General features: G+C 40.5%; 5 protein-coding genes, 1 long non-coding RNA gene and 1 other non-coding gene across 9 annotated transcripts; 2 read left to right on the forward strand and 5 right to left on the reverse strand.

Moving 5' to 3' along the window:
• Positions 1 to 9,091: 9,091 nt before the first annotated feature.
• On the reverse strand, positions 9,092 to 19,196 carry LOC128442899 (protein-glutamine gamma-glutamyltransferase 5). The gene is made up of 15 exons (XM_053425516.1): positions 19,162 to 19,196; positions 18,432 to 18,626; positions 17,010 to 17,246; positions 16,378 to 16,496; positions 16,163 to 16,291; positions 15,852 to 16,029; positions 14,534 to 14,669; positions 14,156 to 14,259; positions 13,719 to 13,958; positions 13,479 to 13,514; positions 13,152 to 13,211; positions 11,909 to 12,133; positions 11,604 to 11,764; positions 10,744 to 10,883; positions 9,092 to 9,422 (listed from the first exon to the last, which is right to left on the reverse strand). The coding sequence occupies exons 1-15, from the start codon at positions 19,187 to 19,189 to the stop codon at positions 9,266 to 9,268; spliced, it is 2,145 nt and encodes a 714-aa protein (XP_053281491.1). The 5' UTR covers positions 19,190 to 19,196; the 3' UTR covers positions 9,092 to 9,265.
• A 2,276-nt stretch (positions 19,197 to 21,472) lies between these two features.
• e2f1 (E2F transcription factor 1) lies at positions 21,473 to 31,013 on the reverse strand. Of its 2 annotated transcripts, none has more exons than XM_053425517.1 (8): positions 30,890 to 31,013; positions 29,126 to 29,594; positions 28,771 to 28,870; positions 27,695 to 27,914; positions 27,388 to 27,540; positions 27,023 to 27,137; positions 25,880 to 26,153; positions 21,473 to 24,744 (listed from the first exon to the last, which is right to left on the reverse strand). In XM_053425517.1, the coding sequence occupies exons 2-8, from the start codon at positions 29,375 to 29,377 to the stop codon at positions 24,503 to 24,505; spliced, it is 1,356 nt and encodes a 451-aa protein (XP_053281492.1). In that variant the 5' UTR covers positions 29,378 to 29,594; positions 30,890 to 31,013; the 3' UTR covers positions 21,473 to 24,502. The 2 variants fall into 2 exon arrangements, with proteins under 2 accessions (XP_053281492.1, XP_053281494.1); XM_053425519.1 differs by lacking the exon at positions 30,890 to 31,013 and adding an exon at positions 29,786 to 30,515.
• Positions 31,014 to 31,066: 53 nt separating this feature from the next.
• Positions 31,067 to 39,995, forward strand: znf341 (zinc finger protein 341). 2 transcript variants are annotated; one of them, XM_053423995.1, is made up of 16 exons: positions 31,067 to 31,123; positions 32,222 to 32,332; positions 32,948 to 33,138; positions 33,410 to 33,556; positions 34,217 to 34,510; positions 34,649 to 34,832; positions 35,297 to 35,390; positions 35,491 to 35,581; positions 35,810 to 35,978; positions 36,191 to 36,435; positions 36,900 to 37,108; positions 37,336 to 37,432; positions 37,517 to 37,649; positions 38,290 to 38,401; positions 38,615 to 38,685; positions 39,084 to 39,995. In XM_053423995.1, the coding sequence occupies exons 1-16, from the start codon at positions 31,093 to 31,095 to the stop codon at positions 39,710 to 39,712; spliced, it is 2,808 nt and encodes a 935-aa protein (XP_053279970.1). In that variant the 5' UTR covers positions 31,067 to 31,092; the 3' UTR covers positions 39,713 to 39,995. The 2 variants fall into 2 exon arrangements, with proteins under 2 accessions (XP_053279970.1, XP_053279972.1); XM_053423997.1 differs by having other exon boundaries at positions 35,300 to 35,390.
• A 1,686-nt stretch (positions 39,996 to 41,681) lies between these two features.
• itchb (itchy E3 ubiquitin protein ligase b) lies at positions 41,682 to 67,447 on the reverse strand. Its single transcript, XM_053423998.1, has 24 exons — positions 67,310 to 67,447; positions 63,527 to 63,618; positions 62,729 to 62,870; positions 60,378 to 60,502; positions 59,403 to 59,537; positions 58,366 to 58,411; positions 58,081 to 58,262; positions 57,388 to 57,628; positions 56,417 to 56,512; positions 55,954 to 56,128; positions 55,668 to 55,737; positions 52,934 to 53,018; positions 52,680 to 52,808; positions 51,147 to 51,219; positions 50,494 to 50,565; positions 49,900 to 49,988; positions 49,101 to 49,260; positions 48,887 to 49,020; positions 48,069 to 48,209; positions 46,360 to 46,480; positions 46,088 to 46,192; positions 45,483 to 45,579; positions 45,204 to 45,276; positions 41,682 to 44,436 (listed from the first exon to the last, which is right to left on the reverse strand). Exons 2-24 carry the CDS (start codon positions 63,594 to 63,596, stop codon positions 44,337 to 44,339), a joined length of 2,661 nt encoding a protein of 886 aa, XP_053279973.1. The 5' UTR covers positions 63,597 to 63,618; positions 67,310 to 67,447; the 3' UTR covers positions 41,682 to 44,336.
• A 3,892-nt stretch (positions 67,448 to 71,339) lies between these two features.
• calcrl2 (calcitonin receptor-like 2) lies at positions 71,340 to 103,517 on the forward strand. Its single transcript, XM_053424439.1, has 13 exons — positions 71,340 to 71,472; positions 88,182 to 88,239; positions 89,707 to 89,881; positions 92,906 to 93,013; positions 93,332 to 93,444; positions 94,118 to 94,209; positions 94,698 to 94,827; positions 95,013 to 95,166; positions 96,279 to 96,339; positions 96,687 to 96,753; positions 97,854 to 98,072; positions 98,531 to 98,572; positions 99,390 to 103,517. Exons 1-13 carry the CDS (start codon positions 71,423 to 71,425, stop codon positions 99,693 to 99,695), a joined length of 1,575 nt encoding a protein of 524 aa, XP_053280414.1. The 5' UTR covers positions 71,340 to 71,422; the 3' UTR covers positions 99,696 to 103,517.
• A 208-nt stretch (positions 103,518 to 103,725) lies between these two features.
• Positions 103,726 to 103,797, reverse strand: trnaq-uug (transfer RNA glutamine (anticodon UUG)). The gene has a single exon. It is a non-coding gene; the product is annotated as a tRNA-Gln (tRNA).
• A 4,075-nt stretch (positions 103,798 to 107,872) lies between these two features.
• LOC128441914 (uncharacterized) lies at positions 107,873 to 108,663 on the reverse strand. The gene is made up of 3 exons (XR_008338776.1): positions 108,631 to 108,663; positions 108,430 to 108,499; positions 107,873 to 107,995 (listed from the first exon to the last, which is right to left on the reverse strand). It is a non-coding gene; the product is annotated as an uncharacterized LOC128441914 (long non-coding RNA).
• Positions 108,664 to 125,851: the final 17,188 nt, after the last annotated feature.

Below are 125,851 nucleotides of genomic sequence, written 5' to 3' on the forward strand. Positions count from 1 at the left end.
TCCACCTGTACCAAGGGAGTAACCAGCGCAGATGAGGGCTGTTGGCTGATAATTCCTCAGGTTTAAGAGGCAGCAGCAGAGAGGAGGAACTCGTGGGAAACAAAGACAGACTGAGAAAGACACTGAGCACCCAGGCCACTTTGAGTTTAGTTATTAGAATTTATGTTTTCGCCTGTGTTATAGAACAAAAAGATGCTGAAAAGCGAGAGCTACGTCTGTAGCTGTGCTTTGTAGACCCCGGTGTTATCGTCTATTGCCAAAAATATATACTTAGACAAATATGCAGAATAAGAACCTGTTTAGCAAGAGAAATTATGTTTTATAAAAAAATTATGAACCTCATTGTATTTGGTCTGGTATTTAGTATGTTTGAGATGGAAGTGACTCTCACAAAAACCTGAAGATTGAGTTCAAAAACTGTTGATGAAAATAGATGTAGTCTCTCCCATAGGTTTCTGAAAGTGGTTTTGAAGCTTGCCATCTTTAGGTGGGACGAAAGAAGACTGGTGTCTGAACCATGCCCTCAAAGCTCAACTATAACTACTCAGGCAAAGGAGCTGAGGTAGATGCTGTCCTGTGTGGCTAACCTGCTAGCACGGCAGTCATTTTGCTGCAGGATGGTAGCAAAGAACCAACAAATGCTGGCAACGGTAATTTAACGTAAATTAACAGGGACATTTTATCCAATGTACTGTACTTTCCAAACACCTAGTAGCTAAGTAATTTTATTTTCAATGCAGGATTCCAGCAAAAGAAGGTGTCCTGATTATTTTCCAGTCCAAAACTAAATCCACAAATTCCATTGTATTACTTTTTACCAGCCTTCATTGAAATCTCTGGCTTCTATAAATTGTATATAAACTATGAAGGAACTTTAAATGAAATATAGTTCTATGGCAAAATTAGTGATGTTTTCATGAGACCTGGTTCTTCAATGAGGATGTATTTGTTATCTGGGTCCCGGACTGAAAAATAAGGCCTAAATTAGAGAGAAAATGGGTTTTCTGTGGGCTGCCAAGTGCCTGTGCAAGAACCTGCTGGGGCCAATCCATTTATATTAGGATACCCCATAGAGTTTGTCTACGGGAAAAGGCGCTGGCCGGGGACATCCATCTGCACTGAGCTAATGAGGCAGCGCTGAGTTTGTGAATATTGTTCATATTGGATCACACACACATTCTTATTCAGGCACACAGGAGACAAATACAGGCAAAATTACTGCGGCCCTAGACATGCAAAGCATAACATTATTTTAGAAATGCTTTGTGTTTTCTGTCACGTCCAAAATGTCGTCGTTTCTTTAGTGCCATGTATTCTGAGAAGCTTTTTCCCGATATATTAAATTTGAGGAAATGTTTCCTTAATTATCTAATTTAATGTTTGAAATGTCTTTCTGAAAGGGTGCAGCATTTCTGTATTATTACAACTCATTGTCTATTCTGAACGTGATTAGTAATTTTTTTTTGTGAAATGACTTGTTTTGAGAAACATTTAAGTACTGGGATTTGATGTTTTTTTATTGAATTTTAGAAGTTCTTGTGAAATATAGTGTACCTATTCTGAAATTCTATGTCTTGTGTAATTTTTGTGTACACACGTTTTTGCTTGAATGTAACCCTCCGCACAGAACAAAAACAGAAGTCTTTACACATGTAAATTACTGTGGGTATGCAAACATTCATGCCAGTATACTCTACAACACGTGCAGGCACTCACACACTGTTACACAGTTGTATTGTCCATCAGTGTTAATGAAATCCACACTGATCGATGGTGAAAGACAGACCAGTCAGGCGGCTGTTTAGTCGCTACAGCAAACAAATAGCCTCGCTGACCACTGCACCTCCGGCTATTCGGGGCTGAATCACAGAGCAGCATTAGCCAATGTTGCAAATGAACTATTACGCCAGTGACCTTCGGGACAAACCCATTACCAAGTGACAACAGACAGCAGACAGAAGCTGGATTCATTATCATAATTATCAGCGCTGCCTTTATTGCAGCTTGTTGGGGTCGCTTGTTGAGGTGCCTGCCAGTTTATGTGCGTGTGTAAGCACAAGAATGTGAGTATTAGCAGTAGGTATAGACCATTACACTACAGTTAAGAATTATCTCCTTGATACCTTGGAGCATTTTGACTGAAATCTCTCGTACTTCATACTCAACAATGAGGAATGAAGTTTCAAGTGTTTTTTTTAATTTTATTTCAACCATAGCGTGTTAAAGCTCCAGTTTAAACTCTGGAGAACAGGCCCATTAGAAATCCTGTCTCAGTCAGTTCACAGGGGTTTGAGGATGGACGGCAGCTTCAGGGCATTGCAGCTGTTCCATCTGTTCATGAAAATCCATCAAATGCCGATCCATCACTCTGTTGACTTGCAGCAGGAAGTTTGCAAACTTCTGCTTCTCAGGCCGCAAGACAATGAGGATGATATAAGCAGCACTGAGTGCATTAAAAAAAACAAAAAACTTTACAATTGATGTGACTTGATGCATCGTTGCTGTTCGAGTCTTTCTAAAAGCTTTTTGTAGCCTTGGCCTGAAAACGTTGTGCGATTTGAGCTGGTGATTTTAAACGTCTGACTCATTGAAGAGTGGGATAGAATTTCAGCTGTGCCGTGCAGTGTGCAGAGGAGCGATTAGATGCTCCCGACCACCCGTCAGACAGAAGTTGCAACAGGTCATACATTTTGACCCATCATCAGGCTCTCGCACAGTGGAAGCAAAGTCACAAGTTACTTTCCCAAACTCAGGGGTTCTTACAGAGTGTTACAGAGATCAATGTATTATAACGTAATGCCGGTAATGTCAGACGATCGGACCATACAGTGTGAGCACATAAATCATAAGCTTTGGCATCACATCTCAGAACATTTACTCGTGCATTGTGAGGTGAGATTTAACAGGTGCATTTTTTACCAAATACATTTTTCTCCTATTTTACAATTTGAAGATTGATCCAAATTGTAATGTTTTCCTGTTTCCAACAATCAATCACAGGCAGGGGGGCAGGGGGGCAGGGGGAACAAGGTGAAAATGCTTAATTCTAAGAGGCATGCAGATGGGTTTGGTGGCTTAGCTGGCAGGTTGTCAGACTCTGATTTGGCTGAAGGAAAGGAATGGTGGAGCAGGGCAGGCAGGAGAGCAGAGCGGTGGGTCTGAGCAACCTGTGGGACAAGAGACTGGGCAGGACGGACTGGGCACTGAGATCCAAATGGGCTGTTTGTCAATGAGGACGTTGCTGAAGGTGACAGGTTTGGAGGGAAACAGACTTAATGATTCTGAGGCACAATCGGAGCAAAGGATTAGTGAGGAACAGAAAACGAACTTGCAGACAGATGAGGACATGAATCAGCTCTGGCTTTGTGCTGTGGAAATGGTTGAGATGATTGTAAGATCAAGGTGTACGAGTGGAAGCGGCCTGAGAAGGAACCAGGTGGGAAGCCACACACACACATACACACAACCACACACACGCAAACACACACACATACATTTTGCATTTCTGTTGAATACAAAGGATCAAATTTGTTTAGGAGGATCTTTCTGCAGGTCAAGGAAGTAAATCACTTACTATTTATATGAAGCTTTTCCAGTCTTATGGACAACTCAAAGTGCTTTACAGTACAAGTCGCATTCAGCCATTCACACACATATGTATACAGTGCTTCTATACACAACACTATCACACACCATTCATCCACTGTCGGCTCGGACATCAGTATCTTGCACAAGGACACTTCAGAATGCAGACACGAGTTACTGGGGATCAAACTACTAACCTTCCAGTTACTGATCGACCTTCTCTACCTCCTGACCCACAAGCTGACTCAGATTTTGTGTCAACATTACTGTCCTCTATATTTGGACGATAGACTGTACATGAAGATGGATGAGATGACAGCCCCTAAAAAGGTGAAGCCAAATCATCTGGATTGCCCCCAAGTGGCTGGCTGCAGTGCAGTTCATAGACTCCACATCCGACATGGACAAACTTAAATTAAATTAAAGATGGTTTCTGTTATTTTAGGTAAATTTGGTACTAAAAAGTTATTTACCTCTATAAAAACAAGGTGAGATGTCATTATTGGTCATGATTGGTTGAAAGTGTGCATCTGCAGGACTATGGTACTGGAACTTTGTACAGTGGGAGGAAGTTGAGAGACATCGTCCATCTTCACATAAATTCTACCATGTGGAATCAAAGCTTTGTTCAGCAATTTGTACATCCCAACAGCATTACTTACATGTCTGCAGAACCCCTCAGTGCCTGTAGACCTCACCCTGGTCTACAACATTGAAAATAGTCCGCAAGTCTTGTGGGCCGAAATAACTCTGACACATTTCTTATTTCAAAGAAAATATGTAAAAAGTCAGTCTTGCTGTGATTCAAATAACATGTGGGTCTATTAAAACTAGTCAAAGAAAGAAGTCCAGTAACTTCCCAACCCAGGAGTGTGCTAGATGAGTTAGGAAATGAAGGGATGAAGGAGGGGAGGGGGTGTACGAGGTGAAGGAGAAACAATGACGAAACAGGGGGAAAGACAGATGATCAAGATGGATAAGAAGAAAAGATAATGAAGAGCAGATGGATGGGAGGGAGGGAAATCAGTGGAGTCAAAAGGAAGGAGAGAATTAATAGAGGGTGTAAAAATGAAAGAAAGAAATTCAATCCACACCAAGTAGCCAGGCAAGAGGGATGGATGGATGAAAGAAAGAAAGAAATGCAATCAATGCTAAGGAACCAGGAGAGAGGGATGGATGGAGCAGGGGATGGCTGTAAAGAGCGAGGGATGACGAAAGGGAGGCGGTGACGTGGAGCCATTAATAATTTATGATGGCCTCAGCTTTTCAAAGCGGCCCAGCGGTCCCGCTCTCTGCTTTCCCCTGACGTTTAATTTGTCTGAAAATCAGCGAGCGTGGAGTCTGATTATCGTCTCCGTCTGCCAACGCCTCCGCCTCAGTCTCCCTGACACCGAGGTATAGGATCACAAGCTGTGCTGAGCGTCAGCCTGGAATCGTTTAAGTAAAAACCTGTGAGCAGCACCTATTCACACACAGTATATAGAGGACGTGTCTGTCGTGATGCATCTCTGATCCTCTCCGAACAGCCTGAAACAACCTGAATATCCTCACTCTGACCCGAGATATTCTTTATGTATGAGGCGGATATATTGACAGGGAGAAGTGTGAGATATGCAGTAATGTGCCCTTGTCTGAGGTCTGTCAGTTTGGTTTACAGACTGTCTGATGGGCTTGGCTCTGAACCAGGGACAGCGGTTCTCTTACATTGAACCAGCTTCTCTGTCAGTGATTCACTCTATTTCCACAAATGTCTGTCTGTCTGTATGTGGCTCACATATCTTGTGAACCGCTCATCTTATCAGCCTCACACTTGCCATGTGTAATCTTTATGGTCAGGGGAAATGCAATGTCAAATTTGATGCCTTTAGCAGTCAGTGGAGACAGGGCAGGGGACTCACAGTCAATGGACGGGACTGAACGTGTCTTCTTCTACATCCTCGGATAATCTACAGCAGTGGTCGGTAGTACTCTGATTATATTTATTTCAACATGTCAGACTGACACACACATTACTGTATCATTACTAGCTAATGGAAAACATTGACAATAAACATCTTAATTTCTAACCTCACTCTGCGCCACACAACTTCCAGCACACAAACACAAAGTTCATTTAAAAAAGTGACAGTATATTGTAGAACTGTTTGGGGAGGACTCCACTAATGACAAAAACTCATTCTGAAGTAGCGCAGGAGCTTTAACACAGGACAAGAGAGCAGAACATTACAAACAGGCAGGTTTAGAACTGGCACTGCTAGTTCCTACTAATCTCAATGACCAACATTATTTTCAATTTATTGTATCAATTTTAGAAAAGCAAACGATCAGCACACTTGGCTTTAGTGCTTCAGTGATTCTTTTTTTGAGACATCTTTAACCGACAAATATCCAAATTCTTTCTGTTCACATCTAATGTCATCTATTTCACATTTGTACTTCAAATAGGCTCAACAGAAAAAACACTGAATCTTCTTCAATGAAATCAGGACAACAAAAATGTATATGAGTTATGTTAAGCTTGCTACTATTCCACTGTCAAAATGTCACAGTGGTTAGTTCAATGGAAGTTTCTAATATTGAATTTTAAATGATTTTGGCCGTGACCAGTTAATAGTTAAAACTCCCAACATCACATTTGCAGCCTTGTACCTCTGACTCCAGACAAGTTGTAAAGAATTGGCCTGAGCACTGCTCCCAGTCGACCATGTGCACCTTCAGTATCTCACTTATTTCATCTGATTTAACTGTGCAATAATCCTTTTCTATCACTGCAATTCAATACTAAACATATTTGTATTTTGTTAACATTTGTGTTTACATTGTATTATATTCGACTATTTCCCAGTGTGACTAAAAAAGGAATATCATACTTTATCTTCTCTTCTCTTATCTTGTTATGAAAACAATAAGACACCAACAAGTTTGTCCTTGCATTTTTTATTATTCTACACCCTTTAATTACCTGAGTAAGATCACATGACCCGGCTGGGTTGACTGAAAGAAAATTAAATAAAACAGATGAAAAAAAAAAACATTTTCGTGAAATGCAGGTAGAAAACATCAGATATGCATTTATTGGATGTTCCCATGCTGCCACCTGGTGGTGTTTTTGTAGTTTAGCAATAAACCACAATCCATCCTATAAACTGTAAAGAGGCTTCCCACCATTTTTGCAATTTAAAGTCATGTCTATGAAAAAAAAGACGCTGGAGAATTGATAACATCAGAGAAAATTATTCAGATGACTTCACTTGAGTATTTTCATAAATATTAATTTGAAAGAGCAGCCATGTACAAGGAAATGTGAGTTGCATTATGGGAAGTTGCTGTTTCCTCTCTACCGTTTTCATTTCACCTTTTTCAAATCTCCCAAGTTAAAGAGAAAACTTGGGATCAAATTAGAGCTTGAATTTTACAACAAAAATATTGTGTCCTTTTCTCAAAGAAATTCCACAACTTTATGAGTGCAGAGACATAATGTTACGGTTTGATGGAGGAGATGGACCCAGGATGCAGAGGTTGTTAACAAAAAGGGGATTTAATATAAAAAAAGCTTTAAACAAGAAAGAAACAAAACAGGAACACTACACTAGTTAAACAGGCGACAAAGCGCACAGAAAACAACGAAGCAGGAGAAGCTGGTCGAGACAGCAAGCACAGACAAACCATATCTATACGTGTGGAAACGGGCAGACAAACGAGTACAAACCGACAAAGGGCTTGGGGAACACAGAGGCTTAAATAGACACAGAGGGAAGGCAGGAACAATTACAAACAGGTGAACCACATGAGGATTGGAGAAGACAATCAACGAACAGGAAGTGAGACACCGAGAAGCTGAAACAAGACAGTGACAGCGGGGCTACAAAATAAAACAGGAAATAGAAAACACAAGACAGAAAACCAGAAACCTAAATGACTGAGCGTCACACATAAATGTTCAGTGTCCCTTAAAGGGAAATTCACCACGACAAAAAAAGCCATCACAATTATTAGTATCTATATATATAAAGCACTTTAGGCTGCATTTCTTATAAAAGTTTCTATACAAATAAAGTTTATTATTATTATTATTATTTGTATTATTATAATCAACAATAAATCACAAAACGAAAGGGCAGATTAAAAGATTTGTCGTTGAATTTTGTGATTTGCCATAGTGTTTTCCAATTTGCACTTCAGGGTCACTGTAGTTATGTGACTTTTACTTCGTTGGTAATTTGTAGGGTGTTGTCTCAGTAACCAGACAAGCAGGAAGACAGATGTAACATATATGGGTCAATGGAAGGTAAGAATCTTAACTTACAAGACTTAAATGACAAGATAACAATGACCATTGTGATAATTAGTCCAGCAAGAAAGAATTTGACCTTATAATCAGGTGTGGCTACAACCAACCAGATAACATGAGTGTGAAACCATCCTTAGCAAATACTAGTTTGAGAAAATAGCTGTATATGCAAAGTCCTCTTGTTCTACATGTTTCAACCTTATCTCACAGTCTTCATCAGGGGATAGAGTTGCATGTTTGTATTTCCACGAAAAATTTATAATATTTTTCCACTAGTGGTTGATTCTTATGTATCTTTTATTACTTGTGATATGGTCTTTTGCACTTTCTTCTCATTTCTTGTGCACATGGTTTGTGACTGTGAAATTAAACCCTAGGAAAGTGTTTTGTACAATGTTTATACAATAATCATGCACTGTACAAAGTACGAAAATACTTTATGCTCATTTACACAACTTAAATATTTTGATAAATTATGCATAAATGATGTATGTGTAGAATTATTCATATTTAATATCAGTGAATGGACAGCTTCTGTAAGTTATGATACATTCCAATTCAAACTGAATGCACTGTGACAGAGGAGCAGTTCCACAAATTTAAACACTTAAGTAAGTAAGGCCACGCGGACACAGGGCTCCATTGTAATCTGGTAAATACTTGTAGCATTGGAAAGATTTGTGTTTCTCGTCAATGGCAAACGTTAAGATAGTTTAGTAAGTTCAACATAAATATCTACCAAGTTTTGTAACAACAGACTAAGTCATTTATTTATGGAGCAATTTGCAGCAGACAATCTGTTAAGATCTTATTTTAAGCGGACCCAAAAAGAGTGCAGACCAGGAACACGGCAGATTTAGGGCAGAAAGTGGGGTTTATTTGGAATGTCCAAAAAGGCAGGCAGAACTCTGTAGAAGGAGTCAAACCAGGAAGGTGTGCAGCTGAATCACACCGGTGAACGGACGATCTGGCAAAGACAGGGGAGATGAGCTGAGGTTTTATGGAGTGGAGGTGGAGTTGATGAGATGAGTCTCAGCTACGAAGGTATCCCACAGGAGGCCCCTCCCAGCTCAAGCCACCCGTGGAAAGTGGACAGTGGGGGAAGGGAAAACAAGAGGTGGAAGCCTGGTCTTGACACAATCAACATGTGATTTACCGACTGATTTTTTTTTTGTATGTTTATTGAGCATCGACGATACAAAATGAGGACATAAAAGAGATCCTGTTAAATGTTCACATTTTTCCAAATTTTACAATTTACAGTGACTAATAAAAATTAGACTAAAATACCATCCGGTAATCTAAGTACCGTAAAACGTGTGTGTGCTATCTGACTGTACACATAGGGTTCAGGAAGTTGCTGAAGCTTTTAGGAGGATGCACCGTTCCCTATGCTTCAATGATGGAGACTTTGTGGAAGATCCTTGACACAAGGCTGGGGCTGCTGCTGTGCGAGAACGTGGCCATCAGCACTTTGGTGCCCGGTGAAGAGGCCATGATGGAGACAGTATTCTCCATCTTCTCGCCTTGCTTTAAATGAGCCAGCCTGGCAGAGAGGGAGGAGAGAAACCAAATGTTGTCAAATTTTAACTCAAACAAAGACACACACACACACACAAAAAGAAAGATCATATTTGACAGCGAGTAAAAGAGGTGATGAGAGGTTTGTGGTCCCACTGCACAAATCAATTATAATGTAAGTACATTGGTGATGTGAGGGTTGATTAATCCCACCAATTATACAGCCAGTCGTTTGCCAGCTACCGACTACCAGAACTGACTTCTTGCCCTTTTTCATGAAACAAATGCCAGAGCAGTTTTATTGTTCCACTATTTAGCTTGATGATTTATCACCTCTTAATATCTCCACTGAAGCTCTTCTGGCTTATTATTCCTCTCTGGGTGGAAACTTTGGCTTTATCGTCTGGGCCAATAAAAAGCCACCATGGCTGCAGGGGACTGGAATAATAGAGGAATGGGACCAAGCCAGGAAAAGTTGGACTCAAAAGTTACTTTTATTAACAAAGTTTGTTGAAGCCATAAAAGAGCTGGAGGATGAGGAAAAGTAGAGGAAGAGCGAGAGGAGGTTGAAGTGGTAACCAAAAACAACCCTAACCTTAACAATGATGATATTTATGATCTTTTCCCCTTCACACTTGGCATGTGCATTTGCAAAGGGCCCGAAAAAGTGCAGTGTCACATTAGGTATGATTTGGACACGCGGCACATTCAATATCAATAAAACGTACTTGATCAGGCAGGGTGGGACTCAAAAATATAAGAGTCGACAACTGACTCAGCAGTTCTGAGTTCTGTGTACTGGTCGAGCTTCAATAAACTTTGACTCAACAGGTGAACGGCTCTTTGTGAAGTGGTGGGGTCGCAGCTTCGTGGTTCTGTGGACTGAGTCCAGCAGTCGGTCTTTACTTTCTGTGGTTCAATCACTGCAGGTCACTTTTACAGTTTCAGAAAGAAAACTACCAGCATCACCACCATTCCAAACATGCACTGGTGTAAAACACAACTATTGCGCTGCTTGCTTTGACAATGAGATAAACGAATATAAAGGTACATTTAACCCCTGATAGTGATGGTGCATTGTTCTCTCCACAGAACTACACACATACACACACACTTGGATGCAACATCACGTTTCAGCTGTTACATAAACACACCTGACCACATTCCCCACAGCACCTTCCTCAAAACGAGCATTGCGTTTTTTGACCCACTCAGACGTGATGGTTAAATATGTGTGACATCCCTAGAATGTAGCCACAGGACAAAGGTGTTGTTGTTTTTACGACACAGCTCCACAGAAAGAAGATATATTGTTTATTTTTAAAAGAACATTCAAACACACATACCTGGCCTCGTGCTTTCCTTTCAACAAGCCAGATCCCTCCACTGTCAGCACAGCTCCAGTCAGAGTTTTTGTTAACTCGTTGGTGAAGGACACCTGGACCGTGTGCTCCTTGTTTATCTGGATGCTGTCCCCTCCTTCGATCTGCAGAGCAGCAGGTTACAGGATCAGATGATCAGCCCCGGACCACTCAACATTGACATTGCCAGAGACTTGTGATCACTCCATTATCCCCGGAGGGGGCTGATGAACATAAAGACTATTGATATGAGTCACTTTGCATTTACGTTGATTTGGTCCACTTCTATTTAGCTTTTTATTAATATGGCCCGGGTCTTTCTTTGTAGAGTTACCATGTTCTCCCTGTGTCTTTTGGGGTTATCTCTGGGTAATCCGGCCTCTTCCCACAGTCCAAACACATGCAGACACATCAGGCTAATTTGAGGCTCGAAATTGACTAGAACTGAATGTGAGTGCTTATCTCTGTATACTGGCCAAGTGACCTGCCCACTGTTTGGCCCCAGCTCTCCCACGACCCTCAAAAGGATAAACAGTATAGATAATGAATTTATAGATAGAATATAAGGTGATGAATAAATGCATTACTATATATAGAAAAGGGTGTAGTTGTTCAGGTGTTGATCAGAGTGAAAAATATGATCTTTACTTTTTATATGCCGTATATCAAACGTTCGAACTCAGCAAAGGGAGCAGAATTTGTATTTTCTGCTCACAGGTTTTTGAGTTTAGGTCAAAGGTTACACTGGAGCTGTTGTTGAAATGTGTTGGGCAGTGACAACTATTAAATAATTTCTTCCTTTTACTTAAGTGAACTGAAGAGTCAGGAGACTGGCTGCAGTTTACCTCAATGCTTATCTGTGGTGAGCTTATGTTGAATTCCTGTGAATCCAGGACTCTTTCTTTAGTTCGTACGTCCTTTATCACCACTGCAATATTCACAATTCCGTCAGCCGCCAGCACCGACTCGTACTCAGACGCAGGGATGGTGTGCTGCAGAGTCAAAGCTGCAGAGAACGTAAAGGAGTTAAGGTTTGGTCTAGAGGTTTGATTAAGCAAGCAAATAAAATAAAAAGTGTTCAAATGAAAAAGTAAGGTTATCCAACAACATTGCCAGGGGGTACCCCCGTATTTGTTACAGGATTCTTTACCTTCATGCGCGAGTATGTGCACCTCTTTGTGCATTTTCCAGAAGCTCCCCTGTGGGCTGCTGTTGTACTCTTTAACCTGAGCGTCGACGTGTTCCACCAGGACCCTGGGTTCACTCGAGTTATTAGTGACCTTTACGCTCATGCCAATGCTCTCACCAAATGATGGCTTCCCTTTTATGTATAGGGACACCTCCAAACCAGATGACGTCTGTCCTTGAGATGAAGCTGGGAGACATGTACATTGTGTTAAACAGATAAATCGATGAAGAAAAGAATGCATTTTTAATATTTCAAAAGATGTTCTATTACTATTGCTGACACAATCAGCCCAAGAACAAACCGGTTTTGGAGTTTGATGAAACACAGTGCTGTCAGCTGTGTGTGGAAACCTCTTCTAACAAATTGGGTCATCTACCTCATTCACCGAAATGTTAAAAACTTTGAATGACGCCATGCAACCAACTTTGACAAATATTTGCCGTAGAATGGCCCCCAAATTGAAATGACGTGATGTGGAAACTATTAAGAGCATCAACTGCAGGTATTTAAAACAGAATGACACAAATAGAAGAATAGTTTAAACACTTTCTTATAGAAAATTAAGAGAAACTCTAAATGTTCAACTGTGAATCAAGGTGATAAATGCTTACTTTTCAGTGACTGAACACAAATCAGGCACAATGACATGATGCAAAGCTGCTGGAAGGTTCTGTAACAGTTTCATGTCAAACAGTAATAGGATAATGACTAAACTAATTAACGCAACATGATCAAATGTAGTTCAGGTTAGAGTCAAAGTCAAATACTTGATCATCACAGCAAGTGAGAATCATGTAGCCTAACATTTTACCTCTAACTTCCCGATAGAGACCACTGCAAAATTCGACACATATATATACAACCGATCCACAGTTACTTACATGCTCAAACTAATATTACAAATAAGAATGGATATCGAACCCCTGACCCTGACATTGCTAAAACTTTGAAAAACATAAACAATGTCAAAAAACATTCTGTGTTTTTATAGAGCTTTTCTAGTCTTGATGACCACTCAAAGCCCTTCAAACCAGTTTCAACCGGTCACAAACACATTCATACAGTGCAGCACTTTCTTTATTGTACACCTACACACACACACATACTGCCCGCAAAGGGGACATTTGGGGCCACAGCCTGAGTTACAGTCGCCTAGATGCCAGAGGAGTGTTTGATTTTGAAACTGAGATGACTCAAAGCTTACCTGCTTCTTCTCCCAGTCCATTCTGCATCACAGTAGAACCCATTAAGCAGAGAGACCCTGCTGTAAAAGGGAGATTTAGTTACTCGTGAGATTGTTGTTGGGAAATAGCTGGACTACATGCTGTGAGCCCACTCTTCAAATTAGACTTCAAATTGTCACAACATTAACTTTTGTTTCTGCCTTTTACGTTCTGCTCCATTTCTAAATCTTTGAACCTTAAACTAAACATTACATTTGCAAAACACAGCCATGAGGTATTAGTTTGCACATATTGATTATTGCATGGGGAGATGAGGGTGAAGATGCTTTGGCAACACAGCCACTGACCTTGTGTTGTCATTCTTCCAAATCCAAGTTGCGCCCCTGAAAAGGGAAAGAAAATACGAGGATAATCTTTATTGAACTTATGGAAAACCAAGAGAGAGCTTATCTTACTTCAGCTGACTCCACATTTTGCATTTGCATCATGCAGACTCTTCTCAAAACACAAAATTGTACTCTATCTATTTATTGTGTCTCAACAAATCCCTCTTTAGAAAGCCTCAAAGCCACAGGACCCTCTCTTACGTTTCTTCCTCTTATAAGCAGGTGTCAGATTCTCTGGGGTGTCTGAACCAATTCTCTTGGTGCAGATCACCTGCCCCACCAACTCAGAGTCCACCATCCTCCCCACCACCACTCCATTGCGTACAATAAAACGTATGACGTCAGCGTCAACAGAGGCAAAGATGAACGAGGTGTCGTATGAGGCACTGAGGCAGCGCTGCTGAACAGCGGCTACAGGGCATGGGCCACAGCAGAATATACCTGCAGAGACAAGATCAAAAGTCAAGGTAAATTTCAGTAAAATAGCAACAGATGCAGAAAAATAGCGTAAAATAACAGTTTATTGTCACATCTCAGCTCATTAACACTCAAGTGTCAGTCGCCTTAACACAGTAACTTTTATTCTAATCCACGAATTACCAATAATGTATTGAGGACAATGTGGAGCAGGGACCCACCAGCACTTTTCTCTTGGGGTGTGGGGTCCACTACCTGCCAGCCATCAAACCCTGGACTGAGATCTGGTCTGCTCATCCAGCACTCAACCCACACATGGAAGTTCCTGCAGGACAAACAGGGATTAACACACACACACACACACACACACACACACACACACACACATACACACACAGAAAACCAATATGGTTGAGTGTGAGATGAATAAAATAGATGATCATAGACACATAGGTAGCTACTCTTCTCCTGATTCATAATGACTAAGTTAATGGCCCAACAGGCAATGCTGCTTTTACTTTGAGTGTAAATTGTGAGATCACACTGATGACTCAGCAATTCAAATACAGAATATCATCGTTAGAGTTAGTGACACCAACCAGAGACTGTCCTTGGAAAGGTTGAGCTTCTCCCCTGTGCTCGAGTAAAACTCTTCAATTGTCCTGCTGGCATTAGTGTCATGACCTGCGTTAAAGACCGTCACCACCCTGGAGGGAATCCCCAGCACCCTCATTACTGGAACAAAAATAAACATAAATCAGCCATCACTTGTAAAACCAAAGTCCTGAAGTATTAAAACCCATCTTAGTAGAAACATAAAGTAGGTAAGAAGTATTGAGTAAATCATTTCTACTTATAATAGTATCCAGTCCAGCAAGTGGTTACTATATTTAGTTAATTAATTATTGACGAATAATTTGTTTATCTATTGTAATGTGAACAATTTGCCCCTTCTGTGAAAGACCGAATATGATCCATTTCACATTTAGAATAAACTGACACCAGTGCTGGGATGTAACATTTACTCTGATACTGTACTCAACTGCATTTATCATGTATCTATACTTTACTTGAGTAGATTTTTTTTTCAGGCACTTTTCATTTTCACACCACACATATCAGCAATACCTCTAAAAAATGTCAAAGCATTGCGTTAAATGTGTACAGTTTTTTTTAGAGCCCAAGACTCTGCCGTCATAATGTTGTGTGGCATGGGGGAATAGTAATAATTATACTTTTATACTTTAAGTATATGTAAAAGTGAGTTTTAACTTTTTCCATCAGCGACTAACACAATATCCAAAGATAGCAAACATAAAAAGACAAATATTGCATAATTAATAAGATTGTATGTTCGGACTATCAAGAAATTGAAATAAAAAATGGAATTGTCACTGTATCCCAAAATTCTCATAATGCAACTTTATATCTTCTTCTCATTAGCCTCTCTCTACCTGGTACACAAGCTCCTAACAAAGGCGTTCTGTTGAAAACGTACTTTGGGGTTTTCAAATTTCCATTGCCTGATGCCACATTCATTTTACATATTATTTGAGTTATTGTAATTATCAATTTCTGAAAGTATAAATTAAATAAATGAATAAAGAAATATTCATAGTGAGTCACAAGTTGTAATTTTAGCTAGAAAACTAGTTTATTTCTTACAGCCCAAGATCAGATTTGGAATTTACTAACCCAAACAACACAAATACAGATGCCAGTTCATTCAGTGTCATTAAATTAGGTAAAGAGTATTTGAAAGCTCCACTTGAACTATTCATATAATCATCCTAAGCGTTAATCCTCTGGATGGATGAGTGGCTAATAACTGGAATAAAACCGTATTATAATATAAAGTAGATTTGAGTATCACTAAAAATCATAGGCCTATAATTTAAATGATTCAGTTGTTTGTACCTGTGCAGAGGACAGATGCAAAGACCCAGCACTGTCCGTAGCGCACAGGGCTGAAGTTGGATGAGACCCAGCGACGCAGGATGTCAGCACTGCCGCTCCACTCTGTGGGATTAACACCACCTTCGTAGTCGTCCTGCCACTTCCCGTGCAGGATACCCAGGTCATCATTACAGTTCACCTGGAACACGAGGACCATTGTTACTCCTCTCTCCACTGAAGTTATGTTCTTGATAATATTAGTCACAGATTTGGCAGTAGAGGGAGAGTTGTGTACTTTCATCGCCATTGTTTTTGTGAGTGCTGTCTCTCACCATGGCACAGACCACCCTGCTGAGGTAAACGGGGTCCGCTCGCTGTATGTTGTCCTTGTTTTCGTCGCTGAGGTGCTGAGGGCTGACCTCCAGCAGCGTCAGACATGCCTCTAGGACCCCAGGCTCATACTGCACATGATGAAGCACAAACTGAAGCATGCTTTGATTATACACGAGCCATTCATGATGGTTGCATGTCGCCGATTGTTACATACCTGACCAAACGACCACGGACGCTGACAAACATTTAGATTGGTGCCCATGAACACCAAGCCATAATCGCTCTTGATATACTCTTGTAGTTGGGCCTCGTGTGGCATGTAGACTGGATCATCTGAAAAGCAATAGAAGTGGTGTGGGATGACTGGAAAGAAACCATGGCCACTACAAATACCACACTGCTGTTGTATGTCATGTCTACAAGTGCAGTTTCATTCTTTTCCCAGATTCCAACAAGGTCACCATGACCTTTGAATTCAAATCTTTGACTCAACTGATTCAAAGTTGAAAAAATTACCTGAAGGAATAATGGAGATGCTGAGAAATCGCATTAGCGAGGCAAAAAATTGCTTTTGACTATTAGAACGGCACTCAGTAGCCAAGGCATAACAGCCACCTTAAATTCAATCAAGCTGCACCAGATTTCCCCATCTCAAAGATATTTAATTATATCAAATATTCCCTTGGAAAATGGTGAAAGCTCCTTATCCCACATTGTTTAAGAAAGTGATAAAAATATTCCTGGATCTGCCCCCCTCATCCAGATATGTAGCAAAATTGAAACAAACCAACAAAGAGACAGGAGCCTAAAACAGGTACAAGATGGAGTTTTCCTTAATGGCCCCACCTTTCAGCCAGGGGTTGCAAAGCAACACAAATGATCCCACTGCGAAGCTCCTAATGGTCTGCCTGGTCTCGATGTGCAACAGGAGGTTATACAGGGCCACGGAGGATTGAACAGGGGAGCAGATGGTGACGGTGACTGACTCTGAGTGCACGCTGCCTGGGTGGATCCTGGCTGACCAGTGCTGAGTGTTGGGCCACGTGTCAGAGAACTGGACTGGGATTCTCTCTGACAGACTCCCTGCACGGTGAAGGAGAAGTTACTTAAAGCAGGACGATGCAACATTTGAATGATATACACATATTCCCTTATAACAATAAAACACCATTTCTAAACTCAATGCTCTCAGGGTTGATTTAGCTGTGTAATGGACTTTAGAGGGACAACTTTGAAATGTAACAGGAGGAGAAGCACAGGTATCACGGAAGAAGATAGAGTCATCGTTAATGCCTTGAGGAACCCCTGGGCCCTGTGACCACTCAACATGCCTGCTGTGAGAAAGACCTATCAGGTGACTTGATGACTTTGGGTGTAATGGTATAGTCCATTTAGCTGAGGAACCTGTTACTTTCCTCACTGAGTCATTCAACCCTGAAGGCTTTCAGCTGCCGCTATAGTAAGAGCTTTTTGAATTCTCTAAAGGATGAAGAGAGAAGCGTCAAAGACTCAAAACTTATTTCCTTCAGTAGAGGAAATACTGGACCATCTTTTGTGAAAGGAAAGGAAAAAATGCCATCCCATAATTTATTGCACCAGCACAATAAAATGATAGCCTCGTAGATGCACTTTTGGCAGATGCACCTTAATATAAAAATTCGGATCAGCTGTTTTATTCCCAGGACTAGATCCAGAACAGTTTTCTCCACGTACATTCCTCATGTTATCATATTATTTCAACATTTCACTCCTGTTTGTTTGTTTGATTTTTATTTCAATTATTGTCTCTGTGAGTAGCTGATGGTTAAATGTTCCATCTGTACAAACTGAAAACCTCTTTTCTCAGAACGTGTCATTCTGTTTCGGACAGAAATAGTTACTATAACTGTTGGTTATAACTTTTCCCTTTGTGTTCCAGCCTCTCGTCCACATAAAAAAATTACACCTACCAAAGGGCAGATTTTCAAAAACTCTACCGTGTACCCGTGTGAACATGTACAATGGACTTGCCAGTCATGGGGCTCCACATGTGCAACATGGCAGCATTTGTATGCAGAACATTTTGGCTTCATTTCTGGGTAGTGGGATGAAGTGGAAAACCATCAGCTAACCCTAACCCAGACTAAAGAGGCTGGAGAAAAAGTGCACTAAGCGAGGATGGTTATTATCCTGAATGAATATAAGTTATTATAAGAGTAAGTCTATGTTGTGTTTTTTCTCAAACAGTCTTGTTTTAAACATGAGCTGAGGTTTTCCTGTCTGTGTTACCTAGCCACACCTCCAGGACCAGGCCCTCGCTGTGAGGATTCCATGACCGGCCACGGAACCGCAGAGTCAGCTTGAACGGCTTCCCTCGCCGCAACACCAGGTGCTTTTTGCTCAGACCCTGAGTCTCATGGGAAATGTGGTTTTCATGAACCTCAAAGTCAACTAACCTCAGATGACAATGGTCATTGTCAGTGCCTGAAAAAAAACAACAGATCAGGTATTGTGGAAGTAGCGTTGCTGGAAACACTGTAAAAGGAAACAAGGAGAGAGGGGCAGTTGGGAAATGAAGGTAAAGGTAAAATAATTTCAATACAAAACAATACGACATTAAGTGCCAGAAAAATACTGAAGTAAATAAGTGTTATTGAGAAACCCCACGTCACATAATTTGGCAAGAACATTTAGTCGCATTACAACTATACACTTTTCTACCTTCACACCTTATCAGCTTGTTTGTGCATTTATTAACTGAACTTATTAAAATACATATAGACATCGTTTCAACTAAGAAATAAAAGAGCTATAGAGATTGAGATAGAGAGGTTGTCATGTTTGATTTCTCTCTAGGCTTCTTGCCAAACCACAAATTAAATAACCGAGTCAAAAATTGCACTCTTGTGTAAAATTATGATAAATTACATTAATTCGACTCTTTTTTATAAAGCTTGCCCGCGTCTTTGTCTGGAGCAGAAGAAGTTAAAAAAGAGCCCGAGTTGCAGCGTGAACTCACCACTGATGTTGTGTGCTGTCTGCTGCATGCAGTCCATGGTGTGACAGAAGTGAGTTGCAAGTGACTGAAGGAATGAGAAGAATGCTCCACCTCCCCACTGATAACCATCTTAGTCATCTTTACATACCCTGCTCTCTGCATTGCAACAGCGGCAGAGAATTCAAATTTTTTTTGAAACAATAGCTAAACCAATCGAGCCGAGCTTGTTGAGCAGCAGCAGGTTTCTTTCTGTTGAACTATTCTTTTAATAGATTTTTCTAGTGTTCATTTAGGATACGTGAAATAAATAGTTTTGACACAACCTTTATTGCATCAAATTTAAATGTAACATAACATCACGATGGCCTGATACGATGATGATTTAGAAAATGACATTCACGTTAATCGTATGAAAACTGATTTGTTAAGTTCACTGTTCGCGAAAAATTGCACAACACTGTACTGTACAGCCACTGCAGAGGGGCTGAAGAGCTGCATGGGGCTCCAGAGCCGCGGGTTGCCGAACCCTGTGTGGAACCGAATTTGTATGATGTATTGGACGTTTTGTGTCTCCGGTGGCAGCAGTGTCCATCACTTTTAGCTGTCCTATGGAAACACTTCCCATGTCGTTTTCTCTATTTGCTGCGCGTTTCTGTATTTGCTGCGCGTTTTTTTATGTCTTGTGTTGTGAAATTGATGAAGATTTTTTTCTTACTTTGCTTGTGTTCGGTCCACTTGCATGTGTTTTCTTAAGTTGCTGTGTGTTGAGCTCTCAGAGCCACTCTACCTCTCTCTAGAAAGAAAGCCATGAACTTGACACAGCTCACCAGTTAATGATTTACAACATTGAAATTTGAAAACAGAAATCGTTACGGTTCCTTTCTTTAGATTCATTCACACGCCCTGTGACCACAATTCCCTGGAAAACTGAAGTGACTAAGAGAATGACTTCTATGAACCACCCAAACACAGATACTAAACTGTTATTGTTGGCTTTGATCCAGAAAATGACATTTTTCTTCTGTGACCCACAGTTGCAAGTCAAGGCTGTGCAATAATGGTTGCAACAATTATTAAACCATAAATGTGCAACACGGTTTGTCTCAAATGAAAAGTGTCCCTTACAAAAAGCTCCTTAAACCAACTTTACCACACATTTAGTCATTATAAAATTACAATGTTGGCCATGCCTTTTTTATTCTTTGGAATATAATTTTTTTTTTGCAAATAAAACTGATATTTTATATTCTTAAGTGATTGTCCACTGCCGCCAATTAGCATCCATCATCAGCTGCCACCTCGGTCCTGGTCCACCCCCATTATCTGATGCCAACGCGATAAAGGATCTGCCATTATTATTTTGATCTCCCCGGACGATATATAATCCGCCATACTGGATCCACCATGCGACCTCTGATACGCGATCCACAAATCGTAATCCATGAGGGAGTGACCACAGCTGGGGCCTTGGATCTGCGGGCGATAAGGCAAAGGGACTCCGGGGAAGGGGTCAAGTCAGTAACAGGTATTGATCAGATATGAACTACTTTGATGTGATAATGATTTGAGAAGAGAAAGAGCGCGGCTGGAAAGAGAAGCTCTGTGTGTCATGTGCTGTGTCAAAATTCGCTAAAAATGATACCATAAAATGGTGTGCCTTTCGGCATTCAATTGATGTGGTTATCAAAATAAAATAAAAAACATTAATATTTAAAAAATGTATATTAAATCATAACTTTATTTGGTTAAAGTTACCTCAGGGTACCGCCATTCAAAGGAAGGGAAAAGATAGCCAATTGATTGATTAAGATCATTCTCATTTAGATCTAGTTCAATTAGAAATCTCAATATTATTAAAACTAAATATTAGCTCTTACCCTCGACACTCAATTAATTGACCAAGAATTAGATCCAATTGGAAATAATGACCCAAACATGCTCTATGATAGGCAGTGTGTGATGAATGTGACATAGATGCACTGAATGAATATGAAGGGGTGAATGGCAAAACATATTGAATATTCATCAATACTAAGAAAGTGCTAAATAAAACAGATCATTTATTATTGGATTAATGACAGGTTGGGTTTCTCAACTGGTTTTTAGTCTTTAGTAAAAAGCTTCTTCTAGCTGCATAGGTGAGATACTTTCCACTTCTCTATGACAAACACTGCTGGGAAACGAGCATAAACCTCTAAATGCATTTTGTCCAGTTATTCCTAGCTTTGATAATCGTTTAGTCCTTCATTTTGCAAAATTGCTGGATAATTTGCAGTGACACATAGGTGTTTCTTTTTTGTTCTACAGAAAGACAAGCAAATAGTTGAATGAATATAGTTAACTTTTTATTTTGTCGAAGAAAGAGTGATACAAAAGGGCATATTGGAGGCTATTAATAATTGACAAGTACAAACCTGTATTTTATCTAAACCCAGAATGTATCAACAATGTTTCCCTTAAAAGCACTTTGACTATATCAGGGTTGGAGTCAATTCACTTTCATTTTGACATTTCTGTGTCGAACAAATGGACATACACTTTATAAAATGAACACCCTTTATAGGTGTTGAGAATGTTATACAGTCTGGATCAAATTTTGTATTTCATGATGAATTCCCTAAAACCCGGACACATTGTTACCTAAAATCCAGCTGGCCTTTTGGTCATTTGGACTGAACGTGATTTGATTTCAACCCAGGTGCAATGTGGACTTGATTTTATTTCCCCAAACGCAAACACACACAAAAAAATTAACACCGAAACACTGCATTTTTTTTGCCAAGATCACACAGAAAATAAACCCTGATTCAACATTTAATGAATAATTGAAATTTTACCCTAACAAGGCACTGCATTTGTCCTGCAGAGAACCAGAACATGGCACGACTTCCACACAGGACGAACTAAACTGCTCACTTTTGGCGAACAATGTGGAGGCCAGACAGAAAAAAAAAAAGAGATCAATTCTAAGAACATTTCAGTGGCTTGTGCCAACCCTGTCAGCTGGAAATCTTGCAGATCATATTGAAATGATTTGCTGGATTTTAAAAAGGTGCTATATGTAAGTGTTATTTGCCTCCAGACTGTTGGCGGACCCGGCTGGAGCTAGCCTGTTAGCATGATCAATTCAATAACAGAATGGAAATAAAACCAAAACAAGATTCTGGACTGGTGTTGTTTTCCAACACAATGGAAAGGGATGAGGTTTGAAGATGAAGTTGCAGCGATGTCAGCAGATTGGTTAAAAAAAACAGCTACTAATGTTAATGTTAGCCATGAAGTGATGGCAAGAACGTTCATATAGCACCTTTACCTTTCCGCAGATCTGAAGATTAAAACCAAAGAAATAAAAAAAAAGGTTGACTGGTTACAAGTTTTTCACACATTCACACGACAGTCTGAGGCACACACAGGCTACATGATAATCCCTGTACAACCTTAGAATAGCTATGTAGCCCGAACCTGCGATATTTATGATTTGAACTGGTCTGACTGAGAAGGCCGTAAATGAAGAGGACATTGATTTTTTTGGCTTCATCATCCAAATCAATGGTTGCAAATGAACATCAGGTAAGACAGTCATTTTCTTTCCCCACGAGCAGGAAAAATAAATGTGCGACAAAGGAGAAGCTACATTACAAACAAAATACTTCTTCTCACCACTATGGACACATTTACAAGAGCACAACTTGTTTGATTTTAACAAGTTTAAGTGCTGGGATTGAGTCCCTTCCTGCCAGAAAATGTATGGAAAGTTTTTGTACCATTTTTTTTAAAAAAATAAATATCAAATTAAACAAAACAATTAGTTTTTCCCACGCACATAAACCAGCACACATCAAATCCCTTTACATAAGGAACGCAAAAAACAAAATCATGTTAGCTTACATAACTTAGAACAAAAAGACGTTTGATGCAGACATTTCTAACAATAACACACAACATGTAGGGGGGCAGTTTTCAATCTGACAGTGACGTGAAAACATCGGTTATTGCGGCTAAAATGTTAATGTAGTTTTAACAGAAACACAACCAGGGTGTGTTGTGGCTTGTGGAGATGACACCTGATTCCATTGCAGCAGGAAAACGAGGAAGAATTGATTGTTTTGGGGCCAAGACAAGATGTGCATCCCTTTACTTGGTATATGGGATGCTGACTTAAGGCATGAATATTAACTTCCTGAACTGATCACCCACGTCATACATTCTCTAAACCTGTGAAAATCTATTGTCAACCTACGCATCACCCATGAAACATCTAAAATCATCACTCTAATGTTGCATCACAAACATTTGATTTAAGACTTTGCTCTGCTCTGAACACCTGAGACTATGGCTAAACGCCTAGCTAACTAATAGAGAACAATATATTCAGTATTAGCTTTTACCCGCTAGCATAACTGCAGCAGTCTATCATCACCTGGTTTCCTACACATGAATATCAATTTCTTATTTATCCTACAGGACCTTATTATTTGTCAGTCATTGTTGTTTTGATTCTCTAAAATGGCTTTTGATTGAGGCAACGTGAAGGGTTTCTTATGAAGTAAAATTACCACTGTTGAAAATGTAATGTAAGCATTTACATGAAGAAAGAGTGGGAGGTCCAGTTCTCCAAAAGCATCTTAGCTCTAAGTGAGCGTTTGTCTCACTGTAAAGGAGTTCAAATCCACCGAGGGCAGGGTGGAACGAGACCATCAGTCATTTACTACAGAGAGACTGTGGAAATCTTGGGCCTGGGATCTAATTGTCAGTTACAGAGACGTTAGTGGATCCAGTTTTTCAGGATTGCAGTGTTTTACACACAAAATATTTTGCTTGTATATTAAAAACAGATTAAAGCTGTGGGATGCAAACTTTTCCTTATGAAAACACACCAGGCGCAGCCGTGTAGGAAACCAGCCTTATGAGTTGCAGTTAATTCGTGTTAAGGAAACCAGCCGATTGAATCCATACTCAATCACACACAAACACCTGCACAATCCACTTGGACAAAACACTATCAAGAACAACAAAAACCTCACTTGGTACAAAGTATCAAAAAAACATTCATATAAATAATTTAAATAGCTATTCTAAAGCTGAAGTCTTGGTCTAAAATGTTTAAATGGCCAAAGAGAACTGCTAATAATGTGCTGCATAATTTGGGGGACTTCAAGATTGCAAAATTTTAGGGATTCACAGGCAATTGCTGTGCAAATTATTTTCGGTCCCCCCACAATTAAAACATTGACATTCAATTTATACAAATATTTATCAATAAAATGTTGGTGTCCATCCTTCCTTTAGAAGCCGCAGGGGACAGAGGATAATCTCCTAAATTTAGAATTATTTTGCCATGTTTCTCCTCCTCCTTTTTCATCTAACTGTCCCCCAAAACCTGTGACAGGTCCCCGAAGTCACAGTCAAACAGTTCACTGATGCCTTCGTGGTCCTCCAGGCCAAAATGGTAATCATGACTGTGAGGGGGGGACAGGTTGATGAAACCGTCCAATGGGAGAGGGAGGCCTTCTCCGTTCAGGAAGTCCGAGGAAGAGAGGGGTGAGAGGTCGAAGTCGGGCATGTCTCCGAGGTTGGGGAACGGATCACCACCCAGCAGCGATTCTGTCACACAAAGTAAGATGTGAAAAATATGCACACATGTATGTATACATATATTTATATGATGTCTTGCAAAGACACAAATATACCAATGACTCCACAGCTGGGACTTGTCACGTGCAGTGCTAAACTTAATATTTCATCAAACCAAAATGATTTAAGATAATAAATTGGCCAATGATCTTTTAATGTTTAATCAACTTGTCCTTCAGACCAAACCAATCAACATGTTATTTCAGTAAATAACTGATTTATTAGGTTCATAGTCTTCAGAGTTTGATAGTTAGCAGGACTGTGCACACACTGCAGGTGGGGCATGACCTACCCTTCCACAAAATGTCATGGGAATCTATAGAGTAGTGGTGCATGCCCCGAGGAAGAAGCCTTTACATTTTTGAGTGATTGGAAAAAAAATTTCTACTTCCTTTAAAGCTCTGTGATCGTCCTTCTGGTTTTGTGTTTGAAAAAGTACACATCGCACATGAGATTTATTATTTTCATTAAGGCCTTTTTCACAGCAGACATTTTGACATGTCATACCAGGGAGAGCAGAGATGTTACTGCATTCAAGTCAGGTGTGTCACCTTCATTGCTTCAACACTTACACAATGACAAAACAAAAGCCTTCTTAGGAATATTAGTAATACCCGTATTTCCATACTGCTCTCATTGCATCTTGGCCTGTTACATTAAGATTTAGCCAACAACCATCTGTGATTCAACATTCTGATATTCTACTAAGTTGGTTCTAGTCTGGGTTCACAAGCGACAGTTTTGAAACAGCTGTCATTAAGGACACAGATCATTTACTGCTGCTCATTTTCAGTGCCGCTAGTGACACGGTCCATCAAAACATCCATCTCAATAGATTAAATCATTGTGTTGGTATATCACGAGCTGACCTTAAATCGTTGAAGTCAGATAGAGAATGTTTTGTTTGTATTGGTAATCATAATTCATCGTAAGCTCCACTGACGCGTGAGGTAACAAAGGGTTCTTTTTTTGTTTTCCCATGCTTCCATGCATCAGGCCTCTGTACCACCCCTCACCTGAATCCCGCAGATAATTGCTGTGGACGTGCCGGAGCAGAGAATCTCCCGCTTCCTTGTGCATGTCACGGAAAAATGTAAATACTCACCAGTGTCTCCACCTAACACCAGAGATGAGGGGTCCTGCTGGGAGGCTGCTGTCACTGTGGAAGACGTCGACGCCGGGGATGATAAACCCACCTCCAGAGAGTTTGTGGATAGGGATTGGTGCGTGAGTTGTGTGTGAGGCGGGACCAGGGAGGGGTCAGCGTTGGGTTTTGTGGGACTACTTCCTGTCACTGGGCTACACACGCCAGAGCTGTCATCTGGACAGAGGAAGACGTCGATAGGGCCGTGGGTGCTCTTCAGTGACACCTGGTAACCCTGAGTGACGTTGACAAACACACACCGCAAAGTCAAAACCGCATAACCTTCAAACAAATACACTTAAATAAATAGGAGTGTGATTTAACCCATTTAGACCTGATGCTCTATACGAGTGTATACACCTTTATGACAGAGAGCGATGTTTGAGTTCTTCTCTGTTTGGAGCCGGATGAGGTGTGTTTGGATTTTATATGGTATCATCATTTGAAAGACATGTGACTGATAAAATACATCGGGATTCACTGAAATACTTTGGAGAAGGTGAGATGCATTATGGGAAATGTAGTTTCTGTAGTGCTTTTAGTATGCACAAAAGCTTTCAAATCTCACCTTGTGGGAACTGTGAGATGCAATCTGGGAAATGTAGTTTTTTTGCGCTTTTATTATGCACAAAAGTTTTCACAGTAGCGTTAAAGACTTTTGGCAAATTTATCAAGGGGAGCCGTATTTCAGAAGAGTACAGCAGGACACTGAAAATGAAGATAACAACGAAGGAGATTGAGTCCCAGATGATGTTCCTGCAGATCCACTGACTAAGACTCAGTCGGAACGAGACATGTTTGAAAGGAAAGGGGGATCTTGCTGAATGTGCTGGGTTTGTTGTTTTTTTAAAACACGATTTACAAAGTTTAGGGAAATTGTAATGACTTTCAATTAAAGCCAAATGTTTACAGTATAACATTTTTGTAAACATTGGCAGTACTGTCTGCTGTTCATAAAACCCTCAGGTTCTAGGTGTTGTTTTCAAACTGCACTTAGGTTTTGGGTATGTTTCTATTCAGCATTTAAGAGGATGTTCACACTGCAAGCCCTTGCTAGATTCTGGCCATAGGTCTCAATGGGTTAAACTTTTATTAGACCCGTACCTCGCTGGGTTCTGAAACTTGCATCTGGGTCTCAGGTGGAGCTCTGATCACCATCACCAGATGGTCTGGGGAATCAAATGACTTCCTCAAGTCCTGGCAGCGCACATAGCCCAACGTGATGAACACAACAGTTAAGGACAACACAGCTGTAAGGGAATGAGAATCCTAAGATGTTGTCCATAGATAAATATATGAAAAAATAGGACAGACACAACAATGGCAGACCGTCCTCCTGCCGTGGTTTGGACTAGAGACCTTTGGGTCAAAACAATTTATGAGCCCGGGACATTCGCTCAGGCTTCACTGGTGCTGCTGAAATCACGTGCCAATCCTCCCATCATGGGTCATCGAGATCAAAAGGATATTTCTTGTTCTGTGGTTCCTCTGTGAGCAGCCGCAGCTGCAGGTTGCATTTGGAAATAAGCTGGTCCAGCTGTTCCTCGGCCTCAGTGAATTCACACACCTCCTGCTGTAACTCCTTATGTCGAGAAACCAATGTTGCGTCGATTCGGTTGCCCCTGCAGGTGAAGAGGGCACAGAACGATCTAAACACAAACACCAGCCGCAGTATTTCACCGTAGTAATACAGGACTTTGGTGTGAACATAGTTATCTCTTCTTCAGCGGCCTCACCGCAGCATTATTTTAAATAACAGGCTTGTTTTACACTCACAGCCATTGGATGTTGTTCTTGGATTTCTTGGAGATGAGCTGGATTCCCTCCAGGACGTTGGTTATGTCGTAGATACGTCTCTTCTGGACGTCCAGGACCTGAGAGGCCCAGTTCAGATCCACCACGCCGTCAGCTGACTCGGACAACAGGCTCAGAAAGCGCTTGGTGGTCAAATTCAAAGATGTGTCATACCGCGACTTCTCCGTTGTGGTTCGAGGAACTGGAAAATTGTCGGATTTCCAAATCAGGATTATTTGTTCCAGATACTTTTATAAACAACTAGACCCGGGACTGTCTCAATGAAGCATGACAAGCCTTTTCACGGAGGACAGCTACATATGCTATATGACCTGCGCTAATCTGATTAATTAATATATTCCAGAAACTACATTGCACCATTGGTAAACTGACCCGGCAGTTTTTAAAGCTGCAGCAATAAGTCATTCAAAAGAAAATTCATCGCCAATTCCTTTAATAATAAGATCATTGTTTTTTATAGATTTTTTATATTTAGCTGTTTTCTACAGCTCCATCGACCATTATTTATTCTACAGATTAATTGATACTGAAATGAATCGCTAGCACCACACTTTTTTAATGTCCAGCTCATTGTTGCCTTTTGGTGCATGAAGTACAGTGTAACCCGAAAACTAACATTCCCATTTCTGAGCTTATGTTTGGACAAAACTTGGGACTAGGTTGGTCGAGTACAAGAAACTTTGAAATGATATTCATTCATGGTGGGTGGACTAATTACATTACATTTCCTTTAGCTGAAGCTTTCATCCAAAGCGACGTACAATAAGTGCATACAACCATGAGGGTACAAACCCAGAACAACAAGAATCAAGAAAGTTACTTGATATTTTTACGCTGCACGTTGCTGTAATTGGGGAAACATCCAATTCGTGCCAGGTGCAGACACACAAAGAAAACAGAACACCTGTCCAGGGTAAGCTTATTTTCTCTCGAGTTTGGTCAGGGTTAAGGTTGTGACCCAAGACACACTCTGGTGTGGTGTGTTGTGTTGTGTTGTGTTGTGTTGGTGTGTGTGTGTGGGGGGGGGGGGGGGGTACCTCTGGGAGGGGCAGGTGTTGAGGGTGGTGCTTTGCCAATGGACACTCGAGTGGTGCTGACATACTGATGGTCACTATCCAGGTCCAACTTCCTCTTTACCTAAACAGAACCAAATGCACAGACTTCAAAACACCTTACTTACCATGACTATAAACTACATGTTAGTATAATGATGAACCAAGAGCAAAACAAAATGTCTATAAGCAACAGGTGATTAGGTCTGCTCAGTGTTAACATATTCCAGCATTCTGCTATGCATGTATATATATATATATACATAAACCTCATTTCACCACTTCCCCTCTCACTCTCTCACTTCCTTCCACATCTGCCCCCGCCCCCTCATCTCCTCACCGGAGGTCTCCCCAGAGCCGGCCGCCTCTTGTCCTGGACCCCAACATCAGCTGGGCCCTGAGGTGTGGCGAACAGCAGGATCTCCCCTGTGCTGGTGGGGGCGACTGCCGGGTGGAGCCCCTCGGTGCCGGGGGTGGTGATGATCACTATCTGGTGGTCCTCGCCCAGTTCAATGCTGCCAGAGTTCAGCAGGGTCTCGAAGTCGGCCAACAGGTCCTCGGACGTGTGGCCCGTGATCAGAGTCTCTGACATGGCGTCACTGAGTGGCCCCCTGTGCGGGACTCAAACTACGATGCGGTGGTTAGACAGAGGATCCACGTCGCTTTGCATTTGCTGCGCTCTGTGAATTTAGGAAAGGATGGTGGAAGCTGCTGGAGGTTTTCATGCAGGTGATCACAGGAAGCTCCAACATCTCTCAACAAGCCGTCTTCCTCTCTGTGGGCCCCAGCTACCGTTCATACAAAACATCCTATAAACATATTATAACCCGTCACATAACTTCAACAAAGTTATCCCTCTTACAGGAAACGTTCTAAATCAGATATGTGGTGTAACAGCAAAGACAGGATGTGCTGCCAAACAGGAAATTAGGCAAATGAAATACAGTTGCTAAATGTACACTAAGCCTGCGCCTCGAGGCTCAGCGGCTCGTGTGATTACCAGGCTAAAGAGATGCTCTTTGGCCGTGGGGGTAATAAACGCTGGAGGTTAGCAGCTAGCGTGCTAATCTTTTGTTTTCATCTGTCAGTACAGTAGAGCCGCGAGGCCTCGGCCCCCCTGTGCCCTCCTCACAGCCACCACAGCCCGGCTAACGAGCTAGCTCCTGTCCAACAACACACCGGCACAAGTTCACCCACAGCCCGCAGCCGCCTCCGGGTCACACATGTACGGCTCCCGGTGGGGTCGTGTGCGCTGACTCCGCACAACGGGCTTATTTGACAGGCTGGTCAAACTTTGTCGCAGCTTTCCAGAAGTGAGCTATCGACGTAAGATAGCTACTGTACACAAGCCGTCGCCATGTCTCACAGGTCCAGTTGACAGCAAACTTGTGAAACCGCCAGTCAGCTCAGTAGAGAGCCAACAGCTCGGTTTACTCAGGTGTTGTTTGGCAGGTTAGCATGTTGGCTAAGTTATTATCCGCAGTTCGTCTACCCCCTCGTTTTGTCTGGGGCACGCAGGAAGCAGTCCGACAAAACTGGAGCAAACAGGAGATAAAGCGGCGGAAAACACACGCATCCTCTCTGGGAGCAGCCGCCGGTGCTTCGGTTGTTCACACCGGGTGTGGTCCGCGTCCGACAAGCGCCGACCCGAGCCCGTTTCAGGCTGTTATTGTTGTTATTGTCCCAGCTGATCTACCTCTAAACAAGGCTCAGGCAGTTTTCGCGCGAAATCTTTTTTACCGCGAAATGGGCACGTGTTCCTATTGGAGGGCTACCATTGGGCAGAAAGCAGCAGCTTCCGGCGGGCTGCAGCGACGCTCTGTGATTGGTGCAAATGCCTGTCATTTTACGCCACCGAGCGCAGAGTTGTCGATTCAAAGATGCGTTCAGGTTACACGGTTAAATTGGAATTACTACCATCATTTCCATTCTGTTAATTTACTTAATCTATGAACAAGTGCTTCATTACATTAGATTATGTTAATTTATAAATACAGCTTAACACTACTTCACATCTTACTGTGTTCTTTTTTGAGTTTTAAATGTTAGTTTTTTTATGAGGAACATTAACTTCAGTTATTCTATGTCGAGGCGTCAGACAAACCCAGTGTTTATTCAGCTGGTTCATATTTCCACACCCTCAGCAGTGTATTGTGAATTTCGAGGGATGAAGTGTCTTCTTCGTGGCTTTATTCGTGTCCATCGTTGTTTCCTCTCCGCTTGATATATTTACGTTCTATGGGCGGTGCCTGTGAACCGGCAGCCACTGCTAATCGAGCGCCTATCGCGCAGCAGGAGAGCGACAAGATGGCGCAGGCAATATTTGAAGTACTTGAAGGTGGGAATGTTTTCTTATTAACCGCGTCACCGCAGCGAGAATCAAACCTGAATGTATTTTTGAATCAACGCCAATGTACCGCGTCAATGTTGATGCACAGGACACTCACCACAAACCGCGTAAATCCGTTAATATGAGTGACAACAATCAAAACATCCCATGAAGGCAGGGTGTCTGTACTGTAAACAAACCAACAGATTGATTCTTGATAATGGGGTAGAGCTTATGGACAGACTGCGATGATCGTGTGTCGCAGTCAGGCAGTGAAATCATGAGAGCTTCCTCCTGCTGCTCACACTCCATGTTTCTCTGCATCAGGTAACACACACTATATATGTACAATACACATATAGTGTGTGGATCTACAGCGACCAATTGTTTCATTCCCCTGAGTCATCATTCTTATTATTTTTCTTTCACTAATAAATCAAGTTGATTTGAAATGCCACCTTTCATAGACCAGGTATCAAATAAAAGAAACAGACAAAGCATTTTCTCACACATAAAAGAAAAAGGAAAAACCTGGAAAACTAGGCAAACGCCATTTATTTTTTAACCTCTTCTTGGATGAGACTGCAGATGCTATTTCAATCGCAAGTGGAATCCATAATGTCAGAGTCATGGTTTAAAATGCTAGATCACTCTTGCATAGTTAGTGGTTTAACTACTAAGCCCTGCTCAGAAAACACAGGTGACCTCTCATGTGTTACAAGAGAACTATAGAGTCGCAGTGACTGCATGACCTTATACAGAACTTATAATCTTCAATTAAATCACACAAGGTCATTTTCTTGTCCGTCAATAACATACAGTGTCTCCATCATCTTCAGGGTCAGACACTGATCTCCCCTAACAGTTCATTGACTCAGACCCTTACATGGTACATGGTCTGTCTTTATATTTACATTTACTGTGCTTTACAGTACAATGTTTGCTATTCAGCAATTCTGACACACATTCATTCACAGGGCATCTATGTCACTCACAGCTCTGTCTCCTGATCCACAGCCGCCCCTTAAGAGACTTATACTCTCAGACCTGTGTGTGTTTGTTTCTCTGTTCCTCCGCCATCATCTTCTTCTTCCTTGTCCTCTTCAGGGATGGACAACCAGACTGTGTTAGCGGTCCAGTCTCTGCTGGACGGCCAAGGCGGAGTTCCCGACCCAAACAACCAGAACGTCTCAGGGACATCCACCATCCAGTCTATGGGTACGTGAAACGAATACACTATATGTGACAACAGACGTTCAAATATTAGTTTGATCAAATTTCTCCTAGATCTCTTTTTAGCGTCACAATGTCTCAAAAAGTGTCACTCCAGCAACCATAAAAATCCTCTTTTGTTCCTCAAATAAACATCCTGAGACATTTCTATCTCAGATGTGATATACAGACCCTCCAGGGAGTTCTGGGTCTATCCCCGGGTCTCTTCACAGTTGGTAAACCTCCAAAGGAAGGCCTCCTGGAGGCCTCTCGACTAGAAGCCCAAACCCCCTCATCTGGCCCCTTTCGACATGGAGGAGCAGCGGTTCTACCCCGAGCTCTTTCTGGATGTATGAACTCCTCACCCTGTCTCTAAGGCTGAGCCCAGACACCCAACAGAGAAAACTCAATTTCTCACTTGTATTTGCAGCCTTGTTCTCTCGGTCACTCCCCAGAGCTCATGACCATAGGTGGACACAGTCATATTATCAAAACTGACATTCTTTATGTAAATACTGGAGGTTATGACTGCGTGGTATTGCAGTGTAGATGTGTCGCTCCATCTCTCCATCATTTCCTGCTGTGCTGGCCTCAATCTCTCTGCGTTTGTCCTTCCTGCAGACGACGAGGACGTGTTCCTGTGCGGGAAGTGTAAGAAACAGTTCAACTCTCTGACAGCCTTCATGACACACAAGAGGGAGCAGTGTCAGTCTAGCGCCCCCTCCCTGTCCACAGTGTCCTTGGCCTCCTCCAACGCCTACACAGCCGTCCCCTTAATCAGCTCCGGACCACAGACCCCTCCCAACAGACAGGTGAGGGTAGACATGTTTCATTACATGAATCAGTTACTGAAGGCAAAAGATAAATAACTGGTAGAGGATATAAATAATAAAACAATGTCGATAGGGACATAAAATATCAGAACAAGAATTGTTAAAGAGTTAAAAACTAAGTCGTAGCTGCAGCTGCTTAAAAACACTGTGCTCTGAAATAAATATTGTAGATATACTGGATTGTATTGTTTTTATCAAGATATTAAACTTGTATTCAATGTTTGTGTATAACTGTTCTTTCACACACCAGATTTCCTACATCACAGTCCCTCCCTCCCCTCTAACACACACCCTGGTCCAAGGCAACGTGTTGGTCAGTGATGACGTTCTCATGTCAGCCATCTCAGCCTTCACCTCCATCGACCAGCCCATGGCCGCCATGCAGTCGCCTATACAGGTAAACAGCAGGGGGCGACATTACACATGGTTTTAACCCTATAACGCAGCAGTCACATGTCCACTCACAACAAACCACACTCGCTCCTCACAGCTCATTGTGCAAACATCGCTCTGCTCTAAACTCAGTGTTCACTATGAACAGACAGTCCTTACAAAAACAAACATTTGTCACTGTTCATTTGTAACTGCATGACAAATGTTTTGTTACACTGTGCTTAAATTGTCTTGTTTGTTTGGGCTTTCAAAATGTCTCATTTTCTAAAAAATAATAATCAATTTATTAATTTATTTCATTTAAATAATTCTTTTAAAATACTGACATTTATGGATACCCCTTGTTTTGAAAGAGATTATTATTTAGTCATTTTTTAAGTTTATAAATTTTTATATTTAAGTTCAAGAGAAGTATCTTTCAGAAAAATATACTTGAACAAAAGTTAAGTAATCTGTGAAATGTCTTTAATAACCAAGCACTCATACTCAAAACACGATTTGTGTCATATCACAATGTGTCATATAATCACAATATTACTTTAACATGAATTTTGCAGCCCTATTTTCTCTTTCACTGAAAATGTCTGTTTGAGGTCAGAAATATACAATAAATCGGAAATAATTTACTAATGCTGATCTTTTTTTAAATCTGTTTATTACACAGAGTAACCTGAGCATGCACGCAGCTGGAGTATCTTACCTTCAGCACCATCACCACCACCATCATCATCATCACCAGCAGCAGCAACAGCCTCAGTCCTCCCACCCGCTTCCCCCTGGCCAAACACCGGCCCACCCGCTGCCAGCCGGCCAGCCCACCCAGCAGCCGCTCTCTTCTCAAGTCGCAGCGAGCCACAGCAACTCAGTGGTCCAGGTGTACAGCACACTGCCTCACATGGCCGGAGTTGGTGGTGCAGAGATCCACACCCTGGGTCTGCAGCCTTTCCATCCTGTGCAAGTGAGTAAAGTCTGCGGTTTGCTGTGCATCCCTGAACACTACTTGTTATGCACAAGAAAAAAAAGTTAAAAGTTCTATAGGAATTCAATTTAAAGCGATTACAAAGAGTGTGTTTGTGTGTGTGTGTCCATCCCCCAGCTGCCCAGTCAGTGTGTAGAGAGTCAGTCATTCACCACCCCTCCCGTCTACAGCCCCGGGAAACAGTGCACCAAAACCAAGACGTGCAGCATCACCAGCAACCTGACGGAGCTGGGTGACTTTGAAAAGGTTATCATTCCCAAACGGCCCAGGTGCAGCAAGAAGAGTCCCGACCGAGAAACAGGTCTGTGAGGGAATAAAATGCTGATAATGTTTCTTTTGTACCAAAGCGGTTCAAAGGTTCTGTTGCCTAAACTTACATTTGACCAAAACACAAAAGCATCACGATAGAAAGAAAACCTTCTCATTAAATCACAACTTTATTCTCATAATGTCAAGACTCTATTCTTGAAATCTCAGTAGCTTATTTTCTTCATCTGCCCAAAGTACTCATAAATTATTAAAAATTAAAAATCAGAGACTAAAACATCTCAATAAAACATTGTTATCTACTGCTGCTAGTGTCACAGCTTCCACCAAAAGAATAATTTCCTTTTTTTGTCTGTTCTGACTATGTCAAAACTATGCAAGATGAACAAATACTGATCAGTTTTAAACTGTAAGTTATTATCATGATACTGCATATCAAGACAATGATTTTGAAAGGATCACATGATAAATATTCACTCAATGAATGTCCCTCCACAGCAGACCAGCTGAAGGGAAAGGGTCCAAAGTTGAAGTGTAACTTCTGTGACAAAATCTTCTCGAAAAACTTTGACCTTCAGCAGCACATCAGAAGGTGAGTTACTGGCCAACAGGGGGAGCCATGTACCCATCTAAGATCAGGCGTCCCTGTTCTGGTGACGACTTAAAAACTTATTATCATTTTCCTTTTCCAGCCACACCGGAGAGAAACCCTTCCAGTGCATCGTCTGTGGTCGAGCCTTCGCCCAAAAGTCGAACGTGAAGAAACACATGCAGACACACAAGGTTTGCACAGCTCTGACAGTTTCTCTAACCTCACACACTAATTCTGAACACCCGAAAGAATACCTGCAGTATAGTGTGGGAGTTATACACTCATTTCAAATGTAAGGAGCTGTCACTGACACAGCTGTTGACTTAGTGGAATATGCAGCAGTGTCTGGTTTAGAAAACACTTATTATTATTGGCCATGAATAGATTCCTCTGTAACAGAAGCTGTCCTCACCCTGCAGGTGTGGCCTATGGGCGTGGCCAGCACGGTGTCCAGGTTACCAGTCACAGTGAAGGTGGTGCCGGTGTCGTCCAGTGAGGAGGAGAGGGGCGGGGAGCAGCAGCGAGGGGAGCCAGAGGAGGAGGGGCCTCAGCAACAGACACAAGCAGAGGAAGAGGCGGCACAAACAGGTAACGTCGGTAAAATCCTACGCTTTGTAACATTATATTGATGAGGTCATCACTAAAGGCTGTGGAGCTTCTCAGCACGCTCACACAGTTCAGATTAGATGATGATGATGAGTGAGGATGATCCTGAAACAGACAGTTCCTGAAGCAGCTACAGCTGATTGTGTCAGATTTGTGGCTCCAACCCTCAAAGTCAATATGATGATTGATCACAGAGGCTCCAGTGGATCTGGAGGAGAGTGTGCCTGAGGCCGACCCGGAGGGCTGCCGGGGGGAGGCGGCACAGAACGGGCACACTCAGGCTCAGATGCAGACCCAGTGCGACCAGATCCAGCAGTGCCAAGCTCAGACCAAACAGATCGTGGTGATTGACAGCTCCTACCAGTGCCAGTTCTGCGCCAGCAAGTTCAAGACCTACTTCCAGCTCAAGTCCCACATGACCCTGCACAAGGGGGAGCAGGTGAGTGCACGTGGGGTGTTTGTGGCCAGTGGTCAGAGGGTAAATAGGCTGCCTCTGTTTTTGACAGTCATGTACTGCACAGATCTGTACTGCTATAATCTGTCCACACAAGCATTCCTGGCTCTGAATCAGTTTTAAACCCTGTCCAAACTAACACGCCTAAAAACACAGATCACGTGACCACTTACACTGGGCGTGCTAAACTGCAGCCTGTTAACTACAGGAAGCTGCTGACTTCAGATGATCTCTGTCCCAACATCCACATGACCATACACTTAAATTCATTCATGTTACTGTCAGGAAAATGTCCAGTTCAGTCGTTTCATGTATCTGCAGGGCTCCTTTCAGTCGTATAGAAAGCAGTGGCATTCTGAACTGGTGGGCAGTAAAGTCTTGGTTACTGGTGGAAAACGTCCTGGAAAAACTGCTTCAGTGAATTGTACTTTATATTTGCTTCCTTGCAGGTTTACAAGTGCGTGTTAAAGTCCTGCTCGCAGACTTTCCAGAAGCTGGAACATTTCTTGGAGCACATCAGGACGCACCAGGAGCAGCTGACCTACCGCTGCCACCTCTGCAGCAAAGTGTTCCCCTCGCTGTTTGAACTGGGGGTCCACCAGTACTCCCACTGCTTCTGCCCCCAGCAGAACACACACAAAGAACCCACCATCTACAGGTCAGCTCAATCGGAATCAGAATCAGAACTATTTTTATCCATAACTATTGATTCCATATCAGTTATAGCAACAACATTTACTCAAAGCTACCACGCCCAGCTGTCTTATCCTTCATCAAAAAAATTCTGTTCTGTTTGTATGTGAATGTGGTCGGTTGCTACAATATATCATTATTAATCTCAACTAAACCCACCACACTTCACTTTGTTTTTGTCTTTCACCTCAGGTGTGTGAAGTGTCAAAGCAGATATTCTACCCAGGAGGCACTGGAACAACATCTAATGACCGCCTCACACAACTTCCCCTGCCCACACTGTCAGAAGGTACAACACACACTGATGTGAACAAACACAAACGAGATACAAATCCCAGTGTCTGATCTGATGTGCTCTCTCTGTGGCCGTCAGGTGTTTCCGTGTGAAAGGTACTTCCGACGCCACCTCCCCACTCATGGCGCTGGCGGGAGGTTCAAGTGTCAGATCTGTAAAAAGGCCTTCAAGACGGAGCACTACCTCAAACTCCACACTCGTATTCACTCAGGTCGGGAATAAACGTCACATTATTTTGTGGGAACACAGTTGTGCATTTTCTTAGATACTGAGCTCAAACAGGGGCAGATGCGTTACTATAATTATTGTTACATTGCAGTAGATTGTGTTGGCAGGTAACACTAGTGCGAGTGTGTGTAAACACGGTGGCCTCATAAAATCAGTGGTAGAGGAAGTAAGCAAACATTTCACCTTAAATTAATAAATGGACACTCTACTTGAGTAAAAGGAAGTACTTTTTTTAAATGAACTTAAAGTATTGAAGTACTTTCTGAGTGTAGCTTACCCGCTATTGCAAAGCTCTACTACATCATTATCCATGATTCTCGGCTTATTCCGAATCCATATTACAGTAGTTAATGTTACCTTCTCACTCTGATTGGATCAGGGGACCAGTTCCCCTCTCATGATTGATTACTTTTAAATTACAAAAACAAAGTCAGACCATGTGAAGTAATGCTTTGTAAAAAATGTAGTAGAGTCAGAGTGAAAGTACATGAAAAATATACTAACCTATAGTTATTCTAATAGTAAGTTGATGAATTTCCCAGTTTGTCATCATTTGCACATCAAATGATCTAAAGTGCGTCTGTATAAATCATTCATCACAGCAGATCTCCTCCATTTCCCAGGTGAGAAGCCGTACAAGTGCTCCCTCTGTGAGGCCACGTTCAACAGGAAGGACAAAGTGAAGCGACACATGCTCATCCACGAACCTTTCAAGAAATACAAGTGTCCCTTCAGGTGAAGTCACGGAAACAGTCGCTCTTGTTTGACTCAATCCTCTCTCTGCCTTTTTTTAACTTTTCTTTCATCCGTCTGTTCTGCCCTTTCCTCCTCACATGTTCTATTCTGTCCCAGTTTCGTTTTAGTCTTATTTAGTCCCTACTGACCGACTTAGTTTAATAACAGGCTTTTCCTTTAAATGTCGTACTAACGTTTGTATTCTCTCACCAGAACACATGTTGGCTGCACCAAAGAATTCAACAGACCAGACAAACTCAAAGCTCATATTCTGTCACACTCTGGTGAGTGAATGAAGCTGCTAATGATTTACACTTAAACAGAGCATACATCAATGCTACTACTACTACTACTTCTATTACTACTACATTCCAAAATGATCTATCTACACTAGCATTTTTGGCTCTGTATATATGTGTCCATACTAAAAAGCCTATAAATGCACATCACATGACCACTGAGCATCCCAGTGTAAACAGGAAATATTTGGTTATTCGCAGAAAGAGCTAAGCTAAAAACCAGGAGTAGATAAACGCATACACAACCTACATTACATGAGTTGAATCAACCTGATAGTGTGAAATAAGTAAAAAACTCAATTAATGTAATGCAAGTAAGAACAACTGTTATCTTTTACAGTGTAGGTTAACCCTCTTTATTGGTATAAACTCCTCTTCTCCAGGTATCAAACCCTACAAGTGTCTCTTCTGTCAGAAGGCGTTCAGCCGCCGGGCTCACATGCTCGAGCACCAGCAGTCCCACACAGACAACTACCGCTTCAGATGCTCTACCTGCAACAAGGGATTCACCAGGCACAGCTATTACAGGGACCACAAATGTCCGGCGGCGGGGAATGGGACAGGAAGCGAAGGAGGGGCCGGAGAGGCAGAGGGAGGCCAGCTTGAAGGAAGGTCGATGGAGGAGGAGAAGGACGAGGAAGATGATGGGAGGTGTAGTGGGTTCCTAACCGATGCGGAGAGGACAGATGATGCTGGGGGAAACTACGATGACGATGATGATGATGATGACGACGATGACGAAGAAGAGGAAGAAGAAGATGGAAGCCTAAAGGACAGTGACGAGCAGATGGAAAGACACGACGAGGAGGAGGAGGAGGAGGAGGAAGAAGAGGATGATGACGAGGAGGAGAGGAGTGACGAGGGTTGTCAGGCTGCCATGTCTCTCACCTCCATCGAAGCACAGACAGAAAGAGAGGAGGAGGAGGAAGATGACAGAATGGAACATGGCAGCGATGCACTGGAGCAGATTCAGAGCAGTGGACAGAACGGTTTGCAGCAGCCATGTTTGTAGTTTGAAGCATCGTCCTCCAACGTTTCCTGGACCCGGACCATTTAACAAACAGAGTTCTACATTATTTAATATAAAACCTGAGTCTGGGAAAAAAGATTTGTTTTAAATTAAAACGCTATTTAAATTTTACGCACAAATTTTACTTATTTTATGTTAATGTGGAATATGTTACCTTGTAAATCTGTATCGCCAAGACAACCAGTGGACCTTGTCTATGTTCTTTAGCACTAAAGTGGTCGTTCTCTACTTTTATGAAGCAAAAATTAAATTATTTCAAGTTCAATAGTGTCTGAAAAAATATTTGTGACATATATTTATTTTAGGTAAAGTTCCACTCTGACTCTTAAATGTTGTGAATGATCAATCACTCCAAACCCCTTAACAAGGGCTATATCCAAATATTCATCATGATTAGTAGTTTATTGTATATTATTCTGGATCAGATTACAATTCGAATTTATAAAATCTATTAATGCCTCTGATGTGCTGATGATGGCCAATGGATGGAGGCATCATGTATTTTGCAGTGTCCGTCGGTATGTCCCATTCTTGGACTCAAGTTGTCCACCAATTAGATTTTGGTGGACAAAGGTCACAGTGACCTTATGTGAAGCTGGGACAGAATATAAGTAGACGGAAGCTGAACTGGTTGGTGGAGGCATACAACCCCAGTGCAGTATTTCTAATATGAGGCAACACCAACTGTATTTATGATCATTTAAGTGAACATGTTGAGCATTTTAATGACTACAGATTATATCAAGACAACTGTAATAGTGTGAATTTAGACGATCACTGAATGTTACATCTTTACATCAGCTGAATCCACGCTGAGGAGGAGGAGGAGCTCTTTGTGGTAGATGAAGCTATTCCTAAAAGAAAAGAGGATTATTCTCCCTGTCTGTCAGAAACTCTCCAGGTCCAGTTGCCTGGACCAGCTGCCTGGACCAGCTGCCTCCAGTCCATCCAGTGATCCACTCTGCTAGGCGCTGGGAAGGTAAAAACAAGAGTCCGAGGCCCCTCTGCTCTCTTATCCTTATAGTGACAGCCACCGATCAGTTTTTGATTATAGATTGAAAGTCTGACTCCTGTGCTGGGGAGGGGTCCTTCGCTCCACCATCTCCTGTGGGACTGTCCTCATGCACGCACTGCACACTGAACCTGATTAGCCTCAAACAAAAGAAAATGTGGCACAGAAAACAGCCGCTAATCATTCCCACTGCATGTCCCCTTACATATTCTCCACTGAGTTAATACACACAATATGATATAATAGGGATTCATAATAATAGGTTGCTGTAAGCCTTAGTTATTTGTGATTGATCACTTCCCCAAACCCATTATTGTACAATTACATAATGCCAATACAAATCTCAGGGTTCATACACATTTTGACCAATGGATTTCCGTGACTTTTCCATGACTTTTCAATAACTCAAACCAAATTTCCATGACCAAACATTTTGTGAAATCTCGGTGTATACATGAAAAAGTGACATTTAGTATATAAGCCAACAATGAGAATTTCAAAGCATACAGTATACCTTAAATTACACAAATGAGCGGATAGTTTGATCGAGGTCTTTGTCTGTTGTAACACATGGCATGTACGTTTCCATTTGTAGCCAAGCATGGTTAAATCTACACTTCCCTGGCATAGGGCATTAACCCCCCTGCTTCCCCAGCGGACTTTTCAATTAGTATGAGAGTATGCCTGCTTATATTTTGAGCGTATTTCTTTTAAAAGCAAATGAATTATTTAAAACTCAGCGTAAATAAACGACATGAAAATATGAATATAACAAACTCCAAAACTTTTTTTTCAAGCACTTTTCCAGGCCTGGAAATAAACATTTAACAATTCCATGACTGTTCCAGGTTTTTCATGACCATAGGAACCCTGAAATCGTCATATCTTGATATAAGAGTAAATTACAAATTATTTGATTCATCCAAGCAACAAACACAATTTAATTTGATTTAATTTATTAAGGTGACAATTTCTATATTACACATCTTTCATGTACATCAGAAATTAAACAGGGAAAAGAAAATATAGAGTAACCGTAAACCTCTTATTAAAACCATTCTTTTACAAAAGAAATTGTTGTTATTGACACCATTTACAACTTGTTTTCAATATACAGGAGAGAGACAGTGGTTGAGATGTGCATGGAGCATTCTGCAGAGCAGATAAATAAAAAAGTGAATGATCATATTTACATATTCACTTAACTACTATATACTCGGGATGTTATTATGTCATCGACCCAGAACAAGGTTAAAACCACACTCTTTGTTAGGGGAGGCAAGAAAAAATGTTAATGAGATTACCAATCATCTTTTCATCAGGATACATTCGTCACATCACATCTTTGTCTCCGACTTCATTATGCTCCATAAAGTCACGATAAGCCAGAGAATCAGGTCACGTCATCGGCTTCTCCTCACTAGTGCAGTTTCTTCATGAGAACAATTATTTTTGTCCATAAACCTTAAGTGGTTCATCATCACAATCTCGCATCAGGCTTCTAAAACAAGACATGTGATGCCTGAGGATGGATATAAAGCATCTTAAAGGCTGAGAGTAACCAAGCCTGTGTTCTTGGTCGAATAAATTATTCAAGAGGAAACTCCAAAATGAGCAAGCACACCACTGCTACTGTGGAGAGACGGTGTTCAACGTTTGCCAAAAGGAACCAGTATTCACAGTTATTATATCATAAACACTGTTCTGTACACACACAGTGTTGGGTGTTTAGAAATAAACAATCTTTATCAAAAATCGTCACGTGTCCCACTGTGGTTGTATCCCTCCACCAACCACTCCAGTTTAAGGGTACATACATAGTTCTTCCTCACTCATGAGGGTCCCCATGACCGAGACCACAGAAGTCAAATCCAAACATCTTTGAGTCAAAGTGATCACTCGTCGAAATTTGAAGAAATTATTTAAAGGCGGACTCATGATATCAGGTTAAAGAGGCCAAAAATATGTTTTACAAGGTCACCGTGACCTTGAATTTGACCTTCCAAATCGAATCAGTTCATCTTTGAATCCAAGACGAGCCCTCGGGGTGTCTCTGAAACGTTGCATTCACAAGACCCAAAATGTGTTTTTAAGGTCACAATGACCTTGGCCTGTACTCTTCGATTACAAAATCCTAATCAGCCAATTTGTGAGTCCAGGCGAATGTTTGTCAAATTTAAAGAAACTACCTCAGGGAGTTCCTGAAATGTCGTGTTCGCAAGAACAGAACTGATAACCCTTAACTATTAACTATTAAAATAAAAGCATAATATAATCAGTTCACACGATATTAACTTTTGACTTAAGGGGAATTCTTTCTGTTAGATGTGAAAATACTCAGATTGGAAGACAATGGTTTTAAAATACCATTTATTGCTCCTGTTAATTTTGTGGTTTGATATGAGACAAACAGTTAAAATAAGCAAACATCTCCATCACTAACCCTCAAATGCTACACGTGTGTGAAGAGCCACATGAAGTTTCTGCTTGTAAAGCATGAATCAAAATGTTCATTTTGATTTGGTTTGACTTGAATTTGGTGTTTTTCACTTGTGTTTTGGAAAGCTTTAATGTTCTGATCTTGAACTCACAATGTGTCTAAAAATACTTTCTTCATCCTGTTTGGTTCACAAGGACACAACGGGAGGATGGTGTAAAATATCTGCAGCTGATATCAAGATGAATAATCTTGAAGATTCTCCCAGGGCGCTCTAATCTAGGACGTCTCGTCCGGTCCAGCCTCTGGCCCTATAAAACTAGGGTCAGTTTAAATTCTGCCACCACTCTAGATAATGGAGGTTACAACACTTTTCACAATCAAGTCATTCACAGATACAACACTGTAGAAGCAGGAACACAAATCTGTTTCTCTCCTCACTCATAATTTCTGAAGCACGAACGTTGTTATTTCTGTGTTAATCTGGAGCACTCTTCTTATAAAATCATGATCCACTTCAATCATGAGACATACAAATAAAACTGTGAGAGATTAAAGGGGTTGAAGAGAAATGTCCTTCATGAAGGAAAAATCCAAACAATCTTAGCAACAGAATTTACTTTTTGGTGAAACTTAACCCAGTTTTCAAAGAAATGCACCCTCACAATTTAGCTTAAAATTCATCTTTAAGCCGCGCTACTTTAAAAGAAAAAAAAAAAAAATCAGGTTGCTGCTTATGAGATTCTGAGAACTTGACTGCATGCTGTTACATGATCACGTGTGTGGAAGGGGAAACTACTGCGGTCCCATCAGACAGGTGTCGCAGAGGTCGGGTTTTCAGGATCCCATGCATAAACTGCCACACATTCAGAGAGACGGGAGCAGCTTCCGTGTTTTGGTTTAGAAGACATAGAACATTTTCACATCTGCTATGAACGTGGTGAGAACGGTCGACAGCCACTTCCCAAATCCTACTGTGGTACTGCATGCAGTCTTGCTGATGCACCAGTACAAGTAGCGTATAGGTGCACGCATGCCTGAGCATAAACACAGACAACAACCCTTCCCCGACTCTGAAGAGACTCCCTGATTTGAACACTGGTGGCGTTTATTCCTTCAGACTCCTGCACCCACTCTGAAACCTCTCCCAGGTTCTCTCACTCCTGGCCGAAGCCCTCGGTCTCCTCGATGGCGAACATCAGCTTCTCCTTGAGTTGCTCGTAGCTCTTGTAGGGCGGAAGGTCCAGTCTGTTAAAGCTGAGAAGGTAAGACAATACAATTGGATCAACATCAGACCCCCTTTGCTCTGGTGTTTATTCTAGATTCCTCTATGCATAGGACTTGAGAAACAGTCCTATGGTGTGGAATTTTTCCCACTGGGTAATAAACCTGTGACAAATTAGGAGGAGGAGGAGGATATGTGTGTTGGCTCAGTGTCTGTACTGTGTTTACTGAGTGAGATCTGTATTGGTTTACTTGAAGCAATGGGCATTGTTTAATTACCCAGACTGTCCATGATGGCCCACTTCTCATAATTGATTTCGGACATGCCAGATCTGCACTGGCATGTCCGATATCAAAACTTCTTTTAACATGACATCCTCATCATCCTCGTCAGTCAACTCTTTTCTCATCATGTGGTAAGACTGCTACTCTGTGATGTGACAGCCTGGATCAGACACTCGCTGTACAGCTGCAGCGTCAGTAAGTATGAACAACTGGTGAAATATGTGCTACCAATGATAAACAAAAATGAAACAGAAGGTGTGGCCCATGGGCAAGTAATATAATCTGTATGTGCCTGACCACTGTGCAAAAAACGATAACCCAGACTACCCCAGCTAACAAGAACATGATTGTTACACGTGTACAGACTTTTAACAAGCCAATAAGAAAACAGCAATAACCTGCTTCCAGCATGGCTGGTTAGACCCCAGTGTAGTTTGTTTCAGAAACAATGTCACCTTCAGCGTTGATGATGATTTAACATTCTTTTGATTCTACGGTCGTTCGCATGAACTCACCACGTGTGACTTCTGGGAAGCCAGTTTTCTTTTCCCACCTTCTCAATACAGAACTTCTGAGGACCATTGCTTCCTGTAAAATGAAGCACAGGTCAGTGGGACAGTGAGAGGTCGTGGTGGATTGAAACATTATCATCAACAAAACTGGGACAAACAAAAGAAGTGCTGTAAAACAAGGTAAGTATCAAAACAATCTCCAACCTGCTTACAACAGGATGGTTTCATACATTTATGTAAAAGACAAATTGTTTTATATATCATTTATTCAGCTGTAATTACCCATAAGGTCAGCGTAGCCTCCTACAGGCAGGCGACAGGTACCGGTGACAAACTGCAGCAGCCTCATTCTCTTCTCATTGTCCATCTCCTTGATAAACTGCAGGGACAAGTGACGAAAACATTTAGAAACACTTTCATATCACCTGGTCACAGATTATATAAAATTGATTCAATCAGTCGTATGTTAAGAACCACAAGTGGGGAAGAGTTTATATTGACAAGGTATATTGAGCACACAAATAGACAACAGGCTATTTGAAGCAGAGTCCAAACAATACAAAGCACCAAAAGTATAAACATGAGCTTCTCTAGTTGAAGGAGCTGCATCAACCATCAAGTTGTTTGGTACAAACTCACAACTTAGCACTAGCACCTTATTGCCGACTTAAGGGTACAACTAGTGCAGTGCTCATTCTAACCCTGCCTGTTTGGAATGTGCTGTTCCCTTGGTGTGTGTTAACGCTGTGGAGCTACTTCAGAATTATTGTCATCAGTGAATCCTCCTCAAATATTTCTACAATTCACTTAAACAATATATCCAACCTTACTCCTATGATCCAGTAGAAAAACGTTTGAACATGTCACTACTGCTGCAGCTCACTGACCTGCCAGAACCAGACGATCTGTTTGCTACCGCGAGCGTAATGTCTGTAGATGGTGTTTCGCTGCCAGTCTGCGAGGTCGATCTCCTGCATGCCACACAGCATCACCTGTGACAGGATGCAAGTTACTTACATATTTCATGTGCATCACTTTATTCACCTTATTAATTTGTTATGGTCCAGTATGTGCAATCCAGGTCCATAACTCAGGTCTCTTTAGTGCATCTCATAGCAGATCATGAATCATGTGAATGACAGAGTTGTCAGGTTCATACCTCCAACTCTTTAGCATCAAAGTACTGCAGGTACTGCTGAGGGAGGACCTCATTGAAGCCTTCAAAAAAGGCCTGTGTCTGCTCCTCCACTCCTCTGGACAGCCTCCACTCTGCTACCAGCCTGTGTGGGACGGACACAAATACACACAGTCTCCATGACATCAGAGGACAGCATGTTGAGTAGTGTTGTCACGATACCAAAATTATGACTTCGATACTATACCTGCCAAAATATCACGATACCCGATACTTTTGATGCGATACCACAAATACGATACGATACTGGTTTATCTGATAGTAATAAATAAAACATCTGTAAGGTTCCCTTTTTTACCAGCTTGTTCCTGCCCAGCTTTTTGAACACTTAACAAATGGCATTCATATTAGTATTAGCCTACAGGCCCACATGGGTGAAATTATAGGTTATTTTGCATGTATAGCATTTTAGTTCTTAATTTTTTTCTTAATTCTTAATTGAGTTTAACTTTGAAAATGAACTGGGCTACGTTCTTGCAGCCAAATTGAAATCTAGATCAACGTCTTAAACGAGAATACATGCAATAGGGCAAGAACACGTTCAAGTGACTGGGGTGTAATGTTTCTAAGTGCGCAAAAACACACACCCATAACGTGAGGGAACGTCACGTTAATTTGTCAAATCAGCATCGTATCAGGCCAGCATGATAAAACCAGCAGCCGTGACATATTAACGTGACGTTCCCTCACGTTACCGCTCAACATATGAACACTGTACAGGGAGCCGCTGCAGAGGGGCTGAAGAGCCGCGGATTGCGGCCCCTGGCTCCGGAGAAAGAATGACTTTTTTTACTGCTCCGCCATTAAAGAGATGCGGAGGTCAAGGCATTAGTTGCGCCTCACATTCAACCTCCCGGTCGCGCGCCCCACCTGTTATGTCTCCGCCCGGTCGCGCCACATAATTTCCAGATTTCACTTCTTGCATCTTTCTTTTCAATAAGTCGAGAACGGTCGGCAAGAGCCATGTCTCCACTGAGATCACACGCTGTGAGTGAGGGCCGCCTGCATGTGTGAGAGCTGGCGGCCCCGCCCCTCGCAGTCTGCATGCAGAGTGACAGGGAGCGGAACAGCGAGTGCGCTCTGATTGCTGCTATTTCAATGAAGTACCGGTACTAAAAATATGCAAAACTGTATCGTTTTTAACGTAAGGGTACCGCGGTACCTTTCTAGTACCGGTACACCGTGCAACACTAATGTTGAGTAAAACTGTCTTCAGACATGAACTCCACCGAATGTGGACAAAACTGGGTCCGGACTTTTCTCCAGATTTTGTCTCTCACATATGAACAATGCAGCAGATGCATTCACAACAACACAGGAATCTCCGGAGTGTTCCGGTGAGGGGTGGCACAGCATTTTGGAGGCAGGACGTAACATATGAATTCCACTGCAGAGATCACATGTTTTTGTTTACAGCACATTGACACCAGTATCCACCCGTATCACCAAAAACACTAAACAGTTATGGAGGTGTGTGTATTATACTTATTTTTGCAACTGTCGGGGAATTAGAAATGTCAGCAATGTGCCCAGTCACCCACGATGAATTCTCTGGAGAATTTCTTGCTTTTTTCTCACAAGGGCTCATTTGACCTTAGAAACCAATCTAACATAGAATCTAAACCGGGATTTAAAATGCATTAAATTCAAATTCGTATCAAATAACAACCCACCTGATATACTCCTCCTTGTTCTCCTCTGTGACCTGCATGTCTCCACCTCCTTCTTTCAGGTCATGGGTGGTGATTTCCCCCAGGATCTCCTTGTCAACAGAGAAGAACATCTCCAGCCCGCACTCCTCAATGTCGTTGTCCCTACAAAGCAGCACAGACAGTTACACAACTCATCTTCTTCAAAATTGAAGATAAGCTAAAGTAGCCGAGTAGAAAATAATCCTCAAAATGCATCATTATCTATCAAACTAAAGGGAAGGAACCATAGGTATCCATATTCTTTCTCACAGCCAAGCAGAGTGTACTGACATTTCTGACCAGGATGGTTGTATCAGTTATCAGTTCCAAGTTGGTTTTGTTTGTAGTTTTATAACAGCTTGATAATATCTGTATTGCTGAGAAAGAACTACACCCAAAGACATTACAAACATTTGAATGCTGCCAAAATTTGTAATTTGTAAGTGTTTCGAAAGTCACGTTAAATGAGCGGTAAAATAATTAAGACCTTGTACCTAATATTTTATTTTAATAAATACATTTCCCCATTTTTAATCCTGTGTCTCAGTGCGAATAGTCTATCTTTTGTTAGCTGCCTAATACAAAACTGTTGAGGTACCATTTACTGAGGGTGGTGTGATTCAGACTTAGCGCTATGCGTTACTGTCAATCAATTTCTGCAACAGTTCCCTCTGTAGCTATGTGTTTTTCCAGGACACATAAATGCAGGATCAAATAGCTTTGATAGCGCTGTTTCGTGAAGTCTTTAAACAGATGTATAATGCAACCTCTTGTGACCACACAGTGATCTGTGTACTCACTTGATCCAAATGAGGGAGTTGTAAAACTCAGGGTCTACTGACTCCAGGTCTTTCAGGGCCAATGGCTTGTTTAGGATGCGCTTGTAAAATGGCAGCGAGAAACCAGTGTCGATGAACTTTCCATGGAAAAGAGCCTGATAGAGGAACAAAAAATTTGGAATTTGTCTCTTTACAATACAAAAACCTATAACTAGCAAATGATAAAATGACAAACCATGGCGATGAAGCGTCCAATGAACTTGAAATACTTGAGGTGGTCAGGGTTGATGTAGGAGGCGGGGTTGATCTGGAGAGAGTAGTTATCTTTACCGGCGTATTCAAACAGGCAGTACATGGGGTTCAAGACCTCGTGGGACAACAGGAAGAACCACTCCCTGCACAAGAAGAGACAAAACAAATGAGAAAAGACCACAGGCCGTATCCTTCAGAGGCTGCATTTGAGGAGCGATTGCGTCAGACCTGTGCAACTAGACAGATTTGTGTAGGCTCCTTCAAATGCGGCCAAGAAATGTGTCCTTTCATCCCAAGAAACAAAGGTTCCAATGGGTGGATCCTCCCCGGCCCAAGCTATCCAAGGATTTGTTAGTGTTTCGGTGAAAAACTGTTTTTCGAAAAGCGAATGGAGCCGGTAAGCGATGAGACCTTCTGATGCTTTTGAGTGTCATGCTTCATCTCAACCAAACAGCTAACAATACGTATTTAAAAAAAACATGGGGCATTAAAACCTTTTTGTCATGTCCAACTGCAGACTCTGCTACTAGGCAACAGCAGTAAGGACAAGCTGGTGATGCTGATCACGGAAAGTCTCTCTAGACCAGAAGTCTCTTTTCAGTTCAGCCTCTGAAGGAAGCGGCCCCTGAATTGGGACAGAGCTGATGTAACTAACTAGCTGACATATTAAAGAATGAGGAGCCTTCAAATTTGAGTAGCTTCAAATAAGAAAATCCGAGAAACACAACAACACATTGCACACACATATCATCATATCATACTCAGTCATTTTTCTATCTTACCTGGCAACGCCTCCATAATCAAGGCCCTCTTCACCAGGGAAGATGATCCATAGTCTCCTTCGTAGATCCTGAGCGTTGAAACTCATTATCTAAAGCAGAGACAATGTGATGTAAGACATGTGGCTCACTCACTATATCAAACAACAGTACCTTTGTCGACGATATTACTTTTTTTTTCTCACAGCTGCTACAAGGAATTACTTTAAAATCCATCACCACACCATTTAATACTGAACAGCAAAAGTAAATGAATGATTTCAACACTGCTGCCAAAATGAGAATGAATTTATTAATACCTGAGTAATATGTTAATAGAAAAAAGAAAAAGAAAAAGCGCATTAAAAATCCAGGATACATTTGAGTTTCTATGACATAAATCTCAGTTTCACGCACATTTGTGAAGTTGCATAACTTAAGATGTTTTCAGCACACACCCTACTGTTAGTGGTAATTGTACTGATTTTAAAGTGCACTAGAAAAGGGCAGTGACCAGGACAATATCACTTGAGCTACTGAGGCATATTTTCTGAGCAGCAAACAAAGCGACAGGCTCAGTAAAAGCACATCTGGCTTGAACTGAGTGTCTGACCTCACCTGCTGGAAGGAGTCCTCGAAGAGGGTTTTTCTGGTGACTGATATCTTGATGTGTTGAGGCATTGACAGTTGCTGCAGAAAAGAGATTGCAAGGGTCAGTGTTTATTATGACGAGTAAATTAATTTAGAATAATCATCTTTGGACACCAAAACATGTGGTTTTATTTATTTTTTTTAAACGTGTGATCATTTCAGATGAACAATACGGACTTGGTGTGCAAAGACCTTAAAACTCTTTCTTTACTCTCTTTTCAGTGATGTGAATCCAAGACAGGGTTGTATGAATGTTCTGAGAAATCTCTTGATAAGACTTTGTTATATTGTGGCCAATGCAAGGATGTATGAAATGCTGCAGGTCAGTGTGTGTTAAAGGTTGGTACACACACGTATAAAGAGCAGGGAGGCCACACCAGACAGGACTAAGAGTGCGCTTCAGCTAAATTTACACAGCGTCCAGCAAATGTGGCACCTTCCTGCCATTTTGTATAGATGTGGTGGGGCATGTGTAATTGTGCTTTGAACATAGCCACTGTGAAACAACTGCAGTATGACTCACTAACCTCTCTCATTGAGGAGGCAACTTTGAATGGTGTAACTGAAAAATCATTCAGAGAACCCTGTCAATCTGCGCACTGACAAACAGCGAGCCCTACCTGGCACCAGAATCTGAAGTACTGCACTTTGGCCTTGAAGTCACGCACGTATGTGATCTGAGGTCCATTTTCACTGTGAAGGAAAAGAAACACACAGACTCTTTATGTGTTTTAAAACATATAAGCAGATACTTATACAGGTTTTTGTCTTTTTTAATCTTATCTGAAGCTGATATTTGTTTCCAGGAAGTTAGTCCCATTCTCATCCCCAGTCGCCCAACTGGTTTTTCCACTGCTGCGACCAAACCTAAGTAATTACTCAAAAGTTATGTAAAGCTCCCAGGTTATTATCATAAGTCAGCTGAGGTGTGAGGAAGCACAAGAGCGAGGTGACCCATTCGTCATATAAGAGTAATGTGTCTCAGGTTCTAAAAATAGATAGGGATTTCACAGACAATGACTTGGTACAACAGAGGAAAGGGATATATATTAAACAATGAAACCATCTAACTCAGACTACAATAAGAAACTGAAAACTATATATTATTATATCTTAATATTAGCTTTATTAGTTCAGCTAATTCTTTCTTTCTTGACAGTCTGGCTGGTATTCTCTCTCCCATGAAGCAAACATGACTCATTCATTTCTGGCACGGAGAAGAACCGAAAATACTTAAGCCAGATAGTCACCGTCAATGGCTCAAGGAAACATGTATCATAGGTATGATGGAGTTTCTAGTTTCAAAGGAGATCCCCATCATGTTGAAGCAGATAAATCACGTTTGTTGTGTCAATCATCATTTCACATAATGTCATTTCAAAACAGGAAACATGTTAATTTAATAGAATAACTGGTGCTATGAGTAAAAAATTTCTTCTACCATTACAAAGGTTAAACGCCTAAAGGCCTTCCTCTAAAGCAAAGAACTTACAAGGCAGTATTATAATTACAGTATTATATTTGAATACAGTGCCTATTCATTGGTTGTTGAGTATCTGCACTAGATTTCTAACAGGGAGTACGGGTGTAATTCCACAGTCTGGTCTGACAAATTCGGAAGGAAACTATGAAAAAACTCTGCGACCGGTTTGTCGGGCCAAAGGGTTGTGACATGCCCGAAGTGGTGCTGCTAGAGGAAACAAGCCGGGGATTGTGTTATTTTCTTTGTGTTTTTCTTCACTTTTTTTCCGGCAGTGTTGCCTTTTTCCTGGCAGTGTTGTTGAATTTTTTTCAGCCGCTACATGGGAGAAGGCTTCACCAACTTGTGCGCGAGGTGGGTGCAAAAGCTCACTTCAACACACATCGCAAATAAAGGCTCATTGATGTGGAATATGGAAGTATGAATCAATGTTTATCAATGTTCTTACTTTAACATCCATACATAACATTGTTGCTCATTGAATCGATATATCGATCCAGATCGCTTGATCTTAAAACTTCTTCTGGTGTTAGACAGATGCTGATTTCTCTAACACGGATTGCTTCATAACCACAGTAAGCACAGCCTACCGATGACCTGATCCCTCTTTAATTCGAGAAATCATCGCAATTTTTTTTTGAGTAAGAGGAAAACAATATGGTGGAGGACGTACAGTGAGGACTTTCCAGTGCGAGGGTCGATGTAGGTGGTGCTTCTCCTGTTGTGGTCTACGAAGTAGGGAATGCCATCGACTGTGAACCTCATCTCCCATCCCTCTGGAAGTGGCTTCTCATTGAGCAACCTACAATAATGAGATCAGATCAATATTCAGTGATGGATTATATCAGAAAAATTTAATCATACAAAATTATAGTATGTTATCTGATGTGACAGCAAAGGGACATGCACACACACACACAAACTCACCCCTGTGTAAGTGGGTCCTCCCACTGTGTTGAGCGTGTGGGGTGATGTACAAAATAAACTCTGCCAGTGGAGTCTGTTCTCTTCTCTGAAAAACACAGCAACAATTGGTGGATTTTTAAGTCTAGTGCTGTGAGCTGGAAACTCATATGCACATGACAAACTGTAAACTTTAAGGTTAATCTAATAGTGGGCTCCTGTGGTATGTTTGTGGAATACAAAGTAACTGTGTCGCCATAATCAAAGATCAGCACTAATGCACTAATGAGTCCTGTGGCAGAAATTCACTGTACATTAACAGGGCTGTAAGACAGAGACAAACTTGCAGCTGCTGATAGCAAACACTCCCTGGAGTATATCAAGGTCCAGTCTAAGAAGAAAAAGGTCCCAGGAGTGTATAATGAACTTGGGTAATAATAAGCTCAGATAAGATAAACACACTTCGTCTTCAATGGTCCTTGGTCAAATCAAGGAATGGCAATAAAATAAGAAATGTGTTTTCGTTATTGGTGCCCAGGAAGAAACATAATATGCAGCACTCCAGTTAATAACAGTTTCATTTCTCATCAGCACAGTTATCAAAAAACAAAAAATAAAAGGAATTCAGCTATAACCAAGGCTATATCCAAACTAATAGATTTTCGTCCACACAAGCATTTTAGTTTTGGAACAGTTTTGATCCCCGTCCACTGGGGAGGCATGCGAGTGCCATGTAGTGCGGAAAATGCACCTGGATGACTTGTCTCGTACGCACATACAGTGCCTTGCATTAGTATTCACCCCCTTTGGACTTTTCTACATTTTGTCATGGTATAACCACAGATTAAAATTTATTTCATCGTGAGTTTATGTAATGGACCAACACAAAATAGTGCATCATTTGGAAGTGGGGGGAAATATTACATGGATTTCACAATTATTTACAAATAAAAATCTGAAAAGTGTTGAGTGCATATGTATTCACCCCCTTTACTGTGAAACCCCTAACAAAGATCTGGTGCGACCAATTGCATTCACAAGTCACATTTGCAAGTCACATAATTAGTAAATAGGGTCCACCTGTCTGCAATTTAATCTCAGTATAAATACACCTGTTCTGTGACGGACTCAGAGTTTGTTGGAGATCATTACTGAACAAACAGCATCATGAAGACCAAGGAGCTCACCAAACAGGTCAGGGATAAAGTTGTGGAGAAATATGAAGCAGGGTTAGGTTATATAAAAATATCCAGAGCTTTGAACATCTCTCTGAGCACCATAAAATCCATCATAAGAAAATGGAAAGAATATGGCACAACCGCAAACCTACCAAGAGGAGGCCGTCCACCCAAACTGAAGAGTCGGACAAGGAGAAAATTAATCAGAGAAGCAACCAGGAGGCCCATGGTTACTCTGGAGGAGTTGCAGAGATCCACAGCTGAGGTGGGAGAATCTGTCCACAGGACAACTATTAGTCGTCTACTCCACAAATCTGGCCTTTATGGAAGAGTGGCAAGAAGAAAGCCATTGTTGAAAGGGATCCATAAAAAAATCCCGTTTGGAGTTTGCCAGAAGCCATGTGGGAGACACAGCAAACATGTGGAAGAAGGTGCTCTGGTCAGATGAGACCAAAATTTTGAACTTTTTGGCCTCAATGCAAAACGCTATGTGTGGCGAAAACCCAACACTGCCCATCACCTTGAGCACACCATCCCAACAGTGAAACATGGTGGTGGTATCATCATGCTGTGGGGATGCTTCTCTTCAGCAGGTACAGGGAAACTGGTCAGAATAGAGGGAAAGATGGATGGAGCCAAATACAGGGAAATCCTTGAAGAAAATCTGATGCAGTCTGCAAAAGACTTGAGACTGGGGCGGAGGTTCATCTTCCAGCAGGACAATGACCCTAAACATACAGCCAGAGCTACAAAGGAATGGTTTGGATTAAAGAATGTTAATGTCTTAAAATGGCCCAGTCAAAGCCCAGACCTCAATCCAATAGAGAATCTATGGCAAGACTTGAAGATTGCGGTTCACAGACGGTCTCCATCCAATCTGACTGAGCTTCATCTTTTTTGCCAAGAAGAATGGACAAACCTTTCCATCTCTAGATGTGCAAAGCTGGTAGAGACATACCCCAAAAGACTTGCAGCTGTAATTGCAGCGAAAGGGGGTTCTACCAAGTATTGACACAGGGGGGTGAATACTTATGCACCCAACAGATGTCAACTTTTTTGTTCTCATTATTGTTTGTGTCACAATAAAATTTATTTTGCACCTCCAAAGTACTATGCATGTTTTGTTGATCAAACGGGAAAAAGTTTATTTAAGTCTATTTGAATTCCAGTTAGTAACAGTACATAATGGGAAAAAGTCCAAGGGGGGTGAATACTTATGCAAGGCACTGTAAATAGTTGTATCATTGAGAAATGCAGAATTTAGCGACAAAATAGCCATAAGCAAAGACAAAAGGGTCAGCAATGCTTGTAAATTATTATCCAGGTTAACGTTCTACAATGGGAGCCGAGGCTAATGCGGTTTGTGATCTTCTGGAAGCGGTTCATGTGATAAGCGCCTGAAAAATCAGAGAAGGCTATGACTGAAGATCCAATCGGCGAGCGATTGCGAGTCATAGTTTCCAAACCTCTCTTTTTCTGCAAGTCCAGACTAACACGGTGGCCAGCAGCGTTTTCAAACTTCTGTGTTTTAGCTGCTCAAACTCTGGAGTAGTGTGGACAGCAAGACTTAATGATCTTACCCCATCCATGCGGCAGAGGCCCAAGAGGATCAAACTCCTTATTCTGAGTGGCTGTGACCTGGTCTTGTTGCTGCAAAGTAGAAAAGCAGAATAGTTCACATGAGTAAATTATGGCTGTTGGAGAATCTGTAGTGTTTGACATTAACAGTTATATCGCAAACAAAAACAGTTTACTTCACACTGTAAATACTGTAACTGGACTATAACCTTGACCTGTCCTAACATTATAATCTTACAGAGGTAAAACACTTCAACACAGTATGACTTTACAAAGAGGATGTCTCACCCCGAAGATGAACCTCTGGTTGAACTGCTGCATGGCACCCTGCAGCTGGCTGCGCTGGTGCTGCCACTGCTCGTAGTTCCGCACCGTCTCCATTGTGGGGCGCTGCCACGTGGTGGTTCGTGTGATGTGGTCGACAAAGTAGACTCGCCCCATCTGGTCGACACGACGCTCCCAGCTAAAGACAGAATGAATGAATATGAAAATTCCTGGTGTAGAAATCTACAATGATTCCTTTTGTTTATTTGCTGCAGTTCCTGGCAGTCGAAGCCTGAAGACGATGTGCAGCTGGAGCTCACACAAATCACTAGCTAAAGGATTTGTGTGAGAAAATGTCAACTGCATGTACTGTACCAGTAATCATATTTTTAAAGATGGAGGCCGTCATATTTGACTTACTATCGTACAGTCCTATAAACCTACTATCTGAATCTGAGAGGAGACAGATCAAAGGAGGACTTTTTACCCAGAAGCCAATGGTTCAGGGCGTTCCCACGTCGTTCTCTTTTCCACATGATCGACAAAATACATCCTCCCATTGGGATCCACCCTCTGTTCCCACCTAGATGAAACATCGACAGTTAACTTCAGGACATTAGGCAGTGGTGCATGACATAAGTAGAGATTTAAAGGAGCTTTGAAGCGATGACTCATCCTGCTGCAAATGCAGCAAAAAGCCAGTGAAGGTCGCAGTGTTGATGACAAGGACGACACTGGAATAACTCAAAAGGGGAATTTAAGGCGTTTAGTTACAACCCCAGGAAAAATGTGAAATGCTTTGAGTGACAAACTCACTGATGAATGAATGTGCAGACAAATCTGTGTGGTTTTCTACCAGCAGGTAACATGATACTAAAACTATCATATTAATACTAATCTGCTACTAGAGAGAAAACATTGTACATCTATACAAGTATATTTTCATGGAAATTTACTGAATCTAACTATCCCATTATGGAAATGTACAGAATCCTCCTGTCCTGACATGACTATGCTCAAAGTTCAGTTGGATTGACCTGAAACATCTTTGTATAATTCTACTTAATGTTTGCATCTGTCTGATAACAAGAGATGTTCTCTACTTTGGACCAAAACGTCCCTGTGACTATTTGATTTTCTGCCCAGTGTCTATACACTCAGGAGAGGGGGGGGACATGTCCCTATTTGGCCAAATAGTTACATTGTAACTCTGTTTGTGTTCAAATATATTCTCAGTAAAAAATTTCTCGACCATTAATTCAATACTTTGACATCATGAATTGATCACTCAGTCTGATGGTTTATTTCCTCACCAGGGAATTAAATACAAATTCCCACCACATATATAATCATCTGCTGGACATTATAATGATAATCAATACTGCTCAGCATGACACTACTCCATCCACTGTACTCTACCATAAGCTCTATAGCAAAGATAACAAAATTTGAGCGAACCCCAGGGGCAGTGGGCCGGTATTGACAGCAGGGACCCTGGGTGTGACCACTGGGTTGGGGGTCGGCTGTCTGGGTGCTGTCGCTCCTGCACTGGAGGCCGGAGTGGAGTTCCTGTCTGAGCCTGCCGATGGACTGGAGTCTGGGGTCAATGAGGGTCCTGATGCAGGTGTTCGTACTGGTGTGTCTGAACCTGACTGAGCATCACTACCATCAGGTGGAGCAGAGCCGTTGCTGGAAGACGCTGAGGAAAGAATCAGAATCAGTGAAAAGTTGAGAGGAGATCCTCAGACCAGGACCACATGATCACAGGTTGTCGTTATGTTGGTAGGAAACATGTGTCAGACACATTACAAGAATACTAATTCCCTTTGTAAAGGCAGAGTAAATTTGCAGCTCAAGTTGGCAAAGTAATAACATTATATTTGACTTTTAACACATTTCAGCCTCAATAACAACATTGCCTTTCGTGATCAAGGCTCATATTACAGTAAACTGATCGTTCAAACAATGTCTCTCAGAGAGAGTCATGGTTTGGCCCAATTTAGCCTCGGGGTACATTTTTGACATCAATTAAATTGTGACACAAAGTCTGTGTCATGAGAAGCGCACTCTATTTAGTTTCCCTCCGGTTCTTAGTTCTCAGCAGAAAAGTGTCTACAACAGATCAGCACCTTCCTTCAGTAAATGTCTGACCTGGTGAAGAGGCGGGTCTGCGTGGTGTCGGAGGAGGAGGTCTAGAGGGCCTGGGTGGTCGTAGAGGCTTTGAGCCCCCTGATGACACTAAGGGAGACCCGGAGGCGCTCACTGACCTCCGAGCACTGGGAGAGGACCTGTGCTCAACACCATCCAGAGCTGGAGAGCTGTCTCGACTTGGCCTGTGAAGAGTGAGCGTGGATGTAGATACACAAAACAGAAAGAAAAAAAGCTAGAAATGTGAATGAAGTCAAATTGGAGTGAATATGAGGATAGGTACTGTACCTTTGGACAGGATCCCCGTTAGGTTGTGATTCCCCATTTGATGTACCTGAAATACAAACACACAAGATGAATGAAGCTGAAAAAAGGAGTTCATATTCACATAACACAACCAGTCAAGCAAAAGAAAATCTAATGTTACAAAACTAAACCCTTTCTACTAAAGTTTTGCTAAAGCCGAGTTCATGCGACACAATTTTCAGCCTGATTGAAAGTTTGTTTCAGAAAAAAGCTCCTGCTTGCCACTCAAGCGGCAAACACTATTCAACCACATGATTAGAAAAGCTCATGCTGAGTCCCTGACAGGTCGCACAGGGGGAGGGTGCATATAGTGGCGAGGTGTCCCATGGTTTTTTACACTTCACAGATCAGTAATGGGGGAAATCAAGCAAAAATCATGTAGGGTAACAGACTCAGTGCAGCTACATTGACTACATCGGGCGTATGTCTGGTTTGGACAGAATCAACATAATACCTCTCAGGTTTAGGTCAGGCTCGGTTAGTTTTCTCTCTGAACTCTGAGATGCACTCTTCTCTTTTCAACTCTGATGTAAACTGAGGCTTTTCATGTCTCCTCCAGATCTAAGAGTCATTCTGTAGCAGGAGGACACAGACAAGCAGGAGGATCCCTCGGACTCTTTTGTGTGATTTTGCAATTCAACGTAGTGTGGAGACCAGTCGGGGGTTTCTCCTGCTGAAGGACCGTGAAGTGTGTGACCCCCACTCAGTCGTACAGTGCGAGATCACAAAGACTGCAGTACTCCCGATCGCACATCAGGAAGTCTTGTAGTGTGCACTGCAGACTAATCTGGAGTCTTTGAAAGTTGTGTAGTAATAAGTGGACTTCAGTTTCCTTCAATGATCTAAAATTGCATACTCTTAGTTGAAACCATCAATAAATCTGCTTGTTTACTTGCTTCCAGGTTTTTTCTAACGTGACAAGGGCCTCCATTCACTGTATCCTTTACAGATGTTATGACAATAAACCTTAAAAATATACAATAGGCTTTTATACAGCTTGTGGCTCTTCTGTGACTCACTGTGATGGTCAGCCTCGGACAGGGCGAACATCTCGGGGTCAACGGTCATGCCGTCGAGGCAGACAGACAGATCTCCCACCACATCCGTCTGTTCTCTGTCTGTACACAGCTGTAAGGTCTGCACCACCTCAGAGACTACAGTGAGACAAAAGGCAAGATGGTCAAAACAGTAACAAGTGAAATATTTTACCTGTGTTTCCCACACAATGATTTAATTCTGGTGGCCAGCTGCAACAACACAACTGATTGCCATATATTTATTTATTCTAATAGTTTTTTCACTATTACAAATGGGTGAAGTCTTGTATAATTAATAGGGTTATGCAAACATGCTCCCTTCAGAAATGTAAAGACTTGCACACCAATTATGTATTATTTACTCATTATTACTATTATAAAAGTTTGATAAACCACAACTGAAATCCTTTCTGTAGTGTAGAGAACGGCCACAACTGTCTCAAACTTTTAAAATAACTTTTTTTAATTCCTTTTTTTGGTTTCACTTCTGTAACACAGCACCTGAATGACAACTAAAAAATATTTTCAAAAAGTCTGCTTCAAGAGCAGTTTGAAATAAATAAAAAGGAGAACAAGCATTTGGGGGAGTAGAGGTCAGAACTGCTGAGCCGACAAAAGATCCTCAATGAGAAAACTGAGGAAATAGCCCGACAATACTAGAAAAAGCAAATCACATCCGGTTTTAATGTCACATTGTGTTTTTGTGACATTTTGTAAAAAAAAAAAATGAACAACACAAAGGTGCTCAAACAACTGCCTGCTACGTCTTTAGCACATGTAAAAAATGCAGTACATTGAACCTATTCAGAAAACATTAATGACAGCTGAAAGTTGGTGTGTAAAAAGTACTAAGCTAATAAAGGCTAATAATGGTCCTCCTAAAAAGGTGTCACACACATACACACAGGCGAGAAAAAGACAACGAGTGTAGTGTGTGTCTGGGTCTCATACACTAACTTTTCATGTCATTTGCTTTGAGCGTGTCACTGATCTCCAGCGTGGCAAAGCCCAGCAACACGTCTGACTTCAGGGTCTGGTGGCTCCACACGCGAAACGACAGTTTGCTGAATGGAGTCACAATCCTGGTGAAACAAACAGTTCAGTTAATTTATGCAGTGCGTTTGTACTTGTAAATGAAAAACAGAGTGATGACGTCCTTTTGTCCGCTGAGCATCCGATTTCAAAACAACCTCGAGGGACTCACTCTCTTTCCCAACATTTTATTCATCACAAGTTTAAGCTCGAAAACCGTCAATTCATGAAGAATTGGTCTGAATGATATTGTGTCATGAATTGGAATTGTGGACAGCAACAAGAATAAGTAAAGCCACACACTGGATATCCTAAGACACAAGATATCCTTGTCCTAAACTATAAATGCTAATAATTCACATCATTGATCACTTTTCAGACACATGTACAGATACATGTAGTGAAAAACCTAATAAGCTGGTAGAGAGGTGAAAGCCACAGTGTCTGTGACGGCAGCTCATGCATCTTTGTCTTTTGGTGAGAGGAAAACATGAACAATGAGAATCAGAAGGTATTCAGGGATAACCAGTGTCTGTAACCATCACTATGACGGTTGTTTATCTCGTTCCCTCAGAGCCTCCAGGAGAAGACATTTGTGGACACATGGGCTCAGGTCTGATTACACTCCATAGTAAACACTTGACATATAATAACTCTGCCCTCTGGGTACAAGAGAAACTGTAGGAGAACTCTATATTAAGAAGGTCACTGTACACTGCAGAAGGTCCCGCACAGGCTAAAATTAAGTGGACATCAGATGTGTGAATATGTTGGACTGTAGGGAGTCAAAAGGTGGGAGTGCACCAAGTGTGAAGTATTTGTGTTGAAATAGGATTCATGTCAATGAACAGGACACACTCTCTCACCGCTAAGGCCTTTCTACATTAAAATGCAGCATGTAACCACCCCCTGGAGATAGCATATATTTTCTTAAATCTGTGCAACATTATCCTCCACTCAGAGCTACACGTCCCAAAATCAAACGCTGGTAATTCAGGGAGAAGGCTGCCGAAGGAATAGTTCATATCTTACACAAACTTAAAGGTAGACATTTTTCTAGAGAGAGAGAGATTTGGATTTGTAGGGGCCAATATCAATATTAGAGAATCCAAAATAAGGATGGTATCAAGAACCGGTACTATGCTATAATATGCTATACATATTTATGTTACAATCAGGGTTTCCACACTGTGGCCTGCAGCTGCTAAATCATTATCAGATTATCAGATCCAGATTAATGATCCTACACTACTGATAAATAGCTTAATAAATGTGATTGTCAGTTTGTGTGTGAAGAGCTACAGAGACGAGTAGTGATTGGTAATGATTTCAAAGATTTTGTTAATCAAACTCTTATGACAAAGACAACATTTTCTGTCTTGTTTACTTTATAACATAAACCGGAGGACAATAGTTTCAGATGCTTTTATACTGCTTCATATACTGTATTCAACAATTGCTAAACTGTGATTATCAGTGTCCTAAGATTTCCTTGAAAGACATCCAGGCAGTCAGAGAGAGTAAAAGTTGGCATATTGTCCACAGCTCAGATATAAGCCCCCCCGTCTCTCCTGCCAGTCTGCTGACAGCGCCGGACACCGGAGCTTCAGGAATCGCAGCGGCCAACAGAAACTAGTCACGCTGCCCTGCCTCGCATAGTCCACCCTATGCTGCCCTTGTTTACCATCACCTGTATCCTACTTCTATCAGAGTTAGCTTTGTGGTTAGGTGAATTTAATTTGAGACACAGTTTATCAAGTCTAAAGCATACCATGATGCTATGCAGAGGCCGTTAAAAAAAACAAGGGCATTAAATGAACTCACAAAATGTGAGTGAATTTAGGGTCTGCTCAACTAAAGCATCTTCTCACTTTTAAGGGACAGCCAATTAGGATTTTTATTTGTCGCATGCAGAGATACATGCATTGAAAAATGTGGGGTACTGTTTTTCTGCAGACATATAAAAGGATCAACAATAAAAAACAGATTAACAGATAAATTAGGTAAGATTAAAACAAATTATAAAATAAAAATAAAAACATAAACATAAAGGAAAGGAGTCTCTCAAGTAAAATTGACTTTGATGTTTTCTGTGAAGATTCAAATATTATTTTTCACCCTGTGATCTATGTGTTCTGCATTTTTATTATTATTCCTCACAGGTTACACTGGAATTATTTGTTTCATGTTAAGCAGCAGAATAGTTCAATTCTGATGATCACACATGTGATCAAACATTTAATGGTTCTGATATTATTGGAAAGACTTTGACTCACACAGTGAGCGGCTGCTTCCATTTGGGGCTGTGGGTGTTGTTGCATTTCTCAGTTTTTTTGGACTGGCCTTCGACTGTCACTTCCACGTAAGGACTGGGGCCAAACCAGTTTTTCTTGTTCTCTTTGAGTTTTGCTGATAGCACTGAAAAATCAAGACGAGACCATGGAGCAGACAGTTAGTGGTGAATTGTGCCAGAGAGAGAAAAAAACACATTGTTGGTTGAAAGAATAAAAATGCAGAAACATGGAATGACAATACATGGACATAAAAACATGAAATCCTGTGTATAGCATACATTCTTGAATTGGCACAGTTCTACAAGATAACCAGCATTTCAAAAGCTACAAATTAGGTGATATTTATTTGAGATTCAGGGCAGTCACAATCCCAAAATGCAACAGTTTTGAGTATTACATTTCTTTATAATAAACACATCAATGCAGGATCTACATTAAATTGCTATCACTGACATTACTCAATGATTGTTGGACATCACTCCATGATTTAACACATAAGGCAATGAAGACAAGGCAGATTATATTCTTGTCCTATTTAATTGTCCCACTGTGTTGTGACATTGTGACAGTGAAGCCAACACACACAGAATTAGGATCCGGAAAATTAAGCAGCTAAATTGAATTTATAAATTTTTCATTTCATTATTTGTATTTGAGATTTTCTGTGTGCAGTATTTCAAAATGTACTTATGTGGGAAGAAAATGAGAATATATAAAAGCAGTCCACCTATTTTTACTTGAACCTTACTTGGTGCACTTTGATCAAAACAGAGCACTTACCAATGATTTGCAGCTGTGCCTTCATAGGGTAACCATTGGTAGTGCCCGATTTGGTGACTCCACTAGCCATGACATAGGGCTGGGATGAAGGCCTGCAGAACAGACGACACATCATTAGGGTGGGGACAAATCGCAGCAGACAGATGAGATAATTTAGACCAGGTATATTTAGCCCACAATATGAAAGCCTTGGAAAAAATTACGACGACCCTGCTGTGGGGTAATGAGTCAGGTCAGGTTTGGTTCATAGATAGGGCCTGAACCAACCCTTTTTTATGTGGGTTGCCTTTCATAGTGGGTCAGGTAGACTGGACATGCGCATTGCTATTGGTCGGCTTGAAGGAACGCTGAACAGAGCAAAGTACCAAGATATCCTTAATGAAAAACTGATCCAGAGTTCCAGGACCTCAGACTGGGACAAAGTTTCACCTTCCAAACTAGATAATGACGCAAAGCACACAGCCAAGACAACGCGGTCCAGACAACTCTGTGAATATGTGGCCCAGCCAGACGCCCTTAATCGAACCCAGTCAAAAATTCCTGGAGAGACCTGAAAATGACCGTCCACTGATCATTCCCATCAAACCTGACGGAGCTTGGGTGGATTTGTGGGGAAGAATGGCAGAAGACTCACCAAATCCAAGTGAGCTAAGTGATCACTTGACACCCAAGATGACTCGAGCAGAACTGAATACGTTTGTCAAATCAATGCGTTATTTCAGCTTTTCCTTCTTAAAAATTTGCTTTAAAAAATTGATGAGGAAACGAATACTTTTTAGTGTGAGTTTGGAAAATAATAAAAGGTCGAAAAGAGGTTAAGTGCCTGAATTGTTGCAAATACAAAAGCAGCTGCCAAATGAATAGTGATGATCACCTGGAGTGTTTATTTTAATAGAATGAAATGCTGAAATTTAACATTCAGACATAAGAGCATTAACAGCAAAAACAAAACATCTAACAAAGATCATCAAACAAGCTTTACAAAGTTAAAGACTGTGGGTGAGACTTGTGGAGAACTGTTTACTGTGTGTTTGCCTCTTCTGTGATGGATGGGTCCTGGTACAGCTTTAGAAAAATAACTCTCATCGGCAGCTGTACAGAGAAGCCTTGAAGGCTGTCATAATATTTAAACTTTCTGCTTTTAATCACTGAAAAATGTTCTTCAACTTAACTGAAGCAGCAATGGAAACATGATTTCAAAAGACAAGCTACTAGGTTTAGGAGATACATTTCCGGTTGTCTCCTTGACAGTGTATCAACAGTTATGACCTCCAGAATGAAGTATGAATGAAGAACTACAATGTGTCAATCAAAAGGGAAATCTGTTGCTCTGATCTCTCAGAGAATCTGGTCTGATGCGTCACTGAATAATGCATGTTCCTCAGTCTATCTCGTCCAGGATTCACATGGCAGAGCGGGAGAAAGTGGGGAGCTCCTGGGTAAATTTTCACTTTGGCTGCTGCTTTAGTCGCTGTCAATAATTCATTGCGACGGCTGACTTTGCAGCCTCATGAGCGGGCTGACCACGTTTTCTAGATGAGAGTACTCACAGAATATTAAACTCTGAAATGACCTCCTTGTCTTGGATTTTTCTAACCAGCTAAATAACATCATCCACGAGCCAATAACTTCTTGGTGTGTTTGTGGGCAAATTAAATTTGAGGTAAATTATGTCTCGTTCTTTAGAGCATGTTGTGTATGTATGAATTAAGAGCCCCTGAACAGCATTTGGTCTTACATAAACTCCTTAACCATGTTAATCCATAGTCATACATTATTTAGGGTACAAAGTAGGGGTGCACATTTACAAAACAACTTCATACTGACCTAATCAGTATGATTGTAAAAGGACAATCAGGTAATTATTTTCTTTGGCCACAACACTTAAGAGTCCTTTATTTGATATTACATGTTCACCATTAGAAAACTGAGCACAGTGTTTACCAAGCTGTCCAACTGATATCTAAAAACTGAACTTTAAAAGCTGAAATAATAAATGTATGTGTTGTTTTATAATGTCATGGATTCGATTGGTAATCTAGAAAGAGCACAAACTATGTTCCCAGTAAAAATTTGAGATGTTCTGATACACATATCCAGCATCGGAAATGCCTCGGATACAGCCGGAAATGCTTGGTCGCTCATTGCGAGTTGGCCATCTATTTACTAATATGATACCAGGTCTTTAAATTGTGATAGTTTCACCTAGATAAAGCTACAATTTTCTTTTTCCAGAAATCCCCTTTTCAACACTCCTGGACCAAGTTAGGTTCAAGTACTGTTTCTAGAGCAGTGAAGACGTGCTTTCCAAAGAAGTTCCATGGCATTTGCACCTAAATTAGCAGGTAAACACAGGTTATTTAAATGTGGAATACAATATACAGCTAAAATAAAATTATAATAAAGTAAAATGTATTACTGAGTGGAATTAATGAATGAGAATGTAGTAATACTGTAGTGCATCATGTCCAATGTTACAAATGCACTGAAAACTAAGATCACCTATTAGCAAGATCATCTCAGTTCGGTTTTGGTTTCCATCTGTGACGATCTTAGCTGGAGCCAACAAAAACCTGTGTATACTGCAGTCATATGACCCGGGGGGGATTGCTGATTTTATCCATTCCCATTGCAGACAATAGCCAGATGTTACTGGGTTTCTTGACCGGTGGAAAAGGTGGACTAGGCTATTATTGCTTTTAAATGAACAGGTAACGAATTGTACTCGTATCAACCGATATCAAAGTCCAGGTATCAGAATCCGGATCAGGGAAGGAAAAATGGTATGGGAAAATATCTAGTGAAAATTTGACATGATTTTGTATGTTACTAAAGCCAGAGGGGGTCACATTGGATAGGTGATTACATTACATAACATTACATTATATATCCTCGTCAAAGGAGAAACACCAAAGAAAACAGATAAGAGCAGCAGGGCCTGTCTGATCAGTTCAAACTACAGAGGATGGCCGTGGCTGATGCAGACACAAACCTGCCAAGCTGCCAGTGACTAATAAACCAAACCAAGAGATACCAGGGATATTTTCCTTGATAAGTCTCCAACAAACGTACAACTATCCAAAGAGTCCAACCTCACCCGGTGCATTCAGGGGGGTTCACTGTTAGACAGCTGGTTTGATGGATATTACCCTGTTCATCTGATATATTAGAAAATATAACGACTTGTCGGGGGCGGGGGGGGGACGACGAATAGGAGACACTGTATTGAGGTATGGCTCCTAATGGTTTCCATTGTTTTGGTTTGTGCAAAGCATGAAAGCAACAACAAGAAACCAGATATTAGATTAGTTTGATGATTGTTCACATGAATCAATTTAACTGTGCTAACCAGCACGTCCAACAATCATCGACAGAGACCACTTCCTTGTAATCGTTACCCCTCCGCCGGCTTTGGCTTGTATAACAATATAACACACGTAAGTGAAGATTACATAATTTAATCCAACTAGCAGTGGATAACGAGCTAACGCTAACTGGTTTTAGCCGCAGTAATGAACAGTATATCTGTATTAGCGTGATAGCTCCGCTGCTATGAAACACTGTGTGTATTTACAGAGGTGTTGTTGTCGCAGGGACTTGCTGAGTACGTGTTGAATGTCCCTTCTGACACTCTGCTGCTGCCATCCCAGCCCCGGCTAACCGCTAGCATGCTAACTAATGTCATCATCATGGCTGGCTGGAAATCCCAAAGTCCAGCGGCTGAGCGGACAAAAACACAAACAGCACCGCTGAGGGGACGCTTCACTGAGCCAGCCCACTTACCCTGGTCCCGAGAGAGGCTGTGCAACCGAGCCGGTGCCGCTGAAGCCAAGTCCCAGCCCTCGGCGTGAGGCTTGTTTGGGTTTCAGTCCGGGTTTCACTTCACGGAAGAAGAAACTTCCACCATCTTCGCGAGCTCACGTCACGTGACCGAAACAAGGTGGGGCGCGCGCACGCTGGCAGGAAAGTTGCTCATGTTTTTTCGCCCAACTTTATTGTAAACAATGGTAACCACCATCCTGTCAGGCGGGCATGAACTTGACATTACCACATTTTTGTCATGTCACGTATTGTGTTCTTTTGTTAATGTCTCCAGTTCATTGTTCTATCTGTTCGTGTTGACTTTTAAATATTTGCATCTATGAATAATGTGCCGGGCAAACATAGTCAGCTCATTTACTTACTTTGTTTATATGTTAGTTTTATATATTTTTTTTCTCTCCCACAGTTCAAGCTCTCTCTCTCTCTCTCTCTTTCTCTCTCTCTTTCTCTCTCTCTCTCTCTCTCTCTCTCTCTCTCTCTCTCTCTCTCTCTTTCTCTTTCTCTCTCTCTCTCTCTCTCCCTGCAGATATGACACACCTCAACATTAATTTATCTACTCTTATTATATTATTATATATCTATGGTGCATATTGTTGATAGTTTGTGTGTGTGCGTGTGTGTGCGTGTGTGTTTATATACATATATGTAACATTCTGACTCCAGAGAACATGATGAACAAATTGCAACACTGAGAATGTAAAAGTTGTTTACGTTAAAGTTCACTAGTGAAGCTGTGAGACTGTTTACTCTGACAATTGGTAGAGAAGCATGTCCTTTTTGATCCAGTAGAGGCAGATACACTGATGAATGACACACAACACATTTAAAACACACAGCAGCAGTGAAAGAGTTTGAGCAGAAGATTCAATCAGGTATTACACAAGTAAAATGCACTAAAATCAAGCTTTTAATATAATGTTAAATGCTAAATGCTCAATCCAATGCTAAATAACTTGAAATAAACTTCTGTTGATGTAAACTGTCCATGAACATAACACAGAAATATGTTCCAGTGAGAATAATGTGACATGACTTGACTGAATTAAGTAGAATATGTCTGCGGTCAGATGAAGACAGTTAACGTTACACTGCTAGCTCGATTACATCCAGTCCAGTTGTCTCTCTTCTTTTTGTTTTTTTATTGTATTGTCCAGTTTCATTTTATAACCATGTGTCTAGTAAAGCACTTTTTTGGGATAAGTGCTATACAAATAGATTTGTGTTATTTATAGCTCCGTTATTAATATTTATATGCCATGCACAAGCATCATTGGAAAATACTTGGAGAGAGCGATCGATGATCAAGTGCATTGCATGCATTTTGCACACTGTGGCAAGGATAAACGCTTCACTTCCTGCATTTGTCACGCAATGTCAATCCTTGCCTGCTAATTGCTCATTACGGTCCACACTATCAATTGCAGATCACCTGTGTTCCGATTTTGGTTAACATTGGTCAAAGGGAAACCTAGGGGCTGGTTCCAGGAGGCGCTGTTGAGCCATTTTAACACGACCAATTCCAATTACTCCAGAATACTAAAATATCCGTAGACCTTGAATTTCCTGAAAAGTTTCATTTCTTTTTGAGCATGTCTAGAATTTTTTTTAAATTTCAATAGAGCCTCCCACCGTTCGGTGCTCGGGCCCTTATCATAATATATCAGTTTATCATCCTCTGTTCTTATTTCGGTGAGAATTTGTGTAGAAAGTGCTAGTCTTGAGTTCCGTGCCGGCCCTTTTTGCGTTGAATCTGCTATCGGGGAAGTAAGGAGACAAGGATCACAAGCGGCAAGGATGGTGAGAAAATATGAGGATAGAGATAAGATGGAGATACAAGTCCCGTCTCCCTTTAGTCGTCATGGGGTATGACTCAACAACAAGATGGACAAACAATATCTGTAGTTTTCAGCTGCCATTGTAGTTACTGTCACCTCCCCCAGTCTGTCCCCCACCACGCCCCAAATTACCCCGAAACTTAAGACCCGCCAGGTGAGATGACAGCTCACAAAAACCAGGATTAAAAAGACTAGAGGTCTGGACAACATGGACCCCAAGGTCTTCAATCAATCAATCAATCAATCAATAAAATGTTATCTGTATAGCCCATATTCACAAATCACAATTCGTCTCATAAGGCTTTAACATGGTGTGACATCCACTGTCCTTAACCCTCAGCAAGAGTAAGGAAAAACTCTTTTAACAGGGTAAAAATACGTAGAAATCTCAGAGAGAGTCACATGTGAGGGATCCCTCTCCCAGGACAGACAGAAGTGCAATAGATGTCAGGTGTAGGAAAATGTTTTGATTTGAACCTAATCAAATGTTGTGTCAAAACAAATTGATTCAGGTAGAAAAACGTATATCATACATGTTGATGAACTTCCAACATATAAAACCATGTGATTGATGCTAGCTGAAGATTAGCCTGAATTGCTAAGGAAGTTGTTTTTCTAAAATGTTGGCTCTGGGGTAAAGTTGTTGTGATGATTCTCATCTTAATATGAAATTGATCTGAAGAAAGCCCTGGGACAAGTACTTCAAAGTAAAAATGTGGAATATGGCAAAAATGGCCACTAAATTGAAAATGGCGGGCTTCCTGTTGCGTTTTTCACGATGCCCCTTGAGACTTTTTTTTATGACTGGTCATGATACACATGTGTTTCGATTTCTGTGTAGATCGGTCAAGTGGAAACCTAAGGGCTGGTTTCAGGGGGCGATGTTGAGCCATTTTGCCACGCCCATTTCAAATTACTCCAGAATACGTACATTTTCACCACTTTCTAATTTTCTGCAAAGTTTGGTAAGAGGTTCAGCATGTTAAAGCCCTCAAAAAGTCAATTCAGTTTCGTCACAATAATAATAATAATAAGATGAATCCTTACAATTTCAATAGGGCCTCTCACCATTCGGGGCTCGGGCCCTAATAAAGCATATATTTAAGAAAATATGGTTATTATATTATATTCCTTCTTTTTTTAAGACTTTCTTTACTGTGTTTGTAGATGATTCCCTTGGTGCAAACAACTTCAAACCGCAGATGGCGCTGTTGTACCAGGTCGCTGCCACAGGCTGTGCTCTCGTAGCAGAAAATGTCCTCAACTCACAAAATGACCTAAAATAAGCCTTTGCTAGAGCAGCATGTCTGAATGAGTTAGAAAAGATAGAACGTGAAAGTGTTAAAATAGAACAAAATAGTCAATTAAATAGAAAATGAAAAATAGGAAGTAGAGATAGAATATGTATCTAACGTCCACCTAAAACTACGGTTGAAAACATTATCTTTAGATATATTTACTTTAGTAAAGTGCAGTGGTACAGGATGATTAGTATAGGGAGGTATTGAAACAGAAAAAAAAATATATTTATGCATTTATAGACTTAATTAGTTGTATATGGTATATGAAATTAATAAATTGCTATGTGCCTTATATATATATATATATATATATTATTAGGTATAAATTCAAAATACTTCATGAAAATGAATATAAAAAACACATGTTTTAAAATAATATACCATAATTCCCAATTATTTTATACAGTATTGTTACATGTTACATGGTTAGATTGTCATGTATTTTATAGAGGACAATAATGTGCCAAAAGTAATTTTCATAATTTTTTTTTCAAACAATGAGTTGTAATATGGAAGATAATAGTGTTTCTATGCCTTTGGTTTTTTACAATATTTAGTGACAGAGTAAAGCTCTTTAAAAATATATTCACTTGGAAACTGATTCAGACAACCGACTTAGATAGAAATAATAATCTGTTGGTAGTGTGCTAAGGACTGACAGAAGAAGAGGGTATGGTAGCAATACATGACCAATATAACAAAAAAAATTGCAAGTATACTCGAAATAATCTTATAAAAATAGAGGAGAAATGTCTTCCCTTCTTTATTAAAAACTAAATAATAAGAATGACATCAGAGCTTTATTTTGGAAGTGGTGACAGGAAACCATATATTTGGTATTGTGCCTGGCTTGACTGCAGTTGCTGTTGAGTGCTGGGGCTTTGTCAGTGTTGACAGAGGGGCAGCATGAGACACTTCTCTGCTCGGGACATCCAAGCATGGGGATATTTGGAGGAAAAGTCAGTTTGACAGCTCACTCACTGAGAAGGTAAGACAACACAAGTCTCTGCTTTTTTACAAAGCCTGGCTTCCAGGCATATTACTTATTGTAGTGGTGGTATTGAATAAGGTTGTGTTACATTTATGATCATACATAAAACTCAAGATGCAATGCTGTTTAGCCTTCTTGAAAAAGAAAGGTAACATATATAGCTGGAGCAATGAAATACACAATTCAAAAATATGTTTACTGTGGGAAGATTGTGATACACGTAAGTAGAATGGAAATAAATACTTTTCTAAGTTAATCTCCATAGATAGACTATGATGCTATAGGACTGAGTTTATCATGAAGCTGCAGAGGAGGCAAACACTTCTGCAGTATTCCACATTTACACCACTGTGGTTTTTCCTGCATGGGATAAAGTATATCACTGAGGATGAATGCAGGTTGAAGGAAGGTCACACCCTCAGCTGGATGCTTGCCTGCTTCTTCAGTTGCAAATGTTTAAATAGCATGTGATTAGAAATAGAATCATAAGTAGAATAGAGTAGAATAAAAGGGAGGCCTGCTGCGATCATATCTAAAGATATGACACACAGCAGATGGCCGATGAGTCCTTGGTCAACTTAAGGTAGCTCACACAGTGAACCGGGGACAGTAAAGATGGACATTGCTCTGATGTGGTTATTTACTTTCAGGTCAAAGGGTTGCCTGTCCTTCGCCGAGATTCCAACGAGCTATAATCAGCTAGATAGTAGTTTTTTTTTTAACTGAGGTGTACCTGTTCTGTCCATGCCAAGAAATGACTCATGTATATTAATGACTGAGGATTTTTTGCGTTGAATCCACTCAAAACTCTACCAAAGAAGCTAAAAGATTTCATCTCACACTCTCGTCCACACTCCATGGAAACATAAACTTCTCCATTTGTCGTTCAGTCCACTTCCAAAGTATGAATGTGGAGGACAATGTGTGTAGAGCAGTGTGGAGGTGCAAACACTCAACTCCTCAAGTCTACCTCCAACCTGTTCCCAGCAGGCTGCATGCACGGACTAATGCTTTCTTGTTTTCTTTGTGCATTTGCATTTCACCCAGCTCATTTTCATTCACTTTTACATGCACATAGGCAAGACTCACAGGAGTGGCTCTCTGTGGTGTAATAATTCCATTTCCCTGATTCATAAAGAAAAAGAGACCTATTTAGTGTTTTCATGAGTTCTTATGGTTAGTAGAGTGGCACTCAGTGGTGTTTTTCAAATATGGTAAATGGTCTATATTTATACTTCTCTGATCGTGATGAACATTTAAGCTCTTTCACCCATTCACACATACACCACTTTAGCATACATCACTTACAATTTGGGGCATTGTCAATGTCTTTCCCAAGGACACCTCTGCAAGTATAATGGGGGGGGGGGGGGGGGGGGGGGGAGGTTGAACCACCAACCTCTGGTCAATGCTCGCCCTCCTGAGCTAGACACACCATCTGTAGCATCACCTTAATTTTGCCTGGCATTTTTTTTATTTCACATGCAAAGAGTCTATTTCCATGTATCTGTCTATGATTAGCACCATTTGAGCAGAGTGTCTTCAGGAATAGCCTCTGCCCCCTCTGTGCTATAGTGTGTGCCAAGTTGTAATCCTCACACCCAAGACATCGATCGCAGACCAGCCGCTCTTTGCTGTGCTGATTCCCGTCTCTATGGTCTGACCGTGCGTCTGCCCGTGGGAAACGTTCACCTCTCCACCCCCCCACACCCACCCCTGTGTCGCAGTGTGTCTTTGACTGGAACAGCCTGCTCTTGCCAGACAGCTATCAGTGTATTAATAGGTGTTTGGGCTGCTAGTTTGGTCCCAATCCCCAACTCACCCTTCAGCCCCCCCCCCCCCCCCCGCCCCCTTTTCATATCACAAACAAGACACCCAACCTTCCATTACCAGAAGAAAAAAAAGCTTGTGCTTATTTTAGGCTCTCTTGTAGATAAGTGTCATTTCAGAGTTGCATAATGTAAATAATATTTTTGTAAATAATAGCTGCAGGGGTTGAAGTAAGAGTTTTGCTGAAGAACTAATGGGACCATAGGCATAAGACACAAAGCCACAACTCTCCTCACTTAGTAACTGGTATTCCTGAACACTTCCAACTCTTTCGTTATGTTTATCTTATGCTATAAAAGCATAAGAATATGTGGGCCTTTTTTGGTTTGGACATTTCAAGGAGAGTGAGACAGAGAAGGGAGCATGACAGAGTTTGTTTACTCTCAGGGGAAAACTAAGGAAAGACCTCAGTGACCAATGAAACGAGATGAACAAAGAATCAGCGCAGAGGCTTTGTGTTGGTGAACGTGGTGTCAGCCTGACCGCATCTGAGAACTGCGTGTGCTGGCAGAGACCCACGTCAGCTGATAGGGGGTGGGAGATGTCTGAGTCGGACATGATTATTGCTGTACTGGTGACGATTGGGGGGTTATATATGTAGAAGAATAAAAATCATCCGGGTTCAAATTCTGTGACTGGTACAGATGAGTTTCATCCCTGCAGAGTGGAGACGGACATCACAACAAGGCGGTACATGTCTGTCTGATTGTTAACCTTCAGGGTTAAGCTTTCATACCATTACATGAAGGCAAGTCTGAAAACAATAGGTTGTGGGCGGGGCTAATCAAGGCGTCTGAATAGGGGAATATTACTCAGGAAGTCTTGAACAGGCTCATTTACAATATAATATGATGTGCTCCAATCTTGAACACCTTGTGGCAACTCTGGCTAAATTCATACTTCTACGTTTGTACAATCTCTGGTGACACATGCATATCATAGCCTCACAAGGTCCTGAAGAGGCTAATTTACAATAAAGTGTGGTCAAATCTTCCATTGCCCTCTTTGGTCAATCTGTTCAACAGCTCTAGTGAAATCTCTGTCTGCATGAGGAAGGTTCTGGTCAATTGAATTCACAAGTAGAACAATACGTTATGAATTTACACAGGTATCTGTTATTTAGTGCAAAATAGTTTGATCTAGGTGCATTAGGAAAATATCAAGAGAAAGTGATAAAGTAAAATTATTTTCTTCTACATGTCTTAGCTGGACCATCCCGTCCGTGGATTCGGACTATATTCTCTAGTCTGTACTATCTGCGCAGCTATAACGACCCTGGGAACAATTCAAAATGTGAAAATAAAAAGACACCACATGGTTCAGTTTCAAGCTGGTGGAGCTATTCTTGGGTCCAGCTATGGGAAAATAACCAAGTCCATGATCATTCACATGGACAGCTCAGTTGCTGTAAAAAAGTCACAACAACAGAAGTTGTTTTACAGGAGCCGACGGTTTTATGAGGCCACTTTCCACAAAACTTTAAAAGTGGGGTCAGAAGATGTGAGCTTAGTCATAGCAGGAAACACAGACCAAGAACAAGTTGAGGGGTGCCCAAAAAACATAATATTCTCTGAAGATCAACTCATGTTACAAACATCTCTGTCAAGCATCCAAAACATTAGTTCAGTGAAGGCTTAGTTCAGCTATTCTTCTCCAGTCAACCCCTGCCTGCTGGTTACCCTGTTTGACCTGGAACTGAACTTATTTGTGTTCATTGCATAACCCAGTGTTGTGTGTGGCCTCTCATCAGTCTGTTTTCCAGCAGCAGGGCAGCCGATTTTAGTGGAAGGCCTCACTAGTGAAGGAAGTCAAACATCTAGAGAAGCAATTTATATTCAACTTAAATTCATTAACATGATTCAAAATGAACTCAGATGTCACTGTCTTCTGGGTGTGCTAATTAACTGTGGTTAACCATGGTTAAAACAAGAGCCTGTCAGCAGAATATCAGGCCCTCTGTTCACACCCATTGAAACCCCTGCCAGACATTAAGCACTTCTGTCCAGATTTGCACAATTCATTGCGTTTTTGGCTACATGTTATTGTGCAGGGAGGATATCAGAAGATCAGACTGTCATCTGCGTTGAAATGAGGAACCAACACTTCAGCCTTCATATGATACATCATACACCCTATCTCGATATAAGCTTACTGAAACCTTTAACACAGTAGCCATCATCACCTAACTGGGACAGTTGTCTGTCTATTGGGCCTTGGCGGTGGTATGCGCCAATCTAGTCTCTGTGTGGGTCTGAGCCCGAGTCCTGTGGTTTTGATTCTTCTGCTGGTTGTAACAGATTCATGTTTTTTTTTAAATGACCCAGAGCAAAAAGAAAACCAGTGAGTGAAAATATTAAGTGATATCTTCGGTTCTCTTATGTTGAGAGTAGGGTTTAGCACTGTGTCAGTTCAGAAAAAAGTCAAAGGGATCAAATCTTCAGGAAGATGCTGCCATGAAGTCAAATAGGAAAGAAAGTATGTTCTACTTTTTCCTCAACTTTTTAGGAGAGGCAATATTTGGCCTTCCTTTTTATCCACCGTACAGTTTATTTGTGTTATTATGTTGAACGCTGGACTATATGATATGTTGATTTTTAAATTTTGCACTACAAATGAACGATGATGGCATCTGTACCTATTCATATCATTGGTGCTATTTGCACTGTAGAATCATTGGGAATTATTAAGAAATATTTTTTTAATTTCTATATAAATTATAATAAGATGTTTGTGGTTTCATATGCTTTGATTTACTCAACTGTTTTGAGTAGATTTCAGTGTCAGTGACAGTTGTAATTGGTGTCACCTCAGTTCAAACGGCCAGCAGCACCATCAATGTGGCAAAAATGGTTACAGCTTCTCAAATCAGAGGCTTTTCCCATTTTCACCCTGTCAAAAATCTGTAAACATGAATGTCCTCACCTCCCATTGACTTTGTGTTATAAGGCCACGAGGATGTGAGCCGTGTCCCCCCACTACGAGAGACTCCTCCACGTCCCTTTGTGTGTGTGTAACAATGGCTTATTTTTAACCTGGTGGCCTCTTTTAATGTGGAGAGGGGGGGTGAGGGGAGGAAGTGGTTGCAGGATGACAGAGGAAGATAATACCGTCCTCCTCAGCCACTATCCTTCCTCTGCCTTCCCTCACAAACAGACAGACATGCACACTCACATGCATATGCTTGGTGTTTGCGCGTAGCTTCTCTGTGATACTCAGGATACCCCGCTGGAATACAAAATAAATAGGAATAGTCCGGGAGCACACAGACGTGAAACTCAACAACACACGCACACACACACACACACACTGACACACACACACACACACACACTTTCCTGCTCTGACAGATTGACCTATGAGACAGTCACCCAGTGCAGCTTATTGGAGGGAACCAACTAAGACTGAACTGAAGGAGAATCACTGAGCAGATGAGAAACACAGCTCCCACTTTAATCCAATATCCAGTTGAGCAGTTTACAGCAATAAGCTCTCACTGCGACACTGTTGCATATTATTTATACAACATTTTCACATGTTCATATTTGTTCATTTCTCTTTCTAACTGTGATTTGTGTGAATGCACCCATAGAGCTACCAGTTAATGTTGTTGTACTTTCCAACCACTTCCAGTGCACTCACTTTTTTCCCTCATCTAAACAATCGCAGCATGTTAGGAAGATAAATCATCGTCGCTCTCTGGTAACGTAATGGAACATCTGCTTGTATTCACGGCTGTGGTAAACATTTCCATGGTAACAGGGAGCTTCAGCAATCAGAGACGTCGCTATTAGACATGAGGCTTGTGGGTAGTGTACTTCTCCTTCACATTGCCAATAAAACAGGTTGACTTTTGGCTTCTACAGAAACACATAACACCGTCTCACAGTCTCACAGCTTGGATGATTACAATATTATGGCTGATAATCAAAATCTCTAGTCAGAAAATTAATTTGCATTGGTACTTTGGTTTAAGTAATGTTTCTGAACACATCTTAATTCAACACTGATCATTTACATTGTAGCTTGTAGAGTTCAATAACATTGTTAAGTGGATATTCAGAAAATGTATATGCAACAATTTAAATTATTTATTAATCATCAATTCCTGATCCAACATTTTTTAGCAGAAATGCCTAAATATTCTGTCTCTAGCCTCCCACATGGGACTATATGGTGGTGGTGATGGGTTGTCTTTGATAATAAACTCTTTGGGTTTTGAAAAAGCATTGTGAAGCCCCCCCCCCCCTTTGAATGAATATCAGCAGATGAGTTGATGATTAATTGTTATATTATGAGCTCTAGCCCTAGTTTGTGTGTCTACAGACTTGTTGCCGCAGACAGTTCTTCTTTTGTGAACTGTGTGAAAGAGACGAAAGGTTAAGCCACTGTTTTTTTTATGTCAGCAAACTCTGGAGTAATTGGCTGTGTGTTTTTGCTCCCTCCTTCTCCCTGGTGCTGTGTGTTTCTGGTATTTTATCTTATCTCAGGCAAACACTCCCATCTGCAGCACAACACTCTGCGATCGTTCCTTTGAGTCATATTTATTTAAGCACTTTAAAGAACATTAATTATAAAAAAACGTACTTTTAGTTGGCGACAGCAGCAGAAGAATTCCAGTAGGATTTGATCAGATTTTTTCATTTGTATATATATATATAAAAATATATTTTTGGAAGGGGGGGCGGGGGGGGGGGGGGGGTCATGCTTTTGTTCTGTTCTCACATATGCTTATGTCTATGTCTGTATTTATCAAATTAGCAGTACTTTCCCACAGTATGCTCCCATTTACTGCATTTGTTAGGACAAATGTACATTCTGCTAAAGTTACAATCAATATCCAAGCCTTAAGAAGTTAAGACCTGATCTTAAATGGCTTCTTTTAGTTTTCTGCTGCTCATGAACAGTATTGGCCTCTGGGGTTGCAGCAATATCCTGTTTACAGCTGCCGGCCATTTCATACAGGGTGCAAGGGCCAATAAAAACTGGTGGAGGAAAACACCAATATTTGGATTTCCCATCATCCCATCTGATGAGCAATGGCCTCATGAGAGCAATGTGAATTACTCTGAGGTCCAAGGATGTGGGGTTAAAGAATGAGGTAATTCTTCTCAAAAGTTGCACAGAAAGCTTAATCAGAAACATAAGACGAGATATAAAATGAATGAAGACATGTCGTCAAAGGATCATACATCAAGAAACTTTTTTTCCAAAACAGTTATCTCCAAAGATCAGGAAGCAATGCAATTTCCCCCACACTGGAACGTTCCACTTTTCCCCCTCCTACACATTTATAAATCGGATGTACTGTGATTCTAAATGGAAAGTTACGGTTCCTTGGAAGAGATCCAAAGGCATTCTGGGAATTGTGGGAGAGCATAATTGATTTAGAGGGTGGAAGAGTGCAGTTTAGGAAAAAAGAAATGGATGTAGAAAAAAAGGACATCGGTTGATCAGGAATGGATCAAATAACATAGAGTAGAGGAGATGAAAGTGTCACATTATGTCACATTAATGTGTATGTTATGTAAAGGCCACTATTAGACTTATTTATCTTCCATGTCTTAGTAGCACACTGCTCTAAGAAAACGGAAGTTTGCTGAAAGCCTTCTGTTTTCATTTTTAACTTTTAGCTTATCGTGGAATCCTAAGAAATTTGTATGAATAAGAAAGTTTAATGATTTAGAAGCTCTTCCATATTACCAATGACATTGAGTCATCCTGTGATCCTAAGGCATCGTGTGAATTTCAGGATAAAAAAATGTGTGTTTCAATTTTCTCAGTGGAAGTTTGTCTCCACTGGAATGTTCTAAATCTAAAGTAAAGGCCCCCAAGGTCTAAGAAACAGACATATTAATATTCCTTCTCTCAAAGAACTGTACTACAACAACTTTGTGGCTAGCAACGTAAGCTCATGTTCAGCCCTGCCTTATGATGGTGGTTCTAAAGAAGAACTGATTCCCTTTAGAGTGAGATGCAGTGGGATACAGGCTTTGGCTCCACACATATGTTTTCAAATGCATCCAGACTAGTACAAAGAATAGTTTGGAAATAAAGTACTGTGGTACGGATGTAGCCTCAGTAAAGCTATATAACAAAGAAATATCCAGGATATGTTGAGCTTCGTACAGGCCCTTCTTCCTCCTTCCATTTAATATTCTGTTATATTCCTTGTTGACTGTGTAGGAAAGTCCAGCTTCCTTCCCACAAACCTTTGTGAAGTAAAAGTTTAGCCCAGTCACAGAAGGCTGTTTTTAATGTTTATACAGCTTCGCAGCATTTTTTGTGAATTACTGTTTGCCTCCAAAACTAATAGAACAGTTCAAACCCTGTGATTACTGTTTGTATACTGTGATGTATGGGATTCATGAATATAAATGGCACATTCATTACAGACATCACTTGCCTTGAGCATCGCGGTTGCCAACAACCGATGAGGATTGTTGAAGCTTGATACACATGTTAATATTTTTATGATCGAAGCTGCATGACCTTGTTGGGTCGTGTTGTTATGAGTCTCCTTCAAATGGTGCACTCACGTCTCAGTGTTCTTTCAACAGCTGTTACCAAACTGAACCATGCATTCCTCAGACCATCTAAACACCAAGCTGGAGAAAGAGTACATCATGAAAGGAATACACTGAGCTATTGGAGGATTTATGCTAAGAGACAGTAGCTATGTTTGTTTGCACATGACTGGCTGCAATGTTTTTAAATCTTATTATTATGAGTAAGGGAGGGAGTCTTCATAGGCTCTCAGCAACTAAATATGGTGGTTTGCAAAGGAATAAACAGAAAATATGTTACTTGGATTCAAAGATGAACTGATTTGATTTCAGTGGTAAAAGGTCACAGTGATTTCATATTTTTGTAGGCACACAACTACAGGGTGGTATAATAGGTTGTAAACAACTTATTCCATTGATGTGGTGCATTTGAGTTCTTATGTTGAACTTTTAAGCAGGACAGTGTCTGTGCGATTGAATCCAAAAAGAAAACAGTTGCCCAGGGCTTCAGCGTGGCTCACGTGTGTTTTTAATAATTTTCAGACAACAGCTCCTTGTCAACAAACTAAAGAACAATGTTTAGGTGCTTCCAAAAGCTGTGTTTCCACTGGAATGAGAATATGCCTTTTACCTTTAAAGTAAACTTGACCACATCAGCACTATTCTCTAGGCTAAAGAAGAAAGAGAGATACAACTTGCTTGAAGGTTGTTGACTTGTGAGCAATCTCAATAAAAGCCTGAATGGCTGGGAAGCTTAAGGGACACACATTGTCAACGTGTGATAGAGTGACTGTGATAAATGTTGACATCTGATGGTGAAGGAAGAGAGAAAACAGAGGAGACAGAGATGTGCTCGTTTGACCTTAAACTCCTCTTTTCCTCAAGTACCCTACAGAAAGAGATTGTCCGGACACAGAAACAATCGTTAATCCAAACACCGATGGAATCACAGACACGCATCCCCACGTGCATTTATGTCTGCTGCTCTGAATCATCTCGATTAAGAGAGGTGATGACCCTGGAGAAAATACGGGGACAAATAGATGGTGGCGAAGGAAGTGACAAAGGCAACAGCCTTTCAGTTTGTATTGTTACCAGAGCAGAGAACCCAAACTACTTGGCTACAGTTCACAGATAGATTGTAAGCAGTGCCTATTGGGGACAATGGCCCAGACCGTGTAATGCCAACGTATTATAATACAAGAGTGAGTGTGTCCTTGGATTAACAATATCATGATTGTGAACAATGCAGTGCTAGAGGCAACTGTGTACATAACAGATAGCAAGCCATTCTTTGTTTGGTTCTTCATAAATGGAATCGTAATTACAAATGAATGTCTGTTTGTGGGCGATTGTGGGTCTCTGTGTTGTTTATAGTCAGAAACTCAGAAAGATGTCACATTATTGTGTTAATTGCAGAAAGAGGGATACACCAAAGAATAGTTCTGAGTTTTTGGAGATAAACATTTATTTGCTTGTTGGCATAGAGTAAGCGTGACTGTTAAACATGAAGCTGCAGCCAGACCATAGTTTTTCGCAAAGCCTGGAAATGGAGATACATTTGCCTGGGACTGTAAGATAAGATCCCACTAATTAACATGATACATTTGATTTGTTATGTACATTTGAAAATAACGTTATTGTAACGATTTGTCAGCTTAAAAATGAACAAGTTACAACATGATAGTTTAAAACATTATATTATACAAGCCTGTTTTTTGTCATCCTCATACAGAAGTTTTCCCATCATGATAAATGGCTGTCGGCTGTAGGTTAATATTTGATGGTCAGACATGGGAGTTGATTTTGTCCTGTAACTCTCCACGAGAAAACTTCAGATTTAAAACTAAAAGAGCTGTCAGAGCTATACGTCCAAGGTATGATTGCCATATTTCACTTTGAGATTACATTTATCTGGATCGGCCGCTCGGTTGTGCAGTGTGAAGCACGGTTGCCTCTCAGCAAGAAGCTCCTGCTGGGGTCTTTCAGAGTGGAGCTTGCATGTTCTCCCTGTGTTCGCTCTGGGTACTCAAGTTTCCTCTCACAGTTCAAAGGCATGCAGACTGGGGTTTGATTGGAGACTCTAAATAAACTAGGCGTGAATTTTTTTGTTTCCATTTGTCAGCCTTGGACTTGTGACCGGATCCAAATATCAGCTGGAATTGGGTCCAACTCCCCCTGCCCCCCTCTAAAGGATAAGCACTACAGATACTCATGACCTGGATCCACACCCACTTGCATGTGGTCATTGTTCAATGTTAAAGAAAGTGGGGGAAAAAATCCTGGATCCTCGACCCATAAGCAAAGTCACTCCAAAAAATCATGTCACACCAACAATATATTTCCCCCAAATTTGGACTTTCTTCTAATAATGTTTTATCTACATGGTAATATTTACCATTTACCATCAAATGTTAAAAATAGAACGCAGCAGGAGCGAGCACTATTAGCACCACATTGTGTTTCCGTGCATGTAAACGTTATGCAACTTAATGCTTCTCCAGTAGGTTAGGTCCACATAAATATTTAAATCTTGAGCACTGAGAAGTTATTTACTGCAAATGTTTTAATAATTACCTTTGCGTCTTGTGTTGAATCAAAAGTGCTTATTTCTGTACAACCTTTGCACGTTGCTCCCTGTGAGCCTCACATCAAATCACTGAACTTTACATTAAATGATGCTCAGATTCTCATGAAACATGATTAATTAAAATGTTCTCTTTCAGTTGAACTAGGCTATGTTATGTTTTTGCTTCCACCAGCTCATCAGCAACCATGACGTATTCAGTTGTACATTATACGTACATTAATACCAAAGTATTTATATGATCGTAAAATGTCTCGTATTACATACTAAATAAAGTAGTACCTCAATCTTGGGATTGAAATGAATACAATTTATATTTTAATAGTAATAACCTGTGCAAATGATAAGAACATTTAAATTTCATTTGCATTTACAGCTTAATGAAAAAACACACCTGAAGTTGTTATATTGAGTTATGTTTGTTACGTTATTGTGACCATGAGGTCCAATCATTAAAATATCTTTTCCTTCCTTCCTCTTTGTTGTATTTGTTCATTTTATTATTAGGGGCCGAGCACCTCCGAGCACCTCCGGTGGGAGGCCCTTTTGAAATTGAAAGGATTATGCTGAGCATTTTTCAACGTGCTCAAAAAGTTGTAAAACTTTGAAGTAAATTAGAAAGTGGTGAAATTCACGTATTCTGGAGAATTTGGAAATGGGCGTGGCAAAATGGCTCAACAGCGCCACCTACGGAAAAGCCCCTCATTTAGCATTCACTGATCCTCACGAAAATGAGGATAGTTGTGTATCATGACCAGATGCACTAAAAAGCCTCAAGGACCATTATGAAAAACGCAACAGGAAGCCCGCCATTTTGGATTTGGTGGCCATTTTGGCCATATTCCACACTTTTACTTCAATGTACTTGTCGTAGGGCTTTCATCAGATCAACTAAAACTTTAGATGAGTGTCATCACAACAAGATGGAGATTAAAAGTTGTTAAAAGATACATTTCTACTCACACGGTGTGACCGTTGCGTGGCGTCAAAGTTTGATCACAGGCCATCAAAACACAAGCTTCTGTATCTTGGACATATTTGGTCCAATTGAGTCCAAACTAGACATTTAAGACAAGAGTCGCGACTTGATGACATCCACAAAGACACAATGACTTAAAATCATAGCGCCACCTGCTGGCTACAGGAAGTGAAGCGTTTATCCTTGCTGCAGAGCTTAAAACGCACACGCAAGGCGGAGACGTGCGCTTGGTCATCGATCGCTCTCTCTTCCCCGACTGCAACATACTTGAAATCGCCTGTGCTCTGGCCCGTTAGTGCTACAACGTAGAACCTGGTTTTTACATGTTTCCTTTCAATAGTCATATTTCATCACAAAATGCAAAAATCTAGATTAATAATCGTGGATTCAAGCAGTCCCCTAACTGTATTATTATTCTCATTAAGATCCATGAATTATTTTCTGTGAAATCAGTTAAATTTGTAAAAGAAATCTTTTGTCTCACATTGTTTAAGATAATGAAATAAAACTGTGAATCCACAATTACTGCTGTTCGAAAAAGTCTTAAATACGCAAACATATTACATAGAACGTCTTTGTGATTATGTTTAGCTATCTCTGAATTATTTTAATGTTCATATATATATGATAACATGAAGTTGTTAATTTAGCCAGTAACCCTTGCTTTTTCTCAAATATTTGTATTTTCATGGTTTTATATCATTGAAAAGAGATTTTCAATGATAGTCAATGGACACACGGTGTCTGGGGAAGATGTTGGAAACAAGTAAGACAGTGATGTTCCTGTGAAAGTGAGAATGATATGTGTTGGTTTTACTTGTGCGCTCATGAACCTTGTCATCTTGTCCTGCAGCTTTTTCCTGAACAACAACAGCATTAGGAAGGTATTTTTTGCCAAAATAAATTAATGTATGGCTTTTAATCTTGTACTTTTTTGTTTTACACACAATTTCCTCTTGTCTTCCCACCTGCTCTCTGCATTTCTTTTATGAGAATTTGTGTAAGGGTCCTGATTTTAGCTTTCATGTTGCAGAACAGAGCACAGGCCACCACTGAGCTGCTGCAAGAACTGAACAGTAATGAATCTATATATGAATCTAAATTTTCCTCTTCTCCTCCTGAAGATCGCTGTTGAACTCCTCCTGGGTGGTTGTTTGTCTTTGGCAGACCACGTGGTAGGAAGCTTTGAGCTTTTTGGATTCAATTTTATTGTCATTTCACAGAGTACAGGTACAGAGGCATCGAAATGGTTGTTTTGAGCCTCTCCAGCTCTTCTTGGAGAACGTTCTTCTTCCTCTTCTCCTCATGGAGCTCGGTGTTGAACTTTTCCTGGTTTGTTGCGCGACTTTCGCAGCCAATGTGATAAGACTCTTTGAAAGCCTCCCCCTCCTCTTGGAGAATGTACTTCTTCCTCTTCTCCTCCTGGAGATCGCTGCTAAAATTCTTTTGGTTGGTTGTATGACTTTGACAGACCTTGTGATAAGAAGCTTTGAGCTCCTCCAGCTCTTCTTGGAGAACGTTCTTCTCCTCACGGAGCTCGGTGATGATCTTTTCCTGCTTTGTTGCGCGACCTTGGCAGAAAACGTGATAAAAAACTCTGAGAACCTCAACCTCTTCTTGGAGATGGTTCCTCTTCTTCTTCTCCTCCAAGAGCTCGCTGTTGAACTTCTCCTGGTTGATTGCAAGACTATGGCAGACCTGGTGATAATAAGATTTGAGCTTCTCCAGCTCTTCTTGGAGAATGTTCCTTTTCATCTTCTCCTCCTGGAGATCACTGTTGAATTCCTCCTGGGCGGTTGTTTGACTTTGGCAGACCACGTGGTAGGCAGCTTTGAGCTTTTTCAGCTCATCTTGGAGAACGTTGTTCTTCTTCTTTTCCTCCTGGAGCTCGGTGTTGAACTTCTCCTGGTTGGTAGTAAGACTTTGGCAGACCTCGTGATGAGAAGTATTGAGCTTCTCCAGCTCTTCTTGGAGATCGTTCTTCTTCTTCTTCTCCTGCTGGAGCTTGGTGTTTTACTTCTCCTGGTTGGTTGTGTGACTTTGGCAGACGTCGTGATGAGAAGTTTTGAGCTTATCAAGCTCTTCTTGGAGAGAGTTCTTCTTCTTCATCTCCTCCTCGAGCTTGGTGTTGATTTTCTCCTGGTTGGTTTTGTGACTTTGGCAGACCTCATTATAAGAAGCTTTGATATTCTCCAGCTTTTCTTGGAGAGAGTTCTTCATCCTCTTCTCCTCATGGAGCTCGGTGTTGAAATTCTCCTGGTTTGTTGTACGACTTTTGAAGACAATTTGATAAGAAGCTTTGAGAGCTTCCACCTCTTTTTGGAGATGGTTCTTTTTAGTCTTCTCCTCCTGGAGCTCAGTGCTGAACTTCTCCTGGTTGATGATGTATGCCACCTTCAGCTCCTCGTAATCTTTCTGAAGATCTTTTTTATTCTTCCTCTTGATGGTGTTGTTTACCTGAGAAGCGATCTTTGTGGCGCTGAGTGCTTCTGCATTGCTGTATCTTTGTAACTGCTCCAGCTCTTGCTTTGTTTTCTTTCCTCTGTTAATGGACATTACCTTCAGGTTTTTCTGTCGAAACAGCTCTTGTTTGTTCTCCTCCAACTCTTTGCTCAGTTGGATCCTCCAGTGGTACTCTGTACTAAGGTTGGCATTCTTCTTGGCCAGCAGGTCTATGAGGTAGCTTATTTGTTGAGACATAAAAAAAGAGTTCTGCAGAATCGTTGCTGGGTCATGAATAGTCCCCACGTTTTGGTGAAAAAAACCTTCCATCACTGGTTTAATCGATTAGTTTGAATAAGAAAGTTTGAATTATTCTGGACAGATCTCTGCGTCAGAAGTTTTCTCTTGATCACAGTGGGTGTCACTTTCTGAAATGATATCACAATACCCATTTTAGGGATAGGTATATCCCATTCCTCTTATTTTGCTATAAAGGACCTATCAATGGAACCTTTAAGACCAAGGAGCATGAGCCTTTGATATATAGAAAATTGAACATGTCTTTAATCTTTAACATTAAACATGTTTGATCTTAAACAGTCCTTGACTTTTGCATGTATTTTTGGGGCTTTGTATAACCTTTATTTATTTATTTTTATAGGACAGAGGCTTAGTTGTTAAAGGGGGACAGAGGCAGCAGCTCTACCAGGTGGCTAAACGCCCCCCCAAACAGTTCTCTTTTTCCGGAACATTCCATTTATTCCTTGATTTCTTTATTAGGGCCCGAGCACCTCTGGTGGGAGGCCCTATTGAAATTGAAAGGATTATTCTGAGCATTTTTCAACGTGCTCAAAAAGTTGTAAAACTTTGAAGTAAATTAGAAAGTGGTGAAAATTCACGTATTCTGGAGAATTTGGAAATGGGCGTGGCAAAATGGCTCAACAGCGTCACCTACGGAAAAGCCCCTCATTTAGCATTCACTGATCCTCACGAAAATGAGGATAGTTGTGTATCATGACCAGATGCACAAAAAAGCCTCAAGGACCATTATGAAAAACGCAACAGAAAGCCCGCCATTTTGGATTAGTGGCCATTTTGGTCATATTCCATATTTTTACTTTGATTTACTTGTCGTAGAGCTTTCATCAGATCAACTTAAAATGTAGACGAGTGTCATCACAACAAAATGGAGATCCAAAGTTATGGTTTTAAGGAATAGGCATGGCAAAATAACTGACTAGCGCCCCCTAAAGGGTAGCCCCGGCACTACGATTGGTCTACATTTACAAAAATACATAGGGACATGTGTCTTTTCATGACAAAGAAATAAGACAGATATGCTTCACCAGGAAGCCCGCCATTTTGGATTTGGTTGCCATTTTGGCCATATTCCACACTTTTACTTCGATGTACTTGTCGTAGGGCTTTCATCAGATCAACTAAAACTTTAGATGAGTGTCATCACAACAAGATGGAGATTAAAAGTTATTAAAAGATACATTTCTACTCATACGGTGTGACCGTTGCGTGGCGTCAAAGTTTGATCACAGGCCATCAAAACACGAGCTTCTGTATCTTTGACATATTTGGTCCAATCGAGTCCAAACTAGACATGTAAGACAAGAGACGCGACTTGATGACATCCACAAAGACACCATGACTTAAAATCATAGCGCCACCTGCTGGCTACAGGAAGTGAAGCGTTTATCCTTGCTGCAGAGCTTAAAACGCACGCAAAGCGGAGACGTGCGCTTGGTCATCGATCGCTCTCTCTTCCCCGACTGCAACATACTTGAAATCGCCTGTGCTCGGGGCCCGTTAGTGCTACAACGTAGCCCTAGTTATTATTATTATTATTATTATTATTATTATTATTATTATTATTAATGAGGGTCTCTGCCACCATCACCTCTGTGTCCCCCTGTTATTATATATTTCTCTAAGCTTATTTTGGCTCATTGCAGAGTAAACACTAAAGGGAACTTGCTGCTCTTTCACCCAAAAACAATAATAAACACACATCTGTTTCAGTGACCCTGACTGGACAGTGTAGAGGAACGACTGCTGAAGCATGAACTTCCTGTCCTGATAGATGAGAAAATACACATACTGTAAATAAACACACACAGGCATTCTCACAAAAAATATGCAGTCACACACGCAAAGTGAATCCAAATTACAACTGTACAACGCATTAAACACAGGATACTTTGGTGGCCACATGGTATGACAGTCGAGAGCTCTTTATGCATCATGTTCCCAGATTCCTCTTCTAGAAGTGCAGTCACAGTAATGACACATGATTGCCCAGCGAACTAGCGTAAAAATGTCCTAATGCAGTGTTCTTGTTCCTTTTCCCTTTCAGAGACATGTGGAGGACTCTAACACTTTCCCTTATAGTTGTGCTGGTGCTGGAAACAGAGGTGAGTACACCAGTCTATGTCTGTGGATGCTTTTCAAACATTTAGCATAGAAAATATTATCTAATGTAAGGCAATGAAAGGCTTGGTCAAAACCGAGTGTATGGCTGGACTGTGTATGGTCATCTGACAATTAAACAATTTATGAACAGTGTTGTGCCAGTTCACACTTAACAAGAACTAAGTTCACTGTTGCAAAATTGAACTGAGCACTAAATGTAATAATTTTTCATGATATGGAAATGCAGCTTCATAAACTCTGGAGGGAATTGAACAAACACTAAGTAAACTTCATGTACACATTTTCACTCACTCCTGGTATTTCATATGATTGCCCATACGATGAGGATTTAATAAAAAAAAATGTTCTTAAGGCTCCAATTTGGTCCATATCCCATTGACTTACATGGAGGAGGCAGACCTCGACTGGAGTCTGCCACTAGGGGTTATCATTTTTTTTGCATCTTTTTGACCGGAAAGCTACTGTCTACCACCTTTATGACTTTCTCTGAAAAGAGTAAATCTTCAGAAAGTGGTGTGCCTCTCACTTAAAGGACAGCACTGGCGACTCTAATCGATATAAAGTAGCAACAGTTGGTCACAGGAAGTCACTTTTTTTCGTGTTGGGTCCTCCGGCTAAAACTTGGCCAGCTGACCAATAGTGTAGCTTCAGGTAATCGTTCAGGACTCGGACAACTCATGGTGTAACATCTGTCAGTCACATAGGCTAAAATGGTCTAACTAGCGTCAGGGAGCGCTAAAACCAACAGTCATCCATACACAGCTCCTGGAGGAGACTTGAAAATTCCCCCGCACTGTCTGTGCCTCCAGATGCGTTTGTGAAAACACATAACAGCATTTATGCCTTGTACCTGCATTGACACAAAAGGTACAAGGGTGGGGCGGCTGTGACTGAGGGGTAGAGTGGTCGTCCTCCAACCTGAAGGTCGGCGATTCGATCCCCAGTCCTACCCATCTGCATGCCGAAGAGTCCTTGGGCAAGATCCTGAACCCCGAATGGCCCCCCACAGAATAACAAAGTGCTGCGATTAGATGCACTGTTTGAACGTGTGTGTGAATGGGTAAATGTAAAACTGTACTGTAAAGCACCAAAAACCTGAAAAGCGCTATATAAATACGAAACCATTTACAAGGTATTCTTTTTCCCCCCCAGAAAATAGGCGAATATTAGTGGGTTTTGTTGACTCACAATGCTTGCTTGTGTACCAGAAGTTAGGGAAAATGTACATATGCAAATGCCAAATTAATTTAGGTTAAGAAGCAAAGGTTCGGGCTCGCCACTGCTACATTTGTATATGTGTGACCGTGACCTACACACAAATGATGTGCAGCAATTTGCTTCATGTTTGTTTTGACCACAGCATAACAGAAAAATATGTATTATTCTGAGGATAATTTTCCAATTGTAATATCAATAATACCCCATATCTGTATTTTTTCACTACCCAGGTGTCCCAGTGTGAGGATGTTGGGTCTGTGGCAGCTGATGAAACAGGGCTGCCAATATACCAGGAGAATATCAGCGACATATCCAGTGTTCTAGGATCGTCCCGATACCAGATCCTGGCTGCTCAGTATGAGTGTTACCTGAAGATAATCTATGATCCACCACCTACTGAAAAAGGTGACAAGAGTCTAGTCATTGATCTTATCATCATATTTTGTGGATGGCAGATTGCGTTTATCACATTTTGTGGTTGGGTTTGTAGTGCTGAAGCCCTTTAAATAACATTAACCAGGGTATCATTTACATGTACTGTATATCCTTTTTTCATTATACTGTAGCCGGATTTATTACATTACTCCAGATGGAGCTCTACTCTTGTGCTGGCATTCATTAAACATATGAATATAACAAATATTTTCACTTTCAGTCAATGATCCGCATGACCCATACACCAACATTTGTATTAAGAAGCCAGCCATATATGCCAGACTCAAAACAGAATCATCACAATTTTTGACAGGTTGATGGTAGAAGCTTTGTTGTGAGCTGTACCTTTCATTTTCTACATATAGTGCAGGTGCCTACCTGTTGTAAACCTTTCTGTCACGTTCGGTTCTTTGGGTCTATATTGTTGCTCCAGAGTCTAAATCTGAATTATACCTTGTCATTAGTGAGTCCTCTTCAAACAGTTTTACAATATACTGTAACTCTTATTTTTTGCATGCTGAAGCGTTGTGTGCAGTCTCTGGAGCAGAGCAGGGTTAGAATACTGCGTGGTCATCCCACCTGGTTTATCTGCAATTAAGTTTTTAGTCAATGTTTTTCATAAAATGAAATGAACTGAATTTGCTTCATTAAAGTTCATATGTGTATGTTATACACACACATATGAATTACTTACTTAACATTAAATGTCAGCTATCAGGTCAAAGGTCTGTTAAGAAAGTGACACAATCTTTAGACCCAAGTTCACCTTTTTCAACTCATTATAACATCTTTATGTCCAAATCAAACCAAATTCAACTCTGCACTCCCCACTGCCATTAGCAATATACATGCCAAGTGTGAAGCTGATAAGATGAACACTTTGCAAGATGTGTTTCACATACAGAGAGAAAGACATTTGTGGAACTAGTAGGTGGAACGCGATTGGTTATTGTTTCAACAGTCCATAAAACTTGTAAAAAATACTTCCGGAGGAGTTAATGAATGTGTTTACTGCATCAGTAAGAGCTATGTTCTCAACTCTGTCTAATCACCCGAAACTAAAAGTCATTGTTGTTTTCTGTGTAGTTACATGTACTGTATACTATCTTGAAAATGCTTTTCTTTTCCATAAGTTAGCTTAGTGAGGCGAGGTCTTTTAACAACAGTAATATTACTGTGCTATTGATTTTTTACACACATTTTTTTGTTTGCCAAAATCACTTTGTGTCGCCTCAAGATTGCAATTCAACAACAATGCACCTGACCACACCCCAACACAGCCATGGGTGCTCAGATGGATGTGGTAACGGATGGAAAATGATTCAGCAATGCGCGTGGTGTAGTTTGGCACCAGGTTTAAGATAGGACTCTGAACTAATCAGACAATTCTATACATTTTTTTAAATAGCACATATGCAGATACAGTTTTCATTGCTTTCAGATTTTTAAATATGAATAAGTGGTTTTCCTGAATTTTAACATATTCTAGTATGTGGACACACTAAGAGAGAGATGGAGAGAGTGAGAGAGAGAGAGAGAGAGAGAGAGAGAGAGAGAGAGAGAGAGAGAGAGAGGAAGTGAGTGTGAAAGAAAGGAAACTCACCCTTTGTCTCTTCACCAGTGCCTGTTTACCCTCTCATACTTCACTGCCTTTGAAATGTTATTTTGTGCTCCATTTCCCAACATGGCACAGTGTAACCTGGTACGACCAGGTTTCCGTCTATTGTTGAACTTCTGTGTACAGGCTAGCTGAGGTAAGACACGTAGTTTCTGTAAGTGTAACACCATTCATGATAAATAGATAATTTTCCGAGTAAGGCAGTTAATTCAAAATTCTAAATGTTCCCTACCTGTCATATGACAGCACTGACTCATCCCACAGCCACTGGTATTGATGTGTTGAGTGATAATACATTTCAATAAACTTAAGTTTGGGCTTTTATATTATTTTAAAAACCAAAACTATAGTTTATTAATGTGTCGCCAGTATGCTAAACTTTCATTGAAGAGAGTGTGAAAAAAGGTGAGGATGAATGTGTCATATCTGTTTTTTCAATTCAGATATCATACGACTCAACGTTTTCATTTAAAGTTAAATGCTGCCCTGTATCTTTTAAAATATAGCATATATGTGAGAGCTGATTATTATTATTATTGATCATTATTGATTTCATATTCTCTTTAAGATAGCAGCTTTAATTTTTGCTGTCATAAACCGTCGCTGAAATGTCTTCTGACACCTATATGATGCCTTTTCTGCTTCAGTTGTTTTAAATAGAAGAACTTTGTGGCTGAAAGAGATACTGTAGCCTCTGCTCTTAAACAGAGGAACAGCACCACCTACAGACATCTCGACTAAAAACCCAAGACAGGATTTGGAGCCTCACATGGATGGACACTTTGAATTTAGAGGGTTAAACAGCAGTACTCTTTTGCATTCCTTTATATATACCCTTCCACCTTTTTGCGATTTCAATTGCTAGAGAGATTTATATTAAAATACAAGAGTGGGAAAAATGGACCAAAAAATCCTTTAAACACAGGGGAAACAAAACACATAATAAATCTCTTGAACGTTGAGAGGGTGTCTTCCTCCTGATTTGAGAGGATTCCATATGAGGGGGAGCTTGATCCCTGAAGGCTCTGCCTCCTACTCTACTTTTAGAGACTTTAGGGAGTAGTATTTAAATACGAATCAAAGGACAAATCCGGATAAAAGGTATAGTTAGTTTCCTGTCAGTTTCTCTGGAAACATGGGATGCCATGCAGAGTAGCTTTATCATTCTATCTGAAATTATAGCAAGCAGCATTTCAGTAAAGGTTTCTTTTAAAAAGCCAAGAAAGAACCGTAAATCTTCATTATTAGAAATTCTTGTTTTTGCTATAAAAGTATATCTTTCATTATAACAGGCACATCATACATACATATGTACATCTGTCATGTCTAGTTTAAACTCTGCGAGTTAGACATCATGTCTGCAATGTTCTCTGTAGGTACTTACTGTAACCGTACGTGGGACGGCTGGCTGTGCTGGGGGGATTCAACTCCTGGGACCGCAATGCAGATGTGTCCTGCATACTTTTATGATTTTGACCCAGCTGGTGAGCCCTAAACACACATGCATGCATGCGTTCACACATGCAAACGCATTTACAGTCCAGATGTTAAGTGTCCAGATAATGATCTTTTGGCTTTGAGCTTTTCGATTTGAAATAAAGTACAGGACTTCAGACGAATAGTTCATTTAAAATTGTCTCAATATCAACTCACCACTATGCCGATGGTGGGTGAAGTGTTTGAGTCCACAAAACACTTCAGGAGTCTCAGGGATAAACAGTGTAAACACATCTCTTGTCATATTGTGATTGCTTGTATAATAGGATCATCATGTTAATTAATTGTATCCTTGTGTTCCATAGAGAAAGTTTCCAAAGTGTGTAATCCTGACGGCCAGTGGTTCCATCATCCAATTAGCGACCGAGTCTGGAGTAACTACACTATGTGTCAGGCCTACACCAAAGACAAATTCAAGGTAAAATACATTCAGTGCATGTACTGTGGCCAGGAGTCTTTCATTTGCAATGAACCTTAGATAGGGTCAACAGTACACCTTTTTCCTGGGTCATGATTTGAAAATGCACTCTGAAGTGACCAGGGGAGATAAGACCATAGTGTTGATGACAGATGTTGATTTCTGATAGTCAGCAGAAACTCTTTTGAAGATTAGAATTCTGAACAATCTAATCTCCACACTCACCCCTGCTTGATATCTGTGGATTTCAAAGATGTGTTCTGATCTTACTAATTTAAACTTACCATGAACATTTTTGATGTGGCTCTCTGGTTCTTGGTCCGATGTTATTTTCATCCACTTCTGGTTAATAAAAACATTAATTTAAGGATTTGTTTTACTTCCTGTTTCAGCCCCTTTACACCAATACCTCAGTAAGAATTGACATTTCTGGGCCCCTGGATGTTTAAAGAATCTCAGTTATTTACCATGAAACTTGGCCCAGACTGATTATTTTCTTCAGTGTATCTAAATACGTGGCCATTCATGAGACACTTTTCCAAGTTTTCCAAAACAGTATCTTTACAGATGCTTCCTTTGCGTCGTTCATACTGTCCCGACACTGTACAAACATCTGGAACTTATACATTATATAACCCTTCTAAAAGAGTCGTGCATTTATTTTCCCCTGCAGTTTGCCATCAGTCTCTACTACCTGGCCATGGTGGGTCATTGTTTGTCCATTGTCTCGCTGATTATATGTCTGATCATCTTCTCCTACTTCAAGTGAGTCAAGGGAAAGTTTCCTCCTGTCTTGTCAGACTGAACACTTTCATAGTCCATCTGGGTTTATTTACCTTTTTCTTTCATGTTTGTTCATCAGTGTGTGTTAGATGTTTAAACGACTATTTTCACATGTATACATGGCAATAATATTGACCTTTTTATCATATATATCATAGATGACCTAATATATCAAAGTCACCTGGTAGTGTTCCGAATAATATGATGAGTGAGTTTTATGCAACAAGTACTGTACAACACTGCAGTACTAAGGTTTGCATGAGTGATTGTGATGAAATAATTTGATGTAATTCCTCATGCATCAATATTTCTACATGTTATCAATAAACTCTCTATTAGTCAGATTAAAATAATAGTGTTATTTAATTTGATATGTTAAAACAATCATAGAATAATAATGTAAGCATTTAAAAAAATTGAATTAATTTAAGTGAATAATGACTCCTTGTCTCTCTCTCTTGATTTTTCAGGAGTCTCAGCTGCCAGAGAATCTCACTCCACAAGAACATGTTTCTCTCCTTCATCTTGAACTCTATTGTCACCATAATGTGGCTCTCACTCACCGCAGCCAATGACCAAACCATAAGTACCAGCGACTCCGTGAGACACTGTGTTATATTTCATCTCATTTTACCAATCAATTTAAGTTAACATGCCTAATTTCCCCATGTTAAAAATGTCCTGCACTTAATTTAGGGGTGTGTTCAGTAGAATTTGAGTCTTAATGGATTTGAATCTGCCTCTACTGCATCGTGATACATTTGATTCCCTCTCCTGTCCGTTAGGTGAGCTGTAAGGTCCTGGCTGTGCTCATTCAGTATGCATCTACTTCCAATTACTTCTGGATGCTGTGTCAGGGCATCTACCTCCACACACTCATCATAGTGGCCGTGTTTGTTGGGGAACAGCAGCTCTTCTGGTACTACGTGCTGGGATGGGGTGAGTCCAGGTGGATTGGACAGTTAAGTGCCACCTCCCGCTTCTTGTGGCTTTTCAGTGTGAACTGCTTCCATCTTGTGGTCGTGATGGGACAAAAAGTCACAAAGGCCATGATAGCCGGCAGATTGAAATAATATATGCAGAGACACATTATTGTGCATGAGGATATGCTGGCAGCAGCTTACACTGATTATTACAATACAATGGTCAGGTCAATTTGAAGGAAATACATGAATTTCTTTTGCAGCTGCAATAATTCTTATATATATTCTTATATATATATTTCTCTTTCATTCTGATTCTCACAAAAAATTGAGTACTTGCAGTACTTTCATACTGGAAGTAGTGGAAGGTTTACTGCTTGTTATCCTCGAAGGAGTGATTCTTCAATATAAAAAATTAAGTAGAACACGTATGTAGTTATAAATACACCAGGGTATATGAAAGCAGCTACGATGCTTGCCCATATCTTTTTATATCGTTCCAGTATTGTACTTGAATGGCACATTTCTCACACGTCACCTTTATTTCTAACTCCCTGCTGTTGCTGGAAACCTTGGGCTCGCTAGAACTAAAAATGTATACAGTATATACACTGCCATCTAGTGTTGGTGATGTCATTTGGAGTTTTCTGAGCTAGGGTAAATATGTCCTGACTCCAAATAAGTCCAGACTCTAAATAAAAGGTTGACAACATGTGTTCACTCTTTCTACACTCGTGATGTAAGTAGTGATCCTGGAGTGAAACTAAGCTATTAAGGTCCCTCCAATACAAGCATCCGACCAAAAGTCAGTCTCAGCTGTCAATCATGATAGTTTGTCATATCTCTTTTATTTGTATGAAATCCAAAGTAAAACCACAAATCAAGGATTTCACCCTTCAGAATAAACAAACAAGATACCAAATGTTCATCTGCGATCTTTTGCGCTGATGTGGCTTTTTTTCGGACAGATTCTGGCTAACTGTTCTTTGTCCCCACTTTCTTCTGGTTCCTGAAGAGCGATATGAGTGACATTGATCTTCTCATCTAGCTGCTTGCTAGAAAGTCAATTAAACATAGTTAACAAAAACATTTGATATTTCCGTCTGTGTTTCTCTTCTTTATCCTCAGGTTTTCCCATCGTTCCTGCCGCAACATATGCCGTAGCTCGCGGACTCTACTTTGACGACAAGTAAGATGTTGCTACAAATATAATTATCTGTATGTATGTCGGTAATAAACATCCAGATTGTGAAAGTAACCTCCTGTAAAATGACTACAGACAAGGGTTTCTCCAACTTCCTCTTTCCTTTGAACTTCTTTTACACTGGTCACTCTCCGGCCGAGAAGGTATTGAGAGATTTTGATTTGCCTCATCAAGTGGAAATTCTGTGAGCCCTGTGTTGGCTGAGTCTAGGACTAATGATGACGTATTCATGCTTTCACTAAGCCCCTTGGTCTTTTTATATCACTGTGCATGACAATACTCACATTAATGGTGTCAGGAGTTTCAGTACCTGCTCTCTGTGTTTCCTTCAGGTGTTGGATCAGCTCACACACTCAGTTGCTCTACATCATCCATGGGCCCATTCAAGCTGCACTGTTCGTATGTAATCCATAACATTATAAGTTATGTATGTGTATACAGGGTAGGTGATTTGTAGGTGGATGAGTGGGTATACCATCCCCTTTTTACTGACATGACCGAAAAGTTTAAACTAAATGGCATCAAAAAGAACATGAGGACAGTGCCCCGCTCGCCTTCTCTACCACACACACACTGACCATCTATTACACACAGACACTGACCATCGGCAGGGTTAGGGTTAGCCTACCTGTATCAGTGGCCATCAAAAACATCAATAAAGATTTAATTGTCTTCAGCAGCCAGATAGGATTCAGCATGAACTCGGTGGACACTGCTTTGCTGTGTTCATTTATGTGACAAGCATACAGTTCTCTCCTGCAGGGGGGGGTCCAAAAGTTAATCATCTGAAGAGACACTTTGCTGTGCTGTTGAGTTAATTTGCACACACAGACAGAAAGCGGTGAAAGCAATACCCCGCTATAGGCACAGGGTAATGAAGCACGAATGTGAATCATTTGGATTCAGCAAAGAAGATCTATAACTTTGACATCTCATTAAACCTGCAAAATGTGAGAACTGACATAAACCAACCAGGTGGCACCTACTGTGAAAACATATAGGGTAGTCCCTTGTCTTACACAAGATTACTATGAAATTGTCAGTCATTTACAAATTTGTTGACTTTTTTAGGTTTTCTACAGAAACTAAATTAAAAAAGAGAATTGAAAACTTGCCACTGAGATGTGATGATATTTCCCTATGATTAAACCAACAAATACACATCATGTATTATTTGTATATACACCAAACAGCCTTCTTAAGTAATTTGTGAAACTGTGTTTTTGACATAAAAAGTTAAACTCAATAACTTACCAGAACGACACTGTGCTTTCCCCATACAATAGGGAGCAACAGGAATAGAGGTTTTAAGAGAAGGCGTTGTTACAGTGCCACCATCAGGCCAGTCCTTGCAATTATTTAGATAATATGAAAAGATGTCCCTTTACTTAAAGCTTAATCAAGTCAAATACATCAGTATAATCAGCATATTTCTCTCTGCGTCCTTTTCATTCATCTCTCCACCTGAATGCTCACCCACCCACCATCGATTCACCCAGGTGAACTTTTTATTTCTCCTGAACATCGTCCGAGTTCTGATCACCAAGCTGAAGGGGACCCACCGTGCTGAGTCCACGACCTACATGAAGGCAGTTCGAGCCACCCTCATCCTCATCCCTCTGCTGGGAGTCCAGTTCATCCTTTTCCCCTGGAGGCCAGGTGGACGCATTCCCCGGGCCATCTATGATTTCTTTGTAAATATCTTCAGCCACTTCCAGGTAAAGTCAATAGTAAACTGAGAGTTTGCACCAAGTACCGATGTCATAGAGACCCCTTCAAACTAAGGATGTATTAGATTACATCTTACTGTGCAGTTAACCACAGCTACTTTTACACTAATAACCTGCAGATTTTGGTCAATTTTGTTTTTCCTCAGCTGGTATTTGGCATGGGGTCTTGAAACTCATTTTCATTAAGTTACATCAAACTAAAGAGCCCTTTCATCCATTTCCACTAAAGCATGATATAACTACTCTCTGCTCTTGAATTTGAATAAGAAAGTGCCACTTGATGTCTAGTGTTCAGAAATTGGACGTACAGCTGAATCCTGTTTCAAATTCACAGGAGCGAGAGCGGAAATTAATACATGTATCCATGTTTGTCAAGTAATTTATAATTATCATTTACCGATATGCGTACCGACTTCTGCTTCTGTATTATCACTTTCTCTTTGCAGGGACTCCTTGTGGCGATTATATTCTGTTTCTGCAATAATGAGGTATGTTAGAACTGTCATACTGCATATTTTCAAAGATAATATTCACTGCTAGAAAATAATGTAGATTTCAGGTAAATCTTTTGTTTTGATCCAGATAAGGTAAATGTTGCAAACCCTGTTGCAAACAGTCAGCTGGAGCCAAATACAGGAACACAAAAAAAACAGCAAGTTCCTGAAAGTATTTGATCATAAAATAAAAAGCTTATACTGTGTCTTTGATACACAACTGAAACAAAAAAACTCACAAGAGCTGGATTGACGAGACAAAGGAAACACAGAGGGAGGTAAAAACCCATTCGGAAGAGGTGCAAACGATCACAAGGGCAAGAAACAGGACAAAGACAGGAAGTAAAGAAGTGAAGACAGACATACAAGGAAAGGAGTATCACAATAAACCGGAAACAAAGAACTCAGAGTGCAAACAAATAACCAAACACAGAACACAAATCCAGAAAGTCAGTTACATAAACAGTGTTCACTAGTTAATAGGCAGAGGGCAGAATCATGACGACCTTTTTTTAAAAGAAGAATAAACAAAATTGCATCGATGATTTTATTCAAACCCTTGTTTTATTGCACTACCTACCTCCAGTGTAATCATACAGAGCAGCTGATTTGTACACACTCATTCATCACTCTTTGCATTAATTGTGGCTTGTTTATTTTGTGCACTATTATTAACTAACTGTGGCTTAATATTTAAGTAGATTGAGAGCAATGGTAAACCAGAGTCAAATTCCCTTTATACATACACATACTTGCCCAATAAAGCTGATTCAGATTTTGATCTGTATTCTGATTCGTCGTTGTCTTCCAGGCCCAAGCAGCACTGAAGAGGAAGTGGTATCAGCGGACGTTTGCCTGGGGCAGAACCAGCTGGGGAGAAAGACCTATCGCCAACAACCACTTTAACTCCCAAACTAATGATAACTCCTCTATCATCGAGACGAGCCGCGCCACCATCAGCTTGGAGCAGCCCTCTGCTTCGACCTCTGACCAAAATGAATGCAGCCTCGCCCTGACCAAGCTGCACCAGAAAGCCAACGGGCAGAACAAGAACAGCAACACTTCCAGCAATGGGGAGGTGGAAATGCTCAACAACCCAGTAACCACCGACATCTGACGGTGACAGAGAATGACTGAGGTTGCAGGTATATTTTTAAAATAAAGGTTAACTGATTTGGACGTTGTAAATAATATCTGAAGAGCACTTAAACGCATGTGGTGTTCACACACAAGCACAAACAATAGTATTGCAACTTTTTTTGGACTTGTAGGAACTGAGGAGATAATTAATTTATATCATGGTTTCGTATAATCACAGTATATGCCTATGTTTTGTTGCCGATTTATGTAATTTTGTTTTATAGTAGAAAGGAGAAAGGTGCAAATCTCAAACCAGCAGTCTTGATATCACAGATATGCTGTACACAGGAAATCTGTTGCCTTATGAAGTTATATTCCACTGATGTTATCACACATATACTTTTACATGCTGTTATTGAAGAAAGACAATCATCTATTGAAGGAAACCCAGCATCCAAATCTTGGCAGGTTTCAGAAAAGTAAAACTGCCGCCCACTGTTAACAAAAGCGAAAGCAACACAGTAATCGCTCACATTTTGATTCAGATTGAATGTGGCAATGTGGCAAAGTGCATTAAGAAATACATGTACACTTTTCAATTGTAGAACATAATAAACTAACACGGTAATAACGTAACTGAGCAAAGACCAGAATATGACTTTTTTACATTTGTTTTACAATATAATAAAACACCGACATAAATATTGTCTGCTTAAACAGGGGGAAACAGGAAACCAATTTAACACATATATAAGATACATTGAACTGATTTGAACTCAATTGGCAAATACTTTTGTGTGAGATAACACTAAGTATGAAATCTGTTCGGTAAGACAAAGAGCAAGGAGATCAGGACATGGGATACACAGTAAGTGTGAGCAGGTGTTCGAGGTGTAAGAAGAAGAGATGCTTTTGTCAGGAGGAATAGACAAATTCTCAAGAGGTTCTTGAAGGTGGAGAGGGACCCTGCAGTTCTCAAAGCATTTAATAGCTCCTTCCACAATCAGAGTCTGGACTGTGAGTAGGTTGCGTGCAGGAATGGCAATGCCAGAAGAAGAAGTGCTATGAATTTGATTTGGGCAACCATAGCTTGGCAGTGGAGGTTAATGAGTGGTGGAGTAACAGGCCATCTTTTAGGCTGATTGAAGAACAGACATGCTGCTGCATCTTGGACCATCTGTAATTGTTTCACTGTGCGTGAAGGCAGACCCACTAGAAGGGCGTTGTAGTAGTCAGTAGTTGAGGTAAGAGATAACCATGGTCTCAACCAAGAGTCAGGTAGGTCCTGCCCTGATTTATTTTATGTTGTTGTAGAGTGTCAAGTGGCATGACCAGGAAACATATGCGACATGATCAGAAGAGGATAACTGGTCATCAATCATGAGGCGGGTTTTTCTTTCTCCATGTAGATATGTCTGAAAGTTACAAGCCTTGTGAGCAGATCCCTGGACCAAAGGAACTGGAGTGTAATGCGGAGAGAGGGGGCCCAGCACAGAGCCTGGGGGCACCCCACATTTTTTCCTTGCCATGACTCTGAAAAAACATGCAGTGAAGTTTGATTCAAACAAAGAATGCAATTTTTCCCTGGATGCAATTATCAGAGAGTAAGGATGGCAGGATGTGGTGGTTCGCCCTGTCAAAGGCTACTAAGAACTGAGGACTGAACCGCAGATGTAACTGCCCTTGGGACTTCTGTCACAGAAAACAGAACTGTTGCACTGGTGCAGTCACTCTTAGAGAATGACGGATTTGGATCAAGAAGAGTAAGAGTTATTCTCAGATCTGTTGGGAAAACCACACTTTCAATAGCCTCAGGTAATAATTAAGCAGCAAGGCGGACGGATAGTTTTCAACGTGAGCGGGGTCAAGGCTTTTAGAGCAGAGGTGTTTCTAAAGCCTGTAAACATACAGCTTTGTTCCCAAAGCCAGTGAAGCATTTATCATATGTGGGATTGCTGGTACCATGGTATGAGTTATGGCTTAGAGGAGGTTGGTAGGAATGGATTCAAGCACACATGTGTAGGATGACCACGTGTCTGCTGTGTTGATGCTGTGTTTTCATTTAGTAGTGAATGAAGGAAATCATCTGCTCTGCTTATCTTGCAGGTGCTCTGCCCTCAGAGAATTGACTGCTGATTGCAACCATCTTTTCAGCAAAGAAACAGGCAACGGTATCAATTGAGTAATTATTAAGTTAGATCAAATCAGGCGATTCAGTGAGCTGCATATAACTGAATTAGACAGCGGCATTGAGGATTGACAGAAGAAAGTATCCCGTGGAACTCCGCAGCTAAAGTTAAGTAGAGCAGCAGTCACTCATAGGAAAACAGATAGGGTGTAGGAATGGGCTGTGAATAATACCCAATAAATCAATTAAAAAAATTTCAAAAGTAATATGAAGGAATTTGCTGGGTAAATCAAAGCTTAAAAGGCATACAACTAAAGCATTATAACAACCTCTTTCTGACAGTTTTCTTGCAGACCGGTAAACCTGTTTTCTTAAGGCACCAACATCGAACAGAGATGTCACACCTCAGCCTTGAGTTGTAAAACTAGTTCTTGGCAGTCCAATGTTAAGTTTGGACACCGAACAGAGGAAAAGTTTTATCGCCTCGTTATCACAGTAGAAGTTCATTATCACTATGTTTGCTTTGGCAGATATGAATTATATTATGTTGAAAGGGCTTTCATGGTTTCTTTACACAGCTGTCAGATTTTGGCCTAATGTATCAATGACATTTTTGGAAGTATCTAATATTAATGTAAAGTAGTGTGTAGTGAATTATAAGCCTGGTCTGCTCCACACCTATTTACTTTACCTGGAACTAGACTACATGTTAGACATTAGATTTATAACACAACTTTCCAGTGTCAGTTGAGAAGTACAGAGAAATAATCGAGCTGTGGTGTGAAAGACATTAAACATAGTAACAACATAGTATACAGAGGAGGTTCAGCGGTGTATTGAATAATCTATTTTGAGCTGTGTGTACACATATTATTTTCATAAATACCCCTCTCACTTATTTATAGTTTCACACACTTTAATTTTTATTGTAATATAACAGAAGATTTAATGTGATGTAAATGTAGAGCTACACATAAAAAAAATACATTTTGCTACGTTTGGCTGAGGATTATAGAGCTTTTACAGACACAAGGCTGTGTCAAATTTGTTTTAGAAATAAGTGAGTTTTTCTTCTGTATAACTCCTCTTCAGTCAACATTGGAAGGAGACTTTTAAAGATTTGTCATGTCTTTATTGTAATGGTGTTCCAATTGCTTTGTTAAGTTCAATATTATTATATATTAAGTTGTGGCTGTTAAAAAAGTAACTGTTTGACTGTTTCTTTTAGTTTGTAAAATAAAGTTTAAAAATAAAATGTATAAATAAACAACATTATTATTATTGATCAAAAAGGCTAGTTCTGCGGGTCAGTGCAGAACCAATTTCACTTTTCACTGGATTATTAAGCTAAATTTATATTTTTAAGTGAGCGAGAGCACATATATTTTGATGTCCACAATGCACAATCTTGTAGAAACACGAAAGCTCCAGTGTGGATCCAACACGGTATTGTGATGATGGGGATAAACCATAATTGTGGAAAGAAATCAGCTTAGTAGAGATGAGAAGCGTCTGTTTAAAAAATAAGCTGTTTCTCAACACATATCCACAGAAGCCCAACCCTGTAACCCTGTACACTTCTGCCCAGTAGAGAAACAGTTGTCTCGGACATGTTTGCAAATTAATTCAAGAAACATTCCAATAAAGTGTCCCCAAAAACCTTTAATTCAAGAATCTAACTGTATTTAACATTGCTATTTACGTGTGGAAATAAAGTTGTTTGGACCGTGACATACAATGTGAGTTGTATTTCATAATGACATTATTTGATCTCTGGCAAAGTGAGACATTTTGTTTACCAAGGTTGATAGATAGCACTTTACTGCAGCTCTATATCTAGATAATATACTCACACTTAATTTGACAGGAGAATATGATCTTTTTACTTCTTTCCAGTAATTCGTATTGTAATTGTCACATGTGGAGTTTAAAAAGGGAAAGGTCCCACCGAGATTTGAACTCGGATCGCTGGATTCAAAGTCCAGAGTGCTAACCATTACACCATGGGACCGATTGGTGCTCTTAGGTTCAGTTTATACTATTTATAATGTTCTACAACGTCTTTCTCTACTGGAACTGTAATTAAATTACGCAGCAAAACAATCGTATAATCTTAACGTTAGACTAAATGTGCAACGTTGAAGTCTCTTGGTGCTCGGGTGGCTTCGAAAAGAAGTTAAACACGAATGGTTCCTAGCTAATGATAAGATACCGAATATAACTCATGTTGACGCTCCGTCAGTCAATGTATGTGTTCATTTTAACCGTAGACGAAATATAGCCCAACTGTAAGTATGACATCACGCAGAGATATGTCGCCCCCTCCCCTCCGCTAAGCGTCAATAGCATTAGCATCAGCATTAGCAGCATGGACGATGCATTTTAAAGTATTAAAAGATCAGGAGTTAGATTTTTTCCACATACGTCACTTACTGTGGCTAAATGTGACACAGATATGGTGTCGTGTTAGTGCAAAGGGTTACTGATAAAAACTGTCACATGGGGGCAGCAGAGGATCTATCTATCTGTCTATCCCTCTGTCTATCTGTCTCTCTTTCATCCGTCTCTCTATCTGTCTATCTATCTATCTGTCTATCCGTCTATCCATCAATCTCTCTGTCTACGCATCTATACGTCTGTCTATTCGTCTATCTATCTGTCTATCCATCTGTCTATCTGTCAATCTATCGGTCTATCCGTCTATCCGTCTATCCGTCTATCTATCTATCTATATAAAGATGTGAGGGTACATTGAGGTATACGTTATCATTATTTCAATTTTATTCATAGAATTTGTCAATCGAGATCTAGATCTAGAATTAGTTCATCTATTTCCATTATTGGTCTTCTAAAAGGGCATGACATGTGCTATATGAATAAAGTGATTATGTTATTATTATTATCATATATCTTTAATTCAATCAATTCTGTGTATATAAATGTTGTTTACACTATAAGCTCAGCACTTCTGATTTTATTTACACCACATCTCTTTTATAAGATTTATTTGTATGTTTATGATCATCTAAAATGCATTTAGATAACCACAGTCAACTGTCACCTACAGTGAGAGAAGTGCCCGATCCCAGTGGCTCGGCCGCGCTGCCTGTACGGCCGGTACTGTGAGTGTGGCCCATACAGCTCAATCTGCCCGAGCTGAGCGCAGATAGAGGTGCTGTGAGGATACGTTAACCTCATGTCCTGCAGCTTAGTCTATACACACAGCTTAATGCACACACACTCTGCTCTGTCATCACAATCCCCAACATGTGAGCGCACCACTTCCACTTGGCCTGCTGCTCTTTTAGTCCCATTAAAGATCAGGACACACACACCAGCTACACAGGATTGGTGATTAATCAATGTGGTGGCTGTGGGAATGTGAATTAAATCAATCGGGTAGGATGCTACACTGTTTGATTTACAGAATGTCACTACTGGCTCAACCCATGCTGCTGCAAGTGGGTCAACCACACACAGAGAGAAATTAATAATGAATGAAAGATAGTTTTCAATCTTCCTGACAACATCACTTAACATTTCACAAAATTATACCAAACAATCAATCCTGTGTAAAAAAACAACAATATTAGTTAATATACCAATGTTATGGAGAAACTTCCACCGGAAAACTAATTTAGATCGCAAAGTGAATTTACCATATAAACAAACATGTTGTGTACATAAGCACACAGAGGGTAGATGAGTCTCTGTTTTCTTCTCCACCCTCTAATCACAGTCTGTTGAATTTGGCCTAAATCCTATTTTCCTGATAATCTCAACTGTTGCCTAATTGGAGGATAAGGTGGATCATGTGTAAAGCCACAGTTCAGGACACGTATGTAGATCTAAGAAGCACGGGGATGCAAAAGATAAAGTTAATAATGAAGTTCACATTTCTGTTCTTTTTCATTAGACCTTACTTTAAATGTTTAAGAATTCAGTACTATTTATCTATGTTTTCTCATGAATCTTTTTCACTTGTTTATTGGCTTAGGGTCACTGCTGGAAAAAGCTTTCCAGAATCTGATCAGGGCACAGTCCAAACAAAACACTGGTCAGTGAGACGCTGGACTCACCTTTGGTCCACTTTGAGATTCTGTTGACTTTAAATCAGTTAACAGGACAAGTGTATGATTTACAAAAACATAAACAAGTCTTGTCACTGCACAGATACAAATCAGATTAGACCAGATGATCTTTTTAAAGCTTATTCTCTTTAAAACAATGTGTTATTAGATTAAACACAGCTGGTTCTAAAGTCCAATTTATTAACACATTTATAAGAGAGATAATCTATATTTTATAGGCTGAACACAGCTCATAGCGCCAACTTGTGTTTCAAACTGTCTTGGACCTTGCAGGGCCAATGCGTTTGCCAGAGTCCAACGTTTGGGACATCTGTATGTCATGACATTTTTATAAATTTGAAAATGTTAAACCCTCTAAAAAGTGTGTGTGTGAGTGTGAGAGAGAGAGAGAGAGAGAGAGAGAGAGAGAGAGAGAGAGAGAGAGAGTGTGTGTGTAGGGGGGGACTGTTATTTACAATATTGTAATAAAATATAGAATACATTCAGCTATCGATACAAACCTTTTTTCTAATGAAGTTTTAAAAAGTCAAAGCTAACAGCGCCAACATTTTGAGAACTAGAGCAAGAAGATCAGCAAAAGAACGTCATCGAGTGTGTGCTTGAAAGAGACATGCCAGTCATTTTTAATCATGGACAACTGGAACATTGAGATAATAGTGCCTGCCTGAACATTAGTGCTGGAGACAATTAGGCTGAAAGAGGGAATGGAGAAAAGAAAAGTGATTTCAGCCATTACATACGTATGAGAAGATGTGTCGAGCATTAATGGTTTTAAAAGCCTGTTAAATGCAGTAGGTGAATCAGGACATTCTCTTCTCTTCTCAACATGTCTAAATCATCTGTTTTTTTTACATCAGTGTTGCATTAAATGTCAAGCTGAAAGCTTTGTTCAAATGTCAGTGGCTGCTGCTTTAAGATTTCAAATGTTAGTGGAAGCAAAGGTAAACAAGGCGAGCAGGCACAATCCTGGTTTCGCACAAAGACTGTACCTAAAGATGGTCGACTCTTCTCCACTTCCCCCCCATTGTACACCATTCAAGCTGTCATTCCAGAATAGGTGTGCCACCATCTTGCAGTTCTTCTGTCATTTAGAGCCAGAGTCTGTACAGCAGTGATCTCGGTGTGGAGCCTGGACATCTAGGGCTCGTTGATACACAAACTCGACTGATCGTGACTCAGTCTCAGCTGCCAATCATGGCGTTTTATAGCATAGAATAACTTAACAAACCAACTTACTGACCAACCACTAGGGGCGATCAACATGATTTGGCCTCACCTTTGCGGGGATGTCATGTCGACCATTTTGCATATTGGCATGCACGTTTTAACATTTGCTAGCTGAAGATGAAGCCTTGATTAGTTTTTATTGGTACTTTGAGAAGTTAGTAGGATTCATCCACCGGGGGCATTCATCTTATATTAACATCACCCCAGTGCTGCCTACTGGTTTGTCCTCATGCCATTTCTCTTCTCGGCTCTACACTGAGACCTGGCACTGACTGTGGGTGTGAATGTAATGCTGTAAATGCTCTGTATGAATCCTGCACCCTGACTTGAGTGTGGTAGGAAGGCAGAGATAGCACGCACAGCCTCAGATTAGAGCCCATGGACCCCTGCCCCCCTCTCACCTTCAATCTCACTGTATAATCCCCTCTTGATCTCATACTGATGCTCTCTCGCTCTCTCTTTAATTTCAGTCGGCTGAATCTCATGGCGACACCCTTCTCATGACTCTTTCTTTTAACCTCCGGGTCACATCAGTTCTTTTTAGTCTCTTTTCCTCTTTTATCTCTTAAATTCTGATAAAATCTTGGCGATGTACAGTAGCCTATATGAGAATCATATACCCGCCTCCGCTCTTCCATTTTGTCCTCAGTTCCTCCAGGCTGTGACTGCCCTTTTCCCTCAGCGTTTTCCAGATCTCCACCGTGCTTTGTTCTCTCCGTCTCCCCCCGCGTCCCTCTCCCTCACCGCCGGTTGGCATGCAAACTTCCCTCACTGCATTTCTGTCACATGTGATCTAGTCACTCAGTGTACTCTTCTCACGCAGCTCACCCCGTCTGACTGCTGCAGCAGCGATGTAAAGCAAAGGAGAACAGTCAGGTGACGACCTCAACTCTGGGAGAGAGAGCAGAGGAGGTCACAACACACTGATCATGACAGCACAATCACTGTGTAATCATTAAGAACCTGATCTAAAGATCAACCTCCTGTCCAGAGATCACAACCTCAGACAATGTGTTGGTTGTTGTTATTTTTTAAGTTCTTTGCTGTTATCTTGAGTCAAAGTCAGGTTGTCTTTGCTATGTTACTAACATTAAAAGACCCAACTGAGAGCAAAATAGACAGAATAGACAGAATAGAAATTAAATGGAATTTCCAAGTTTGGGATTAAGAGAGTACGTCTGTCTGTCTGTCTACTTACCCTGAAAATATCCCAAAACAAATTCTATTCAGTTACAATCAATGAGTAATTAAACCTGAATTAACTGTTCCTCTGTATTTTGCTTACTCTGTTTTGATTCATGTTGACAATTTGAGTCTCATCTTACCATCACTTGATAGCTCTTTTTGCCGTTTATTGTTGTATCATCTCCATCTCTGTACATCACAGCAAATTCACTGCAAGGACCACACAGTAGTTTTTAATCAAATAATCTAATACAAACATGACACTGGAAACACAACAGCGCAGTAGATTTCCTTGTAAACAGAGACCTTCGTCGCTGTGGTTAATTTGACTCAGGACTGACCTTGGTTGCTGCCTCAGTACCTGCTGTCACGCCACTGTCCAGCACCTCTGCCCTCTTTTGTTACAGCCGTCTCATATATTTACTTTCTGTGCCGTAATCGATGTACAAAATAGAAGGCTGCAGCGGTGCTCTAAGAGGATCGTGATTAACCCACCCTGACACCTCTCTTTGTGAGTTGTGGTCAGGACCTGAAACTAAACCCTGCCACATCAGCAGCAACAACCAAGCCTGGTATGTAATACAATTTGATTCAGCTACCATTTGATTCAGAAACAGTTTCTATCAAATATTAGTAAAGGGGTACATTTAAATTAAAAATCAAGTTAGCACATGTGTTAGCTTATTTAGAAGGTTGCCCTCTGTTTTATGTCCTTTTGCTACAAAGCAGCCACTGCTGTCATCGGAGGTAATTATCACATTATAGTACTTCCTTCTGATTGACACTTTTTTCGGCACAAGTGTGAATGTGTGAAGGAAACGTGATACCATATTCGAGAGGGTGCCACATTCCTCATTCTGCGCATACTACAGTGTCAAAAATCTTTTATGTCTCCACATTTTAAGCCCAAAGAGGAATGAACTTTTGATGTTTGAGACTTTAGAGAAAATGGCTCAAACAACTTTAAAAAGTGTATCTATTGTTTAGAAGCCAACATGACATGGCTGCATGAAGTAACAATTGTCCACTGTAATATTGCTCAAAATCAATATCTGGCAACCTGAAGCATTAATATCAGAATCAGAACTTGATGATAAAACACATTGATGAGATGTGGTTATATCAACACAAATATTGAATAGATTGAACTGTGATATAGATACATGCTATAGATTCATTGAATCTTTAAATTAATATGTCGAAAAAATTTGATAGAATTGCTCAAACTTTTCAAATGTGTTGGAAGCGTCCCGACATGGTCATACTGACAGTGCTTCTCTTACATTGATTCAAATTGAACTCAGTAGAGCCTCTGCCAAGGCCAGAGAGCCCCTTTACATTCAACAGCAAATCTGTCATGTTTTTTTGGAAATACTTACAAACTGTTGAGTGCTGACTGGATCCACAGCTTCTCAGCGACACATTGGAGGCAGTTAGAGGTTTCTAGCCCTATTTGATACTGTAGAGCAGCTATAAAAATCCTAGCGCCTATGACATCACCTATAAATCCACTTCATCTGGATTTTTATTTATATTCAGACTAATTTGCAAATACTTACAGATATCTTCCTACTAAAGGGGCCAGATTTTTTTCATAAGGGTCCATGAATTCCGTTCAAATGTAAAAAAAAAAAAAAAAAAGTAAATAGGAAAATAATAAATGGATACTTGATTGGTTCTTTCTTGGCCCATATCCCATCCTTTTGCCAAGTTTTGTGGAAATGGATTTAGTAGTTTTTGTGTAATCCTGCTGAAAAAAAAAAAAAAAACTCTTTGGTGTGGAAATCCATTTAATCATTCACTTTCTTAAAACTTCTAAATAAGATATTTTACAACCAATGTACAGGCATTTGACTTGATGTCATCTCATGGATGTGTATAATGCATGAAGGGCATTGTGTTTATCCCAAACATGCATAATGGGACAACGGACTGTTTTAGATTAATGTCATAGTATAAAAGTACAGTATATACATAACTTTGTGTCATTACACTGTAAAATTAGACAAAGGCCTACAATCGTTCTTGATTCACAAGGCTAACATGCAAATTGTAACCACATGCATCATTATCAAATAACAAAAAAAAGCCTTATGCATAGACCATAGAGTATATAAACACATTCAATTCTAACCAGGTGTTAAAAACGATAAATAACCCACACAAGGTGAGGTTTCATGAGCTACCTGCTTTCAATTTGAGTCTTGGCTTGCCTAACTAAATTTAATCTGAGTCACATACCAGGAAAAGACCTGTGACCTACTCTGGGTCCTGAACTATATTTTAAGAAGACATAGTGTTCTGTAACAGAGACAGCTGTTGTGCACATGGCTGCTTCATCCATCCACTTAAATTCTGCATATATATACTGTATATGCATGTATGTATATATAACATATTGGGTCTATAACTGACACAGTAATGTTGCCCTCATTCCTATTCACTTAGCATTTAATTAGATTTGAGGTTATAAAAAAAACAGAAAACAAAGGTTATGGATAAAGGAAGACAGGACTTCCATTGGTGCCAAGAGCTACTTTGGCCTAACTGTGATTTTTAAAATAAACTTCACTGAGGCTTTTGTCATCTCTCTCTCTCCATTGAAAGCAGGTACGCTGCTGGGAAAATACAAGCACATTGTTGTTTATTGGGTAAAATGAGTTTTTGGACAGGGGTCATAGACTCTTTCATTTTTTGGATTATTATAATTTTTGAAGAATATACACAAATCAGTGTCTTCACTGTGAAAATATTTGGTCAGTTTTCTGACAAACTTTTATCCAACAGCGTCATTATGCATCCTCACACTCAAAGAGCCACTTACCAATGGAAGGCTCGCTCCAGAAAAAGAGCACTACTCAAACACCACACAACACAAACACGGCTCATTCATTCCTGGGGAGCAGAAAGGGCTCTAAATCTGTCTGAAGCTGTGTTTTCTCGCTCCCAGACTCCCCCGAGGTGGGACGCCTCTGATAAAACCCACAGACTGCATACTGTACCAGGGAGAACTCCCACAGACAAGCTTATACTGTAAGCAAGGGCTGAGTGTGTGTGTGTGTGTGTCTGTGTCTGCGTGTGAAAAGGAAATGGCAAGACTGTCAGACAAATAAAACTGAGACATAAGGGAAGCCATACAAAGCTAGAAAACATATATATGTGCATTTTATCATTTTAAATTGTATTGATATATACTTTACAAAACCCTAAACTATACTAGTCTCAACTTCCTTCAACTATCACAACATGATATCCCGGATATGAACGCTGCCATCTTGTGTTTTTTTGAGTCTGAGGCTGAAGTGAGCATGAGGCAGAGTTGCGGTACTCAGCTATAGCATCAAATAACTAATTGAAACCAAACTTATCAGAAAAATTAACCAGAAAAAATTAACCCTTGAACCCAGACCAGTGTGAAAATAATGACCTAAAATGACAGAACCCCACTTCAAGAAAAATTTATTTGAGTAGTACATTGACTTTTTTGTTTGGTCCATGTCCCATCCACTAACATGGAGGAGATAGCAATGGCAATCAATACACTTGGGCTTCACTTTTTGGGGAGTGGTCATGTCATTCAGCTTTATACACAGTCTATAATGATATGTATTGGAGGAGTTTTGTCAATCTTAAAATGTTTTCAGTTGTTTCTAGAAAACAGCTTCTAGCAATTTACTAGTTAGTTGCTGTTAGCTGTAGTAAAATGTGTTAGACCTACCAGAAGAAATGTCGAGCGCAATCTCAGCTGAACGAAAATAACAGATAAATGCAATAAGCACAGCAAAAATCGTCTGTATCCAAGAACGTTCCGGATAAAATACATATCTGGCTACAGGCCTGATAAAGGCAATGTTGACTTGTCAAAACAAGGAGAGGAGCGGTGAAACCACTGTGGTTAAAGATGGATCAGTTCTATTAGGTTTTTAAGTAAACTGTGCCACTGAGGCAGCATGCACGATGCCAGCAGTAAGCAACTAGATCACCTCAATGGAATGAAGTTCACACTGAGGTTGCCAATTATACTTGTGTTGATTCGTGACACGCCAAAATGTGGAAAGGTCGATAATACTGCCAAACTTAGCCGGTGCCTTGCAAAGTTAGAAAACAAGATCATTGTATGTAAGGTCAATTCGTTTTCAAAATTAAACAAAAAATGAAACTATATCTATAAATAAAAAACATGTTTTAGTTGTAGTAATTTAAGTCAATGCATCTCAAAAAACGTTTCGCTCATCTTTCAATCTGGATGGATGAAATGCTGGTGTAAGAGTTTCTCCAGGGATTCGTCTTGTCTGATTGGCTTAGAAAGTCTTTGGCCGTAATCCATCCGAGGTTAGGGAAGGTTAAGTGGGTTTGCTGACAGAAGAACAGTGTTTATGTTCTCATTTTAGCATTTTAAGACATTTGTGACTACACACTGCTGTTGATTTGTAAAAGGTCCATGCAGGACACGGCGGCACTAAAAAGCCCCCAAGCAGTGTTCGAAATTTCCATTGAGATTAAAGAGTTTCTATTTTTCTGCTCCCAAATTACAAGAAGTTAGGGGTTCCTTAGTCCATCATTAGACGTTAACTTTCCACTGAAAACCAGAACAATGAGATTTCTTTGAGGTTGGCGGCTTCTTAAGTCAGGGAGTGTCACCCCCTGCAACACACAACCATTTATGATGTAAAGCAACAGCAATGCTAATGGAAATTAGTTGGCAAGTCTAGGCATATTAGGGCTTTTAAACTTGTTGGCTTCTGATCCTTTATGAATGGTTGCATTAAAGCTGAAGCAATGCTTATTCATTTTTTATTTTCTTTACATTAAGGTTTTGTAGGTGTGTAAATGCCTTTAAGGGGAAAAAATTACACATAAGATTGTAAGAATATAAAATAGGTAAACACATTTGCAACATGAGATTTCACAACTGAGTCTATATTTGATAGATAGATAGATAGATAGATAGATAGATAGATAGATAGATAGATAGATAGATAGATAGATGATGATAGATAGATAGATAGACAGAAAGAAATGTGTGGGCCAATATTTTGCGTTCACACCAACGCAAAGCAAATTCCACCAACAAAGTCAATGCAAAGACTGTAATAGATGTGAATCAGTAAAGAGAACAGTGCAAATTACGCGATAGATGTGAAATTTGCATAATTCGCTAAGTAAGCTAGAGTGAAGTTGCTAGGTTATCTAAATGCCCACTGGTCAGCCTCAGGTAGTGCTAGAAACGACAGCAATCCAGACACAGCTTCTAATAGAAACTGTGGAATTCCCCGAGCTGTGTGCGCCTCCCGATGATCTTGTGGAACGGCACATGACGGTGCTGGCTTCCCCGGCATTTCCATAACATGTACACCTCAGCAGTTGTTGGCATTTCAACCAATAGTCTCACCTCTTATTTTCAGAGGAGAACAGGCAAACATTCAGAAAAATCATGTGAGTACAGAAAGGAAACAAAAATGACCCAGCAGAAAATTTCACGTTCACACCATTTGTTGTGAATGCAGGATAACCATGTGGACAGAAACCGCTGCAAAATTGCTTGTTTGACCTCATTTTTAACTTCCCTGACCTCCACTCTGGGTAAAACTTCGAATTTTGTGTTTCGCCACCATTAGTGAAGTATTATATCTTTACAAATGCTAAATTAGCTGACAAAAATACTACGAAGTTAACAAAGCCATTAAATGTTCTTTGTTTACTTTATATTATAAATTATAGTTAGCAAGCAATTTCAAGTTTTTGTTGTTAAAGTGTCCTAATGTCCCAGGAACCACTGCTGTTAATTACAATATAGTTCCACCATCAGCTTGATAAATGATTAGTTTATGACCAAGATGACTGAGAATTGCTGTGAAGACCCACTAGTGAGCAATACATCAAGTGCATAAGTAGGCAATTAAATTGATAACAGAGTATGAGTGCAGTAAATCCATACAGGAGTGATTATGTAAATAAAAAAATAAAACCACACAAGTAGACTTTAAAAGTGATTACGGAGTGTATGCACAGTATGAACAGCAAGGTAATATAATTACTGAGGCGTCTGTGAAGAGTTCGGTTTAGGTTATTTCTGTGCGTGCTTATCCCACTGACTGAGTTCTAAGTCACAACAGTGTCTCTTCCCCCCTCCTTGGGCCTCCTCTGCACACTAGCGTGCAACAAATACGACAAGCAGGGACACTCTTAGTCAAACATTTACCCAGGGCAGGTTGGGGAGCTAAGTGCACGGTCTATCCTCTCTCTTTCTGTCTCCTCCTGGTCGAATTGTGTGAGCTACATTTAAAATGTGAGCTAAATTAGTCTGCATCAAACGTTAACACGCACAAGCTCGTGCTGTAGTTAACTTCCTTCCAGATTGCTTTTACCTAATAACTTGGCAATTTACAGAATGACCAAGCTTGTTTTACTCTGCCCTGCCTGTCACACACATATATACACCCACACACAAACACACACACACTCAAACTACTCCCTTCTCCCCTCTCACATGAAAGATTTAGGTTGAGTATGTCAGGGAGCTTGTTGCTTTGCCTGAAGAATCCTGCCTCTCCTACTTTTACCTCTCAGGTTCTGAAAACCCTGCGTCTGAAAAATTAAAACCGAGTCGTCTTCCGTTACATAGCAGTTGGGTGCATGGTGGCATAGCAGCAGCAGAACTTCACTGGGGTGTAAATGGGACAAAAGTGCTGCTTGTGATGATTGTTTTCTTGGTTTTGGTAGGAGTGTGTGACTGTGTACCTTATGCCTGTGTCATTTCATGTGCTTGCGTATCTGTGTGGAGTATGTCTATGTTTGTGTTTGCTGGTTTCGAAGGCTTGAGTCAGGAGGGCTTGGCACAGCAGTGTGTAATTTTCTATGTATAACCCTGGCTCCAAGGCATTACGGTCAAGGTTGCCAGCTTGTGTTTTTTTCCCTCTTCCTCTTCTTCCTCTGTGTTTTTCCTAAACATGAGATCCGAGCACATACCACACAAAGAAGAAACACATACTTACTGTATGTATGTGAACAAATCTACGACATATGCTCACTTGACTTGAGGGGACACATACCTAGTGTATAGTTTTCCATTTGGCTTTGGCTGGAGAAAAGCAACACTTTTTCAAGTCGTCCCTTCCTCTTAAAATCCTCCCCCTCGCTGCTCGCTCCCTCTGGAGAAGTTACGCAGGATAATGCAGAAAGCAGTTGGGCTTAGACAGATTTGCACCTGTTGCCTTGGAAGGAGAACAAAAACATTGCGAACAGCCCACAGTTTTTTGCAATATGAACAAAAATGAGAGGGGAAGTATAAGTCAACACTGCAGGGGTAACTTATAGGGAGGTCCCTGCAATGTACGGCCACACACAGACATAGACAGACATTACCATCCATCCATCCATCCATCCATCCATCCATCCATCCATCAATCCCTTCACACGACTGTCTATAGCGGCAGCCATCTGTTTGCAAAAACTCAGAGGATGAAGACAATAGAGAACAGTCTGGGGAATTCATTTGGTGTAACACATATACATTAGATCATTTGGTTGACTTTTGATTCAGTAAAACCTCAGAATTAGGTGCAAAGTACATTTCCCAGAGACCAGGGGACTTTGTTTGAATTGTCAGATTTTTCAGTGATACAGAAAACACCCACAAATCCTTTCATTATAAAATGTGTAAGCAGGGAAGGTTGAGCATAAAGATGTCAGAATCAAATATATACTGTTGTGCTATTTACCAAAAACAAATTATTATCAACTACATAATCTGTTATAATCCACTAAAACCTTTAGCTTTTGCTATCATGAGATGTTCAGTCATGAACTCCAGAGAATGTATGCACAAATAGGTCATGAGTTTCCCTTTCACACAAGAATTACAAAGCAGAAGATTCTTTGCACAGACAAAATTTTGTTAAAAAGAACAGTTCAAATAATGGATAAGAACCATGGGCTGTGTCACTCATGCGGTTGAATAACATCTGTATCAATATTATGAAGGATAACCAAAGACCAATAAGTATAAGTCACATAATATACACACACAGTCATCACTCGTGCTTTCTAATGCTCATGTATGATCCTGCAGTCACATGCTCTGTTCCCTTTTTAACCCCTGGAGCTTAGCATGTGCCTCAGGATGTTGTGGTGTGTCACATGCGTCTGCTCATGAATAGACTAATGTTCAGGCTAGCAAACAGAGCTGTGCATGACAATCGGGGGGGGGGGGGGGGGGGGGGGGGGGGGGACTGATTCGTCAATACGCTTGTGCCTCTTGTTAACAATGAGCATAATCTGTTTTTCTGTGCAATGTACTGTCAGAAAAAGTGCTCTTAATGGTCTGAATTGTGTTTCTATAATCCTCTTCTAGTGTTGATGAAACACATTCATACAGTGCATCTGTGGGCAGCACATTTTTTCTATGAGGGGCAATATGGGGATCAGTATCTTGCCCAAGGACACTTCGGCATGCAGATGGGGAAGATTAGGATCGAACCACTGGCCTTCTGGTTAGATGGCACAGTGTGAAAACTAGAATATTTCCACCAGTTATCCAATCAGTTGAGCACATGGTTGTTAGTAGCTATAGACCTGTTAGCATCCTGCCTGCAGTAACAACAATATCCGAAAGTATCATTCCGCTGATATTGCAAGTTTATCTCTTCGAGGGAGGAGTGGCTGTGGCTGTCTACATTGATCTAAGGAAAGCCTTTAATACAGTCAATCGTGATATTTCAATTGCAAAGCAACCAAAATGGAATTTTTCAGAAAATGTTATTTGATGGATATGGGTCATAAAACTTCACAAAGAGTCAACAATTAACCACTTACCTGACGTTTGTCCACCTAATGTGTCAGATGTATGATGACACATCTTTGGATGGGCAGTGTAAAGGCCTCAGTATGCTTCTCCGAGTCCGTTTCGGAATGACGGACGGACGGATCGGACGGACCCTTTTTGATTTATAGTTCCACGAGCCTTTTTGTTGTGAAAACAATTCACCGCCAGAACAGTAGATGGCGAAACGGAAGTCGAGCTTAGAGAAGCCTACCTCATGAGGTATATAGAAGAAGTCCACGCTGGTTTATTTACGTCCTCCCGGCTCCTCACACACAGTGAACGATGGCAACTAACAGAAAAAGGATGTTGATGACGCGACAGTTTTTGCTGAAATAAAGTGACACCCAGCGGGTCATAATGCTTATGTTATCGTGTCTTAGCGCAGCGGTTCCCCGGTCTTGTTTCCAAACTGCGTTGCTAATTCAACAGCTGCAACAGCTTGAAGCTACACGGAGGCAGCTAGCTTCCCCCCAGCTTCCACACACAGTCAGCAGGGACACCCGATACTAGCTACTACCAAGTGTTTGCTTCTAACCTGACGGTGTTTGAGAAACAGTGTCATGAGCCGTGGGATTAAAGTCAGCTGTTTTTTGCGCTGTTCCCACCGCAGTTAGCATGGTGGCTAGCCCGCTAGCCCCGTTATCAAAGTTCGTTATAACCTCATGTGACCGTACACACATGCTGTAAGTGCTCTAACCAGCCACCGTCAGCCGGACAACGCCGCTGGCTTAACACACTTGTCACATTAATCATAGAGTCGTAGTTGTGATTTTGGTTTATTGTGATGTAGGGAATGGAACAGGAAGTTTCCATTCCGAAATGCTGGCGTTAGCGGACCAATCACAGCCAAGTGCCATCCGTGGGCTGTCCGTCATTTCGACGTGTAGTTAGAAAAATGAGAGCTGCACGAAAAGCTCTCCGAGGAGCCTCGGAGAGGCACGGAGAGGGCGTTCCACGTTGGAGAGGGCGGTCCTATCTGTCCGTGTCCGTCAAAACGCAGAAGCATACATTGGCCTTAAGGTGAGGGGTATTCAGCTGCAGCATGAAAACGTACCACTAGATGTCACTAATTTCTACAGACTGAACCTTTAATGTTGGTAAAAATGTGTGCATGTTTTTCTCAAAGTCAGCTAATAAAGACCCAGAACTTGAGGTTGTGGCAGGAAGACGATTAGAAGAAGTGAATGAACAAAAACATTTAGGTATAATAATACAATCACAACTCACTTAAGTTAAAAAAAAGTTTTAAACAGAATCCAATTTAATTTATCAAGTCTTAGACATATAAAAAATAACTTCAAAACTGTACCTTCATGCCATGACACTGTCACGCATACTTTCACACTGGCTGGACACAGACAGGTATAGGCCACTGTGCATTATATGCTAAGACTCTTTAAAACAATGCTTACTGAATATGTCATCATCTGGAATAGTCTTGTTATTGTTGATCTAATTGCCTTCATTGTCTCCTTTTAACTGTCAATTTTTTATTAACTGTTTATTGTATATTGTGGACTCTGCCTCAGCGTGTATGTTTTTTTATTTTTTATATCTGTAAGTTTGTCCTCTGTTTGTTTGTTCTCTGTTTCTTTGTTTGTCTGTTCTCTTTTTAAGATCAACCTGCCTGGGACTGCAGAGGAAAAGTAGTATAAGAGACTTAACTCTGGTACATTTATATGAGCCATAGTGGTCATAATAATTAATGTACATTGACCTTTTTAAATAATGTGTGACTACGATCTATGGGATGACGTATTTACTCATTGGCTTCTCTCAAGATACCAAGTAAAAATGGAAATTTTATGTCAAGGTGAGAAAATGAAAAGGGAAAAGCATTTAATATGGCAACTTGTAATGTGTGAAAGAGAACAGTGAGACTTCTCAGTGCTAAGAGAAAATGAGAAGTGCTCAGAATTAGGATTTAGAACATCAGCCTGCAAGTGTGGAAGGAAATGCCAACCAGCCTAAACCTCTGTGTCAACAAAAAAATGTAATTACCAACAATGGAAAGCTGAAGATGGACGGGCTGGAGGGAGGACGGGCGCTGCGCTCCTCCTCTGAAACCTGCTGCCAGTTTGCAGCTATGGGGGAACAAGTGTGGGACGTGTGGTGTGCTACATAAAAGGAGACATCTTTGTGGAGACAAACTATGTACTGAAAGTATATGATTTCATAGTTCGGTGAAAGTGAATAAAAAAGGGACAAAAATGCCACAAAACATCCAAAATAAGGGCCAAGAAATGCACTCAGAGGGGGAAAAAAACTCTTCCCTTGCTGTGGGCAGCTCTGCTCGCTGTGTGTTATAAAAAGCCAATCCTCATCTTTTATAAATGAAGTTTATATTATAGCAGCAGTTGCTGAGCTTGTTCTGGCTGCGGATCCTCGTGAGGAAGCGTGCCGTCTGTGGACCGGGGCTTCTCACGCTGGCACTCCTGTCGTGTGAGGGTCCATTTTGGGGCTCTGACGCAACGCTTGGGGGGAGCATGACATTACACTGCTGTTTGGAACAGGCATTTTCAGAGCATATGCATCTGATAAAAAGGAGAATTTTTAATATCTGGGTATGTGCAGAAGGCTTGTTGATTAGACTGGAATTACAGCGCAGATGTCAAATAACTCTAGTTTGTTGCGGGAGGAGTAGTCCAGTGTTTCCAAACACAGAGAGATTCATTTAAAAGCTTTGACCCGGGCTTCCTCCTCGCCACTTGCGATGAATCCCACTAGGGCAGAGGTCAGGAGGGCCCTGGAGGGAGAGGGAGGAGTGGCAGGAATGAAAACAGCAAGTCGAGGGAGTCCCTACATTGTCATGTCTCTTTGAAGACTTACTACTATCAGAAAGCCAAGCAAAATATGCTGCTGCAGGATCAGACATCGACACTTGAAAATGCAGGAATTACGTTTGCTAGGAGTGAGTGCAAGAAAATGCGAAAACCAGCAGGGGCAGCAAGATGTGAAGCAAGAAGAGAGGACAAAAGCAGAGGGGGTCTGGTGTTGTGCAACAGTTTGACATTGATCAGGGTTGATCAACGATGACATGGCAGTCTATTGTCGTGTCCGTTTCCAGCGAGCAGCTTCTCCCACCCTTTCTGTAATCTTCGTTTGCACTCCCCGTCAACTCTCCCCACACGGACATGTCAGCAGTGTGTGTTACTGTTGCAACTGGACTGGTGTAAATCTGTCATGACGGCTCTTCCTTTAGAGGAATCTAATAAACCGTTAGATTCCTTGTCGTTGTATGGAGAACAATGATGATGGTCTTGTAGGTTTTAAACAATTCCAATTTTGAATTGAAATTTGAAGAATTACAGAGATGCTAACTTCAAGATGTGTTGATATTTAACTTAAGCACAATTTAAAGGTCCAGTGCCTTACCATTTAATTCTTGACCATTTCCTTTTTATGCAACTTAATCTTGACTTCAACTCGACTACACTCTTGAGGAAATACTGTGCTTAATGCACTCAACCACCATCTTTATCTGACAGCTTCAGTTACTTTGTTTTCAGATTAAGACTTTAAATTCAAAATAGTTTTATTAGAAGGTAAGTTTACACAATACAATGCACCTTCATGCTGCTGGTTTAAAGTCTTTTTGCATGTGACCATTTACTTAGTAGTTAAATCTTTTTCAGGCTCCATGTGTCAATTACACCAGAGAGTGATTTCCCTTAAACTTCTCATATGGTTTAATGTTGTATCTCTGCACATGACACAGAGAGGTCAAATGATCCTGAATTTTGCAAAAAGACAAATAAGAAATGTTTGAAATGTTGTGTTGCTGATTATTTTACTCTCTTATTTCTCCCTCCCATTAATCATCATGATCCAGCAGGTTTTATCATCTAACCACTTGCAGGGGACCGACCCTTTGATTTGACCACTTCAAACAAGGTACATCAAAACTACCCACAACGGTACACTGCATAAATCTCAACACAAAAATACATCAATCATGGGTGAGAAAATGTATTTTAATTTGTATTGCAAATGAATGCAATTTAAAGTGTGGATGACATACAAGCTAATTATTAGACAGTTATAGTTAGTTAAATAACTTGACATGATAAATGATAATGGTGGAAATAGTATCAGTAAAATCAATTCGAAATCATAACCAACATAAATGATACATAAAGAGTATAATAAATTGATACGCTAAGATTATATAAAATAGGACACAATTGAAAAGCGCATTCATTGGAAACATGTCAGGCAAGTAGATTCATGCAAGACCACAAAATGCTTTAAAGGCAGGTAAAGGAATTTTGAAAACCAGTACAGAAACTGTCAGGGAACTCATATAAGGAATTTAAGGTATGTGACCTTAAAAAAAAAATGTCTACACCTTCCAACACTGAAGGGTTGTATATTGAATAAGAAATGGGATCCACAGACAAACTGTGAAGTACAGTGGTATAGTGTAAGCAGTGAACGATGTCCTTTTTCTGAAAATAAAGAATGTACAAATATATGTATATATATGTAACAGTAATCTATTAAATGTATTAATAGATTACTATTAATACATTTTCTGATATATATATATATATATATATATCAGAAAATGTATATCTTCGGACAATTTTTTTCTTATCAGTTTTTAGGGATACTGTCTGAAACTATTTTGGCTGACACGTGTTATGCACAGGTGGTGTGTGATGATAGAGGTGATTTACGGCTGTGTAGCTGTGTGCAGTGGGCTGCGTTCAGTCTGGCTCAAAGTGTCCCAGCTGGGCGTGTATCCTCTCTCCAGCCCAGACACTTCTCATTAAACACTTCCTGAAGAGCTGAAATGAGTGGAAACAATCCGTCACATGTACTTGCCCCCTCGGCCAAGTGGATATAAAAACAAAACATTGTTTGGTATTTACACTGAATGTTTCTTTAAATGTTTTTATTTGAATTAGAGAAAAGAAGTGGAATGCAATCATAATGTGACAGCAAGCGTTTACATTTGCTCAGAGGGAGCAGGAGTAAAATTGTCTTTTGGAGTTTTGGTTTGTTTTCTAGAGCAGTCGATGCATTTTAAGATGATTCACTTCCTCCTGAACATGTCAGACATGTACTTTGCGTTCCCAATAAAAGGAGACGCATAACAATTGCATCCACACTCTGTATTTTGCCCCAAAAAACAGGATGGAAAAAATTCTAAGAAAGAAAAAACTAACATTAACAAGAATGATAAAAACGCAGCGACCTTGTTGTGAATATGGGTTGAGTTTATTAATGTTGGAAGCTGACAGTGACATTGTCAGGGAGTCGGAGGACAAGGCAGAGCTGAGGAGTGTACTACACATTTGAAATGGGGACAGAGGAAAGGCCTGGTTGTTACCCAGGCAGCAGCCTCCCTGGACTGTGTGATCCTCTGTATAGACGTGGCTGCCCAAAATGCCCCTGCGAGACTTGTGGCATGAGGATGACACTGCTACCAATCTCCTTGACGCACACTCCAAAGTGGATCAAACAGTGCGTTTGCCAACTGCTGCAGCATTCCTGTAGGTTTGTGCAATTGCACTGTTCCTTGTGCGTTTTTGACTGCAGCTGAGAAGCCAGTGTGAGGACTGCATTCATCCAAGTAAAGGTCCAGTCATTTGTGAGAGCCAGCGGGCCAGGGCTAGGCCTGCTTGTGACTATTTGCTTTTCCAGCTGTTTCCTAGGCTCGCCCTGCGAGTGGGAGAGAAAGTCTGGTGTGTGTATGTGTGTGTATGTATGTGTGTGTGTTGGTTAGGAGATGGGGATGGGGGCGATGGAGAGATTCCTAGTTCTAGGAAGGAAGATATGAGGAAGAGAGAGCTACAGAGAGAGAGTGTGTGTCTGTGTTTGTAAAGTTTAAGTGAGAGTGTCTCCTCTTCCTGTTATGCCGTAGTGCATCTATACAGTGGAAACACCCCAGATAACTCAAGCACCATACAGTGTGCTCTCTCTCTCTCTCTCTCTCTCTCTCTCTCTCTCTCTCTCTCTCTCTCTCTCTCTCTCTCTCTCTCTCTCTCTCACACACACACACACACATACACACATTGGCTGATGAGATCCTGTGTGCGCATGTGCTCACACAAACACGCCCATATGCCTGGCTGCCCCTCATATAGACTGATCCGCCTCTCAGACACAAAGCCACAAGGGATGGCCTAGATTCCAGCACATGCACACACAGGCAGGCTGAAGGAAGAATATCATGCACACTTAGACACATGACTGTCAGGTATATAGATTGTATATGTACACACCCTGTTATTTTACTTCAGTATATTGAGTCTATAGTAACCCAGAGAGTCAACTGATTTATCTACAGTTTGAATGTGTTTGTTTGTATTTGATGCTCATCAACACGGGATCCAGTGTTTTTCTATAAATAGTTGCAGAATTCAGAAAGGACAGGCTGGTGTGAACTGTGCAGAGCCACACTGCTTTAAAAGGGATTCAATCCAGTTATCGAAGCAAAAAAGTTTTTGAATCTCTCATGGCTCTTTGTCAGAGAATTTACTCACCACTGTATGATTATTTGTGCATTATCAGTTTAGGATGTGACATTTACATGTTGGCATCTAGCGGATAGTCCTAAAAGAGTAATGTCATAATTATGGCAGCGGTTCAATTAGCCGAAGGGAAGTTAACATTAGAGCCGAAGAGCTCTGACACAGTCCCTGTAATGGAAGTACAAGAATCAAAACAAAACAAGAAGAAAGAAAACATGTTATATCACTCAAATCTCTCATACACACATTTGTAGTTCCCACAGTTTAAGTTGCCCGGGGTTACCAGCCCTGCCCACATTTTTGCAATCACAATAAAGTTGATATAAATAAAATAAATTATAAAAATGTGTTTTTAATCATTTGAGTAAACAGATTTATACAAGATCATAGTAAGCAGTGCATATACTGGGGAGGCTATAATAAGGTATATTATATTATAGTTTTGTTTTGTATAGTATAGTAGGGTATATACTCCTGTGTATTGTACTGTAATATAATACACTGTAATATACTGCACTTTTGTATAGTATAGTATAGCATAGTATTGTATATTATAATACACTACACTGTAGTATAGTATAGTGTAGTCTGCTATACACTATAGTATAGTAGCGTATAGTCAACTATAGTGTAATGCATATAGCACAGTATAGTATAATATAGTAGGTTGTATCCTATCATATAGTATAGTAGGATATATACAATATAGTGTAGTATGTTATAGTATATTACAGTGCAGAAGGGTATATACTATAGAATAGGGTATAGTATGGTGCATTAGTGTATATAGTGTAGCATAGTATCATATAACATAGGTAGAAACTATAGTATGCTATTTTATTTTAAACTATTGATACACACAGGATAACAGCAGCTTTTAGCAGAGCGGACATGCCATGCATTCAACTGTGATCATTTTGTTGATGTAACTGTAACAACATCAAATTCCATGTGTGATGGATACATCTCCACTGCTTTACAACAGCTCCGTCAGAGAAGCCAGCAAAACTTATTCTTAGACACGCAGCAGTATAAGTTGCATGCGGAACTCATTCACACTGCTTTTAGAAGGGCAGGAGACATGATGACACAGTTGTTTTTAACGTTTAATAACAGCACGCCACATATCACATAATGAATGAGGAGGTTGTTTGTCTTTTTAAAGGCTTCTTTCACACAGCACAGAAAGTAAGCTTTAAAGAAAAACCCTAATCCTTTTACAGAGAACTCAAAGCCTCCAATAAACAGGCTTCAAGTTGCCTTTTTTCCATCTGTCAAAGAAAAGGGGTTAATGTTGCCGGTCTAATTTGTGTTGTCTGGATGTAGGAAAGTTTGGGATAATTCATTGGCATGTAGCAAGCATGGCCATTCTTTTACTGAATATTTGTAACAGCATATGTCCAGTTTCCTTGATAACAAAAAAATACGCAAAATTGAGAGAATAACTTCTAATTAAAGACTGGATAACACACACACACACACACACACACACACACACACACACACACACACACACACACAGACACACACACACACACACACACACCAGACATTATAGCAACAGCGACGCACTGCCCTATTTCATTGCCTCTGAATTCTTCCACCGAGCAGACAAATGATCTCTGCTGTGTCTCCATATATACACTGATGTTCTTGGTATGTGTGGACTATCAGTTACCACCAGCTTCCAGGACAGAGAGATGTGAGGAGAGCAGAGGATGGTGGAACTTTCATAAATTATGTATAGGTGAATCATCAATAACTCATGTCAAGAAATAACTTTCAACATTCAATAGTATCGCAGGATTCCTTGAACACATATGAATACACATAGATGTAAAAAAAAAAACAATAATTATGAAATGTCTCACCAGTGACATTTCACATATTACGCATCGGTAAATAAGCAACAATTAATAATGAAAGATAACTTTGAAATTCAAAAGTATTACAACATTCCTAAAGCACAACTTTTATACATAATAATACTGACATTTATCACTGTGACATTTCATATGTCTTGTATGTGTAAATCATCACTGATGATGCTGACAACAATGTTTAAAAGTTCTGCAGAATTCCTCAGACCACAATGTTTACATTTAATGTTGTAAAATAAAAAGTAATAAATACAATGGAATTTCTCTCAATGATATTTGACACATAGTGTAAAGGTAAATAATCAAAATTTCACAACGATATATAACTCAAACACAGTATTGCAGCATTCCTGAATCATAAATGTGTACACCATAATGT

Source organism: Pleuronectes platessa, chromosome 6 (genome assembly GCF_947347685.1).
Source record: "Pleuronectes platessa chromosome 6, fPlePla1.1, whole genome shotgun sequence".
NCBI classification, from domain to species: Eukaryota; Metazoa; Chordata; class Actinopteri; order Pleuronectiformes; family Pleuronectidae; genus Pleuronectes; species Pleuronectes platessa.

Coding starts and splice junctions, on each gene's coding strand:
- e2f1 (XM_053425517.1), bottom strand. CDS start 29,377: ATGTCAGAGACTCTGATCACGGGCCACACGTCCGAGGACCTGTTGGCC. Junction 28,871..29,125: donor CGGCTCTGGGGAGACCTCCG/GTGAGGAGATGA, acceptor GGTTCTGTTTAG/GTAAAGAGGAAGTTGGACCT. Junction 27,915..28,770: donor AACACCTGCCCCTCCCAGAG/GTACCCCCCCCC, acceptor ACAATTTTCCAG/TTCCTCGAACCACAACGGAG.
- itchb (XM_053423998.1), bottom strand. CDS start 63,596: ATGGCTAGTGGAGTCACCAAATCGGGCACTACCAATGGTTACCCTATG. Junction 56,129..56,416: donor CCTGAACCATTGGCTTCTGG/GTAAAAAGTCCT, acceptor TTCTGTCTTTAG/CTGGGAGCGTCGTGTCGACC. Junction 46,481..48,068: donor AACAAGGAGGAGTATATCAG/GTGGGTTGTTAT, acceptor CGTCCCACACAG/GCTGGTAGCAGAGTGGAGGC.
- LOC128442899 (XM_053425516.1), bottom strand. CDS start 19,189: ATGCAGCAGACAGCACACAACATCAGTG. Junction 16,497..17,009: donor TTGCAACCCCTGGCTGAAAG/GTGGGGCCATTA, acceptor ATTGCTTTTCAG/ATGATCCAGTCTACATGCCA. Junction 16,292..16,377: donor GTCCGTGGTCGTTTGGTCAG/GTATGTAACAAT, acceptor CATCATGTGCAG/TATGAGCCTGGGGTCCTAGA.
- znf341 (XM_053423995.1), top strand. CDS start 31,093: ATGGCGCAGGCAATATTTGAAGTACTTGAAG. Junction 37,650..38,289: donor CCACACTCGTATTCACTCAG/GTCGGGAATAAA, acceptor TCCATTTCCCAG/GTGAGAAGCCGTACAAGTGC. Junction 38,686..39,083: donor TCATATTCTGTCACACTCTG/GTGAGTGAATGA, acceptor CCTCTTCTCCAG/GTATCAAACCCTACAAGTGT.
- calcrl2 (XM_053424439.1), top strand. CDS start 71,423: ATGGGGATATTTGGAGGAAAAGTCAGTTTGACAGCTCACTCACTGAGA. Junction 71,473..88,181: donor ACAGCTCACTCACTGAGAAG/GTAAGACAACAC, acceptor TTTCCCTTTCAG/AGACATGTGGAGGACTCTAA. Junction 94,828..95,012: donor CCATAAGTACCAGCGACTCC/GTGAGACACTGT, acceptor CCTGTCCGTTAG/GTGAGCTGTAAGGTCCTGGC.